Source organism: Manihot esculenta, chromosome 13, assembly GCF_001659605.2.
Source record: "Manihot esculenta cultivar AM560-2 chromosome 13, M.esculenta_v8, whole genome shotgun sequence".
In the NCBI taxonomy this organism is placed as follows: domain Eukaryota; kingdom Viridiplantae; phylum Streptophyta; class Magnoliopsida; order Malpighiales; family Euphorbiaceae; genus Manihot; species Manihot esculenta.
In genome coordinates, this window is record NC_035173.2 from 15,712,128 (window position 1) to 15,856,306 (window position 144,179).

Consider the following 144,179-nt stretch of genomic DNA (forward strand, 5'->3'; position numbering starts at 1 on the left):
GTTTAAGTGTTGTGTGCTATGTTTGTTTGGGGGTTTAGGGTAGTTTTAGACCCCTTTGTGCATATATATGTGTATATGATAGTTGGGAGTAGTTGATATGCATGTTTGTAGGTTTTTGGGCATAGTTTGCATGAAACAGAGCAGGGTTCTGCCCTTCGGGCAAAACCAGGTTCGGCCGCCGAAGGAAGGTTCGGCCGCCGAACCCCTTGTGGAGGCAGTTTCGGCTGCCAAAGGTTGCCCCCGAAAGCTAGGCTTTCGGTTTAGAAAGAGACTTTCGGCCGCCGAAAGAGGGAGTTTGGCCGCCGAAAGTGTGTGAGTTTGGTCTCTGGATGAGACCTTCGGCCGCCGAAGGTGCCGCCGAACATGCATGAGTTTCGTCTCTGGAGTGGGGTTTCGGCCGCCGAACCTGCCGCCGAAAGTGCCCTGTCCAGCTTTCTTTTGCATGTTTTATGTGATGGTTTTAGGATTGTTTAGAGGGGTTTTGGGGAGTTTCTTAGAGATGTTCTTGAGTGAGTTTGGTCCCTCATTTGCGTCCACCTGTGTAGGTACGGACCAGAGGAATCAGGGAACTCAGCAGTGAGTCCAGTGTCAGAACCTGCAGAGTCAGTTCAGAGATAACGAAAGGTGAGTGGAATTTAACTTAATGTTTTAATATGAGAACTATTTTATCATGCTTCATGCATCATGACTATGCTATAGGGTGAGTGCATTAGTGTACACAAAGATGATGCATTGCATTTATCCTTGTACTTGGCATTGCTCCTTGTACATTGTTTATGTGAGACGGCACGGACTTCGTGAGGATTCATTAGCCCTCAGAGGAAAGACCTGGAACAGCCCTACGGGGACCAGGCACACAAAGACCTGGAACAGCCCTACGGGGACCAGGCACATGGTACTCCGGTACCCCAGATGAGATAGAGGGATTTTTGATCCGTCCGGCCGAGATGATGTGCTTATATGTTGCATTCCATGAGAGCATGTTTTATCACCTGTTATTTTACTATTCTACTCACTGGGCTATAGTAGCTCATCCCTCTCCCCTAACTCCAGTTGTGCAGGTTCAGAGGTCAGAGAGAATTCAGCAGGGTACAGGAAGAGTACAGAGTTTTGTAATAGCTAGTGTGGACATGTAATTGTATAGAGATAATGTATATGTATAGAATGGTGCTTGATTTATAAGACGTGTAATCCCTTTGTGGAGTCACATGATCAGTTTATATATGTTTCTTTATTCTTGTATGTTTATGAGCAAAACCAGGCTTAACATTATGAGTTTGATCCGCCTAGAGCCATGAGGAGCTCTAGTAGGGATTAGTAGAGCACAGAGAGAGTGCATGCACAGGTTAAGCCTTGGAATGAAGAAAAGTTTTATGTTTTTACAGCAATTGTATGATCATGTATGGGATTTCACAGGTATACAGACAGGATAGCAGGCTTACTACGGGTCCCGGCGACCTTAAGTCGATCTGGATCCTAGTGCCGGTGGCAGTTCGGTTTCCGGGCTGTTACAGATTGGTATCAGAGCCCTAGGTTCATATGGTCGGACCTCTAGAGAGAGAGTTGGGCTCATAGAGAGGTTTAGCAGGTCAAGCACTGTAGGAAAAACATGTCCATGAGGATAGGATGTTATGCTGGTGTGCAATGCCATGAGTTATGCATGTGCATATTTTTGATGTGTTGCTTATGCGTTATGTGATTTGTTGTTTCCCAGAGAGTGAAGATGCGAGGAACTCGTCGATCCGCAAGATTGACTGGAGTCCCACCTGTAAGTGAGGGTACAGCTGCTCATCCACCTGCCCTTGGCCTTGGCAAGATCGCACAGGTCAAGCAGGGAAGGAACGTCACGAGACCCTAGAAGGTCTTCTGACGAGAGCAGGAGAGGAGTAAGCAGAGGGGGAAGGTCAGCAGAAGAAAGAGGTGTGATGGAAGAGGATCAGAGTAGAGATGTAAGCATGGGTGTAGGAAGGTCAGAAGAAGGTATGGGGGAGTCCCAGGGAGGCATGCAGGCCTCGGGGTTTGGCTATCCACCCTTTCCTCAGGGCCCAGAGTATCCGATGGGAGGCACGTCGGATTACTCCAGCTTTGCCCCATATCCACCCTACATGCCATATATGCCCTATCCTTCCTTTTATCCACCATATCACATGTATCCACCCCCACCTGTTCAGCCAAGTCCAGTACAACCTGAAGTGAGGGAACCAGTTCCTCCACCACCACCTCCTGAACCAGTAGCCCCTGTTGTGGAAGCACAACAACCCAGTTCTTCAGGGGGAAGTAAGGTGAAGATGACCGAGTACTTAAAGTTGGATGCTCCTAAATTCAATACAGGAGATGATCCCTTTGAGTATCTAAGTGCAGTCAGAATGATAACAAGTGAGTTGGGAGCCGATGATGGTAGAGCCATTGAGATGGCAGGGTTCACGTTAAAGTGCAAGAAAGCTAGAGAATGGTTCAAGAACTATGTGGACCCGAGACTGGAGAGTATGACATGGGAAGAGTTCGCCAACGAATTTGCTGGATGGGCTTTTCCTGACAGTTCCAGGGAACTAAAGGTTGTGGAGTTTGAGCAGTTGAGACAGACGGAGGTGATGAGTGTTGATGAATATACAGATAAGTTCCTGGAATTGTTGCCATATGTCGGTCAGGCATATGATACAGATCAGAAAAAGGCAAAGAGATATGCCACAAGGCTTCATCCCAGGTATTTCTCTTTGATTCTTCATGCGGAGAAGGAAAGTTTCCACTCTATTGTGGATGCTGCTAGAAAGATGGAGGCCAGTGCCTTAAGTCAAGGTGTAGTCAAGGCACTGTAACGACCCGGAAACCGGTACCCCTCAGTAACGGTCCGAACCATCACTGGCACTAGGATCCAGATCGGCTTAAGGCCGCCGGGACCCGTAGCAAGCCGACTATACTCTCTGTGTACCTGATAAATCCCATACATGATACAAAGATACTCAACAATCCTGTAAAACTTTGTAGGCTTAACTACTGCTACTCAGATATAGCAATCTGAAATGGCCCTCAGGGCCTATACCAGGGACTATTATCTGCTGTGGATCAAGGGAATGAAACCCTTTTAATCTGTAACACTTTCCACTGGTATCTCATCGAAGCCATACATTAAGCCTAACTCACACATTTCTCATCAAGAAACGTAAAACAGGATTCATGTACAGGGGATTAATCATACATCACAATATAGCAATGATACTAGGAAAAGCACAAGTCTATCCAGTATACGACAGTACATATCTATACATTACATTACAACTAATCTTTTAATTACATCATGTCCACTACACTATTACAGCATACATTCAAGCACAACTTTCCTCTGTACTCTTGCTGACTTTGACTTCCCATAGCTATCTCAGAACCTGCAAAACTGGGGTTAAGGGAGTGGGATGAGCTCTAGAGCCCAGTGAGGAGGAACAATAAAAACAGTTCATTCATTACATGCTCTCATGAAATGCATCACATCACAAACATATCATCTCAAGGATGAATTTGTCACCAATAACCCTTAACTACATGTTATAATAATGCCAACTGTGCCAAGGAGACTATGTCATCACCTGGTCTACACTTATCTCTCTGATATCATAACATGACCAACTGTGCCAAGGAGACGAAGTCTCACCTGGTCTACACTTAACTCTGATTTGACAGCCCAGCTGTCTCACTCATAGTACCAGGAGCGACCTGGACTATCCAGGGGCGACCTGGTATGGCTATCTCATGCCATAACTCTGTATCTGCTTTCTGTCAAGGGCTAAGGATCATCCAACATTCATCCACATTAACAACAACGTATATGCAATGCATCATCGTCGTGAAGTCTAATGCAATACAACCTAATACATAACATGGCAGTTTATGATGCATGGATCATGCTAGAATCGTGTCATTTCTCAAAATAAAATATTCAGTTTAGTTCCACTCACCTCTAGCCAATGCTGGCTAACTCTGGGCCAACTCTAACTCTGGAGCCTCCTCGGTTCCTCGGTCCAATCCTACACAGATGGACGTAAATGAGGTACCAAACATACTCTAACATAACTATGAACATCTCTCCAAAAACCCTCTAAAACATCACAAAACATGCATGCAAAACAAGCAAAGGAAGGCTGGACAGGGCACCTTCGGCAGCACCTTCGGCGGCCGAATGTCTCCTCCAGAGACGAAAGTCAGGCATGTTCGGCGGCCTAACTTGGACTTTCGGGGGCCGAACCTGAGTTTAGCCAGAACTCAGTTTCGTGCACAAGGACGCCTGCCAGTCCCTCCATCACCTGTTCAGACCTCAACACATGCATTTAACCCTTCTAAAACATGCATAAACACTTCAACAAGCCTAAGGGAGCTTCAAATAACTTTAAACTCCAACAAACAAGCTCACAAGACACACATCAAACATAAAGGATTCATAAACCCTATGATGCACATCTCATGCAAACTCATGCCTAGCTCCCTTTTCCCTTTACAAAACTCATAAAAACATCATAAGAACCATGGATCAACACTTACCTCTTGAAGAACAAAGGCTGAGATGATCCAAACTCAAAGATATGGAGAAACCAAGCTTCAAAAGCTTCAAACTCCAAAACCTTGTTTAAAGCTCACAACTCTTCAAAACAAGGGTAAAACTCATTAAAACCGTGAAAGATTTGAAGAACAACCATGAAAATACTTTAAGGAGATCAAGACCTCACCTAGGTCAGAAGGAGAGAAGAAACCTCCTCCTTTTTCTGCCACTCGGTGCACTTATAGATGAGCAACCGCCTCAGGTTCGGCTGCCGAATCGCATGCAAAACTATGCAACTTTCGGGGCCGAACATAACCTTCGGGGGCCGAACATTGGGCACTTTAGGCGGCCGAACTTAACCTTAGGGGGCCGAACATGGCAAAATGCCTCCTTGGCCATATCTCTTCAAAACTCAATCCTTTTCTACGCTAAACCTTTAAAACACTTGCACATATTTTAGAAAACTTTCTCTTACCCTTCCAGAGACCTCTGACATCCTTGAACTCCCCCGGATGGTAGGAATTCCGATGTCTGAATCTAGCCGGGTATTACAGGCACAGTCTTCTGGTGTTAAACCCGGTTCCTCCTCACAGAGTACTACAAGTGCAAGTAAGAAGAGATGGGAGAAATTCAGAGGAAAGAGAGGCAAGTTCTGGAACAGGCTTAAGTCGGGTCTGGGAATGAGTAGTGGCTCCAGTTCTGGCGCAGATTTTCCAATGTGCAAGAGGTGTGGCAAACAGCATAGAGGAGCTTGTCAGTTGGGATCCACAGCCTGCTATAGATGTGGGCAAGAGGGACATTATGCACGGGAATGTCCTCAGGCGACTTTGGTTGCACCATCCCAGCAGATGAGTTCGGGCAGTGTAGTAAGGCCAGTAGCTTCAGCCATACCACCAAGCAGTGGCAGAGGAAGAGGAAGAGGGGCAGCCTCTTCATCAGGGATGGGTTCCCGAGGTGCAGGTCCGTCAGCCCCAGCACGGATTTTCACCCTGACTCAGCAGGAGGCAGACACGTCGAACACGGTGGTGTCAGGTAATCTCATCATTGGGTGTTCAGAGGTGTATGCTTTAATGGACCCCGGTGCTTCTCACTCTTTCATTTCTTCTAGAGTTGCAGAGAGGTTGGGCTTGATAGTGTCTGAGTTAGAGTGTCCTCTATGGGTCAGTGGACCCAAATGTGATCCATCTTTGGCAGAGTCAGTCTGTCGGTTCAGTCCAGTGTGCATCGAGGGTAGATACCTTCCAGCTGACCTGGTGGTTCTAGAGTTGACAGATTTTGATGTCATTCTAGGGATGGATTGGTTATCTACGTATGATGCGACCCTGAACTGTAGAGACAAGGTAGTCAGTGTCAGAGACCAGGATGGGTCAGAGTGTGTCTTCAGAGGAGACAGGAGAGGGACACCTAGGGGTTTGATATCAGCCCTCCAGGCTCGTAGGATGTTAAGGAAGGGGTGTCAGGGGTTCCTAGCTTATGTGAGAGAGCTAGACAGTCAGGTTAGGGAACCATCCTCAGTACCAGTGGTTAGAGACTTCCCAGATTTGTTTCCTGAAGAGCTTCCAGGACTGCCACCAGATAGGGAAATAGAGTTCGAGATTGAGTTGATGCCCAATGCCAGACCGATCTCTATTCCTCCCTACAGGATGGCACCAGCAGAGTTGCGAGAGTTGAAAGAGCAGTTACAGGATTTGGTAGCTAAAGGTTTCATCCGCCCGAGTACCTCACCCTGGGGTGCTCCAGTATTATTTGTCAGAAAGAAGGATGGACCTCTTAGACTTTGTGTCGACTACAGACAGTTGAACAAAGTCACTATCAAAAATAAGTATCCGTTACCCAGGATCGATGATCTATTCGACCAGCTGGCAAGAGCAGGTTGTTTTTCTAAAATAGATCTGAGATCCGGATACCATCAGTTGAAGATCAGGGAAGGAGATGTATCCAAGACTGCTTTCAGAACCAGATATGGGCATTATGAGTTCCTTGTGATGCCGTTCGGGTTGACTAACGCCCCTGCAGCATTCATGGATCTCATGAACAGGGTTTTCCGGGAGTACTTGGATCGTTTTGTGATCGTCTTTATTGATGATATTTTGGTGTACTCCAGGAATGCAGAGGACCATGCCCAGCATCTGCGGATAGTGCTGCAAACCTTGAGAGAGCATGGCTTGTATGCCAAGTTCTCCAAGTGCGAGTTCTGGCTAAGGAGCATTTCCTTTTTGGGACATGTTGTATCAGAGGAAGGTATAGCAGTAGATCCCAAAAAGGTAGAGGCAGTAGCCAATTGGCCTACACCCACTACAGTGATAGAAATCAAGAGTTTTCTGGGTTTGGCAGGCTACTATCGGAGGTTTGTTCAGGATTTCTCGAAGATAGCTGCTCCTATGACCAGACTGACCAGAAAGAATCAGAAGTTTGTGTGGTCAGAGGAATGTGAGGAGAGTTTTGCAGAGTTGAAGAGACGGTTAACTTCAGCACCGGTGTTAGCACTGCCGATCAGTGATGAAGATTTCACAGTGTTCTGTGATGCATCCCGAGTGGGATTAGGTTGTGTGTTGATGCAGAATGACCGAGTGATAGCTTATGCTTCTAGACAGCTGAAGAAGCACGAGCTGAATTACCCGACACACGATCTTGAGGTGGCAGCTGTTATCTTTGCACTTAAGATGTGGAGGCATTACCTCTATGGGGTAAAGTGTGAGATCTATGCGGATCATAAGAGCCTGCAGCACATCTTAAGTCAGAGAGAGTTAAACTTGAGGCAGAGACGGTGGGTAGAATTGCTCAGTGATTATGATTGTAAGATCCATTATCATCCGGGCAAGGCTAATGTTGTAGCTGACGCCTTAAGCCGAAAGTCACTTGGCAGTTTATCCCACATTGCAGTAGAGAGAAGACCGGTGGTGAAGGATTTCTACAAGCTCGTGGAAGAAGGGTTACAGTTGCAGTTATCTGGTACAGGTGCTTTGATCGCACAGATGCGAGTGACACCAGTGTTTCTAGAGCAAGTGGCTCTGAAACAACACGAAGACCCCGAGTTAGTGAAGATTGCCAGGACTGTTCAGTCTGGCAACAGTTCAGAGTTCAGATTTGACGGTGAGGGGATTCTTCGGCACGGTAAGAGGTTATGTGTACCAGATGATAGCAGTTTGAAGGCAGACATTATGAGGGAAGCTCATAATGCGAGGTATAGTATTCACCCGGGAGCCACCAAGATGTATCAAGATCTGAGAAGGGTGTATTGGTGGCCAGCAATGAAGCGAGAAGTGGCACAGTTCGTGTCAGCCTGCGAGACATGTCAAAGGGTGAAGCTAGAGCACCAGAAGCCGGCTGGAATGCTTAACCCACTGCCGATTCCAGAATGGAAATGGGAGAACATAGCGATGGATTTTGTAGTAGGGTTACCGGCGACGTCTAACAGACTAGACTCCATATGGGTGATTGTGGATAGACTCACTAAATCTGCTCACTTCATTCCAGTCAGGAGTAACTACTCTGTGGACAAGTTGGCGCAGGTGTATGTAGACGAGATAGTAAGATTGCATGGAGTTCCAGTGTCGATCGTATCAGATCGAGGACCTCAGTTCACCTCCAGGTTTTGGCGGAGTCTGCAAAATGAAATGGGCACAAGGTTGGATTTCAGCACTGCTTTCCATCCACAGACAGACGGTCAGTCAAAGAGGACCATCCAGACCATTGAAGATATGCTGAGAATGTGTGTGTTAGATTTTGGCGGTTCTTGGAGGCAGCATCTACCTCTGGTGGAGTTTGCCTACAACAACAGCCATCATGCTAGCATAAGGATGGCTCCTTATGAAGCTCTGTATGGGAGGAAGTGCCGAACACCTGTTTGCTGGGAAGAGGTAGGAGAGAAAACTCTTGCAGGGCCAGAGTTAGTTGAGATAACCAGCAAGTTAGTGCCTATTATCAGAGAGAGGATCAGAACAGCTGTAAGCAGACAGAAAAGCTATGCAGACATCCGTAGGAAGCAGATAGAGTTCCAGGAGGGGGATATGGTATTGCTCAAGGTGTCTCCGATGAAGGGAGTGGTTCGGTTTGGAAAGAAGGGTAAACTGGCCCCACGGTACATTGGTCCCTTTGAGATCTTGCAGAAGATCGGGCCTGTATCGTATAAGCTAGATTTACCGGCTTCGATGGAATGAATTCACCCGGTATTCCATGTTTCTATGTTGCGGAAGTTTGTGTCAGATCCAGAGAAGGTTCATAGTGAACCTGAGGTGGAAATCTTAAGTGATCTCACCTATGTAGAGCAGCCAGTGCGGATCCTTGACACCCAAATCAGAAAGCTGAGAAACAAGGAGATACCAATGGTGAAAGTTCTGTGGAACCACCACAACCTAGAAGAGTGCACGTGGGAGACTCGGGAGTCCATGCTCCAGCAATACCCATATCTGTTTTAAGGTTAGTTTTCCCCTTTTCTATGTGTTTATGTTGTGTTAGGGACATTCGGGGACGAATGTTCTTAAGGGGGGGAGAATGTAATACCCGGCTCGAGTCCGGCATCGGAATTCCTGTAGTCTGGTGGAATCTCGGGTGTCGGAACCCTCGAGAAGGGTAATGCATATGTTTTCCACGGTATTTTCACTTGTTTTCATGTTTTGAAGTGTTACAAGACTTGAGTTTTGAACGAAAAGCAACAAGGGAGAAATGCAAAGGTTCGGCCGCCGAAGGGTACTTTCGGCCGCCGAACATTGCATGGTTGCGGCTTCACGTTCGGCTGCCGAAGGTGGTCTGGCCAGCCACCTATAAAAGGGCCAAGGGTCGGTGGAAGGAGGTTATTTCTCCTCCACTTGCAGCCAGAGGTGAGTTTCAGCCTCTCCTACGTTGACTTTCCTGTTTTCCATGATTTTCATCAAATCTTTCAAGAGTTTTAGTGTAACGACCCCAAAAAAGACCGTCACCGGCGCTAGGATTCAGGTCGGCTTAAGGCCGCCAGAACCCGTAGCAAGCCTGCTATACTCTCTGTGTACCTGTAAATCTCATACATGATCATACATTTTCTGTGAAAATAAAACTCTTTTCTGAACCAAGGCTTAACCTGTGCATGCACTATCTCTGTACTCTGTACTCATGTACTCTGTACTCTGTATCCCTGACTAGAGCTTGCTCTAGATGGGTTAACTCATACCTGTTAAGCCTGGTTTTCACATACAAGAAAACATATATACATAGACAGATCATGTACAAAACATACATCACGAGGTCAAGCAACAACTATTACATCTCTTTAATATTACATGTCCACTCTAAGCTATTACAGATCTCTTTACTCTTCCTGTACTCTGCTGAACTGTCTCTGTACACTGTACACTGAACCTGCAAAACTGGGGTTAAGGGAGTGGGATGAGCTCTATAGCCCAGTGAGTAGAACAGTAAAACATCTCAGTAAAATATGATCTCATGGAATGCACCATATCACAGACAAGCCACATCAAGAGTAAACCTGTCACCACATAGTCCCAGTAACTCTGTGCCAGGGCGTAGTCAAAGGCTCCTGGACTTCCTGTCATATATGTATATGTGTATATAACACCTCTGTACTTACCATTGCCAGGGCGTAGTTAAAGGCTCCTGGACTTTGCTATACCTGCCAGGGCGTAGTCAAAGGCTCCTGGACTTCACTATACCTGCCAGGGCGTAGTCAAAGGCTCCTGGACTTCCTGTCTGAGACTATTGGATCATTCAGCATTTACTCACATCACCAAATAACAATGCAATGCAACATATTCGTGAATACTAATGCAATCAACCTATGGCATAAACATGATGCATGAGATATGCTAAAAGCAGTTTGTGGTTCAATTAAAAGTCATAAGTTTAGTTCCACTCACCTCTGGCTATCTGGACTGACTGACTCTGCAGGCTCTGAAACTCTGGAGCAGTACTCACTGCTGCTCTCTCTGGTTCCTCTGGTCTGTACCTATACAGATGGACTCAAATGAGGGACCAAACAAACGTAGAAATAACTCTCTTAAACTGCCCCAAGACTCCCCTTAAACTCACTCAACTATCCATGCAAAGCATGCAAAAGAAAGCTGGACAGGACACTTTCGGCGGCAGGTTCGGCGGCCGAATGTCCTCTCCAGAGACGAAACTCAAGCACCTTCGGCGGCACCTTCGGCGGCCGAATCCCCCAAACAGAACCGAACATGCAAAAACACTCGGGGGCAAGCTGTGGCAATCAAGCCACCATGCAGGAGGTTCGGCGGCCGAATGAACTTTCGGCTGCCGAACCTGAGTTCATCCAGAACTCAGCTTCAACGGCAAACCATCTCCTCCTTCCCTTTAACACTTTCTAACAGGCATCCTTCACGTATTCAACACACATATACTCAAGTATATGGTCACAGGGGTCCAAAACTAGCTAATAACCCCAAACAACAAAACAAACATAACACATCAACATGTATACATACATAAATCATCAAAAACGACCATGAATAACCTAAGCATGCTTCTCCTTCCTTTAACCCTTCAGAAAACATATAAACAGGGTCTCCAACTGCCCTTACCTCTGGAAACAGGAAGAGACACACACTGAACAAAGGAAAAACATATCAACCTCTCTTCAAACTCTCAAAATCTCAAAAGCGTAACTTTTGTTTCTCTCAACTCTCAATACCTTTGCAAGCACCTCAAACTGCTGTGAGAACAACCAAAAACATGTACAGATGAGTCATAAGAGACGTGGTCATTCCATGGCAAGAATCTGAGGCCAACACTTGTCAAAACAAACATGACTCAGCTCACTAGCCAACTCAGCTTCGGCTGCCCAATCGCATGCGAAACCATGCAACATTCGGGGGCCGAACTTACCTTCGGAAGCCGAACACTTTCGGGGGCCGAACTTACCTTCGGCGGCCGAACTTGGCTCAACTGCCTTAGGTCATTTCAACTCAAAACTCACTTCAAGTATTCTACCACATCAACACAAATCACACTACTTAAGTAAAAACATAACTCCTACCCTTAGATAGAGTCCCAACACCCCGAATTCCACCAGACAATAGGAATTCTGGTGCCGGATTCTAGCCGGGTATTACATTCTCCCCTCCTTAAGAACATTCGTCCTCGGATGTTCCTAAAACAAATAACAATCACAACAAAAGGAGGAAACGAACCTCAAAACAAATATGGATACTGCTGGAGCATAGACTCCCGCGTCTCCCACGTGCACTCTTCTAGGTTATGGTGGTTCCATAACACTTTCACCATCGGAATCTCCTTGTTCCTTAGCTGTCTGATCTGCGTGTCCAGAATCCGCACTGGCTGCTCTATATAGGTGAGATCCGTATGAATCTCCACCTCAGGCTCACTCAGAACCTGATTCGGATCTAACACAAACTGTCGTAGCATAGAAACATGAAATACTGGGTGAATCCTATCCATAGAAGTAGGTAAATCCAGCTTATACGACACATTTCCGATCCTCTGCAACACCTCAAAGGGTCCAATGTACCGTGGAGCTAATTTACCTTTCTTCCCAAAACGAACCACTCCTTTCATTGGAGACACTTTCAGCAATACCCAATTTCCCTCCTGGAATTCTAACTGCTTTCTACGCACGTCTGCATAACTTTTCTGTCTACTCTGAGCTGTTCTGATTCTCTCTCTGATCATGGGCACCATTCGACTGGTAATGTCTACTAACTCTGGCCCTGCAAGAGCCTTCTCTCCTACCTCTTCCCAGCAAACAGGGGATCTGCACTTCCTCCCATATAATGCTTCATAAGGAGCCATCCCAATGCTAGCATGATGACTGTTATTGTAGGCAAACTCCACTAAAGGTAGATGCTGCCTCCAAGAACCGCCAAAGTCTAACACACATAGTCGAAGCATATCCTCTATGGTCTGGATGGTCCTTTCTGACTGTCCATCAGTCTGTGGGTGGAAAGCAGTACTAAAATCTAATCTCGTGCCCATCGCACTTTGCAGACTCCGCCAAAAGCGGGAGGTAAACTGAGGTCCTCTGTCTGAAACTATAGACACTGGAACTCCATGTAATCTTACTATTTCATCCAGATAGACCTGTGCCAACTTATCCACAGAATAGTTACTCCGTACTGGAAGAAAATGAGCAGATTTCGTGAGTCTGTCCACAATCACCCATATCGAGTCTATCCTGTTGGACGCTACTGGTAAACCCACTACAAAATCCATGGCTATGTTCTCCCATTTCCACTTTGGAATCGGTAATGGGTTAAGCATTCCGGCTGGTTTCTGATGCTCTAATTTCACCCTCTGACAAACCTCACAGGCTGTCACGAACTGCGCCACTTCTTTCTTCATGGCTGGCCACCAATAGACCCTTTTCAGATCCTGATACATCTTGGTAGCTCCTGGGTGAACACTATACCGCGCATTATGAGCTTCCCTCATAATGTCTTCCTTCACATTGCCCCTATCTGGTACACAAAGTCGACTCCCATAGCGAAGGATCCCTTTACTGTCAAATCTGAACTCTACATTATTGCCTGACTGAACAGTCCTGGCAATTTTCATCAACTCAGGGTCCTCATGTTGTCTCTGAGCTATCTGCTCCAGAAACACAGGTGTCACTCTCATCTGTGCTATCAACGCACCTGTACCAGACAACTCTAGCTGTAATCCCTCATCAAAGAGCTTATAAAGCTCCATCACAACTGGTCTCCGCTCTGCTGCTATATGGGATAAACTGCCTAGTGATTTCCGGCTTAGGGCGTCTGCGACAACATTCGCCTTACCCGGATGATACTGGATCTTACAATCATAATCACTGAGCAATTCGACCCACCTTCTCTGCCTCAAATTTAGCTCTCTTTGACTTAAGATGTACTGTAAACTCTTGTGATCGGTGAAGATCTCGCATTTAACCCCGTAGAGGTAATGCCGCCACATCTTAAGTGCAAAGATAACTGCTGCCATCTCTAGGTCATGGGTAGGGTAATTCAACTCGTGCTTCTTCAACTGTCTAGAAGCATAAGCTATTACTCTATCACTCTGCATCAATACACAACCCAATCCCACTCGAGATGCATCACAGAACACTGTGAAGTCCTCATTACTGACAGGCAGAGCTAACACTGGTGCTGTTGTCAATCTTCTCTTGAGCTCCTCAAAGCTCTCTTCACACTGGTCTGACCAGATAAACTTCTGGTTCTTCTGAGTCAATTTGGTCATAGGAGCTGCTATCTTTGAGAAGTTCTGAACGAACCTCCTGTAGTAACCTGCCAGTCCCAGAAAACTTTTAATCTCAGTCACTGTCATGGGTCTGGGCCAGTTAGCTACAGCCTCTATCTTCTTGGGGTCTACCTCAATACCCTCTGCTGATACCACATGTCCCAAGAAGGCAATGCTCCGTAACCAAAACTCACACTTCGAGAACTTGGCATATAAACCATGCTCTCTCAGTGTCTGCAAAATGATCCTCAGATGCTGGGCATGCTCCTCTGCATCTCTGGAATACACTAAGATATCATCGATAAACACAATGACAAAGTGATCCAGAAACTCACTGAATACCCTGTTCATGAGATCCATAAATGCTGCAGGGGCGTTAGTCAACCCGAACGGTATCACTAAGAACTCATAATGCCCATACCTGGTCCGGAAAGCTGTCTTAGGCACATCTGCTTCTCTAACTCTCAACTGATGATACCCAGATCTCAGATCTATTTTCGAGAAACAACCTGCTCCAGCTAGCTGGTCAAATAGATCATCAATCCGTGGTAAAGGATACCTATTCTTGATAGTGACCTTGTTCAACTGTCTGTAGTCCATACAAAGTCTGAGGGATCCATCCTTCTTTCTGACAAAGAGCACTGGAGCACCCTAAGGTTAGGTACTAGGGCGGATGAAACCCTTATCTACCAAGTCCTGCAACTGTTCTTTCAACTCTATTAACTCAGCTGGCGCCATCCTGTAGGGAGGAATAGAGATAGGTCTGGTACCTGGCAGTAATTCAATTTCAAACCCTATCTCCCTATCAGGTGGTAGTCCTGGCAAATCGTCTGGGAACACATCGAGAAACTCTCGGACTACTGGTACTGTGGCTGGTTCCCTCACCTGACTGTCTAGCTCTCTCACATGAGCTAGAAACCCCTGACAACCCCTCCTAAGCAAACGACGAGCCTGAAGGGCTGAAATCATACCTCTGGGTGTACCTCTCCTGTCTCCTCTGAAGACACACTCTGACCCATCCTGGTCTCTGAGACTCACTAACTTCTCTCGACAGTCCAACGTAGCACTATATGTAGATAACCAATCCATCCCTAGAATGACATCAAAATCTGTCAAATCTAGAACCACAAGGTCAGCTGGAAGGCATCTACCCTCTATGAATACTGGACTGAAACAACAGACTGACACTGCCACTGATGGGTCACATCTAGGTCCACTGACCCAGAGAGGATACTCTAACTCAGAACTGATCAAACCCAATCGCTCTATGGCTCTCGAAGCAATAAAGGAATGAGAAGCACCGGGGTCCATCAAAGTATACACATCTGAACACCCAATGATGAGATTACCTGACACCACTGTGTTCGACGTGTTAGCCTCCTCCTGTGTCACTGTGAAAATCCGTGCTGGGGCTACCGGATTTCCACCTCGGGAACCTGCTGCTGAAGTAGAGGCTACCCCTCTCCCTCTACCTCTGCCACTAGTCTGAGGCATGACTGGAGCTACTGGCCGTACAACTGGCTGTACCACACTGCCTGAACTCATCTGCTGGGATGGTACAAAAGTCATCTGCGGACAATCCCGAGCAATATGCCCTTCCTGTCCACATCGAAAACAAGCTGTAGATCCCAACCGACAAACTCCTCCATGTGGTTTTCCGCATCGTCTGCAGACTGGAGCTGTGCCAGAGCTTGAGCCACTACCTATTCCCAGACCTGACTTGACTTTACTCCAGAACTTACTCTTTGTTTCTTTTGCTCTATCCCATCTTTTACTACTTGGTGTGGGGACTTTAGAACCCGAAGCCTGTGCCTTTGACTGTTTCTGAATATTGGCACTAGCTTCCATTTTCCTGGCTGCGTCTACGATGGTATGGAAACTCTCCTTTTCCGCTGGAAGAATCAAGGAAGCATACCTGGGATGCAGTCTCATAGTATATCTCCTTGCTTTCTTCTGATCAGTATCATAGGCTTGACCCACGTACTGAAGCAGATCCAGGAACTTATCTGTAAATTCATCAACACTCATCTCATCTGTCTGTCGCAACTGTTCAAATTCAATTACTTTCATCTCCCTCGAACTGTCAGGAAAAGCCCACCCTGCAAACTCATTGGCGAACTCTCCCCATGACATGCTGTCCATTCTAGGCTCCACATAATTCTTAAACCATTCTCTGGCTTTCTTGCATTTGAATGTGAAACCTGCCATCTCAATGGCTCTCCTATCATCTGCTCCCAATTCACCGGTTATCATCCTAACTGCTCTGAGGTACTCAAATGGATCATCTCCCGTGTTGTATTTAGGAGCATCCAATTTCAAGTACTCTGTCATTTGGACTTTACCTCCAGATGAGCTAGGTTCATGTCTGTCAACAACAGGGGCTACTGGTTCTGGTGGTAATACTGGTTCATTTGGTTCATTTGGCTCTAGGTGTGCTGCACTTGGATGTATAGGGGAAGGTGGATACATAGGATATGGTGGGTATGATGGGTAATAGTGAGGATATGGCATATATGGCATGTATGTAGGATATGGGTCAAATCGAGAGTTCTCCGACATCCCCTCCATCGGATACTCTGGCTCCTGAAACAAGGATGGATAGCCAAAATCTGAGGCCTGAGCACCTCCCTGCGACTCTCCCATACCTTCCTCAAAACTGCCTATACCCATACTGTCATCTCTCGACTGATCAATCTCCATAGCTTCCCTCCTTTCCTCTGATCTTCCTCCCCTAACTGTTCCTCTTCTGCTCTCGTCGACAGACCTTCTAGGGTCTATTGACGTACCTTCCCTGCTAGATCTCTGAGACCTTGCCCTTGGCAATGCAGGAGGACGAGCAGCTGGTCTCTCATTCTCTGGTGGGACTCCAGTCAATCGAGCTGATCGACGAGTTCCTCGCATCTTTACTCTCTGGAAACACAACATATAACATACCACTTTAACACATAACATCACATATCAATCATACACATACAACACTCATAGCATATCATAGCAGATAGGACTCAAGACCCTATCCTAATGGACATGATTTCCTAATGTGCTTGACCACTTCTAACCTGTCTGAGCCCAACACTGTCTCTATAGGTCCGATCATGTGAACCTAGGGCTCTGATACCAATCTGTAACGACCCCAAAAAGGACCGTCACCGGCGCTAGGATTCAGGTCGGCTTAAGGCCGCCAGAACCCGTAGCAAGCCTGCTATACTCTCTGTGTACCTGTAAATCTCATACATGATCATACATTTTCTGTGAAAATAAAACTCTTTTCTGAACCAAGGCTTAACCTGTGCATGCACTATCTCTGTACTCTGTACTCATGTACTCTGTACTCTGTATCCCTGACTAGAGCTTGCTCTAGATGGGTTAACTCATACCTGTTAAGCCTGGTTTTCACATACAAGAAAACATATATACATAGACAGATCATGTACAAAACATACATCACGAGGTCAAGCAACAACTATTACATCTCTTTAATATTACATGTCCACTCTAAGCTATTACAGATCTCTTTACTCTTCCTGTACTCTGCTGAACTGTCTCTGTACACTGTACACTGAACCTGCAAAACTGGGGTTAAGGGAGTGGGATGAGCTCTATAGCCCAGTGAGTAGAACAGTAAAACATCTCAGTAAAATATGATCTCATGGAATGCACCATATCACAGACAAGCCACATCAAGAGTAAACCTGTCACCACATAGTCCCAGTAACTCTGTGCCAGGGCGTAGTCAAAGGCTCCTGGACTTCCTGTCATATATGTATATGTGTATATAACACCTCTGTACTTACCATTGCCAGGGCGTAGTCAAAGGCTCCTGGACTTTGCTATACCTGCCAGGGCGTAGTCAAAGGCTCCTGGACTTCACTATACCTGCCAGGGCGTAGTCAAAGGCTCCTGGACTTCCTGTCTGAGACTATTGGATCATTCAGCATTTACTCACATCACCAAATAACAATGCAATGCAACATATTCGTGAATACTAATGCAATCAACCTATGGCATAAACATGATGCATGAGATATGCTAAAAGCAGTTTGTGGTTCAATTAAAAGTCATAAGTTTAGTTCCACTCACCTCTGGCTATCTGGACTGACTGACTCTGCAGGCTCTGAAACTCTGGAGCAGTACTCACTGCTGCTCTCTCTGGTTCCTCTGGTCTGTACCTATACAGATGGACTCAAATGAGGGACCAAACAAACGTAGAAATAACTCTCTTAAACTGCCCCAAGACTCCCCTTAAACTCACTCAACTATCCATGCAAAGCATGCAAAAGAAAGCTGGACAGGACACTTTCGGCGGCAGGTTCGGCGGCCGAATGTCCTCTCCAGAGACGAAACTCAAGCACCTTCGGCGGCACCTTCGGCGGCCGAATCCCCCAAACAGAACCGAACATGCAAAAACACTCGGGGGCAAGCTGTGGCAATCAAGCCACCATGCAGGAGGTTCGGCGGCCGAATGAACTTTCGGCTGCCGAACCTGAGTTCATCCAGAACTCAGCTTCAACGGCAAACCATCTCCTCCTTCCCTTTAACACTTTCTAACAGGCATCCTTCACGTATTCAACACACATATACTCAAGTATATGGTCACAGGGGTCCAAAACTAGCTAATAACCCCAAACAACAAAACAAACATAACACATCAACATGTATACATACATAAATCATCAAAAACGACCATGAATAACCTAAGCATGCTTCTCCTTCCTTTAACCCTTCAGAAAACATATAAACAGGGTCTCCAACTGCCCTTACCTCTGGAAACAGGAAGAGACACACACTGAACAAAGGAAAAACATATCAACCTCTCTTCAAACTCTCAAAATCTCAAAAGCGTAACTTTTGTTTCTCTCAACTCTCAATACCTTTGCAAGCACCTCAAACTGCTGTGAGAACAACCAAAAACATGTACAGATGAGTCATAAGAGACGTGGTCATTCCATGGCAAGAATCTGAGGCCAACACTTGTCAAAACAAACATGACTCAGCTCACTAGCCAACTCAGCTTCGGCTGCCCAATCGCATGCGAAACCATGCAACATTCGGGGGCCGAACTTACCTTCGGAAGCCGAACACTTTCGGGGGCCGAACTTACCTTCGGCGGCCGAACTTGGCTCAACTGCCTTAGGTCATTTCAACTCAAAACTCACTTCAAGTATTCTACCACATCAACACAAATCACACTACTTAAGTAAAAACATAACTCCTACCCTTAGATAGAGTCCCAACACCCCGAATTCCACCAGACAATAGGAATTTCGATGCCGGATTCTAGCCGGGTATTACATTTAGAGTTTTGGTGACTTATGAAGGTTTTGAGCAAAAGAACCAAGTTTTGAAGCTTGGAGCTTTGGAAGCACTTTTCTTCCTATCTCCACGTTAGGATCCTTCATCCTCAAGTTGTGTAAGAGGTACGTGAAGATCCTGAGCTTCTTTGATGATTTTGAAAGGTTTTATGAAGTTTGTATGGGTAGTAGGCATGTTTAGGTTTAGGTGAGGTTTTTGGTGATTGTGGTGTTCAAACATGTTTAAGTGTTGTGTGCTATGTTTGTTTGGGGGTTTAGGGTAGTTTTAGACCCCTTTGTGCATATATATGTGTATATGATAGTTGGGAGTAGTTGATATGCATGTTTGTAGGTTTTTGGGCAAAGTTTGCATGAAACAGAGCAGGGTTCTGCCCTTCGGGCAAAACCAGGTTCGGCCGCCGAAGGAAGGTTCGGCCGCCGAACCCCTTGTGGAGGCAGTTTCGGCTGCCAAAGGTTGCCCCCGAAAGCTAGGCTTTCAGTTTAGAAAGAGACTTTCGGCCGCCGAAAGAGGGAGTTTGGCCGCCGAAAGTGTGTGAGTTTCGTCTCTGGACGAGACCTTCGGCCGCCGAAGGTGCCGCCGAACATGCATGAGTTTCGTCTCTGGAGTGGGGTTTCGGCCGCCGAACCTGCCGCCGAAAGTGCCCTGTCCAGCTTTCTTTTGCATGTTTTATGTGATGGTTTTAGGATTGTTTAGAGGGGTTTTGGGGAGTTTCTTAGAGATGTTCTTGAGTGAGTTTGGTCCCTCATTTGCGTCCACCTGTGTAGGTACGGACCAGAGGAATCAAGGAACTCAGCAGTGAGTCCAGTGTCAGAACCTGCAGAGTCAGTTCAGAGATAACGAAAGGTGAGTGGAATTTAACTTAATGTTTTAATATGAGAACTATTTTATCATGCTTCATGCATCATGACTATGCTATAGGGTGAGTGCATTAGTGTACACAAAGATGATGCATTGCATTTATCCTTGTACTTGGCATTGCTCCTTGTACATTGTTTATGTGAGACGGCACGGACTTCGTGAGGATTCATTAGCCCTCAGAGGAAAGACCTGGAACAGCCCTACGGGGACCAGGCACACAAAGACCTGGAACAGCCCTACGGGGACCAGGCACATGGTACTCTGGTACCCCAGATGAGATAGAGGGATTTTTGATCCGTCCGGCCGAGATGATGTGCTTATATGTTGCATTCCATGAGAGCATGTTTTATCACCTGTTATTTTACTATTCTACTCACTGGGCTATAGTAGCTCATCCCTCTCCCCTAACTCCAGTTGTGCAGGTTCAGAGGTCAGAGAGAATTCAGCAGGGTACAGGAAGAGTACAGAGTTTTGTAATAGCTAGTGTGGACATGTAATTGTATAGAGATAGTGTATATGTATAGAATGGTGCTTGATTTATAAGACGTGTAATCCCTTTGTGGAGTCACATGATCAGTTTATATATGTTTCTTTATTCTTGTATGTTTATGAGCAAAACCAGGCTTAACATTATGAGTTTGATCCGCCTAGAGCCATGAGGAGCTCTAGTAGGGATTAGTAGAGCACAGAGAGAGTGCATGCACAGGTTAAGCCTTGGAATGAAGAAAAGTTTTATGTTTTTACAGCAATTGTATGATCATGTATGGGATTTCACAGGTATACAGACAGGATAGCAGGCTTACTACGGGTCCCGGCGACCTTAAGTCGATCTGGATCCTAGTGCCGGTGGCAGTTCGGTTTCCGGGCTGTTACAGTAGGATCGGACCCGAAGAACCAAAGAGGCCCTCAGAGTTAGCTGGTGCAGAGGTATTCCAGCGTCTACTAGAGGTGAGTAGAACTGAACTATGTTTTCAATTAAATGAAAGATTTAGCATGACTCATGCATCATAAATGCTATGGATATATGAGGTTGTATTGCATTAGAACTCACGAATATGTTGCATTGCATTATATGTTGTTGATGTGGATGGATGTTGGATGATCCTTTAGTCCTTGAGGGAAGTCCAGAGGCCCATACTACACCCTAGCATGATATATGAGGAAGTCCAGAGGCCTATGCTATGCCCTGGCACCATGTAAGAGAAAGACCAGAGGCCCATTCTACGCCACTGGCATGATGGAATGTCATGTTATGTTATTGTTATGGTATGAGAAAGACCAAGGGCCCATGCTACGCCCTGGCACTATTAGAATGTGTGAGGACTATTGGTTGACAAGTTCATTCTTGATATGACTTATTTATGATGTGATGCATTTCATAGGAGCATGATTTATTAAACGTTTTTATTACTCTACTCACTAGGCTCTAGTAGCTCACCCCTTTCCCTAACCCCCAGGTTTGCAGGGCCAGAGATAGCATGGGATAGCTACAGGAGAAAAGTTTATGTAATAGTGGTAGTGGACATGTATTGTAAAAATGATGTATAGTCATGTAATGTATATTGATGATTGCATTGTGCTTGGCCCTAGAGTGGGTAGATCCCTTTTGTACATGATTTGTATATTATTATGTTTTATAATGATATATGATGAGAACCAAGCTTAAGATATGAAATGATGACCCAACTAGAGCATTTGATGAGGGCTTTAGTATGGGGTTTTATGTTTACAGAGATAGTGTGTATGCACAGGTTAAGCTTGGTAGATGTAAAGTTTCAAAATTTCTTTTTTATGGAAATTGTTGATCATGTATGGGATTTACCAGGTTTACAGAATGCATAGTAGGCTTGCTACAGGTTCCGGCGACCTTAAGTCGATCTGAATCCTAGCACCGGTAGCGGTCCGGTCTTCGGGTCGTTACAGACTGGTATCAGAGCTTTAGGTTCATATGGTCGAACCTAAAGAGTGTTGGGCTCATAGATGTCATAAAAGGGCAAGCACAATAGGATCAATCATGTCCACTAGGATAGGATGTAGAGTCCTATCTTGCTGATGAGGTGAAATGCCATGACTTTTATGCATGTGCATTAATGATATGTTATGAATGTGTATGGAGTTCATGTGTTACCACATGGACTATATGATGCTAATGTTATATGAATGTGATGTGTTTTCAGAAGTCAGAATGCGAGATACTTGTCGATCTGCACGATTGACTGGAGTTCCACCAGAGGATGAGGGCATGGATGCCCGTCCCCCTGCTTTGCCAAGGGTAAGGTCTAGCAGGACAAGCAGAGAAGGTACATCAAGGGACCCTAAAAGGTCTTTTGATGCAAGCAGAAGAGGAACAGTTCAGGGTGAAGAGCTTGAGGATGTGAGGGAGGCTATGGATGTAGATCAGAGATAAGGAAGTGTGGGTGTTGGCATGTCTAAAGAAGGTATGGGAGAGTCTCAGGGAGGCGCTCAGGCCTCGGGGTTTGGTTATCCACCCCAATATCAGCCTTTCTTTTAGGGCTCAGGTATTCAATGGGAGGTACATAGGATTACCCTAGCTTTAACCCATATCCTACCTTCACGCCATATCCTCCTTTTTACCCACCATATCCACAGTACCCTATGTATCCACCCTCACCCTTTTTCCCAAGTCCAGCAACTCCTTATCCAGGAAGTGTTGTACCTCCTCCGCCACCAGCAGAACCAGTTGTTCCTGTTATCCCAACACCTAAACCTAGCTCGTCGGAGAGGAGCAAGGTAAAAATGACAGATTACTTTAAAACTAGATGCTCCTAAGTTTAAAACAGGAGGTGATCCGTTTGAGTATCTGAAAACGGTGAAAATGATAGCAGATGAGCTGGGGGCAGATGATACTAGAGCCATTCAGATGGCGGGGTTCACTCTGAAGTGTAAGAAAGAAAAGGAGTGGTTTAATAATTATGTGGACCCTAGGATGGATAACATGTCTTGGGAGGAGTTTGCTAATGAATTTGCTGGGTGGGCTTTTCCAGATAGCTCCAGAGAGTTGAAGATGATAGAGTTTGAGCAGCTGAGGCAGTCTGAGGATATGAGTGTCGATGAGTATACTGACAAGTTCTTGGAGTTGTTGCAATATACGGGTCAGGCTTATGACACAGATCAGAAGAAAGCAAAGAGGTATACCATGAGGCTTCATCCCAGGTATTCCTCCCTGATTCTAGTAGCAGAGAGGGAGAGTTTTCATGTCATAGTGGATGCAGCTAGAAAAATAGAGGCTAGTGCCATTATTCAGGGGATAGTTAAGCAGTCCGGGGAACAGTCTTCAGGTTCCAAGACCCCAGGTGGGGGAAAGCTAGATCCCTCAGCTTCAGGCAGTAAGAAATGGGGTAAGACAAAAGTCAAGAAGAACAAGTTCTGGAATCGCTTGAAGTCAGGTCTGGGTTTAGGGAGTGGCTCGAGCTCAGGTTCAGGAGGTGCAGAGTGTATGAGGTGTGGTAAGTCGCACAAGGGAGTGTGTCGATTTGGGACTACATCTTGCTTTAGGTGTGGGCAGGAGGGACACATCGCTCCGGAGTGTCCGAGGGCACCTTTCATGGCACCGTCCCAGCAGACAGCTCCAGGCAGTATGGCTCAGCCAATAGCTCCAGCCATGAATCAGGGTAGTAGCAGAGGCAGAGGGAGAGGAGCAGCCTCTTCTTCAGCAGGTTCCCGAGGTGAAGGTCCATCAGCTCCAGCTCGGATCTTCACTATGACACAGCAGGAGGCTAACGCGTCAAACACCGTGGTGTCAGGTAATCTCATCATTCGGTGTTCTGATGTGTATGCTTTGTTGGACCCTGGTGCTTCTCATTCCTTTATTGCACCGAGAGCCGTAGAGAGAGTGGGTTTGATGACTTCTGGGTTAGAGTGTTCCCTTTGGGTCAGTGGGCCCAAGTGTGATCCATCAATGGCAGAGTCAGTCTGCCGGTTTAGTCCTGTATTCATTGAGGGTAGATGCCTTCCAGCTGACCTTGTGGTTCTAGATTTGACGAATTTTGATGTCATTTTAGGGATGGATTGGTTATCCGCTCATGATGCTACCTTAGACTGTAGAGACAAGGTAGTCAGGTTCAGAGATTAGGATGGATCAGAGTTTGTCTTCAGAGGAGACAGGAAGGGTATGCCTAGAGGTTTGATATCAGCCCTGCAGGCTCGCAGGTTGCTTAGGAGGGGTTGTCAGAGGTTTTTAGCTCATGTGAGAGAGCTTGACAGTCAGGTTAGGGAGCCCATCTCAGTGCCCATAGTTAAGGAGTTTCCAGATGTTTTCTCAGACGAGCTTCCAGGACTACCACCTGCTAGGGAGATAGAGTTTGAAATAGAAGTCATGCCTGGAACCAGACCGATCTCTATTCCTCCTTACAGGATGGCACCAGCAGAATTGCAAGAGTTAAAGGAACAGTTGCAAGAGTTGGTAGATAAGGGTTTCATCCGACCGAGTACCTCACCTTGGGGCGCTCCAGTTCTGTTTGTAAAGAAGAAGGATGGATCCTTGCGACTTTGTATCGACTACAGACAGTTGAACAAAGTCACTACCAAGAACAGGTATCCTCTACCCAGAATCGACGGCAGTCGAAACTCCCTCCAGAGCCGAAAGTTCAAACTTTCGGAGGCCAATTTAGGCGGCCAAAACAGCCTCCTTAAGGGGTTCGGTGGCCGAACCTTGCTTCGGCGGCCGAACCTGGGTTTCCCAGATAGGCAGAACCTGTTCCAAACTCAAGTTCCCAGCCTCCAAAACCTATAAAAACACCCATATCATGCATACCACCTCTCTAACACATGCATATACCCTTTTCCATACATATAGGGGCCTAAAAACTAGTTAAAACCCCACAAAGAACATCAAAGCATCACATATAGCATATGATCAACATATACTCCAACTTCTAGATCCACTCTAAACATGCCATAAAACTCTCTTAAACCCTTTAAAACATGCTTAAAACATAAGGGGAGGTGAGGATCCATGCTTACCTCTTGAAGAACGAGAGGATCGATGGTCCTAACTTGGAGATGTAGAGGAAAAAGATCCAAAGTCTCCAAATCGCTATACTTTTCCTTCTTTGCTCAAAACTTCAAAAACCAAGTTCAAAACTCATTAAAACTTGCAAGATTTTGAAGAACAAGATGAAAACAACCAAAGGAAGACAAAAACCTACCTCTGACCAAAAAGAGAGCTCAAACACCCTCCATTTCCGGTCAAAGGACCTTTTTATAGGTGGCTGGCATACCTTCTTCGGCGACCTAAGCAGCTTCCAAACTTCCACCACTTTCGACAGCCGAAGTGGGGATTCGGTGGCAGCAAAACCATACAACGTTCGGCGTCCGAACCTGGTACTTGCCTCCTTGGTCTTTTCCTTTTCAAAACTAAATTTTCTTAATCAAAACCATAAAACATGTAAAAACATTTTGAAAAAACCTCTGTTTTACCCTTCTAGAAGGCTCCGACATCTGCGAATCCCGGATTCCAACGGAGATTCCACCGAAAAGTAGGAATTCCGATGTCGAGGTCTAGTCGGGTATTACACAGCTCCTGCTAGCTGATCCAATAGATCATCAATCCTGAGTGGGAATACCTGTCCTTGGTAGTGACCTTGTTCCACTGCTTACAGTCGCTACAAAGTCTCAAGGATCCATCCTTCTTTTCCCACAACAACACTGGAGCATTCCAGGGTGAGGTACTAGGTCGGATAAAAACCTTGTCTACCAAGTCTCTCCACTACTCTTACTCCTACCTCAACTCTGCAGGTGCCATTCTATAGGGAAGAATAGAAATGGTTCTGGGTCCAGACACCACTCCTATTCCAAACTCTATCTCCCTGACAGGTGGTAAACCTGACAGCTCGTCTGGGAAAAACATCTAAGAACTCTCTAGCTACGGCCACTGAGGCTGATTCCCTGACCTGACTGCTAAACCCTCCAACAAGAGCTAGAAACCCTCTGACAACCTTTCCTGAGCAAACTATGAGCCTGAAGGGCTGACATCAAACCTCTAGGCACTCATACTGTGTCCCCTCCAAGGACTACCTCTGATCCATCCTGATCTCTGAACCTGACTACCTTGTTTCTGCAGACTCAGGTAGCACCATGAGTAGCTAGCCAATCCATCCCTAGAATGACATCAAACACTCAAATCTAGAACCATAAGGTCGGCTGGAAGGCACCTACTCTCAACATACTCTGAACTATACTGGCAGACTGACTCTCCACCGATGGATCACACTTGGGTCTACAGACCCAAAGAGGACACTCTAAGCCCAGAAGCTATCAAACCCACTCTCTCTATGGCTCTCAAAGCAACAGGGAAAGAGAAACATCAGGGTCCAACAGAACAGCATACACATCCGAACATTCACAAGTGAACATACCTGACATCACCGTGTTCGATGTGTTAGCCTCCTGCTAAGTCAGGGTGAAGATCCGAGCTGAAACTGACGGACCTTCCCTGCGGGAACCTACTAAAGAAAAGGCTAACCCTCTCCTCCTGCCTCAACCACTGCCCTAAGACATGGCTGGAGCTACTGGCTGAGCCACACTGCCTGAAGTCGTCCGTTGGGACTGTGCCAACCAGGGCGCAATAGGACACTCACATGCCATGTGCCCCTCCTGCTCGCATCTATAACATGCCATAGTCCTATACCGACAGACTCCTTCGTGTAGTCTCCACACCTCACGCATCCAAAACTATCTGAACCGGAGCTCAACCACCACCTAATCCCAGACCGGACTGTAACCTCTCCTGAGCTTACTCTTACTTCTTCCTCGTGGCTCTGCCCCACTTTACACCTCTTGTGGGGGTTGCACTCAGAGATGAGAGATCAACTCTCCCTGTACCCGAGGTTGTGAAACCCGAGGCCAGAGCACCTCCTAGCAACTCTCTTATGCCCTTCTTTAGCACACTAACCTCTAGCTACTATCTCTTCTCTGGACATCCATCTCTGCTATACTCTCACATCATCTAACATCCTTCTAGGATCCAGTCTTCCTCTGACTGCATCAAAAAGACCTCCTAAGGTCCCTTGATGTACCCTCTCTGCTGATGCTACACTACTACGCTATTAGTAGAACAGGGGGAAAAGTATCTATACCTTTCCTCTCAAGAGGAACTCCTGTCAATCTCGTAGATCAACGAGTACCTCGCATCCTGCCTGCTAGGAAAAGAGCACACACACAGAAACCATAGCATCACATTTTGGGTTTATTTTTTTGTTATTGGTATGATACTATGATAAATATTTGACTATTTTGTGGTATTATGTTGCTTATGGGTTGGCCTTTTCTTGTTTGTTACTGTTTCTTTTTATTTATATTATATGCCTCTCTAGCTATTGTCTGTTTAAAAATGGGTAGAAAACAACCAGCCCGTAGAAACCCATATCTTAGAGGTCAATCGAGTAGGCAAGCCGAGCCTCCTAGGTCCCCCTCCCCAGACCCTCCTGCATCTCCACCTTTTGAGTACCCCATAGTCAGAGAGGAGGATCCTGCCTTTTAGCCATTTTCTCTCATATTTGTTCATCCTGGGAGAACCGTTCATGCTAACAGTGTTCAGTTATTTCGTTCTCATGGATTCCTTCAGCCATTTATTGTCCAGGGTTCGGAGCATCTTTTGATCACTCCCTCAAACACTCACCCTAGGATAGTTAGGGAGTTTTATGCTAACCTACTCACTTTCACTTGTCACTCTCCCTCCCACCTAGTCAGTTTTGTTAATGGTCAGTGAGTTTATGTCACTCCTGACATCATTGCTCAGCATCTGGATATCCGTAACTCTGGAGCTGTAGTATCCACTACTCAAAAGTGGATAACTGGTGAGGTCTCTTCCCTTCACCAGACTCGGGTTATTTTAGGAGACACCGAGCATGAGTAGCCATCTAGGCTTATGACCTGTGACCTCACTACCCTTCCCAAAGTCATCCATCATATTGTCACCTATGAGGTTCTCCCTCAAGCAGGTCACAGGACTGCTCTTTCCTATTCCGATATGTTTGTGGTGTCTTGCCTACTAGAGGATTGAGCTCTAAACCTACCACGTATTATGATTCATACCATAACAGACTCTCTTATGCTGAGTAGAGGTTGTCTTCCTTTTGGTCATCATCTTACCCTCATTCTCCGAGCTCTAGGGGTTGACCCAAACACCGAGTCTCCCTTACCCTTATCTAGTGAGTACTACCCTTACACTGAGGCTACTCTCCTCCATATGGGTCTAACTAAGAGAGGCAATGAGTTTCATAATTCTAGGAGAGATTTTGCAGCACGCAGAGCAGCACGAGCATCAGCGCAGAGGCACGATGATTCTGACGATAAGGAGGAGTTAGATGATGGTTCTCCTGGTGATCTAGAGACAGAGCAGACTCCCAGAGGAGATGCTAGTACAGGCAGTTCTACCAAGCAGGGTACATCTTCTCGGACTACATCTGTAACGACCCAAAAATCGGACCGCTACCGGCGCTAGGATCCGGATCGACTTAAGGTCGCCGGGACTCGTAGCAAGCCTACTATACATATTGTGTACCTGATAAAATCCCATACATAATCATACATTTTCATAAAAACTTTAAACTTTTCACATATACCAAGCTTGACCCGTGCATGCACCATAACTGTAAACATAAAACCCTTTACTGGAGCCCTCATCAAATGCTCCAGTTGGGTCAATATCTCATATGTCAAGCCTGGTTCAACATATCTCATCATTAAAACATTTACATAAAGATCATGTACCAAAAGGGATTAACCATACATTAGGGCCAAGCACAATACTAATCCTCATTACATTAATGTACATTACACCATTTTATATTCCATGTCCACTACTAGACTATTACATATATATAACCATAGCCATTACCCTTGCTGACTCCCTGTGCTATCTCTGATCCTGCAAACCTGGGGGTTAGAGGAAAGGGGTGAGCTACTAAAGCCCAGTGAGCAGAACAATAAAAATAGTATATTAAACATATGCTTTCATGAAATGCATCACATCACAAACAATTCACATCATGGATGGACTTGTCACCAGTAACCCTCTGCATATCATAACATGTCCAACTGTGCCAGGGGCAAATACGGCCACACCTGGTCTTTTCATCTCATATCATATCATATCTCATCGAGGGCTAATGGATCATCCAATATCCATCCACATCAACAATGAATAATGCAATGCGTCATATTCGTGGATTCTAATGCAACAACCTATAACCATGGCAATCGTGATGCATGAACATGTTTAAAAGTTTATTTGCTTTAAAATAGAAGAGTTGTGTTCTACTCACCTCTGGCTGACGCTTTACTGACTCTGTAGCAACTAGCTCACTGCTGACCTCCTTGGTCTCTCAGGTTCGATCCTACACAGGTGGACTCACATGAGGGACCAAACATACCCTAACATGACTCTAAACATCTCTCCAAAAACCCCCTAAAACATCATAAAACATGCAGGTAAAAAAGGCAAAGGAAGGCTGGGCAGGGGACTTTCGGCGGCAGGTTCGGCAGTCGAAGGTCTTTCCAGAGCCGAAAGTCACTCACCTTTGGGGGCAGGTTCGGCGGCCGAACCTGGCTTCGACGGCCGAACCTGGGCTCTCCCAAAGGGCAGAACCCGATTCTGCCTCACACATCCAGCCACCCACAACTTTCCAAACACACATTCAGCTACTCTAATGCATGCATATACACTTATTCATGCATATAGGGGCATAAAACTAGCCTAAACCCCAACAAACATCAACATGGCATCACATTTAGCATAAAACTAACATAAACCCTAACATTGTAGATCTACTCTAGACATGCATCAAAACCCTTAACCCCTTCTTAAAACTTGCTTATAACATCATAAAAGGCATTGATCTACACTTACCTCTTGAAGATCGAGAGGAGATGTGATTCAAACTTGGAGATTAGGAGGAAAAGAGCTCTGGGGGTCTCCAAGCTTCAAAACTTGATCTTAGCTTAAAAATCTTTAAAAACAAGATAAAAACTCATAAAAACTCATAAAAATCATGAGAGACTTGAAGGAAAAGCACAAGATCGACAAGGGGTGGCAGAGACTCACCTTGCCCCATGTTCGGACAGGGGGCCCTTTATAGGTGGCTGGCCAGACCACTTTCGGAGGGCCAAAAGTGCCTCCGCTTCTGCCCCATGTTCGGCAGCCGAACATGAGGTTCGGCAGCCGAACATGAGGTTCGGCAGCCGAACCTGAGTCCTTCCCTCAAGCTCTTTTCTTTTTCATTTTTAAAACTTTAACTCAAAAACTTAGTATTAAAACCATAAAACATATAAAAACATTTTAGAAAACCTTTATTTTACCCTTCTAGAAGACTCCGACATCCGAGAGATTTCAGGTTCCAACGGAGATTCTGCCAGAAGGTAGAAATTCCGGTGCCGGGGTCTAGCCGAGTATCACAACATCTGATCTTTATGATGACATGGGTCGTCTAGAGCTGCAGGTGGCTCACATGTCTGATCGCCAGACTCAGATGGAGCAACAGTTAGGATGACTCACTAACTAGCAGCAGACCCTTATAGAGCAGTAGAGACAAGTTATGTACTTCCTTCAACAGTCGTCTGAAGTGCCAACTCCTCAACCTCCTCAGTGATATGTTATATTTTTTAGTTTTGTTTGTTTTGCTAGTATGCTCTTGTTATTCCCCTTTTGGTATTTTGGTACATTTGTTTTTTATGATGTCAAAAGGGGGAGATATGTACATTTTAGATGATATTTATGGATATTATAATATTTATGGATATTAGATGATGTTTATGGAGTATTTGGTTGATAAAGTACTTTGTTGATACCTTGATATCTATTTGACTCTTTTGGATTAAACATATTTTGACTCTCTTGAATTATGAATATTGTGTATGATTATAGCTCTTCTTGAGATGCATTTTTTTTTCATAGGCTCATTCATTCATATAGGATGCATTGCATCTCATTTCATTGAGTCAAAACATCCCTTATGTGTCTTCTCAAATTTTAAATATGGCACTAAGTATTTTTGAAAGGGGGAGCACATTAAGGGGGAGTAATTCTTAAAATGCACACACTACACTTGTGATTATTATCTTATCATTCACCAATCATTTGTCATCATAAAAAAGGGGGAGATTGTTGGACCTAAATATTCTAATCCTTGTTTTGATGATAAATAAACAATTGGTGAGCTACTAATATTCTTTAAAATTGTTTGTGTTGAGCTTGTAGGTCCCTTATTAAAATGAATGAAATCGCTTCAGACTCAAAACTGAAAAGTGTCAATTTTGGGAGCATACCACAAGAAAGGGATCAGAATGTATTTTCTCTTTTCATTGTCAACTTATGCATTGTGAATTTCAATTAATTAATTGTGATGGCTCAAGGTTTCTTTTAACTCTAAAAGATTATAAATATGGCCAAGTCTCTAGTAATTAACTTTGAGGGATCAAAATGAAATTTTCTAAAAGGAGTATTTCAAAATTATTTTTTATCAAAATAAAAGATTCAAAAATATAGGTTGCAAAAATTCAAATGGATTGAAAAATAGAGTTTTATAGCCTAAGTTATGATTTTTCAAAGATTTAAAGAATTATTTTTTGTGCCCCCTAGAGTCAAACTTTCGGCTTTCGAAACTGAAGGATAGAGGAAAAAGTCCCATATTTTCGACCGCCGAACATTGACTTTAAGCCGCCAAAAGTCTATTTTCAACATGCCCCCTAAAGTGGAACTTTCGGCTTCCGAAAAAGAAGGGACAGAGGCAAAAGTCCCATATGTTCGGCCGCCGAACATTTGACCTTAGGCCGCTGAAAGTCTATTTTCAACATGTCCCCTAAAGTGTAACTTTCGGCTTCCGAAGAAGAAGGGACAGAGGCAAAAGTCTCATATGTTCAGCCGCCCGAATATGGACTTTAGGCCGCCGAAAGTCCATTTTCAAGAAAGATGTTCTTCACCTTAAATGATTCGGCCGCCGAACTTTAACTTTAGGCCGCCAAACCTGAGTTTTTCTGAGCACGATATAATGGTTATTTATGTATACAAATGACTCTATTTATATTTAATGCATCTCCAACAGCCATGTTTATAACTGAACTATAAATATAATGTGTTTTTGATCTGAAAAGGTTACAACAACCACCTAAGCTAACACTTATTGAGATTAAAACCTTTTTCACTCTCTCTATCTCTCAAAACCTTGAGCTATAGCATTAATTCCTTGAAAGCCTGTCTTGAGTTATAATTGGTTTGAGTTTTAAGAGTGAGTGAAGGTTGTTGAGTGAATTAATTGTGGTGGGTGTGATTTTGAGCAAAGGATTGCTCCTGTGAGAAAAAGAGATTTATAAAAGAGCAAGATTTTTACTCTAGAATTGTAAGAGGTTTTAATCTTCATCCAAACAAGATTAGATAGTGGAGTTGAACTCGCAAGGAGGATCTTGAGGAGAAGACATAGGCTTGAGATAGCTGAACCTCTATAAATCATTGTGTTGATTTTTCTTCACCTTCCTTACTCCCTTTTTAATTTGTGTCTCTTTATCTTAATTTTTTTTATAAACCCAATTCTCTTGGGTTGCTTCAAGGGACAACAAGCCCATTAGTATAATTAATAATAATAATAATATTTAAAAGATCTGCAGTCTATATGTAACTATTACAGATAAAAGATTTTTCGGTTTTCTTTTCAAAATAAACTATCACATAAGATATTTGAGTATCTGCGAGATTGTGATGGTTGGTTATGGACACAACTCTTTTACGAAAAGAATTATGGGAAAACAAAAGACTGAAAACGAATAAAAACTTCTTCTGTGAATTATGGGAGTAACGTTTTGGAGAAATCATTTTTTAGTTACAGATAGGGGAGCACATAGCTTATCTATCTTCGAGAGAGCTAGTACTCTAGAAAGATAAAAGACGTTCATATGTGATCAAACATAATTTAGCCACATTTTTATTATTTTTATTACTGTTTAATTACATATTTTTTCAACTTAATTTATATTTTTGTGATGTTTTTGCAGAAAAGAAAGAAAATGAAAAGTTGGAGAAAAAGTGCATAAAAAACTGGAAATTTGATTGGGTCGAAGTGATTTGGCCAAATCACTCGTAGGAAGCTGTAGCAGAAAACTAGAACTGACTTGCAGAAATGATCTGGGCAAGCAATTTGGGCAAATCAACTGCCCAAATCAAACTGATGCAGACAAGGACAGCAGCGCGGGAAAAAAGGAAAAATTAGAATTTCAAAAATATTGAAGTCCTATTCTACTTCAAACACCACAAGACCAATCCTAAGATATCCAAGAGTCATTCCCAAGAAAGTCCTTCTCCAAGAAGAAGATTTATTCATGATTAAATACAAAAGAAAAGAAGGAATAAAAGACTACAAAAGACTAAGTCAAATTAGGATTCCAAATCCTAATTGGACTAGGACTCTTCACCTATAAAAGGAGACAGCCACAAACCAGCAAGGAATCATCTCTCCACCTTCGGAAATACTGCAGAAACACAGCAGGAAGTCTGCGGCAGCTTCTCTTCTTTTCTTTCTTCTTTCTTTTTTGTGATTTTGTCCACCATGAGTGGCTAAACACCTTTTTTTCTAGTTGAAGTTGAGAAATTTCAGATTTGTGATGAATTGGGAGATTTAAAACTCCATTATTAAAATCTTATTTATTTTCAATATTTATGCAACTTGATTTTTCTATTATTATTGCTTTGCTTTTAGAATCAATTAAGGCCTATTGCTTTTAATTGCATGAGTAATATATTGTTTGAATGATTTAGGTCCGTAATTGCTTAGATTGTTTAAACTCAAGTATAATCGGTTGCATAATCTAAACTTGACCACGCGGTTGGCAAGGTTAGAATTAGGTTTCTCTAAGTCTTAAGGCAGTTAACAATTGAAAAGTAAAAAACCCCAAGGACGTTCCTTGGCAACTTGTTGACTAGTGTTTGATTAGCGAATGTTTCCTAATCATACTAAAACCAAGGAGAAATTTGGATTGTGAGAAGCGTCTTCCACATCCTAAACTAATTTATTGAAATAAATAGGGGTATCAAAAAGATCAATGATCAATTCTAAACAAGCTGAAATAGATCCATACTTCAACTAGAATCCTTCTCCCATTGATTTACTCATTTATTTAATTACTGCTTTCTTTTACTCAGTTGTAATTCTTTAAAATAAACCCCCCTCCTTTTATTTACTTTTGTTATTTATTTGTCCAAGTCATTATTAGGAAAATTTGTAGTGTCAAATCCTTGTGATTCGACCCTATTGCCACTATCTACAAATTATTTTGTTGATTGAAAATAGGTTTATTTTTTACTGTTTCGACAACCGCTATAAAAAATTGGTGCCGTTGCCAGGGATTTGATCTAACTAACATATTTTTCTTTTATGACCAGGGCTAATCATAAAGAAGCTCTTCTTTACGATCCAGAAATTGAACGTATTGCCAAGAGCTTGAGAAAGCAAGCAAACTTGAGGAATCAAGCCTCCAAATCATCTTCATCAGCAATAGCAACAAATCTGGTGACTGCCATACAATCTACTGCACAAATCACTGCTGTATTTGCTGCACAAATCGCTGTTGTACCTGTTGAATAAGTTGCTGAACCAATTGCTGAAGCTGTTGTACATGCTGCACTTGTTGAATTTGTTGCTGCACAAGCTGCTACACTCAAAACCAGCCCTTAAAACTGCACCAGAATCAGCCTAAAAACCAAAAATTTTTGCTAACAAAATCCCAGAACCAGCCCCTAAAACAGTAGCTGAACCAGCTACTATAAAGATAGTCACAACAACACCTGAAGAGGCAGAAAATGCAGCAGCTACTGCTCTTGAACCAGCTGCTGTCCTTGCTGAATTTGAAGCTAAAAACGTTGAGGCAAGAGCTCCAATGGCATAAGAAAGAACTCTCCGCGAACTAGCAACACCTTTGGATGATCAAGCACTATGGTGTATCACTTACCCACCTTTGGCAGCCCCTTTTGAGCTCAAAACCAGATTAATTCATCTCCTTCCAAAATTCAGAGGTCTGAAAAATGAAGATCCATACAAGCACCTTAAAGAATTTCACATTGTGTGTTCAACAATGAGGCTTCAAGGTATTTTCGAAGAGCATGTTAAATTAAGAGCTTTTCCCTTTTCTCTTAATGATTTTGCCAAAGAATGGTTGTTCTATTTACCACCGGGATCCATCACTTCATGGGATGGGATGGTGAGAGTCTTTTTAAGCAAATACTTCCCAACCTCAAAAGCTATTGGCATCAAAAGAGAGATCAGTTACTTCAAGCAAAAGGATTATGAAGTGCTATATGAATATTGGGAAAGATTCAATCGATTGTGCACAAGCTGCCCTCAACATGACAATGATATCTAAACTATCAATAAGTTCTGTTTGACTGGTTTGTTTGGACAAATAGTATTCTGGTTGTTTCTCTTCAGCAGCTTGTTCTTGTACTTGTGAACTTTCATCATTTGTCTCATCATCTTGAAGCTCTTCCTCTCTTCTTAACATGATTGCATTTAATGAGGTGGCCATTTATCCTATCTGCTGTTGAAGGCTTTGCGCAGAAACTGCCAATTTCTCTATCATCTTCTCAAGGTGCTGGTTGGAACTTGGAGGTGCTGGTTGGACTTGATTTATTTGATAGTCCTGATAGTTGTTAGCCTCTACATAACTGAAGTTTGGATAGTCTCCCCAACCTGAATTGTATATGTCATGGTAGGGATCTGACAGGAGCAATTGTCGAAGCCAGTCAAAAATAACCTTCTTGGTTACCTACAATTCACAACTGCAGATAGTGGTGAAGGATCGAATCCACAGAGAATTGATTACCTATCTATTTATCTCAATCAAGACCAAGAGAACCAATTGAAAGCACAAGTGAAAGCAAGTAGTCACAAATAGAACAAAAGTAAAGTGCAAGGAAAGTAAAAAGAGGGGTTTTGAGATGATTTGATTAACAACTATTGAAAGTAATTAAAACAGCAAGTATTTAAAATAAAACAAGAAATCAATATAAGAAAAGTCTAGTTGAAGATAGGGATCCACTTTGGTTGTTTGGGTTGATCATTGAAACATGGTTATCTTGATTGATTCAATAGGTTGGTTATGGGGGTGGAAGATGCTTCTCACTACCATGTCTTTCCTTATTAACAAATTGATTAGGGAATGTCCTCTAATCAATTACTAATCAACAAATTGCCAAGGAACGTCCTTGGGCCATAGGCATCAAAACAATTGCCAATTGCATGAAGAACAAGAAAGATCCAAACCCTAACTACTCAAATGCATGAGATGATGTTAGATCATGCAATTCCTTGGATTTTTACACCAAGTGTTCTATGGACAGAATATTTCCAGCAATTACGGACTAACAAATATCCTAATCCAACAATCAATTAACTTTGCAATCAAGAATCAAGTGGCCAATTTGATCAAAACAACAAAGCAATCTTAGAATTAAGCATCAATTGCATGAATATTGAATAAAATCAAAGACAAAAGTTTCTGTTCAGATCTCACAACCCTTTAAACAACCTTAGTTTCAACCAAACTTCAACTAGAAAGAAGGTTTCGGCCACTCATGGCTGAACCAAAACAGAAAATAAAAGAAAAGAAAGCAAAAGATGAAGAACTAAGGTGGGAGAGCCTTGGAGAGGCCTTGCCGAATTTCCTTGGAGAAGAGGTGGAACCAAATATGCCTTCTTGTCTTCTTGAAGCCCTTAAATAGGTCTTGAGAGGCTCCTTAGGGTTTGATGGCAGTCCATGAGTCTTTAAGAGGCTATCCAAAGTGCCCTTGCTCCCATATGTGCCTTCTTTGTGTATGAGTGAGGGCAAAAACGAGTTGCATGTGATGGAAGGCAAGTGGGGGCTCTTTGGTCTTTTTACTTGTTGTCCAAGGTCTTCAAGATGTTGCCCTAAGAGTTAAGAGGCTTCCCATGCACTAATAAGGAAGGTGGAGACTCCTTTTGAATTTTGAATGTGCATGGCACTAAGTAGGAAGCATGTGATCTTTGGATTTTCTTTCCTTAATAAGGGGGATCTTGAAATCCAATAATTGAATGTGATTTTGAAGATTTGGATCTCAAGATTCTTCCCTTATTTGGCTCCTCAAATATGGCAACTTGCGATATGGCTTCTTGAACAAGGAAAGAGTATAATAGGGCGCATTTTCAGCTGCCTAAGTTGAGTTTCGGAGGCTGGATTTTAGGCTATGTTCTGAAGGTTCGGCGGCCGAAGGTAGTGGACTTTCGTCTCTGGACGCATGGTTTGGCGGCCGAAAGTTGCTGTCGAAGGTGACTGATTTTTGGCTTCCAAAAGTTGCCTCCGAAGGTTGCTTCTCTAGTTTTGGCTTCTTTTGGCACTTTTAAGAGCATTTTCTCCAAATTGTTTCTTCACACCTAATACTTGCAAAACATGATTAAAACCACAAAATTAGGTAGAATAGGTGTAAATAAAAATCAATAAGATCATGAAAATATGGACTAAAATATGCTCTATCAAATACCCCCACACTTAAGCTTTTGTTTGTCCTCAAGCAAACAAACATAGTCAAATAAGTTCTCTTTGCTCTGAATCCTTATTTCCACTTAAGCTCTTACTCTAGACACCTATTTTGAATCATTGCAATGAAGAATATATGCAAGAAGATTACTTACCTCTTTTCCTTGTTTCCCTTTGCTTACCATGGCTAGGATTTGTTTTCCTCAAGAGAGACATGCACATTATGTTAAGACTTTTTCTAGCTTTTGGATTGACTTGCCTTTACCTTGAAGTACTTTATTCAGGCTTTTTGCACTTTGATTTTGCTTGAAAAGATCACCAACCTTTTGACGTGAAGGTACATATTTGTGATACCCACTCCCAGTTACTCAGTTGATCACCTTTCCAAGTGGCTACTAGCTCTTTTCATAGTCTTTTTGACCATTGGAATATTTTCTTGTATTGTGCTTTTGAGGGCTTTGCCTTTGCTGAATTTTCTTTCTCTCAATGATTTGGGCAAATCATCACCAATTGCTAAAGCAAGTCATGTTAAGTTCATTCACACAATTTTAATTTATTCTCAATCAATTGAGGGTCATCAATATATTTTTCACCATTGGCAAACTCAAAGATTCAATTCAAAAGGCAATTCTCAAACATGAATACAACTCACTGCAATTGATTCAACATAAGTTTAAAGAGTTATCACATTAATGGGGTTATGGAAAGAAAAACTCATCCAACATAGTTCATCAGTTTGAGTAGAGCAAAACAAAAAGAAGAAGAAGGTTGTGGTTGTGTGTGTTTTATTGAAAGCAAAAACAAATTAAAATTCAATTGTGGCTAATTAACTTGAAAGGAATTTAAAACTGAAAGGAAAAAGAAAAATTTTTTTTGCAATCTGAAAGCATGAGAAATCGCAGAAGAAGAGAAGAGAAGAAGAAGAAAGAAAGAAAGCTATATGCACCCCCACACTTAAATCATGCATTGTCCTCAATGTAAAAGAAGAGAGAAGAGGAGAAGAGAAGGGAGAAGAGAACAAAAGAAACTGAGTACTTCCCTGGGGTGTGGTGTGCATGGCATGATCCTCTAGGCAGAAGGATGTTGTAGTGGAATTTCTTCCACCACTTGTACTGCGAACCCTTCAAAGTATGGTTTCAGACGATGTCCATTCACTTTGAAGATTTTTCCAGTTTCTATGCTTCGGATGTCTATAGCTCCATGTGGGTATGCATGTTCTACAATGAATGGTCCAATCCACCTAGACCGTAGCTTTCCTGGGAACAGTTTCAGACGAGAGTCAAAGAGTAAGACTTTATCACCAACCTCAAATTGTTTTCTTGAAAGATGATTGTCATGGGAGGCTTTGGTCTTTGTTTTGTAGTTTCAAGAGTTCTCATATGCATCTCGTCTTATTTTCTCAAGCTCTTGTAGTTGTAACTTGCGATGGTGTCCGGCTTCTTTGAGGTCCATGTTGCAATTCTTTACAACCCAATATGCCTTGTGTTCAAGCTCAACTGGGAGGTGACACGCTTTCCCATAGACAAGTCTATAAGGAGACATACCTATGGGAGTCTTGTAGGCTGTTCTGTAGGCCTATAAGGCATCCTCTAATCTTAAGCTCCAATTCTTTCGGTTGGGAGAAACTGTCTTTTCAAGGATGGCTTTGATTTCTCTGTTGGACACTTTAGCTTGTCCATTCGTCTGAGGATGGTAGGCTGTGGATGTTCTATGGATCACATTGTGTTTTCTGAGAAGGCTTTCCACTACCCTATTGCAAAAATGGGTCCCTCTATCACTGATGATTGCTTTTGGTACTCCATGCCTGGCAAAGATGTTGGTCTTCACAAAGTCTACCACTGCCTTGGCATCATCAGTCTTAGTTGCTCTAGCCTCCACCCACTTGGATACATAATCCACTGCAAGGATGATATAAGTGTATCCAAAGGATGGTGGGAATGGTCCCATGAAGTCTATGTCCCAGACATCAAATACTTCACAGACCATGATGGGGTTCTGTGGCATTTGATTTCTTTTGCTCAGATTTCCAGTCTGTTGACACCTAGCACATGTCTTGCAAAATAGAAAAGCATCTCAAAACATGGTGGGCCAAAATAGGTCACTTTCAAGTATCTTATGAGCAGTTTTCCTTGGACCGAAGTGTCCTCCACAACTATATGAATGACAAAAAGTAAGTACAGAGGCTATTTCTTGATCAGGAATGTATCTCCTTATCATTTGGTCAGCACAATGTTTCCACAAATATGGTTCATCCCAAACATAGTATTTGGCATCTTTTTTTATTTTATCTTTAGTGTGCCTAGGCATGTCAGAGGGCAAGTTACCTGTGGCCAAGTAGTTTACCATGTCTACATACCATGGTTCATCAGTTTGAGCAAGGAAGATTTGTGCAAGTAGGTCTTCCTTGGATTCTTCAGATTCAGGAGAGCGTTGCAAAGGAGGTTCGGAGGAGCTTGCTTGCGATGGGGCCTGCTGGGCGAGGTTCGGCGGCCTAAAAGTGTCTGAGTTCGGCGGCCGAATTTCTTTAGTTTGCGGAGTGAGCTTTGGCGATGGATTCAGCTTCCGCAAGTCAGTGGGGTTCGGCGGCCGAAAGATGTTCGGCAGCCGAAGTTTGTCTTCCTTCCGTACAATGATCTGCACAAGCGGTGTGACAGAATCTGGTTCCTGCGGGGCAGTAGGGTTCGGCGGCCAAAAGTGGAGATTCGGTGGCCGAATGTCTTCTGTTTGTGCTAACTCAACTTGCTGAATGCTGCAGATTGTTTCTTTGAGTTTCTGGGTTTCAATCCCGCAAAGATCATCATCTAGAACAGAATCTTGATTTTCATTAAACACATCTTGGCTCAAACAATCAATAATATCAAGACCATAAACAGGGGACATATCATGTGGATATTTCATGGCATCATAGACATTGTATTTAATGACTTCCCCTTCAAATTCCATGGCAAGAGTACCATCATGCACATCAATTTTAGTTCTAGCAGTGCTTAAGAAAGGACGTCCAAGAACAATGTCAGAACTGGTATTGCAACTATCTTCCTTAGTATCAATCACATAAAAATCAGCAGGAAAGACAAGTTCATCTACTTGGACTAACACATCTTCAAGAACACCTATGGGGTATACCACAGATCTATCAGCCAATTGTATTACCACTCTTGTTTCTTTGAGTGCACATGCATTGAGAGATTTATAGATGGAGAGGGGCATGACATTAATGGACGCACCAAGATCACACATGGCTTTCTTGATACCAACATTCCCAATTTTGCAAGAGATAGCAAACATACCTTTGTCCTTGCATTTGGTAGGGAGTTCTCTTTTAATGACAGCAGTAACTACCTCACCTACACTTACTTTTTCTCTTTCAGCGAGCTTCCTTCTATTGGTGCAAAGCTCCTTCAGAAATTTGGCATACCTAGGAATTTGCTTGACAGCGTCTAGCAGTGGTATGTTGATCTCCACTTTTCTGAAAGTCTCCAGAATCTCCTTTTCCTCTTTTTCTTTTTGTGTTCTTTCAAATCTTTTTGGAAAAGGAGGTGGGATGTGAAAGCTTACCTTTGGATCAGGCTTGTGCGCATGAGGTGGTTCTGATTGAGATGGAGAGGCTTCAGGTGGTCTTGGTTCTTTTTCTTGCTCATGATTAGTATTTTGAAGCTCTTTGCCACTTCTCAAAGTAATAGCACTAACATTCTATCTAGGGTTAGTTTCAGTTTGAGAAGGGAGCTTACCTTGAGTTTCCAGTTGGCCTATAGAGGTGGCCATTTGGCTTAGGTCTTGTCGCACGCCTTGCATAGATGTGGTCATTTGGCCTAGGTCTTGTCGCACGCCTTGCATGGTGTTCACCATTGTTTCCATCATTGTTTGCATGATCTTCTCAAGGTTCTGACTTGGATTTGAAGGTGCTGGTTGGGCTTGATTTCTTTGGTAACTTTGGTAATTCTGATCATTGTTGGGCTTCCCATAGCTAAAATTGGGGTGATCTTTCCAACCTGGATTGTATGTATTGGAATATGGATCATATCTAGGTTGGTTGTTGTACCTCCCAATTGCATTAACTTGTTGATTGTCTTCTTGGAGGGTAGGACATTGATCAGTGGGGTGTCCTATATATGAGCAGATCCCACATGGCCTAGGAGGCTGGGGTGCTTGAATCTGTTGCACAACTTCTACCACCATATTTTTCATAGCAGATGTTAGTTCAGACATAGTGGGAAAACTTACCTCATTAGCCCTTTGCAGTTGCCTTTCTTCTCCATACTGCTTAGATGAGGCTGCAAGAGTAGATATCAACTCTTTCATCTCCCTTGGTGACTTGTCTAGGATAGATCCTCCACAAGCTACATTTATGAGTTTCCTTTCTGATGGAATCAATCCTCCATGGAAGAACTGAATGAGGGCTTTGTCTGACATATCATGTTGTGGACAACCTGTACATAGTCTTTCAAACCTTTCCCAATAATCATATAAGTCCTCAGTTGGTCTTTGCCTTATGCTAGTGATTTCTCTTATTATGCCAATTGATTTAGATGGCAGGAAGTACTTGTCCAAAAAGGCTTGGACCATATCATCCCAAGAAGTTATAGATCCAGGTGGCAAATAAAATAACCAATCCTTAGCATGGTCATCCAACGAAAAGGGGAAAGCTCTTAGTTTAACATGATCTTCAAAGATCCCTTGAGGTCTCATGGATGAGCAAATAATTTTAAATTCTTTTAAGTGCTTATGTGGATTTTCATTCTCTCTACCTCTTAACTTAGGAAGAATATTTATCAAACCTGTCTTGAGTTCAAAGGGAACTATAAGAGGTGGATAGGTGATGCAAAGTGGAGCATAATCACCTATAGGAGTTGCTAACTCCCTCATGGTTCTTTCCCTTTGTGCTTGTGGCCTATTTGCTTGATTTTCTTGAATTATTTGGTCTTGGACAGCATGTCCATCATGGGCAGCAGCTGGTGCTTGAGGTTCTGCCATTGGTGCAGGATTTGGTTGCTGGAGTTCAGTACTTTCGGCGGCCGAAGGTTGGGCAGAAGGTTCTGCGGTTGAGGCTTGCTTCCCTAGCCTTCTGAGAGTGTGTTCAATTTCTGGATCAAAGGGCAGAGTGTCCCTACTTTCAGATTTGGTCATGAAAGAAAAATAAACAAACAAGTGAAATCAATTCCCTGGCAACGGCGCCAATTTTTGACAGGAGCGATTGTCGAAGCCGATCAAAAATAACCTTCTTAGTTGCCTACAATTCACAACTGCAAATAGTGGTGAAGGATCGAATCCACAGAGAATTGATTACCTATCTATTTATCTCAATCAAGACCAAGAGAACCAATTGAAAGCACAAGTGAAAGCAAGTAGTCACAAATAGAACAAAAGTAAAGTGCAAGGAAAGTAAAAAGGGGGGTTTTGAGATGATTTGATTAACAACTATTGAAAGTAATTAAAACAGCAAGTATTTAAAATAAAACAAGAAATCAATATGAGAAAAGTCTAGTTAAAGATAGGGATCCACTTTGGTTGTTTGGGTTGATCATTGAAACATGGTTATCTTGATTGATTCAATAGGTTGGTTATGAGGGTGGAAGACGCTTCTCACCACCATGTCTTTCCTTATGAACAAATTGATTAGGGAACGTCCTCTAATCAATTACTAATCAACAAATTGCCAAGGAACGTCATTGGGCCAAGGCATCAAAACAATTGCCAATTGCATGAAGAACAAGAAAGATCCAAACCCTAACTACTCAAACGCATGAGATGATGTTAGATCATGCAATTCCTTGGATTTTTACACCAAGTGTTCTATGGACAGAATATTTCCAGCAATTACAGACTAACAAATATCCTAATCCAACAATCAATTAACTTTGCAATCAAGAATCAAGTGGCCAATTTGATCAAAACAACAAAGCAATCTTAGAATTAAGCATCAATTGCATGAATATTGAATAAAATCAAAGACAAAAGTTTCTGTTCAGATCTCACAACCCTTTAAACAACCTTAGTTTCAACCAAACTTCAACTAGAAAGAAGGTTTCAGCCACTCATGGCTGAACCAAAACAGAAAATAAAAGAAAAGAAAGCAAAAGATGAAGAACTAAGGTGGGAGAGCCTTGGAGAGGCCTTGCCGAATTTCCTTGGAGAAGAGGTGGAACCAAATCTGCCTTCTTGTCTTCTTGAAGCCCTTAAATAGGTCTTGAGAGGCTCCTTAGGGTTTGATGGCAGTCCATGAGTCTTTTAGAGGCTGTCCAAAGTGCCCTTGCTCCCATATGTGCCTTCTTTGTGTATGAGTGAGGGCAAAAACGAGTTGCATGTGATGGAAGGCAAGTGGGGGCTCTTTGGTCTTTTTACTTGCTGCCCAAGGTCTTCAAGATATTGCCCTAAGAGTTAAGAGGCTGCCCATGCACTAATAAGGAAGGTGGAGACTCCTTTTGAATTTTGAATGTGCATGGCACTAAGTAGGAAGCATGTGATCTTTGGATTTTCTTTCCTTAATAAGGGGGATCTTGAAATCCAATAATTGAATGTGATTTTGAAGATTTGGATCTCAAGATTCTTCCCTTATTTGGCTCCTCAAATATGGCAACTTGTGATATGACTTCTTGAACAAGGAAAGAGTGCAATAGGGCGCATTTTTGGCTGCCTAAGTTGAGTTTCGGAGGCTGGATTTTAGGCTATGTTCTGAAGGTTCGGCGGCCGAAAATAGATATTCGGCGGCCGAAGGTAGTGGACTTTCGTCTCTGGACGCATGGTTCGGCGGCCGAAAGTTGCTGCCGAAGGTGACTGATTTTTGGCTTCCGAAAGTTGCCTCCGAAGGTTGCTTCTCTAGTTTTGGCTGCTTTTGGCACTTTTAAGAGCATTTTCTCCAAATTGTTTCTTCACACCTAATACTTGCAAAACATTATTAAAACCACAAAATTAGGTAGAATAGGTGTAAATAAACATCAATAAGATCATGAAAATATGGACTAAAATATGCTCTATCAGGATCATGTCTTGGTTGTTCATAGAATCCTCCAAATATATGTCTAGGTTGACTATTGAATCCTCTAAATGCATGCACTGGTTGGTCATACTCATAAAGTGTAGGACACTAATCAGTTGGGTGTCCCACATATGCATAGATCCTACATGGCCTTGGTGGCTGGGATGCTTGAGCCTGTTGAGCTAGTCCTATGGCAAAATCTTTCATAATAGATGTGAGTTCAGAAAGTTAAGAATAGAGAATAGATGTACTTACCTCATCCATGATTCAGATCTACGATGGTGACTTGCTTTGGTAAGAGGATGGGTAATCCGAATGGTGAAGAGAAGGTGAGATGTGCGATGGAGATGTTTCAGAGATGGGATATGCGATGGTGGCTTCTTCAGAGGCAGATTCGGTGGTGCTTTGTTCCTGATTTGGTCCTGAAAGAAAAATAGATTAGTTGAATCAATTCCCCTGCAACGGCGCCAATTTTTTACTTGCGATTGTCGAAGCCGGTCAAAAATAACCTTTTTGGTTATCAACAATTTTACAACTGTAAATAGTGGTGAAAGGATTGAATCCACAGGGAATTGAGAACTTACTTATTTTTCTTATCAAGACCAAGAGAATTAACTAAAATAAAAATAAACTGAAAGAGAAGTAAACTGAAACGAGATAAATTGAAAGCAAATAAACTGAAAGTAAAATGGGGGGGAGTTTTGAGATTGATTCAATTAACTGAAAGCAATAAAAGAAAGCGAATAATAAAAATTAAAGAAATCAATAATGAAAAGCTTTAGTTGAAGAATCGGATTCACTTTAGTTGTTAGGATTGATCATTGAAACTTATGTTCTTTTGATTGATTCAATAGATTAGTTATGGAGATGAAAAACACTTCTCACCACCATGTCTCTCCTTAATTATAAACCAATTAAGGAACGTCCTCTAATTAATCACTAATCAACAAATTGCCAAGGAATATCATTGGGCCTTAGGCATCAGAACAACTGTTAATTGCATTAAGAGATAGAAAGAGCCAATCCTAGCTACCCAAACGCATGAGATGTTGCTAGATCATACAATTTCCTTAGTTTTTACACCAAGTTTTCTTATGTTTGAACAATCCAAGCAATTGCGGACTTAAAATTATCCAAACTAATAATATATTACCTTGCAATCAAGAATCAACTGGCCACATTGATCAAAATAACAAAGCAATAATGGAATCAAGCATGAAATTGTATGAATATTGAATAAACCAAAGACAAACAATGTATGTTCAGATCTCACAATCCATAAAACAACTAAAGTTTCAACCAATCCTTAACTAGAATAAAAGGTTTCAGCCACTCTTGGCTGAAACAAAACCAAAAATAAAGAAAGAGATGAAGAAGAGATGTGGCCACTTGCAATCCCGTAGGTGTGTCCAAGGGGGTGTAGTAAAAGCATGAGGAGGCTCCTTATGTGTCTTTTTATAGTTGAAAGTGTTGCCCTAGGTCCTTACTTACTGCCCAAGAGGCTGCTTGCTGCCCAAGTTGTGTCTGAAAAGGAAAGAATCGCGTTGGAAGGTCTTCAAAAGGAAGGAGGCGCGTGGATGGCTCTTTAGAAGGAAGGTGGCGTGCGAATGGGCTGTGCAAAGGGAAAGATATGATGTCCAATCTTTCCTTTTTAGGTGGAGCCTTCGTTTGAATTTCAAATCATGAATGCTGAATGCAAGAGAGGCAAGTGCGTCTTCTTGAAATCTTGCTGCCTAAATAGGAAGATCTGATTGCTGAGGTGTCTGCACGTCTTTAAGTAATGAAAGAAAGATATGCAATTTGAATTTCAAATAATCTTCTAACTGCGCTTTCCTTATCTTTTTTTTGCTTCTGCACTTTCCTTATTTGGTGCTTTCCATATTTGAAAACTTTCCATATCTGAAAACTTTCCTTATTTGGCACTTTCCATTTTTTGGCAGTTTTAAGAGCATTTTTACCAGATTGTCTCTTTACACTTAATATCTACAAAACAAGATTAAAACCACAAAATTAGGCAGAAATGGTGTAAATAAACATCAATAACATTATGATAAAATAGTCTAAAACATGCTCTATCATAGCTGCATTGGGACACTCACGTGCCATGTGCCCCTTTTGACCACATCTGTAACAAGCTGTAGTCCCAAACCGACAACACCCTTTGTGTAGCTTATCGCACCTCACACATCCAGAGCTATCTGAACCAGAGCTTAAACTACTACCCATTTCCAGACTAGACTTCAAACTGTTCCAAAACTTATTCTTCTTAGCCTTCCTAGTGGATTTGTTCCACTTTTTACTCCCCGTGGCAGCTGCACCCAGAGAAGAGAGATCGAATCTTCCTGTACTTGAGGTCTTGGAACCCGAGGACTGTGCCACTTGTTGTTTTACTGTTCCCTGTATGATGGCACCAGCCTCTATTTTTTTTGCTGTATCTGTAATACCCGGCTAGAGTCCGGCATCGGAATTCCTGTAGTCCGGTGGAATCTCGGGTGTCGGAACTCCCTAGAAGGGTAATACATATGTTTTCTAAAGTATTTTCACTTGTTTTAATGTTTGAAGTATAAAGGAAAATGAGTTTTTGAAAGAAAAGCAACAAGGTAGAAAAGCCAAGGTTCGGCCGTTGAAGGTGACTTTCGACCGCCGAACTTGCATGGCATTCGGGTTCTCCTTCGGCAGCCGTAGTTGGTCTGGCCAGCCAACTATAAAAGGCCCTAGGTCGGTCAAATGTATAAGCTTTGCTTTCCATTTGCACGAGCTGAGGTGAGACTTGATCTTCCTTGAGTGATTTATGTTTTTTTTCAAAATTTTCATGGTTTTGATGGATTTGCATGTGGTTTTGAAGTTTTTGAGCAAAAGAGCTAAGTTTGGAAGCTTGGAGACTTTGAGAGAGGATTTCTCCATAACTCCACAATAGGATCGTTTATTCTCTTGTTTGGAAGAGGTAAGTGAAGATCCTGAACTTCCTTTCTTGATTTTTGAAGGTTTTATGGAAGTTTTATGGGTAGTATGCGTGATAGGGTTTAGTTGAGGTTTTTGATGATCTTTGGTGCATAAGTGTGTATATGTGTTGTTTGTGATGTTTGTTGGGGTTTTAGGACAGGTTTAGACCCTTTTGTGCATGTCCATGTGTATATGCTTGTTGAGGAGTTGTGTGTGCATGTTGAGTGAAGGTTTGGAGGAGTTTTGCATGAAACAAAGCAGGTTTCTGCCCAACAGGCAAAAACTAGGTTCAGCCGCCGAAAGGAGGTTCGGCCGCCGAACCCCTTGTGGAGGCAGTTTCGGCTGCCAAAGCTTGCCCCCGAACATTTGGACTTTCGTCTCTAGAGGCAAGGCTCGGCCGCCGAAGGTTCAGTTTCGTCTCTGGATGAGACTTTCGGCTGCTGAAGGTGCCGCCGAACATGCATGAGTTTCGTCTCTAGAGGGGAGTTTCGGCCGCCGAACCTGCCGCCGAAAGTGCCATGTCCAGCTTTCTTTTGCATGTTTTATGTGATTGTTCTAGGATGTTTTAGAGGGCTTTTGGGGAGTTTTATAGAGATGTTCTTGAGTTAGTTTGGTCCCTCATTTGAGTCCACCTGTGTAGGAACAGACCAAAGGAACCCCAGAGATCAGCAGTGAGCACTGTTTCAGAACCTGCAGAGTCAGTACAGAGTCAGCCAGAGGTGAGTGGAACTTCACTAAATCAAATCTTTACATATGAGAAATTAACCGCTTTTAGCATGCTTCATGCATCATGATTGCACCATGTATAGGATGTTGCATTAGTATCCACGTATATGACGCATTGCCTTTATCCATGTACTTGGCACTGTTCCTTGTACATTGTATTATTGTGAGATGGACATAGGATGGCTCATTAGCCCTCACATCAAGACCTGAGGAGCCCCATCGAGGGCCGGGCACATCAAGACCTGAGGAGCCCCATCAAGGGCCGGGCACATCAAGACCTGAGGAGCCCCGAGAGGGCTGGGCACAGGATACTTCGGTACTATTGTTTGTATCATCAAGACCTGAGGAGCTCCTTTGCGGGCCGGGCACAGAGTAGAGGGAATTTTGAGTCAGTCCATCTGAGATGGGTGATTATTTATGGGTGCTGCATTTCATGAGATCATGTTTTATAACCATGTTTTATATGTTCCACTCACTGGGCTAGTATAGCTCACCCCTCTCCCCTAACCCCAGTTTTGCAGGTTCAGAGTACAGGGGGCAGTCAGCAGGGTACAGAAAGAGAAGAGTCATGTAATAGCTAGTGTGGACATGTAACTATAAAGAAATAGTTTATGTTGTACAGTGTATAGAATTGTGCTTGACTTATATGAGGTGTAATCCTTTTGATATACATGATCTTTTTATGTAAACGTGTTCCTTTGTGTGTGCGATAACCAGGCTTAACATAATATGAGTTTAGCCCACCTAGAGCAAAGATGAGAGCTCTAGTAGGGGTTTACAGTACAGAGTTAGTGCATGCACAGGTTAAGCCTTGGAACAGAGAAAAGTTTTAATTTTTACAGAAAATGTGTGATCATGTATGATATTCACAGGTACACAGAGTTCACAGCAGGCTTGCTATAGGTCCCGGCGGCCTTAAGCCGATCTGGATCCTAGCGCCGGTAGCAGTTCGGTTTCTGGGCTGTTACAGATTGGTATCAAAGCCCTAGGTTCATATGGTCGGACCTATAGAGAGAGAGAGTCGGGCTCATAGAGGTTATAGTTGGTCAAGCACAATAAGAAAGCATGTCCATTAGGGTAGGATGTCAGTCCTGTTTATATGATGATGTGAAATGCCATGATTCATGCATGTGCATTCTTTTATATGTGTTGCTGATGTGCTAGGTTATGTGCTGTTTTCCAGAGAGTTAAGATGCGAGGAACTCGTCGATCAGCGAGATTGACTGGAGTCCCACGAGAAAGTGAGGGTACAGCTGCTCATCCTCCTGCATTGCCAAGGGCAAGGACTCACGGATCAAGCGGGGAGGGAACGTCAAGAGACCCTAGAAGGTCTTCTGACGAGAGCAGAAGGGGAATAGATAGAGGAGGAAGATCAGAAGACATAAGAGAGGCTATGGAGGTTGAGCAAGGAGGAGATGAAAGTATGGGTGTGGGAAGGTCTGAAGAAGGTATGGGGGAGTCCCAGGGAGGCGCTCAGGCCTCGGGGTTTGGCTATCCACCCTTCCCACAGGGCCCGAGGTATCCGATGGGAGTTACGTTGGATTACTCCAGCTTTGCCCCATATCCACCCTATATGCCTTATCCATCCTTTTACCCACCATATCACATGTATCCACCCCCACCTTTTCATCCAAGTCCAGCACACCCTGAACCTAGAGAAACAGTACCTCCACCACCACCAGAACCAGTAGCCCCTGTTGTTGAAGCACAACAACCTAGTTCATCTAAGGGGAGTAAAGTGAAGATGACAGAGTACTTGAAGTTGGATGCTCCTAAATTCAATACAGGAGATGATCCCTTTGAGTATCTCAATGCAGCCAGAATAATAACTAGTGAGTTGGGAGCTGACGATAGCAGAGCCATTGAGATGGCAGGGTTCACATTAAAGTGCAAGAAAGCAAGAGAATGGTTCAAGAACTATGTGGACCCTAGGATAGACAGCATGACATGGGAAGAGTTCGCCAATGAGTTTGCTGGGTGGGCTTTTCCTGACAGTTCTAGGGAGAGGAAGGTTGTAGAGTTTGAACAGCTGAGACAGACAGAGGAGATGAGTGTCGAGGAGTATACCGATAAGTTCCTGGCGTTGTTACCATACGTGGGTCAGGCGTATGATACTGACCAGAAGAAGGCAAGGAGATTTGCCACAAGGCTTCATCCCAAGTATTTCTCCTTGATTCTTCCAGCAGAGAAAGAGAGTTTCCACTCTATTGTGGATGCAGCCAGAAAAATGGAGGCGAGTGCCATCATATAGGGAACAGTGAAGCAGCAGGTGGCACAGTCTTCGGGTTCCAAGGCCCCCAATACAGCAGTTTCTGGCAGTAAAAAGGGAGAGAAGTTCAAGTCCAAGAGAGGAAAGTTCTGGAGCAGAATCAGATCTGGTCTGGGAATGGGTAGTGGCTCCAGCTCTGGCACAGGCAGTACAAAAGTGTGTCGGAAATGTGGGAGATCACACGGGGGAGTTTGCCGGTTTGGATCCACAGCCTGCTTTAGATGTGGGCAGGAAGGACATATTGCACGGGAATGTCCTCAGGCGACAGGAGTGGCACCATCCCAGCAGATGACCTCAGGCAGTGTAGCACAGCCAGCAGCTTCAGCCGTACCTCAGAGCAGCGGCAGAGGAAGAGGAAGAGGGTCAGCCTCTTCATCAGGGATGGGTTTTCGAGGTGCAGGTCCGTCAGCCCCAGCACGGATTTTCACCATAACTCAGCAGGAGGCAGACACGTCGAACACTGTGGTGTCAGGTAATCTCATCATTGGGTGTTCCGAGGTGTATGCTTTGATGGATCCCGGTGCTTCCCACTCTTTCATTGCTTCTCGAGCCGCAGAGAGATTAGGTCTGATAGTCTCCGAGTTAGAGTGTCCTCTCTGGGTCAGTGGACCTAGATGTGACCCATCACTGGCAGAGTCAGTCTGTCAGTTCAGTGCAGTGTGCATAGAGAGTAGATACCTTCCAGCTAACCTTGTGGTTCTAGAGTTGGCAGATTTTGATGTCATTCTAGGGATGGATTGGTTATCTACGTATAATGCTACCTTGAACTGCAGGGACAAGGTAGTCAGTTTCAGAGACCAGGATGGGTCAAAGTGTGTTTTCAGAGGAGATAGGAGAGGGACACCTAGAAGTTTGATATCAGCCCTTCAGGCTCGTAGGTTGTTGAGGAGGGGTTGTCAGGGGTTCCTAGCTCATATGAGAGAGCTAGACAGTCAGGTTAGGGAACCGTCCTCAGTACCAGTGGTTAGAGAGTTCTTAGATGTGTTTCCTGAAGAGCTTCCAGGATTACCACCTGATAGGGAAATAGAGTTCGAGATAGAGTTGATGCCTGGTACCAGACCGATCTCTATTCCTCCATACAGGATGGCGCCAGTAGAGCTGAGTGAGTTGAAAGAGCAGTTACAGGAGTTGGTAGACAAGGGTTTCATCTGCCCGAGTACCTCACCTTGGGGTGCTCCAGTACTGTTTGTCCAAAAGAAGGATGGATCCCTTAGACTTTGTATTGACTATAGGCAGTTGAACAAGGTCACTACCAAGAACAAGTATCCTCTCCCCAGGATCGATGATCTATTCGACCAGCTGTCAGGAGCAGGTTGCTTCTCGAAGATAGATCTGAGATCTGGATACCACCAGTTGAAGATCAGGGAAGAGGATGTACCAAAGACCGCGTTCAGGACCAGATATGGGCATTATGAGTTCCTAGTAATGCCGTTTGGGTTGACTAACGCCCCTGCAGCATTCATGGATCTCATGAACAGAGTTTTCAGAGAGTTTTCAGAGAGTACCTGGATTGCTTTGTGATTGTTTTCATAGATGATATCTTGGTGTACTCCAGGAATGCAGAAGACCATGCCCAGCATCTGAGGATAGTCCTGTAGACTTTGAGAGAGCATGGCTTGTATGCCAAGTTCTCCAAGTGTGAGTTCTGGCTGAGGAGCATTTCTTTCTTGGGGCATGTAGTCTCAGATGAAGGAATAGCAGTGGATCCCAAGAAGGTAGAGGCAATAGCCAACTGGCCTACACCCACTACAGTGACAGAGATCAAGAGTTTTCTGGGTTTGGCAGGCTACTATCGGAGGTTCGTTCAGGACTTCTCGAAAATAGCTGCTCCTATGACCAGACTTGTAATACCCGGCTAGATTCAGACATCGGAATTTCGACCATCCGGTGGAATTCGAGGATGTCAGAGGTCTCTGGAAGGGTAAGAGAAAGTTTTCTACAAGGATTTCAAGTCAGCAAGAGTACAGAGGAAAGTTATGCATGAATGTATGTTGTAACAGTATAGTGGACATGATGGAATTACAGGTTTAGTTGTAATGTAATGTATAGATATGTATTGTCATATGCTGGATAGACTTGTGCTTTCCCTAGTGTCATTGCTATAGTGTGATGTATGATTACTCCCTTGTACATGAATCCTGTTTTACGTTTCTTGATGAGAAATGTGTGAGTTAGGCTTAATGTATGGCTTTGATGTGATACCAGTGGATTGTGTTACAGCTTAAAAGGGTTTCAATCCCTTGATCCACAGCAGATAGTAGTCCCTGGTATAGGCCCTGAGGGCCATTTCAGATTGACATATCTGAGTAGCAGTGGTTAAGCCTACAGAGTTTTACAAGATTGCTGAGTGGCTTTGTATCATGTATGGGATTTATCAGGTACACAGAGAGTATAGTTGGCTGACTACGGGTCCTGGCGGCCTTAAGCCGATCTGGATCCTAGTGTCAGTGATGGTTCGAACCGTTACTAAGGGGTACCGGTTTCCGGGTCGTTACAAGACTGACCAGAAAGAACCAGAAGTTCGTATGGTCTGATGAATGTGATGAGAGTTTTGAAGAGTTGAAGAGACGGTTGACTTCAGCACCGGTGTTAGCTCTGCCGATCAGTGATGAAGACTTCACAGTGTTCTGTGATGCATCCCGAGTGGGATTAGGTTGTGTGTTGATGCAGAAAGACAGAGTGATAGCTTATGCTTCTAGACAGCTGAAGAAGCACGAGCTGAACTACCCGACACACGATCTTGAGATGGCAGCTGTTATTTTTGCACTCAAGATGTGGAGGCATTACCTCTATGGGGTAAAGTGTGAGATCTTCACGGATCATAAGAGCCTGCAGCGCATCTTGAGCCAGAGAGAGTTGAATTTGAGGCAGAGACGGTGGGTGGAATTGCTCAGTGATTATGATTGTATGATCCAGTATCATCCGGGTAAGGCTAACGTTGTAGCGGATGCCTTAAGCCGGAAGTCACTTGGCAGTTTATCCCACATAACAGTAGAGAGAAGGCCGGTGGTGAAGGACTTCTATAGGCTCATGGAGGCAGGGCTACAGTTAGAGTTATCTGGTACAGGTGCTTTGATCGCACAGATGAGAGTTACACCCGTGTTTCTAGAGCAAGTAGCTCTGAAACAGCACGAGGACCCTGAGTTAGTGAAGATTGCCAGGACTGTTCAGTCAGGCAACAGTGCAGAGTTTAGATTTGACAGTGAGGGGATTCTTCGTCACGGGAAGAGGTTATGTGTACCAGATGACAGTAGTTTAAAGGAGGACATTATGAGGGAAGCTCATAATGCAAGATATAGCGTTCACCTTGGAGCCACCAAGATGTATCAAGATCTGAGAAGAGTGTATTGGTGGCCAGCCATGAAGAGAGAAGTGGCACAATTTGTGTCAGCCTGCGAGATTTGTCAAAGGGTGAAGCTAGAGCACCAAAAGCCAGCTGGAATGCTTAACCCACTGCCGATTCCAGAGTGGAAATGGGAGAACATAGCTATGGATTTCGTAGTGGGGTTACCGGCGACGTCCAACAGACTAGACTCCATATGAGTGATTGTGGATAGACTGACTAAATCTGCTCACTTCATTCCGGTTAGGAGCAACTATTCTGTGGACAAGTTGGCACAGGTATATGTAGACGAGATAGTAAAGCTGCATGGAGTTCCTGTGTCTATAGTATCAGATAGAGGACCACAGTTCACCTCCAGGTTTTGGCGGAATCTACAAGCTGCTATGGGCACAAGGTTGGATTTCAGCACTGCTTTCCATCCACAGATGGACAGACAATCAGAACGGACCATCCAGACCATAGAGGATATGCTCAGAATGTGTGTGTTAGACTTTGTCAGTTCTTGGAGGCAGCATCTACCTTTGGTGGAGTTTGCCTACAATAACAGCCATCATGCTAGCATAGGGATGGCCCCTTATGAAGCTTTGTATGGGAGGAAGTGTCGAACACCTGTTTGCTGGGAAGAAGTAGGAGAGAAGGCTCTTGCAAGGCCAGAGTTAGTTGAGATTACCAGCAAGTTAGTGCCTATTATCAGAGAGAGGATCAGAACTGCTGTGAGCAGACAGAAGAGCTATGCGGATGTTCGCAGGAAGCAGATAGAGTTCCAGGAGGGGGATATGGTCTTGCTAAAGGTGTCTCCGATGAAAGGAGTGGTTCGCTTTGGAAAGAAGGGTAAACTAGCTCCACAGTACATTGGTCCCTTTGAGATCTTGCAGAAGATCGGGCCTGTGTCGTATAAGCTAGACTTACCTGCATCTATGGAAAGAATCCATTCGGTTTTCCATATTTCTATGCTACGGAAGTTTGTGTCAGATCCGGGTAAGGTTCTCAGTGAACCAGATGTAGAGATTCTTGGGGATCTCACCTATGTAGAGCAGCCAGTGCGGATCTTGGACACATAGATCAGGAAGCTGAGGAATAAGGAAATTCCGATGGTAAAAGTCCTGTGGAACCACCATAATCTTGAAGAGTGCACCTGGGAGACACGGGAGTTTATGCTCCAGCAATACCCATATCTGTTTTGAGGTTAGTTGTTCCCCTTTTTTGTGTGTTTATGTGTTTCGTTGGTTGAGGAACATTCGGGGATGAATGTTCTTAAGGGGGGGAGAATGTAATACCGGCTAGAGTCCGGCATCGGAATTCCTGTAGTCCGGTGGAATCTCGGGTGTCGAAACTCCCTAGAAGGGTAATACATATGTTTTCTAAAGTATTTTCACTTGTTTTAATGTTTGAAGTATAAAGGAAAATGAGTTTTTGAAAGAAAAGCAACAAGGCAGAAAAGCCAAGGTTCGGCCGCCGAAGGTGACTTTCGGCCGCCGAACTTGCATGGCATTCGGGTTCTCCTTCGGCCGCCGTAGTTGGTCTGGCCAGCCAACTATAAAAGGCCCTAGGTCGATCAAATGGATAAGCTTTGCTTTCCATTTGCACGAGCTGAGGTGAGACTTGATCTTCCTTGAGTGATTTATGTGTTTTCTCAAAATTTTCATGGTTTTGATGGATTTACATGTGGTTTTGAAGTTTTTGAGCAAAAGAGCTAAGTTTGGAAGCTTGGAGACTTTGAGAGAGGATTTCTCCATAACTCCATGATAGGATCGTTTATTCTCTTGTTTGGAAGAGGTAAGTGAAGATCCTGAACTTCCTTTCTTGATTTTTGAAGGTTTTATGGAAGTTTTATGGGTAGTATGCATGATAGGGTTTAGTTGAGGTTTTTGATGATCTTTGGTGCATAAGTGTGTATATGTGTTGTTTGTGATGTTTGTTGGGGTTTTAGGACAGGTTTAGACCCCTTTGTGCATGTCCATGTGTATATGCTTGTTGAGGAGTTGTGTGTGCATGTTGAGTGAAGGTTTGGAGGAGTTTTGCATGAAACAGAGCAGGTTTCTGCCCAACAGGCAAAAACCAGGTTCGGCCGCCGAACCCCTTGTGGAGGCAGTTTCGGCTGCCAAAACTTGCCCCCGAACATTTGGACTTTCATCTCTGAAGGCAAGGTTCGGCCGCCGAAAGTGCCGCCGAAGGTTGAGTTTCGTCTCTGGACGAGACTTTCGGCTGCCGAAGGTGCCGCCAAACATGCATGAGTTTCATCTCTGGAGGGGAGTTTCGGCCGCCGAACCTGCCGCCGAAAGTGCCCTGTCCAGCTTTCTTTTGCATGTTTTATGTGATTGTTCTAGGATGTTTTAGAGGGCTTTTGGGGAGTTTTATAGAGATGTTCTTGAGTTAGTTTGGTCCCTCATTTGAGTCCACCTGTGTAGGAACGGACCAGAGGAACCCCAGAGATCAGCAGTGAGCATTGTTTCAGAACCTGCAGAGTCAGTACAGAGTCAGCCAGAGGTGAGTGGAACTTCACTAAATCAAATCTTTACATATGAGAAATTAACCGCTTTTAGCATGCTTCATGCATTATGATTGCACCATGTATAGGATGTTGCATTAGTATCCACGTATATGACGCATTGCATTTATCCATGTACTTGGCACTGTTCCTTGTACATTGTATTGTTGTGAGATGGACATAGGATGGCTCATTAGCCCTCACATCAAGACCTGAGGAGCCCCATCGAGGGCCGGGCACATCAAGACCTGAGGAGCCCCGAGAGGGCCGGGCACAGGGTACTTCGATACTACTGTTTGTATTATCAAGACCTGAGGAGCTCTTTTGCGGGCCGGACACAGAGTAGAGGGAATTTTGAGTCAGTCCATCTGAGATGGGTGATTACTTGTGGGTGCTGCATTTCATGAGATCATGTTTTATAACCATGTTTTATATGTTCTACTCACTGGGCTAGTATAGTTCACCCCTCTCCCCTAATCCCAGTTTTGCAGGTTCAGAGTACAGGGGGCAGCTAGCAGGGTACAGAAAGAGAAGAGTCATGTAATAGCTAGTGTGGACATGTAATTATAAAGAGATAGTTTATGTTGTACAGTGTATAGAATTGTGCTTGACTTATATGAGGTGTAATCCTTTTGATATACATGATCTTTTTATGTAAACGTGTTCCTTTGTGTGTGCAACAACCAGGCTTAACATAATATGAGTTTAGCCCACCTAGAGCAAAGATGAGAGCTCTAGTAGGGGTTTACAGTATAGAGTTAGTGCATGCACAGGTTAAGCCTTGGAACAGAGAAAAGTTTTAATTTTTACAGAAAATGTGTGATCATGTTTGGGATTTCACAGGTACACAGAGTTCACAGCAGGCTTGCTACGGGTCCCGGCGGCCTTAAGCCGATCTGGATCCTAGCGCCAGTAGCAGTTCGGTTTTTGGGCTGTTACAGTATCCACTATAGTGTGAAAACTCTCTCTCTCTACTGCTAAGATCAAGGAGGAATACCTAGAGTGGAGTCTCATGGTATACCTCCTAGCCTTCTTCTGGTCAGTGTCATACCACAAACTGAAGCAACTCTAGAAATTTATCTGTGTACTCATCCACACTCATTTCTTTAGTTTCTCGTAGCCGTTCAAACTTTATTACCTTCAACTCCCTCGAACTGTCTGAAAAGGCCCATCCTGCAAACTCATTTGCAAACTGTTCCCAGGATAAGCCGTCCAGTTTTGGGTCCACATAATTCTTGAACCACTTCTTTGCCTTCTTGCACTTTAGAGTGAACCCCGCCATCTGAATGCTCTGCTGTCACTGTCCCCTAGCTCATCAGCTATCATTTTCACTGCTTTAATGTACTCAAACGGGTCATCCCCCTCTTTATATTTAGGAGCATCCAACTTCAGATAATCTGTCATGTTAACCTTGCTCCCTGCTGATGAGTTAGGTTTGGGTGGTTGAGCTTCAGGAATTACAGGTTCTGATGGTGAGGGAGGAGGTGGTGCAGCACTCCCTAGGTTAGGGTTTGCCGGATTCTGATAAAAGGGTGGAGATGAAAACATGGGATAAGGTGGATATGGTGGGTAGTAGGGAGGATAGGGCATGTGTGAGGGGTACGGGTGGTAGCTAGAGTAATCAGATGTACCTCCCATCGGATACCCGGGTCCCTGCAGGTAAGGTTGGTACTGAGGTGGATAGGTAGATCCTGAGGCCTGAGCGCCTCTTTCAGATTCTCCCATACCCTCTCCTTCAAAACTTACACCCAGACTTCCATTTCTCCTCTGAATATCCCCCACTATTTTCCTGACATCTGCAGACATCCCACCCGGATCTGTTCTTCTCCTGTTTACATCAAAGGACCTTCTAGGGTTCATTGATGTTTCACCTCTGTTAGTCCTACTCGACCGTGCTCTTGATGGAGCAGTAGGAGGAAGGGCATCCATACCCTCATTTTCAGGTGGAACTCTAGTCAACTGTGCAGATCGAGATGAGCCTCGCATCCTATCTTCTGAAAACAACATTTAAATACATAGACATTAGCATCATATGGTTCATGTGGATACACATGACCCTCATCATACTCAACATAACATTAATGCACATGCATACAATCATGGCATTACACTTCATCATACTTTCATCAAGACAGGACTCTACATCCTATCCTAGTGGACATGATTTTTCCAAATTGTGCTTGCTCTTCTATAACACCTATGAGCCCAACACTCTAGGTCCGACCGTATGAACCTAGGGCTCTGATATCACTCTGTAACGATCCGGGAACCGGACCGCTACCGGCGTTAGGGTTCAGGTCTACTTAAGGTCACCGGAATCCATAGCAAGCCTACTATACATCCTGTTACACTAGATAAAATTCCATACATGATCACATGAAGACATAAACATAAACATTCCATGAACCAAGGCTTGACCTGTGCATGTATCAAAACTGAAAATATAAAACCCATACTAGAGCCCTCATCAAATGCTCCAGTATGGTAAACATCATATGTCTCAAGCTTAGTTTAAACATAAACTCATACTTATAACTTTTACATAAGAATCATGTAAACAGGGATTACAAGGTCAAAAACTAGGGCAAAGCACAATTCTAAAACCATAAAGCAATACATGTCCACATCTATACTCTTACAATAGACTATACCAGCAACTCAGCCGACTTCCTCGAGCTAACTCTGATCCTGGAAACCTGGGGTTAGGGAAAAGGGATAAGTTACAAGAGCCTAGTGAGCAGAACATAAAAATAGTTCAACAAACATATGATCGAATGAAATGCATTACAACACAAACAATTCACATCAAGATAGATTTGTCACCAGTAACCCTCTACAAATTCCAATAGTGCCCGACCCACAATGGGTACTCCTCAGGACTTCCTCTTAAACGTAACACAACATAATAAATCCATAGTTCCAGGGGCATAAAATGGGCCTCGACCTGGACTTTCTCTTATATATTGCCAGGGGCGTAGAATGGGTCTCGACTTGGACTTCTGTATACATCATAATATATCATACTCGAGGGCTAGTGGGTCATCCAACATCCATCCATAACAACAGTAAATTATGCAATGCATCATATTCGTGAATTCTAATGCAAACAACCTAATACATATACATGGCATTCTGATGTATGAGCATGCTTAAAAGGCTTGACTACTTTAAAATAATAGATTAGTTCAGTTCTACTCACCTCTACCTGATACTCATCTAAGACTGACACAGTTATCTCACTGCAGGCCTCTATGGTCTCCCAAGTCCGATCCTACACAAATGGACTCAAATGAGGGACCAAACATAACTTTTACAAGACTCTAAACAATTCCCAAAGAACCCCCTAAAACATACCAAAACATGTATATAAAACAAGCAACAAAAGGCTGGGCAGGGGACTTTCGGTGGCAGGTTTGGCAGCGGAAGGCCCCTCACAGATCTGAAAGTCAATAATTTTCGGTGGTAGGTTCGGCGGTCTAAAACCCTTCACAAATTCGAAAGTCAATAACTTTTGGGGGCAGGTTCTGCGGCCTAAAGCCCCACACAGATCTGAAGGTTAGAACCTTCGGAGGTAGGTTAAGCGGCCAAAAGGCTGCCTCCACAAGCAGGTTCGGCGGCCAAACCTGGGTTCCCCAGCAAGGCAGAACCCGTTTCTGCCCTAACATTCAGCTTCCCAAAGCACCTCAAAACACACATGCAAAGGGTCTAACAGTAACCACACCTGTTTAACATACCTAGGAGACCTCAAAAACTGGCTCTAACCCAACATGCAATAAAAGCAACGCACAAGAGAAAGCAGACATCAACACAAAAGGACTCAAACCTTAGAACCTTAGGATAAACACATTCATGCATCAACCATTCCTTAAACCCCTTTAAAAACTTGCTGGAAATTCTCAGAAATCGAAGGAAGGCAAAGATTGAACTTACCTCTTGAAGGGCAAGGGAAATACAGCAATCAAAGCTTGTAGAAGAGGGGAAAATGACTCTCAGAAGGTCTCCACGATTTAAAACTTTAGGTTTAAACTCAAATCTTCAAAACCACAAAAGAAAAACATGAAATCTTAAGGGATTTGGAGAAATTCAGAAGAAGGGACCAAAATTGTGCGTGCAAACACCTCTGCCAGAAAATGGAGAAGGAAACCTTTCACTTTCGGGCTGGTGGCTATTTATAGGTGGTTGAGAAAACCATGTTCGACGCCAAACTTGAAAGTTAGGCGGCTGAACCTTGTGATTCCTCAAACGCCTTTTTCTCTTTCTTTCTTTTAACAAGGTTCCAAATAATAAAACCAAACATAAAGATTCATTTTATGAAAACCTTATTTTACCCTTCTAAAGATTTCAGCTTCGAGATTCCGGATTTCGATGGAGATTCTGCCAGAAAGTGGAAATTCCGATGCCGGAGTTTAACTAGGTATTACAACTTGGTCTTGTCTCACCTTTCGACTATCTCAAGGTTGAGCTTGGGAGGTCACTTGATCTCTTTGTCATTTTTTTGACCCATATTAGAATACTATTCGTGAGTCATTCAATGGAGTATAATTCTTATACTTACTTTGGTCATCCCTCTTTCGGGAGACTGGGTAACTTCTATGGTCTCCTTCGTATCCTCACCTTTCTGGCTTTTGGTGTTGCTTTTGACTCATCCTTTTGACCTCTCTCAATGCTTAGACTTTGTCATTCAACTTGATGTACTTCTGGACTTTGTCCATTAGCTGTTGGTATGTAGCGCCTGAGTTCTTAATTTAGGAATCTATGAACTTAATGTTGTGTGTTCCTTTCTTCAATGTTTCACATACTGTCTCATGATTTAATTTCTCCACTTGTATTGCTCCTATATTAAACCGTGAGATAAAACTGCTTAAAGACTTGCCCTCTCCTTGGCGAATCTTTCGCAAGTCAAATGAGAGCTTTTTAGGAGGTATACAAGTAATAAATTTGGATTTAAATAACACAAAAAATTGTGTAAAGTTTTGAATTAAACCTGAGCTCAGATGTTGGTACCATTTATGAGCCAAACCTGTAAGTGTTGACGGAAACACTCGACATAACATAAAATCATTGATATCTTGAAGTTGCATGGTTGTCCTAAAGATCACCATGTGACTTCTGAGATCTGCTGCTTTGTCGTATTTGTCCAAACTTGTAAGTTTGAACTTGGCGAGAAATGTCTCAGCTAGGATCTCTTTTGACAGAGGCAAGGTATCGTCCAGGCCAAAGTCCTCTTCCTGCTACTTCTGGTACTTTTGAACAGCCCGTATCAGCTTTCAGTCGACATCTTTTAGAGCAACGTCTAATGACTCTTTTTCCTCGAACTTGGCCCTCCCTTTGGATCGCGTTTGGATTGCCTCTGTCCGAATTCTTAGGGCATCAACTAAGGCTTCCTCCCTTCATCTGGGAGCCATGAATGATGCCTCCTCCAAGCTTTGTATTGCTTGAGAGTAGCCTACAACTTTTTGACGTATTGGAGCATTTACTCATTGTTCAGATTGCTGAGATCTACTTTGTTGACCATAAATGGTGTGTTTTATCCACTGTCAAGAGCAGAAAAAATAATAGCGCCTTCATTGGTCGCAACCTTAGTAGCTGCTCGTAAACTGTCGGCCATTTTGAGAGAGAGAAAAAAATATTTCTTTATAAGAGAAAGGGGATAAGAGATTGATTTTAATCCAAATGAACAGAGAGAATTCAATGAATTTTCCGGTAACAGAATCAAATGATGTGGTCGAAACTTAGTTGTGTTGCAATTGGTCAATCTGCAAGAAAGAGAACATGAGGTAGTTGGTACCTATAGTAGTCACTCCGACGCTCAAGTCAGCAAACTGAAGAAAAAGGCGAATATAAAGAATTGGTAGAACTCAAGAGTAGTTGTGTTAGGAATCCCGTAATTATAGGTGTAATGGAAATTTGCTGGATTAACAATAACTTTATATAAGGACTCGACCTATTCAAGAGAGGGTAAGTCTTGATGAAAAGTCGGGTGCCACAGTATCCAAATCCTTCCTCTAGGAGCCATGAATGATGCCACCTCCAAGTTTTGTATTGCTTGAGAGTAGCCTGCAACTTTTTGACGTATTGGAGCATTTGCTTATTGTTCAGATTGTTGAGATCTACTTCGTTGATCATAGAGGGTGTGTTTTATCCACTGTCAAGAGCGGAAGAAATAATAGCACTCTCATTGTAAGCAACCTTAGTAGCAGCTCGTAAACTGTCGGCCAATTTGAGAGAGAAAAAAAAATATTTCTTTATAAGAGAAAGGGGATAAAAGATTGATTTTAATCCAAATAAAAAGAGAGAATTCAATGGATTTTCCAATAACAGAATCAAATGATGTGGCCGAAACTTAGTTGTGTTGCAATTGGTCAATCTATAAGAAAGAAAATGTGAGGTAGTTGGCGCCTATAGTAGTTATTCCGATACTCAAGTCAGCAGACTGAAGAAAAATGTGAATATAAAGAATTGGTTAGAATTCAAGAATAGTTGTGTTAGAAATCCTGTAATTATAAGTGTAATGGAAATCTGCTAGATTAATATTAACTTTATATAAAGACTCGATCTATTCAAGAGATGGTGAGTCTTAATAAAAAGTCAGATGCCACAGTATCCAAATCTTTTTTTCCACGGGTGGGACTGCATATCGGCTTATCAGATCTTTCCTACATGACTCTGTCATATGGTGATAGTATGGCTATAATTAAAATAATAATTTAAAATTCAACTATAATTAATAAATTTAATTTTTTCACATCAATAATATTAAATAAAATATTAATATTTATTATATGTTAACTTAATCTCTAATTTCAATTTTGATCATAAATTAAAATTAACACCAACATTTTAAATTAAGCTAAAATTGATAAGAAAAAAAAGGATCGACTACAATTCATAAAAGTCTTGAAATTTTAAATTTTTGAGATATTTAAGCCTAAATATAATTTAATGTAATAATACTATATCATATAAAAAATTAATAAAAAATTATATAAATAAATAATTAATATGTATAAGAAACTGGTAAAAATAAATACCAGTAAAATTTAATTAAAATTGCTCTGGAAAATATCAATTTTGTGGATTTTTTCCCCAAAGTTTGTGGACTTGAAATAGAAGCTAGAATTAAAAAAAGAAAAAGAAAAAGAAAAAGAAAAAGAAAAAGAAAAAGAAAAAGCACACACACGCCAGGAAAACATGGGTGCGTTCAGGGTTCCCATTTTCAATCTGCACCTACCTTCATCAACACCACCACCTACCAGAAAAATCAAAGAAATCTCCACTAGGCGCTTCTTCCTTTTCTCTTTTCCTCTATGTGCTTCTTGCACCATTACTGCTACTCCACTTTTTATTCTTACCGATTATATCACCCCTGTTAAAGCGAATTCTTGGTTTGCTCTAGCTGAGGGCTATGACCCTGTGAGCCAAGCGGAGAAAGACGCCAGCGCAACCACATCTCGGAGAATTTCGGAGGCTATAGAGTTGTTGGAGAAAGGGAGGGAATTACAGGCTCAGGGTGACTTCAATGATGCTCTTCTTTACTTCACTCAGGTTGGTTGTATTATTCCCTCTTCTCCCTCCCCCTCCCTCCCCGGGCCCCCAATTTAGTTAAATTAGATGGTTAAACCATTTGATAACAAATTGTTTAGGGTGGGTATTTTTTGGGCGCAAATCCATCAAGCAGTCTACTGGAAAATTTTTGGTAAATTCGTGTGTTTTGTGGGTTTGCTGCGAATTTATTGGATGATTCTTGATATTCTAAAGTTGAGCTCTTAATCCACCTAAGTGAAAATAGAATTTGATTGGAATATACAATAATGGATATAAACTGAGCACTCGGTAATTATGTCAATTGAATAGAATCAGGTAGGTAACATTTGATCTTTGGCTTTTGTTTTGTTTGAGTGATTAGCTTAACATCTGCTGTGGATCTTTACCATTTTGAAGCATGGTTTTAGAGAAAGTATTTGGTTTTGTAAGGAAAAATTAAGTCTCCACCATTATTCTTTACAAAATTACCATTCCCAAAAGTATTTATTTTTCCTTTTCTTCTCTCTTTCTTCTTGCTTTTCTGCTTCTTCATCCAATCTGCAGTGATAGGCAGAAAACATGATATTAATTCTTCATCTCTCCTTTCCTTTCTTTTCTACTTCTTCAGTAATTCTTTCTTCTTGCTTTTCTGTTTCTTCTTGGAAATGCTGGCTGGTTCTGCTTCTTGAAGACAATACTTGCTCCCCTGTTACCCTTCTTCTTCTTCTTCTTCTTCTTCTTCTTCTTCTTCTTCTTCTTCTTCTTCTTCTTCTTTAATTATTAACATGCAGAAGGCCCACATATGAACTATTGATAAAATGCAAATTGCCTAGCCGTTATGATGGGCTGATTATTATTAATGCTTTTTCAAATTTCATGTAATTTTAATATTTTTTATGAAATAAATATTTAATGTAAATATTTTATATTAAATATCTAATTATTCATAATAAGTTTATAAAATTCATTTAAAAATAATATGAAATTATGTTACTATTAAATACTAAGTAAAATGTAAAGTTTTAATACTCTAGAAAATTAAAATGATCATTTGATAAAATAAAATTATATAATGTTTTTAATAATAATTTTCACTCATACATGTAATTTACTGATAGTGTTAGTAGAACAATAAATTAAAAGTAAGTAATGAAATAAATATTTACTCATAGTTGACTTTCCATTATCCTCTACTAATCTTACAACTTTTAGCAAAAGCTCTTGATTTTTCATGATCTGTTGACTTTCTTCCAAAAGTTTTTTTCTCTTTCTCCAAGCTAAGGTTTTTTTTTTTCTTTTTCTTTTCTTTTTTTTTTTTTTTTTTTGTAACTTCATAATAAGTCCATTTGTAAATTGGCATGTTTGTAACTTCATAATCAATTCCATTTGTAAATTGACCATGCCAATTGATTTGATTCAAACATATTTCTCAAATCACTTTTGCATGACAAGACTTTCTCATGTAATAAAATTTGTTGCAAATCTATTGAATCTGAGGTGAATACATATCTTGGCCTTTTGTGAATTTTTTCATGTAAATATCATCTAATTATGATTTGTTCACTAAAGGCTAAGCTATGTATTCGTCCCCAAATCACTAGATTTGTAACAAAATTTTTGGACTTTTGTCCAATGCAAAAGGAGCTTGAGAAATATGTTTGAATTGAAGCAATCAATAGCGAGTGAGCATAGTCAAGCTACCAATGGAGCTATGTGTGAAGTCAAAAAAATTCTTCTTGGTTTGGTTAAATAGAGAAGAAACTTTTGGGAGCATGCCCAACAAATCATGAAAATTTAAGGTCAACAATGGATTCAATATATGAACCAATGGAGAGACTAAAATTCTAAAGTTACATAGATTATTGAAAAATCATCGATACATGTTGGAATTTTTAGTTACAACATGATTTGCATGTGGTTGGTAAGCACATGAATTTAATGTGTAAAAGATCTAATTTTTTTATAGTTAGTAAATTTAATACACTTGTAATTTTGCTTGTTTTAACTTCTCAAGATACTTTTTGAATCCTAAATATCAGTGAGGTCCATATGACATTATAAAGGATCATGAAATATTGTGGGGCTTAAAAATGTTATTTAACAACTAGAGAGTGATTTGATGAGTCAACACCTTGCATTGAATCAAGTAAACATATACAATTTAAATAATTTGAAATTTGAGTAGTAATTTGTATGTAGAATTAAATATTTGATTGATATAATACTAAAAAGTTTTTCTTGATGTAAACACAACTTTATTGACATACAATGGAGGGCTTTGAAACTGATTTGGTATAAAAAACAATTAAATTCGCTCATCCAAGTAAAACTACAAGTATAGTGCTAACATTTATTATGTTATATTTGATAATTATATTTTTCTGTAAACAAAGTTTTATTGTATGTCTTAAATGCAATTGATTGTCAGATGCATTATCATGAAAGTGCTCCCAAACTTTGAAAAATTATTAGGTTTATTAGACATAAAAGGCCAAAACTTTACATTAAATTATGATTGTAGCCAAAACATTCAATTTTGAATGACAAATTTTTAAATTTGTTGTAATTATAGCTAATCTCTAAGATAATTTTTCTAATTAGACATAAAAGTCTAAAACTTTATGTTTAATTACAATTATAGCCAAAACTTTCAATATTATATGCAAACCTTTTAATTTTTTTACAATTATGATTAACTGTTAAAATTATTTTGATCAATTTTAAATTAGTATAAGTGTCATGCCATGGTGTTATTTATTTACCCTTATAATAAGACAAGGAACAATTTGAAAATTTTTATGTATATTCTCTATTAAAATAAGTGTGTTTATATATTGATTACAAAGTTTTGTTAAGACAACTCGTAAAAATCCTTTATTAATTAATTAGTATCGATTAGCCTATAATTATATAATCTCCTTTAATTATGTACGGATTATGTTCACATTCTAACAACCCTATTAAATATTAGTTAAATATATGCAAGCAATCCTTTAACATTATTAACTATATATCTAAAGCACTTAACTATTATTATTGTAATCCCTAATTGAAATATGAAATCTCCAATTGAATCCCAAAATTTAACTAGTTTTAAATTAGGGATTAGGACAATGAATGGTAAAATATTTTTAGGGTATATAGTTAATTAGAGTTAAATGATCGCTTACATAGATTTAATTAATATTTAAAAAAGATAAATAAAAAATATATAACATGATTTATGCACTAATTTAAAATTGATCAAACTTATTTTAAGAGTTGGCTAAAACTGTAAAAAAAATTAAAAGATTTGGGTATAAATTGAAAATTTTGGCTATAATCGTGATTAAACGTAAAGTTTTAGATTTTTATATCCAATTGGATAAATTATCTTAGAGATCAACTATAACGGTAATAAATTTAAAAATTGAGATTTTTTTATTAAAATTAAAAATTTTGGCTATAATCATGATTTAACATAAAGTTTTGATTTTTTATATCCAATAAGCTAAATTATTAGTAAATTATTGAGCCTAACAACTTTAGCATCTAAGTATAAGAGAAATTGGAGTACTTTTTCACTTATACCAAGGAGGGGCAAATTATGTTATTAAACCTTTGTTTTAGAGGCTTTCTAAAATAATGAAATGTTTTTTAAGGTTTAAAACCCTTGAATTTGTGTTTGGAAGAGAGCGGGATTTTGTAAGGTAAGGGCTTTGGAGGTTTTCCCTCAAATTGGGTTGAGAAGGTCTCTTGAAAACCTTAAAGTACCTTAAAAGACCTTCTTTTTCTTCTAAACAATAAAAAACAATTAAGGTTTAAAAACCATGAAAAACCTTATCTTGTTAAACTATACTTCAAAAAACCTTATTTTACTATGTCTTGTCTCAAACTGATTGTAAAAGTTGCATGCACTTGTTTTTTATAATTTATTACATGCAGCTCTAAGTGAGAAATCTATTAATAAAGAGCTAGTGAGTTGGAAAAAGGTTACAACCATTAATTTGGATTACATTTTTAAGGTAGGTGATCCACTTGAAACCTTAGTTGGAAAAAAAAAAAAAGAATCCCTTTTGCTTGATGGTGCATAAAATCCTTGGTTGGAAGGAAAAGGTGTTGATAGTGCTCCGTCACAATCCATTCCTCCAATTCAAGGACGAGATGCTGGTGGCGGTGCTAAATTTGATGTCACTTTGTGTTATAATGTTTAAGTGATGATGATGATGGTGGTAGGGACGCAGGTGGAGATCGTGCAGGAGTTAATAATTCAATCGCATAAAGATCTACCTTATCAAATACATGATAGCAGAGAGTATGATGACATTACTCCTGACATTACTCCTCCAACTCTAGTTCTAACAATGGTTGCATATCATAGTGACCCATTTGGTAGTGATGCGTTAGAACAATCATTCTCCCAAACCCAGTCCAATTCTAGTGACCCATTTGGTTGAGTTCCTTATTCCATTTTCATCCATCATAATATTATTAAAATTATCAAGATTCCAAGATCAAAGTGAAAATATCCAAAACCTGGTATATGCTCATTTTGGTGGTAATAAGATTAGTTTTTAAATGTCTACTAATGTCTAAAAGTTAAGGATTTATGTCTTTGTTTGATATATTTTTACTTATTATTAAGTTGTATAACTTGGTTTTAATCATTTTATTGAGGTAGCTAGAGCATTTCTTTTTCAAATGAAGGATATCTAAATATTTTAAAATTTATGCAGTTTCTACGACTTATTTTTTTATGCGATAATTACATAATTACCAGCATGCCCTTATAATTTGACCTAACTAAATAAAATGGGTGATTGCCAAACAAATCCTGTAGTTTGCAGTTCTACTTTATACTTTAAAAATAGTCAATTTAAGTCTATACTTTGAAACTTTTACCAATTATATCAAATTGTTAAAAAAACTGTTAATCTACTAACAGAAATGCCATGTTATTGCTATATCATTGCCACATCATCTCTAAATTATCACAATATAATATAAAATAATTGCAAAAAAAATCATGTACTTTACAATTCTTTATAATTCTACCCTATGCTTTAAAAATGATCAATTTAATTCTGTACTTTTAAAGTTCTATCAATTATACTAAATTGTTGAATAAATTGTTAATCTGTTGATGGAAATGCCATGTCTTTTTTTACTTTTCGAAGATGGAGATATCATGTCATTGCCATATTACCATGTCATCACTATACCATCACAATATAATACAAGATGATTACACTTATATGGTGTTTATATTTACAAAATAATTTTAAAATTCATAAAAGCTTAATTGCTAATTTTATAGAGCAAAAAGTCAAATTTGCCCTTAAACTATATAGTGAGGACCAAAAGTATCAAATTTCATATTTCGGTTCAAATTTACTTATAAACTATTATTAAAAGGTCAAATAAGATTAAATTGAATGAGAAAAGTGTAGCTCAAATTTTGAAATTCTAACAAATGATGATCTTATTTGGTTGTTTATTGAAAGTTCAGAGGCAAATTTGAATTGAAATATAAAAATTTAGTACTTTTGATTCGCTATATAGTTTAGGGATAATTTTTATTTTTAGCCAATTTTATAGCATGTGGCATGATTATGTTGTGTTTCCATTTATGACGTTATAGTGAATTGGCGATTTCTTTGACTGTTGGATAGAATTGGTGAAAGTTTAAAAGTATAGAATTGAATTAGCTATTTTCAAAATATAGGATAGAATTGTGAATAATTGTAAAGTACAAGATTTTTTGTAAATTATTTCTTTTTATATTGTGATGATTTATCGATGATGTGATATCTCTATTAGTGGATTAATGATTTTTTTAACGGTTGAGTATAATTGGTGAAAATTAAAAATACTGGGTTAAATTGACTATTTTTAAAATATATAGTAGAATTGCAAAGAATTATAAAGTATAAGATTTTTTTAGCAATTATCCGTAATTAAAATGTCTGTTTTTTTTTAATATATTAAAATATTCTCATAGTTTGATTCCGTTAATTAAATAGGACATTGTTCCTTTTAACTCTACCATTATTCCACTCTTTTTTTTACTCTTTACCATTGTTCCACTCTTTTTCTTCTGATCAAAGGTGAGAAGAATAATTTTATGTCCAAATTAGTCTCTACTTTTATAGTCAAGAACCTTAATTTTTAAGTGGCAATAGTAATCGTCTCATCCATCTTCAAGCCTTTTTTTGAATGCTTTAAGCACTTATCGTATTTCCAATCTCTAAAGGGAAGTGATGAACCTTAATCTATCGAGAACCATCTCCCAGAGATTGAGCATGGCCCCTTCTTCCAACTTTTAATAGTCTAAGTTGGACAAGTTGCAACTCACAATTAATGGTGGGATTTCCATTTCCACAAATGGCATAAATCTCCAAATTTTCATATTTTTCTGAGGGGAAGAATTGAGGGTCCAATTTTTTAAAATTCTTGCTTTTCTATTTTGTTGAATTTCAACCATGGTCCTACCTTCATCATCCCTTGAACCAAGAAGTTGCAGCGGCAACGGTTGCTTCTGTTCAACTTGGTATAGTGAAGTACCATGCTGCTGCGGATAGCATAACTTCATTAGCTCCCTCTAATTCTGCCTCAATCACTGCCACCAATAGTGTTTGTTAAATTTGGGTCAGGCCTAATTCACCCTAAAAGTTAGGCCAAAGGGGAGGAGTGTCTATGACCCATATAAGGGTACATTTCAACGATGAGCTTCAACTATCCAAATATATCTAGCAATGAAATCCAATGCTTGGAAATTTTTTAAAACAATGCATACCCATGCCAATCCCTGTACATGTAGAGGCACTTTCACCAATGGCATAATTTTCATGGCAGCAACACCAGTTAAGCCACAGTTGCTGCATAACTTTCCCCTCTCTCTCAAATGGGGCCAAACCATCACACTCTTTGCCCCCCCCCCCCCCCCCCCCTTAGCGACCACCACCACCATCGGACTGGTAATAGCAGCCGTCCCATGTTTGCACTTGCATCTAATATTGAGACAAAATCTTACCCGGAACAAACAACAATCTGACATCCTCCTTGAGTCAAATCCCATTCTGCCCATGTTCATCATTTCTCATTTATGTCTTGCACATCCCTCTTTTTGAGACTAAAAAAATTCATTGACAGGATATTTGTAGAAATAGGATGAAAGAGAGGAATTGAGCCGAGAGTAAGGAGGAGAATGATCTGGACCAAGAGGATGAAGAGGAGGAGCCATGATCGATTACAGGATAAAGAGGAGTTTGACAGAATCAAATAGATTAACAGAGCCATGACTAGTTACAGAATGAAGAGGAGTTTGATGGGATATTTGAGGGTAATTTAGTCTTTCTCATATAGATTAACGGTGCAATAGGTATAAAATAGACGAAAGTCCTTTTATATTCACAGAATTAAACTATGGGGACATTTTAATGTAATGCAATACAAAGATATTTTAATTAATAAGGTCAAGCTATAGGGTCACAGTAGTAATTACCCCTTTTTCATTAACTGTATACTATTTTCTGTTCTTAATGCTGATATTCTTTATAATGTCTTGTTTCACTCTAAATCTTTGTTTTCTTTTGAAACTTATATCTTTTGTAGTACTTGTTTTGTGCTAGATGTTTGTGCACAGGCTGCAAAATTGGATTCAAAGTCTCTTTTCTATGTCTTTCTTGGATATTCTCTTCTTCAAAAAGTGTTTAGGTGTTTCTCTCCAGCATTTAATCATTGTCTTGTTTCTACAGATTTCACATTTTTTGAATCTACTCCATTTGATCTTCTTTCATTTATTTATGAGTCATGGGGATGAACATGATCTTTTGGTTTACATTGTTCAACAAAGTATCCAGTCCTCAGCATCCTCTCGTGCCAACACCTCTTCTTCGTCCTATTGTTTATCTCTATTCCAAGAAGATTTTCCACCAGTTTCTTTGTTGGAAGGTCTAGTCCAATCCCATCCACCCCTCCTTAGTTTGATCTAGATCTTCCCATTGGTCTTTGCAAAGGGAAGCGATGATGTACTTATCCTATCTCTTCTTTTATCTCTTATGATCAATTGTCTCCAAAATCCCATTGTTTTTTTCTAGTTCACCTTATTTCCATTCTTAAACTATTAGCAAGGCTATACATGTTGATTGGAGTCTTACTATGCATCTCACCCTTTTTGGCATTATGCAATGAAAGAGGAAATAGTGGCTTAAATGTCAAAGGTACTTGGAAATTGATCTCTCTATCTTCAGATAAAAAGGTTATTGATAAGGGTACCCTCAAGTTGATGAGCTTGACTATTCTGGTAGCTTCTCTTCTATTGTTTATTTATTGCTAGGCAGCTACTTTTAATTGGTCCTTACACTAGGTAGATATAAAAAATACTTTCCTCCATAGTAATCTTTAAGAGGAGGTTTACATTTAGGTTTAAATTTACACCTGGTTTTGTTGCTTATGGGGAGTAGGATAAAGTTTGCTAACTTCAGAAAACTTTGTATAGCTTGAAACAAAACTGTGGGACTTAGTTTAAAAGATTCAATGAGGTAGTACAACAATTTAATATGCATAAGAGTTAATTTAATCATTTGGTATTTTACAAAAGTTCTAAGTCTAGCCTAATCTTACTTGTAGTCTATGTTGACGATATTGTCATTATTGGAAGTGACTCTATGACAAAGTGTAGCTAAGTACTACTCACACGCTTGTGAGGAAGAATAAGTCTGAGAGAAATTTTATATTGTACTATTTTATTGAAGTGAAAATAAATTGCCCTAGCATAAGATAATGAGGTATTTATAGAGTTTAATTCCCATAATTAGGATAGAAATAGAATTCTATAATTTAGGAAGACAATTTCTAACAAAATAGGAAGATACTAATTCTAACTAATGTAAAATTTACAAAATAGCTTCCTAAATAAAACAAAAGACTCTTAAAACTAATCTATACATTGTAGAAAAGCTAAAATGGGAAGTTTAAATAACATAATAATAAAAAGGAAGAAATCTCGATCAAAATAGGCGAACAGCTAGTGCCTCTCAGAGTCAGGCGCACCCTGGGGTGTGCTGCTGATCTTCTGCAGCCCTATTCTTTGAGCACTTCGGTTCCCCTTTCCTTCCTTGTTGCTGGTGCCAATTCTCCATGAATAGGACACTTAGTTCCTTCACATCAATCTCCTCTGTTTGGGAAAAACTCGACCTTGAGTTGAAGTTTTCAATAGGATATAAGGGCTTACCCATGGAATGGAAAGAATATAAATCAATAATATTGTAAGTCCTTGACATTTTCAAATTTTCTGGCAAATCAACAACATAGTCATTATTATTGATCTTGTGAACAATTGCACAAGGACCGTACTTATTTAGTTTTAGCTTGTTATAGGTGCCTTATAGGAAATTTCTCATGCCTTGGGAACATTATTACCTTGTCCCCAATTTCAAATACTTGTTTCCTTTTATGCTTATTAATAACATCCTTATACTTATTGTTAGTCTCTTCAAGTTTCGATTTTACCTCTTGATGTACTTTAACAATTTGTTTAGCCATGTATTTAGCTATCACATTCTTTCCTTCCACTTTTAGTGAGTTCGTCAAATTAAGTGTATGTTGAGACACTTTAGTATAGACTGTTGAAAATGGTGATCTTTCAATAGCAGTATGGATGGTACAATTGTCAGCAAATTAAGCTTGTGGTAAAGCAACATCCTCCTGCATTAGTTTATCCGTATCCCTACAAATGCTTCAAATCAAGTTTCTCAAGGTGCAATTGACCACTTTGGTTTGACTGTTACTTTGATGTGTAATGCTACTGAAATTCAAAGAAGAGTCAAATAATTTTCATAAGGTTCTTTAAAGGTGATCCAAGAACTTACTATTTCGGTCTAAAGTGATGGATTTTGGTATGCCATGCAAACACTATTTCCTTGAACAATTTGGTAATATGAATCGTATTGAAAGTTATCTTATAAGGAATAAAGTGTGCCATTTTTGAAAACCTATCAACAACAACAGACACAAAATTCACTCCTCTTTGTATTCTTGGTAAGCTCAACACGAAATCCATAAAAAAATCTTCTTAAATATTTTTAGGAACAGGTAAAGGCATGTACAAATCAGTATTATAGGATTGTCTTTGGATTTTTAGCAAGTGTAACACTTCATGATAAATTTTGTTATATTTTGCATAATTGAGACCAATGATACCTCCCTTCCATCTTTCCAAGTGCCTAGCTAGTCCTCCTCCATATAAGTCACGAATCACCTTCCCTTAAAGAGGTTTGAGGAATGCAAAGCTGGTTCTTATGCATCAAATATCCATCAAACACATAAAAATTATCAATAGGATGGACATAAGAACACTTGTCTCATATTTCTCCAAAATCTCAGTTGGAATGCTCTTATCTCTTCCCAAGTGTCTAGCTAGTCCTCCTCCATGTAAGTCACAAGTCGCCTTTTCCCTTAAGAAGGTTTGAGAAATGCAAAGCTAGTTCTCATGTATCAAATATCCATCAAACACATAGAAATTATCAATAGGATGGACACGAGAACACTTATTCCATATTTCTCCAAAATCTCATCGTCGGAATAGAGTTCTTTTTAGTTGTTTGAACCCCACAATCTCATTGCTCAATGTCATTGTCTCCTGTTTACTCTAAGCATCTATCATTCGATTTTGAACTCCAGATTTGTGCTTAAGTCGATAAGAAAATTTTTGCAAAAATTGACACCACCTTGTGCGTATGTCTTTTCTAATCTTCTTTTGGCCATTGATGTATTTTAGAACTTTATGGTCAAGATACTGGACAAACTTTTTTCCTATTAAATAAAGCTCCCAAGTTTTAAAAGCACGAACCATAAAGTAGAATTCTTTATCATAGGTGCTATACTTTCTCCTAGCACCACTTAGTTTCTCACTAAAATATACTATCGGTCTTTTTTTGGGATAAAACAACACTTATCCTAACTCTACTTACCTCATAATTTACTTCAAATAGCTTATCAAAGCAAGGTAAAGTTAACACTAGTGCTCTGCAGTGCAACTTTTTTTTTTAATTAATTTTTTTTTGAAGGACGTTAAAGCTATATGAGACTTTTTCACTCCATTGGAACTTCCTTTTGTTCAAGCACTCGATTATCAATGCTGCAAATGGTGCTAAAATCTTTGATAAAGAACGCCAGTAGAAGAGCGCCAGTAGAAAGTGGCGGACCCATGGAAATTTCGTATAGTCAACATATCAGTTGGGATTGGCTACTCCTTTATTTATTTTTATTTTTTGCTTCAGCAACATGAATCTTTCACTTACAACATATCCCTACAATGGTAGTTTGTTAATTAGGAAACTACTTTTCTTGAAGTTGATGTGTAATTTGTTGTCCTGCAAGACATCAAGACCTTTTCCAAGTACATTAAATGTTCATCTTCCGAGTTGCTATACATGAAGATATCATCAAAATATACAATTACAAACTACTCGATAAAGAGTTTTAATACCTGATTAATCAACCTTATGAAAAGTACTAGCCTACTAGGTGCATTGGACAATCTAAATGACACAACAGGCCATACATGAATCCTTTCTTTTGTTTTAAATGTAGTTTTCCACTCATTTGCTAGCTTATTCAAATTTGATGGTAGCCATTTTTCAAATCTAGCTTAGTAAACTATTTAGCACTATGTAGTTGCTCCATCGTATTTTCCAATATAAGAACTGAAAATTTATAGCCCATTGTGATCTTGTTGATGGCGCGACTATCTACATATTTTCCGACTTCCATCCTTCTTAGGTGCTAGTAATGCATGATAACACCTGGACTAATGCTCTCTTTGATTACTCCCTCCTGCAAGAGCTCCTCACTTTCTCTTTAAGTAGCTCACTCTCCTTTGTATTCATGTGATGGTGTAGCAAGTTTGGGAAACTTGCACCTGGGTTAAGGAAAATTTGATGTTAAATATTTTGTGTGGAAGGTAGTCCATCCATTATTGTCTTCCATTATCAACTATTCTCTTCAAATTCTTTTAACAATGGTCGAGGATCATCCACTTGTGGCTTTGACTCTTCCAATAGTACTTGTTTTACCACTGAAAACATCGGTTAGGATAGGGGTAATATGCCCCTTATAAGGGTTTTAGGCACCTCTCCTCTTGAGGTAGCCTTTGGGTGAGTTCGGTCTAACTCAAATTTAACATGGTATTAGAGCCTTCTCCTTTTGAGCTAGCATTTGGGTGAGTTGGGCCTAACTCAAATTTAACATAGTATTAGAGCCTTCCCACCGATGTTGGCCCTTCCTTTAATATTTCATGCTTCAGTGAAGTTCTAAGCAGCGTGATGGAGCGTGTTAAATCCCACGTTAATTTGGAATAAGAGGAAATGTGCCTCTTATTAGGGGTTTAGGCACTCCTCCCCTTTGATCTAGCTTTTGGGGTGAGTCAGGCTTAATCTAAATTTAACAATATGTGTTTTATTTCTTTCCAATAGTAAAAATAAGATATTGTTGTTTTATTAGTTTTTCTTTCCAATTTTCTGTAAAAATAGATCATGCATTTGTTTTACTAGAGATTTAAGTCTTATTGTTTAACTCCATCTGCTACATACAATTTTAATTATTTATGGGTTTCTATGATTTGAAAGCCCTAGTATTTCAATTGCTTGCCACATAATGCAATTATTATTTGTCAACCCCCTTATCTATGCGAGGTACTTTTGTATTCATCATAAAGCTAAATTTGGTTTGTGATATTAGTCGCTTCATGTTCCTTTCTTATATGCATAAGTTTCATATATAGTTCAGATGTGTTGTTATAGATTACTGTCGTCACTTCTACTTATTATTTCAGGTGGTTGAAAATTATAAAGACTTTGCATTCTCCGATTATGCAAGAGTGGGAAGAGCGCTGGCACTTTATGAGATTGGAGACAAAGATGAAGCGATTGCTGAGATGGAGGATGTTTCCATATCTTTGAAGGGATATCCAGGTATCTGTTAAGATTTTGCATTTCAAGGCTATGCTGACAACATGACATGTTAGCTTTAATATGTTGTCTTATAGAAGCTATTGTTTTTGAATTTTTCGTATGATGTTTTCCTATTTAACTATAAATTTCTTGATGCGGTCGACAGAAGTACATGCAGCTCTTGCAGCAGCATTATACGTGGACAAGCATGCCCCTCTGCTAGCAGAAAATCAGTTCACAATTGCAACTCTGCTTGATCCTCACTATACAGACCTTTCATATGTAAAAGAAACTAAACATTGGCCTCCAAGTTTGGTCAGTTCTTTGCAACGTTTCATCACTCTGTCCTAGAAATATGAATTATACATACAAGACTTAAGTTGAATGCATGAATATCATACTTATCAGTTACAAAACAATCTTTTATTACCATTTTGTATCTGTATTCTTTCCTTCATTTTGTTTCTTGGAGAAAGGAGGGGTGGGGGTGGCTGTGAGACAAATTAGTTGGTATGTGTATAGCACATTAGCTTATAAACGTGATGTTCAAATTTGGAATACCAATTCTATAGTTGATGGGCATTATTCTGCTAATGCCTAAAGCCTAATATTAGATAAAGTCTCATCTGAACCTCACTTCTTGCTTTGAATTGGTGTTGTTTTTCTATTTGATAATTCTCTTAATACCTATCAAGTACTTACTGGGGACTGGTGAGCTAAAATCGCAAAAGGGAATCTTCTGGGCCTTTCATTCATAGGCTTGCTAAAGTCTTGTTGTAACACCCTAATTTATTTGGAAATAATATTTACGATTATTATTAGAGATAAAATTCGATAATAATTTGAGAATGAATTTTAAATTAAATCCGGATAAAAATAAAAGTTTCAAAAATTTGAATAACTAAAATGATTTTTCTTAGTTAAAATGTTGGGATTAAAAGTGTAAATTTCCTTAAAAGGACACTCTTCGTGTTCAAGTCACGGGCTTTTGTTTTGTCCATACAATTTTAAAAAATAAATTGTAGTGTGCAGGTCAATTGTTTATAAAAAAAGTAAATTGAGTTAATTAATTTTGAGTCAAGCCAAAAATAGTATAAAAAATCATTTACTTCGGTTTGAGTTGAGAACTATTACAATTGCTATAAGAACTAGTCTGAATTAGATAATTGAGCATAATTAGTAGGCTTATGAGAAAATGGCTATCTGTGCGAGACGAGATGAAACCGTTAAACATTAACGAATCACAATATTCAAAGACTCAGTCCTGATTTAACAATTATACCCATTCGAATGCATCACAAAATTGAGTAAGAGAGATGTAATGTTCACATCAATTATTTAAAAAAAAGTAACTTTTAGACTAAATAAAAAATGAATTCAGAAATTATTTGAATTCATTATAACAATCCGCGGTTACACTTGTCTATATTAAAATTTGCTCTCATTTCACCAAGATCATATTTTTTTTTATTTATAATGTCAGTCTAGATGGGTTTTAGGCCCATAATTTAAAACGGAGCGATTAGTTTTAGATTTTATGATAGATTTGAATTGGATCTAACTTTTGTTGCCGACGTTCAAGATCCGCGATAACTTTTCAAAAAAGGAATTTCGAAATGCAACTTTCAAAAGTGTGACGAAGGCTACATGCCTATCATAAAATTCGAGATGAAAATTTCACAGTTTAAGAGGTTAATTTTAAATTTTAATTATTTTTTTAAATATTTTTATAATTTTATATATTAGAATTTTTTCTATTATAAATAGGGTTTTTTATTTGAAACTCATTTTTCAATCTTTCAAAAATTTCAATATGATTTTTTGATTTCTAACCTCTCATTTTTATTATATCATCTTAATCGAGCATTATTAGTTAAAACTTCCGACGAAATCTAATAAATTTATTATCATAATTACTCTTTCTAGTAGCTGCATTTTATGAGCTGCCAAACAATCTGAAACCACTTGTTAGGAATAGAGAAAGCTCAAAATGTCAAGAAGTATTGGAAGAGCCTTGCAAGTTGCAAGAATTCTTGCAAGCATGTTGATTAACCCTTGTTTCAAGACAAGCTTTTCTTTCTTGTTGCGTTATCAGAACGAAACTGCCAAGTCTTTGTGTCCGGATAGAAATGAATCTAGATTTCTAAAAATGAAAACACCAGCTTTTGGCATTTTACCTAAAAGCATTAATTTCTGTTCTGTGAGATCGAAAATCCAGCGCATAGGTGCATTTTTTTTTTTTAAAAAAAAAAAAAAAAGATAATTTGTAATACTTTCAGAAATTTAATAAAATTCACACTTCTTACTATTTTAATAGGAAATAATTTAGTACTTAAAAGTTCAATTTTATTAATAAAATAATCATTTCGATAAAATTTATTATTAAATTATTACAATTTCTTCATTTCAATTTTATTTTTTACAACAATTTAATCCTTTAATTTTAGAAATAATTATTAAAAACATATTATATTTTACTATTCTTTTTAATTATACTCTATATTTTAAAAATAACCAATTTAAGCATATATTTTTAAAACTTTCATCAATTATACCCAATTGCTAATAAAACTGTTAATTCACTAATAAAAATATCATATCATTACTAAATCGTCACAATATAATACGAAATTATTGCTAAAAAAGTTATCTTTCTACAATTATTTGTAATTTTACTATATATTTTAAAAGTAACCGATTTAACTCTATATTTTTAAAGTGATTAAAAAAATTGCTATTCCACCATTGGCAATGCCACATCTTTTTTGTCGAAGATGGAGATACCGTGTCGTTGCTACGTTATCATATTATCGCTACTATTCTCATAATATAATATGAGATTATTACACTTATATTGTATTTACGTTTATAAAATAAATATTAAAATTCATAAAAGCTTAATTAGTAATTTTATAAGGTAAAAATATTAAGTTTGCCTCTAAATTATATAGCCAGAGATAAAAATATCAAATTTTATATTTCAGTTTAAATTTGTCCATAAATTATTATTAAATTATTAAATAAGTCCAAATAAAATTAAATAGTTTGAGAAAAATATAGTTCATACTCTGAAATCCTGATAATAATAATCTCATGTAACCTCTGAAATCCTGATAATAATAATCTTATGTAACCTTTTAAATATAGTTTATGGATAAATTTATAATAAAAAATGAAAATTTAATATTTCTTATCTGCTTTATAGTTTAGGGATAAATTTTACTTTTCAATCCATTTTATAGTATGATTGCATCGTGTTTCCATTAATAACTTAACAATGAATTAAGGATTTTTTAACGGTTGGGTAGAATTGGTGAAATTTTAAAAGTAATTATTTCTAAAATATAAAGTAAAATTGCAAATAATTATAAAGTGCAAAATTTTTTTATAATTATTTTGTATTGTAATGATTCGGCGATAATGTAATATTTTTGTTAGTTGATTTATGATTTTTTAACAGTTGAATATAATTAATAAAAGTTTAAATTAACTATTGTTAAAGTATATAATTGCAAAAAATTATAAGGTATAGATTTTTTTGTAATTATCTCTTAATTTTAATAATTTATAATAATTTAATTCTTATAGTTTGAATATTTATAATAATTTAGTTTCTTTAATTTGAGTTGAATTTTTTAATTAGCAGTTAATTAATGATAAATTTAATAAAAAATTATTTTATTAATAAAATAAAAATGCAAGATTTAATTTGTTAACTATTAAAAAAAATAAACACTAATACTTGAATTTTAAAATATATCTAATATCATATGCCGACATGTTACTGTCCAGACTGACAATTGTTCCAGTAACTTTGACCTATGTAAAATTTTGTACAGAGGCTAATCAATTCTAACTTGACATTAGCCTTTTCTAACTTGATGTGTAACTCCAAGTATCACTATAAAAAATTACATAAATATTGAAATCATTACAAAATATTTTATTTTTATCATCAAAAGTTTATTATGACAAAATATTATTGTAACAGCAACTGTTATTGTAACCACATAATAAAATGTATACTATAATAAATATTATTATCCTTATGAAAAAGAATTTTTTTTTATAATAAAATTATTAATTACCATAAAATTGTATATCTTTAATAACATATAATTCATTATAATTTATATCTACTTTTTATCATTATTGTTTTTACTGGGCATTAAAAATGTAATATTGTATTTATAAATTATTTATTTGATTTTTTTTTGAAATGGATTATTTGGTCATTAAATAATTAACTCTTTTATTTAAAATATTTTCTATTTGTAAAAATTATTTTCGACGCAGGTTTCTCTATGTGGTCCTTTTGTGACTCGATATTCTTGCCTTTTCCTTTTCTTTAAATCTAATTTTTTCTTTCCCCTTCCCCATAAAAGACGATCTGCGTCAATTGACTATCGATGAAAAAGAAAATGTTGTTGTCCCTATTAAGAGTTTCAGAGATATTTCGATCGTCACTTATAATTTCTATATGGTGAAGATATTTCTCACATACAATCCAATTAATTTTCAAAATATGTAGACCTCATTTATGAGGTCCTTTAGAGGGGTATTTATTATGAAATTAGAGGCAAAAAGATATCTGTTTCGATTTTTTAATAATGTTGATTTTGAAAATATAGGAAATGGAGGCTCTTGGTTGTATAATCAATTCCTGCTTGTTTGAAATGAGATACGAAGAAATGAAAATCTTCTCCATATTCCATTAATTCATTCTGATTTTTGGGTTCTGATTAAAGACCTCCCATCTGGTTATTATAACGAGACGTTAGCTAAATTGGTCGGAGATTTTGTTGATCACTATAAAGAGTATGATATGAAAAATGCTTCAGCTATGTCGCCGGGCCCTATGAGAGTTAAAGTTTGCTTGGACATTCGGCAATTTTTAAAACGGCAGAAAAAGTTTATTGGAGATGATAGTATTGTATTTACCGTAAAGTTTTAATACGAAAAACTGACTATTTTTTGCTATCTATATGGGAAAATGGGTCATGTGGAGACTTTCTGTGATTTGCAGCTGAGGTTGAAGAAAAAAGATATCAAGTTTGATTGGGGTGATTTCCTCAGAGCACCTATTTGTCGAAACCAGAGACCGACAAGCCTATAGTTGCGTGATTCAGGCAATTTTGCTCCTCCAAAATTTATGGCAAGATTGACATTAACTAGCAATTTTGAAAACACTAATTTGACAGTACATAATAAGTAATTCTTTTTATTTGGCAAAAGTCATAATATTATTCTAGTTAGTCATACTTTGGTTAGAGAATCTATTAGATCTGTTTGGGATGATATCTCTATTTATTTGATAAAATTTTATTAATAATTTTACTTTAAAAAAAATAAAAAACTAACTCTTTTATAGAAAAAAATTAATTATTATAAAATATTATTTTAATAACGTATATTTTATCATAATTTAATATAAATTTTATCATTTAATTATTCATTTCTACCATCAAAATTTATATTATCAATTATGAATTATAAATTTCGTTACCAAATAATTGACTATCTATTATAAAAAAAAATTAATTATCATATAATATTATCTTTTTAGCGATATATATATTGCCATACTTTAAATCTAACTTTTATCTTTAATTATTCTTTTACTCATTAAAAATTTATATTTTTAATTACAAATTATTTATTTTATCATAAAATATTATATATTTAATGGCGATAATAAATATCATTATTTTTAAATTATAATCATGCTAATAAATGAAACCTTTTAAATTATTTGTCATAATATCTATATATTTTAAATAATGTTATTTTATTATTAAAACATTCATTTGGTGGTATTTTTATTTTTTATATAAAAATATTAAAAATAATACAATTTAAATTTAAATTACTTGTCATCATTAATAATATAATTAACTTGTTAAATAATATTTAATTTTGATGTAAAAATAAAAAATAAAAAATAAAAATAAAATTATATCAAAATATAATAGGAAGAAATAATACTAAAAATTATTAAAGAAAAATTATAATAACATCCACGCAATATTCAATTTAACAATCTAGTAAAATAAATCTAGTAAAATATCTAAAATGCCAAATATGTATACATTAATTGTTTAATATTTTAAATTATCAAATCTTTAAAAAAAAAATAACATTTCAATCTTAAAATTTGAAGTATTAAGTTTTCATGTAAAAATTAAAACAAATAGAAAATTCTTAATTATAGCAATAATATATACATATTATCTAGAGGGAACTCAAAGTATATGAAATAGGATAAATTGATATAAAAAAAACCTCAACAAAACTACCAATATAGGCAGCCAATAGAAGTATTAAAAAACCCACTGTTCATGCTCAATCTAAAAACTATATAAACAAATAGTACAAGAAAACCCAATTATTCTCAACAACCAAGCAAACAACTGTTCACAACTTACAACATCGCCAGTACACTCATGAACAACCATAAGCCAACCATTGTTATTAAAAAGCTCACACAACAAAACCAACAATACGACATCTAGCCCTAATCATTATTCAGGAAAACACCAAACCACATTATTCCTATCACCAATAGACCAGCAGAACAAACCAAAAACTCCCTTGTAAGTAATAATATACCTAGAAGCTTCAAACAAACAACCGTACTGGGAGACAACCTACATCATCCAAAGATATACCCATTTGACCAAGGCAATGTCTACTCAACTAATCCAACTCTATCACCATATTCATATACAATTAACAAGTGTCTCTTTTGTTACCTATAAATCTACCGAAAATTTGGTAGAATCTTTCCTAAAATTTGGACATTTTTTATTTTTCAACACAACTCAATCTAAAAAAAATATGCAATCATGGCCTGCACAAATTTTATAATTTCCTCTTTTACACTCCCATCAAACTCATGTGAATTTTTCTTTTCCCGGATACTAACAAAACTCATACGAGACTTCCACAGCTAAAATAATTTGACAAAATAATCTACTAATTTATTCATTATCGTTACACTTTGCATAGAAAAACTATAACAATAGGTAATCTAAGAAGGCATTCTCTCTAAATTACTTATTATTGAATACTCTAATCTGATTCAAATAAAATAAACAATTCAAAAAATCCTTTAATGAACTAATTTTAATTCTTCTGAAATTTAAATTGGCATCTTTTAATGACTGTCATGAATAGTCAAAGCAATAAGCAAACATCTAAAAATAAACTGGAATATAATAAAAGGAATAGCACATTTTGAACACAATGGTGAATATCTAGCAAAGCAAGAAACGTGAGACCTGTTCATGAAATTTTATTCTTGTAGAAAGCAAATCAACCGTATATTTACCGATCTCAGAACAAATCAGAAATAAATAAATAAGCAAATAAAAAAAAAAGACAAGAAACCTTCATTTTACAGCAATCAATCTAAAAATGGAGAAGAACAATGGTTTAATCATTTGAAGCCGCTCACAACACAACTATATAGAATGCAATTGCGCACCGAACACTTGTAATTAAGCAGTTACCAACAATATATGTTCAAAACAGCATCACAAAATAGAAAATTAATAGGATCAACTCATATTTGCATAAACACAGTCCTAAGGGACAAAAATGCAAGGATTTGAAGTATACGCACAGTCAAATCTGTGGCTTTAACAAATTCCGAAGCTGAGTAGGACAAGCAGCTGGTTTGGAGTAGGGACGATTCAAACTCGCTAGAAGAAACAAAGTCTGCGACACCGTTGAGCAAGAGAAATTTGGTCACTGATATTGATTAAGAGCTTTGGGGACGCGATTATAGGATAATAAAGGTGTTGTGTGATTTCTGTTACGGAGGTAAAGACAATAGGTGTGCGATTGAGCTCTATGGGTATGACGTGCTTCTGGTCTATGCAGCGATGGGCCTGTGTTGCAAGGTGATGGCAAGGGGAAGGTCGACTCGCTGGTGCATCACCGTCTATTTCGCTGGTGGACGAACGATGATGTTGATGGGAATAGTCGGTGGTGATGAAAGGGCTGGGGCTGTATAGGTTAAGATAAATAGTGATTTGGGTTCTGTCAATGTGTGATTTTATGGAAAGGAAGCATGGGAATGATAAGCAGGATCTAGTCGTAAGCTGCTTCGGGCGTGAACTTGGGTCGTCGAAGGCACAATGAAGAGGGAAATGGGTAGGGGAGGAGCCATTGGAGTGAGGTCGGATGATGTGGTGGTGAGGCTAGCGATATGAAGCTGGGTCTGTTGTGGGTACAGGAATGTTGGTGAAGGAGAAGGTGGGTGTTGAACTTGGTTGTCGTGGGGTTGTTGGTGAAAGCAGGTGGGTCTCCTAGAAGGAGGAAGATGAGTACGAGTGTTTGGGGGATATAAGGTGCGTCGTTTTGGAAATCAAGGGGTAAGGTTTTGAGATTAAAATAAATTTTTTTTTTCTTTCACTTTTTTTCTTTTTTTTTTAAATTTAAATTAAAACTAAAATGTTAATTCATCTAAAATAAAAAAAATCAATAAAATATTAGAATTAATGGCGAATGATTTGAAATTTAATAAAATTAATATTTTGTAAGAAAAATATAACTAACTAAAAATTGATTAGAATCTAAATTTAAAATCATTTTTTTTATTTTTACTTTTTAATTCTTTTATCATATTACCCAAATAAAATATGGTGTTGACAATAGATATAATTGGAGAATGAAATTAAAAAAGAGAAATGGAGTGGGGAGAGCAGATGAGGGAAGGAAATAGTGACAATATGAGATGAGCACCGAGTCACAATACTATTAAAAAAAATTCAACCACAAATTTTACAAATAGTTTACCTAAAAAAAAATTTCATTTAATTTCAATTTAGCTCCAAAATAAAAAAAAAATAAACCTATTAATTAAATTTTGAGCTAAATCAAGAAATAAATAAATTTAGTCTAAAATTAAAAAATTAAAGTACACTTAACTTGAAAAGATTTATTTTATCTATAAATTATAATTTTTTTTAAAGAAAAAGTTAAAATAAGCTCAAATGAATATTTTTAATAAATACAAGATAAAATTAAATAGTTATCATTAGACATATACTCTTACAGCTCTAGTTCTAGCATCAGCTCTACAATAGCATGTGATCATCATACAGATAATAATAATATTACAGATAATGAATTTACTAATTTAATTTAGTATGTATATTTTATTTGAATTATTTAATAATTTTATTTTAATTTAAATATGTTATATAAATTTGATATATATATTATAATTATGAAATATTATAAGTTTTAAGGATATTTTAGTTTATATATAAATGGATTTGGTTCTTACATATATAGATGAATAATGTAATGTACAGAGATGATGATGGACATATATGAATAATATGTGAGGTGATGATGAATATATATGAATAATGTAATTTATTGACAGATTACTAATATATTTTTCATTGATATTTCTATCAGAATAATTCAATTTTAATAAAAAATGAAATTATCTTTTTTCGGATTATAAATAAAAATTTTATTAGTGTCAATTACGGATAATTTAATCCGTTATTGAAGTCATTGTAAAAAATATGTTATTTCACTAATGGACATGTGGTCCATTAGTGACTATAAAGTATATGTCCATTGTTATTATAAACGAAAATTTCTAACCAATTTGTTAATAAATTATTTGACTTTTCAGCAACGGATTTTTCCATTGTTGGTTGTAAAATTTTTTATAGTGTGTTACGATATAAAATGTAATGCAAGAAGAAAATGCTATCATCAAAGTTTATCCTAAATACATGTGCATCTGTTATACTACAAAAATATATAGACAAGAAAGAGTGATAGAGAGAAGGAAAATTAATAACAAGAAATCTAATCTTAATCCTTAATTTTTTTTTTCTTTTTGCCTGTTGGAATATGCATTTGAGACATTGATATGGTTAAAATTGGTCTCCTATCAACGGTTACATTGATGTTGCTGGCCTCTTATTCATCAACTGTAACCAGTATACTGACCATCTGATTGAGAAAGGCGATCAGGTGTAAGAACTGCGTCTACTTGTGGCTCTGTCCCAACATATTGTTGCACAACCAACACCGAAACTGTTGCTGCAAAATCTGAAGAAGCAAGCAAATCTCCGATTGCTCCAAGCTCTGGACACTCACTCCAATCTGTAAGCCCAGCTGTGAGTGGTGATATCATCCCCCGTCCTCTACCTACTACAAACAAATCATGAGCATTAATATCCATTGCCCTTATTGCAGCTACTGTTTCCTCTCCATTGTTCACAATCCTTTCAGTATAAAACACAGACTCTTCATTAGCGTTTTGCATCCTAAATTCATTTACATATTCTTCATCCATTTGCTTCTCCCTTTGATCTTGTGTTTCAAATGTTAGTATTCTAGGGTCATTAGTATCTTCATTTCGTTGCCTCGCTGGTTGTACTGCATCCTCACCTGCAATGAATCGCATCACTGTTAAGCTTATCCCAGGATTCTCAGACATCCTCCATGCATATGATAGTGCTTCTCTATCATCAGGTCCTCCAAAGAAAGCCACAGCTATATGATGAGATAGTTGGTTTGTGGCTAAGCGAGTAGAGCCACTGAGACCTCTGTCTACAAGAATCCCAATTGAGCAAGGTGAGTTTGCTAATACATTTTGGTTGACCATTCGAAATGCTGGGTTCGTGGCTTCCATCCCACCATCCACTGTTTGTTGTTTATGGAAGGGAATTATTATAAAAGCAACCCTTTTGTCCTCTGCCAAGTTGCAAATGTCTTCATGCATGGTAGAGTATGGAGAAATAGCTGTTAAGGGTTGAACTGAAACACAAACTGCATGTTGTTCATAATTTTCGAAGGCATTGATGATGTGATCAGATTGGGCTTGGGTTCTATTCAGGGCTGGACGACCAGATTTTCTACTGTTATGAACTATTAGCATCGCAGATGCACGACCAGTGAGTTCAACTAGGTGGAGCACATAAACACATATAGGTGACCTTTTGGTTGGGTGTGAAGCTTCTAAGATGTTAATGATTGTTGGAACATTCCGAGGAGTGTGTACACAAACTAGTATCCTAAACTCTGCATCTGGTTTTGATCTTTGAATCGTTCGTCTTTTGTATGGCATGAATTTTCTTGCCGGCCTATATATTGCAGTGACAATAGGTGTTACAAGTCCAGTCATAACCACAGCTACAATCACCATAATCGCAAAAGATTCATCATCTAAGACCTGCAAGTCAATCATTAACATCAGTTTTAATTTGTCTTATCCTACTAGTATTGGATTTATTTCAAGAAATGTGAAGTCCCAACACCAAATAATAATAGTAATAATAATAATAATTAGTTAAGCAAAAGTACCCTTTGATCCTTGCCAACATTGAGAATAATCATTTCAATAAGGCCTTTGGTGTTCATAAGCAAGCCAAGCGTGAGGCCTTCACGTATAGGCATTTGGTAAAAGAATGTGACAATAACAGTACCGGCAATTTTTCCAGCACTCCCAAGTATTACGACAAGACCTAAAAGTCCCCAAGTGGCAGCCCCATTAATGGCCCCTACATTTGTCTTGAGCCCACTCATAGCAAAGAAAAGTGGAAGTAAAAGCCCTGATACAAAGTCCTCTAGCTTTTCTATAAGAGTAACCCCAAGAGGTCCATTTGGGATAACCAAACCAAATACAAAAGCTCCAAACACAGAATGTGTCCCAATGGCATCTGTTATAAAACCAGAAATCATTACTCCAGTGAGAATAAGACATATGTAAAACTCACTAAAGGTTTCTCCTTCTGGGGTTCTTCGAATAACCCATGAAATTGCTGGTCTAACCGCAAAGACACAAAACACCACAAATGCTACGCTGGAAAGTATAATCCAAACAGAAGCCAGAGATGCACTATCATTTTCAGCTAGAGCAATGGCGAAACACAGCAGAATCCAAGCAAAAATGTCATTGATAAGAGCTGAAGACAGGGCAATCCTACCAATCTCTGTGTTTATGAGTTTAAGCTCAGCGAGTACCCTTGCAAGCACAGGGAAAGCAGTGACTGAAAGGGCAACGCCTAGGAAGAGTATAAAAGTCCCTTGGTTCATACTTTGTACTGACTCCTTGTGTATAAGGAAAGAGAAGGCCAATCCAGTGAAGAAGGGCAAGATCATACCAGCAACAGCTATGGCCAAAGCCTTTTTCCCATTTTTTCTGATTACTGACGCGTCCATCTCTACTCCAACAAGGAATAGGAAGTAGAGAAGACCCACGTTTGCCATTGTTTCAAGCACCATCACACTTCTTAAAGGAAATATTGTACTTGCAAATGCTTGACTACGTCCAAGTACCGATGGACCAAGTATCACACCACCCTGTAAACATTTACTTTAAATATTTTAATATATTTATTTCAATTTAACATGTACAAATTCTAACCTTTTTGTTTGAGAACTGTAACTCCTGAATAATTACCTAGTTATATAGATTAACCAAGTATGTAAATTCTAGTTGGTATTACGTACATGGGTTCATTCTGCAACTTCCATTGCAAAATAGGATATGTATCTTAAATTTACTTAGCATAATAGGATTGCTCTTTAGCTTCTTCAAAGTTTCTTATGATAGATATATCTTAAAGAAATTTCACTTACTTTTAATTGATAGATTTAAAATATGACTTTTGCCAATAAACCTTTTATTCTAAATTGAAACAATTGCAAGGAAAAAGCTTTAAATTTCTAGAACTGCAATATAAAAGCTTATCGATATACAGGAACCAAATACAGTAATCAAATTTGAGGTGTCAAATGTGAAAGAGAAACATACCATAATCTCAGAAATAACACGAGGTTGCCGGAAGGGTTTGAGGATGAAAACCAGAAATCGTGTGGTGACAACCACCAACGTTAACTGCAAGATGAAAAGAGGGAGAGAGTAATCCAATGGATTATCACCTTGCCAGACACCATTGGTCGTTATCATGGTCGGTGCATAGCATACTATTGCGTCTTCCGACGAATTCCCTGCCATTGCAAGATTTGGATCACTCATTTTCTCCTTCAACGGCCAGCCCCACCACTACCTCTCTATTTCTTTTAAAAATATATATATATGTATATTTGTATACAATATTTCAACTTCCGATGTCGTCGTCGTGTCTCCGCCCGGCGGGAACCAACACCGCAGTTACTTGCATATAATTTGTTTTTCTCTCAACACATGCATATGCGTATATGGAATGAGATTAAGATAGTGAGGAAGTTGTTCTGGTTTTGGTAAAAAGAGAAAGTTTGCTGTTCTTATGTTTGTTTGGAGATCAAGAAGTATTAGCTTTGGATAGAAAGAGAATGTTTATTGTTCCTATGTTTGTTTCAGAACCAAGAAAAGAGAATGCAAGAAGGAATTGACGAGTAAGCTTTAGCTTTGGATGGATGCCCGCCCCATTTGGTCACTCTCTGTGGTGCAAATCAAATATAGAGAGAAATTCTATTTTAAGAAACTAAAGTAAATGTAATTTCACAACTAACTACGCAAGTCAAATATATATTATATATATTTCTCGTTCTAGTAACACAAAAGCAGGCATCTAAATATCCTGTCAACTTTAACTTTGCAATATCAAAGTTAAAAGATTTAAACAAAAAATATATAAATATGTATTGAGTTTTTAAAATTAATTGTCTTTTATTTATGTGTCAAATAATGCAGGTCATAATTTATATTTAATAATAATAAAATATTTATATTATCACATTATCAAGAATATGCTACTTTTAATTTTGATATCAAATTAAAATAAATTTTATTTTAAATTAAAATATTTAAATAAAATCACCAAAACATATAAACAATTAACTTTTCAAAATCGACAAGTTATTTTATTAAATATTGATAATAATTCCTTATATAGCATTTTATAAATATATCAGACTTCTATTAAAAAAACGAATTTTCTTATGCATCCTTTTTATATTTTAATGAAAGTAATATGGTAAAATTAAAATAACTAAATGAAAATATCTATTTCGATAGTGAAGGACGTATTTTTATTTTGTATATAAATATATATTTTTATTTAGAAATAAAAAATTAAATTTTAATTATAAAATATCACATGTATTTTAAGTTGATAAATTTTATTTAATAATTTGTAATTAAATTAATTTCACTAATAAACCATTTAAATACTTTTTATATAAATTGATCGATTAAAAAATGTTATGTAACTCAATTAAAACGGATATAAGTTAACCAATAAAATAGTGACACTTGTTAAAAGGCAATTGGGGCTCCTCCTCCCAAATTCTCTATAAATAAAGAGATTTTACTTCTCAAAGGAAACTTGAAGAATAAGTTTCAAGGTGCAGAAACTCGATTAAGTCTCAAGGTGTAGAAGCTTTGTCAAGGCTACAAGTTACCAACTTGATAAAACTTTTACTCAAATTTCAAGATTATCTATTCTACAAGTCATTCTCCAAATCGGAGAAGTCCTCCGCTGATTCAAGAATAAGTTTTTCAAACCCTTGAATCACAAAAATCAAAGGATCAAATTTTTTTATCTTAAGAAATTCATTATTAGAGATCGAACATCATTTTGTTTTATTAAATTGATATTTATACACATTTTTTCTTATCTTTAATTTTAAACACAAACTTTGTGTGTGCAAATTTCTGGCACACCTAATAGGGCCTCTCTACCTTTCATCTTTTTCCTTTATCAATTCTCATAGCTCCATAGAGAAACACACCTACCAGTTTCACTATCCCTTCAATTATTGATGCTAGCCCTATTACTAATATCAAAGAAAGATCAATTGAAGATGTTTATGTATAGAGCACATCTATGCTCCAGGCACAAATTGCTCTGCAAAATGCAAATGAGCAGTCATGTGCAACTATTGAGACTTCTAACAAATCTAAGAAATCTAATGTCATGACTATCATGATGGTGAACACAGCGTCTATAGACAATTAGATTGCTTATTTTATGAGCAAAATGGATGGATTGACTGAGAAAAAATCAATTACTACCAAGGAACCTGAAATGCAAATTTACAAGAAGGCATGCAGAGTTCCACCACTACTGATGCAAAAAGCTTACAAATTGTTACTGGTTGCTGGATTCCTTTGAACCAACTCAAGGATACTATCAAGGAGGCTATCAAGGATCAAGTGGAAAGTACCACTCAACTTGTTTAGACATATGCTAAGCCTTACCCCCAAAGGATCGATCTCATGAAGATACTTGCTAACTATCAACTCTAAAGTTTCAATAGTTTGATGGTAAAGGCAATTTGAGGCAACACGTGGCTCAATTTGTAGAAACCTGCAATAACGCTGGTACTAAGGGAGATCTCATGGTCAAGCAATTTATTCGATCATTGAAAGAAAATGACTTTGTGATGGGTATCAAAATCACAAAAAATAACCTATTAAAACCAACAACTATGAATTGTGTATAGAGTAAATAAGGTCGAATCCACAGGGAATTGACACTAAGAATTTTCAAACAATGAACTAGAAAAATAAATAATAAAAGTAAAAGGGGGATTTGACGATGAGTTAAAATAAAAATTAAAGTAATTAAAGAAAGCGATAATCAAATAAATATAATTAAATTCTAGTTAAAGATTAGGATTAATTTCAGTTTTAGGAATTGATCATAGAAATAAAAATACGTTTATTCATTCCAATAAATTAGTTATAGTTATGGAAGACGCTCCACATAACCAATCTCTCGTTAGGTTTAAATTAATTAAAAAATATTCGCTAGTTAAAATCGTCTAAAGAATGTCTTTAAGATTTTAATTTATCAACTACCTTAAAAATTAGAGAGATCCAATTCTAACCAACAAATCAAACCACATGGTAAGTTCAAGCTAGATCATGCAATTTCTTAGTGGGTTACAATAATTGTTACTTATTGAATAACCTAAGCAATTACGAACTTCAAGAATCCAAACTAACAATATATCACTTTGAAAATATGAACAATGGGCCCTATTGATCAAATAATAAAGCAATAATAATATTAAAAATTGAGATTGCATAAATATTGGAAGAACAAAATATGAATAATTATGTTTAGATCTCACAATTCATGGATAAACTGAAATTTCAATCTAATTCCAACTAGAAATAAAGGGTTTAGCCACTCAAAGAGAAGAGAGAAAATTCAGCTGGAGAGATGGGCAAAAGATGATATACGGTTGTCCACAAAGATAGGCTTAAATAGGTGTTGAACCCTAGTAGAATCCTTTTGAGAATAGAAATTTTCTATTGCTTCAAGTTAGGAATCCTACTTTAATATGTTTTCATTCAAGAGATAACACCTTGATTTAAGGAGGATTTTATGTCATGCTTAAGGGGAAAAATCATGTGAGATCTCGTAGCTTTGAATGAGGAGATCTAATCTTTTATTTCAGAATTGAATTATTTTTCCGCTCACTATCATGTCCGTCTCTACTACTGACTGTTGATTTGCCTAATGGTTTAGACAAACCACTGCTCCAATCTATCAACTGGAATATGATTAACTCAGCTCGAGAATCTAGGTAATTTTTTGTTCTGTGCAGCACAATCATCTGATAGATTTACCCAAATCATTGGTTAAGTCAATTTCATCACTTTTTAATACATTTTTATCAAACTCACTTCTCTCTTGCTTTTCTGTGAAATATCACCAAAAAATACAAAATTAATTAGAAAAATACTCAATTCAATGCTGAGAATAGTATGAAATATTTGTTGAAATTATGTTCGATCAAATACCCCACACTTGAATCATGTTTGCCCTCAAGCATTCAAACAATTTAGATCATCAACTCTACTATTTCATTTAGACTTTTGGATTGAAACACAACAATATACCAGCATGCATATAAGTAGCAATCCCAGGAGTCACATTGCAAATAATAATCTCAACAAAATCTTTGACATAAATAGGAGAGTTCAAACTATTCACACTGAATCACACAAATAGTCAAGTAGCATTCATGGAGTAGTCACTAGATCTTACTTTAGCTAATTCCATTGTTGCTCAAAACTGGTTCTTAAGTCTAAAAACAAAGTATCTAAGGTTTTTTATTTATTATTTATGAGCACTTATTCATATCTTACTTGGAACATCACTACTCTTTTGACGCACAGGTATATATTTGTCATACCTACCTCTGGTTACTCAATTGGTCAAAATTTCAAGTGGCTACTAGCATTACTTATGGTCACTTAACCAGCGGAGTAGATTTATTTTGTGCTCTTTTTTTCTTTTTTTTTTTTTTTTGGTGCCTTGAACATCTTATTTTTTTGAAAAAAGTTTCATAAAAATTAAATATTCACGGCTTTAGCAAATCCTAATTATACTCCACTAGTGCCTTAATCATGCAAGTACACACATCTTATTCAAGTTCAACTATTTATGCTTCAAGACAATGATAAAAAACTATTGCAAGCAATATGAAAACCGAAATAATCACCAACACAAATACTAATATACTATTTATGATTCAATTCAAAAGTCAAAGAGTTCAAAAATGAAAGGAATAATCAAATTGCAACGCTTAGCCAAAATTCCTACCAAAAAGTATAAAAAAATTTAAAAAATACATGAAAATTGAAAAAAAATACACAATAAAAGAAGAAATAAGAAAATATAAAATATATAGATTTCCTCCCCCGCACTTGACCAACACAATGCCCTCAATATATGCAAAAATAAAAAGTGATACAAAGAGGGTTAAAATAATACTCCCCTGGTCAAGTTGATGTGGACAATATTGGATTTCAATCAGATTGAACACAGCGGAAGAAATAGAAAATAAATTTTTTCTCCAACATGGATCACGTTTAAACAAGGAAAATAATAATAATTAAAGAGAAAATAAATACCTTTTATTTTCTTTGCAGCAAAATACGAGATCGATCATTTTGGTTGGGTTGTCGCAAACCATAAACCGTCTAAGTGTCTGGTCTCTAACGATACCCACGCAGAATAGCAATCGAAAAACCTTAGAACAGTTATAGATATTGAGAATGAGAGAGATTTTGAGTGTTAGCTCTCTACCTTTCTTACAAATTCTGGAGGCTCTCAAAAGGATTTCTTACACAAGTTGTCTCAGGCTTTCATAAGATACCTTTTTATACTAAAATCCTAAGGTTTCAGTATAATAGTATTTATGTATTTAATTATTTAAATAAATAAATTATAACTATAGTCCAGAACTTTGATAAGTAAGTTATATAAATCTTAGCTAATTTTAATTAAGACCTTAATTAATTAAATCAAAATCGTAATTCTTTCAAATTACAATTTTATCCCAATGTCAATTTATATGCAATTAAGTCCTGCTTAATTTAACTTCTCGTTTTATTTTCTCATACAATTCTTTATATGTGACCCATTAGATTCTAAATGTGTTGGCAACAAATATAATTAACTAATTAATTAATTTGAAGGTCAAGAACATTGTCTAGCAATATTTCAATACTAAAATATTTGGAATGTTAAAAGTGATTTGACTTAACCTTTTAGTGCATAGTTTCTCAATATAATTAATATCACTTCATCACAAATGTCTCGATTTAATATTTGATATATGAAATATGTCTGTAATATTAAATCATATTAGTTCTCATTTATTAGTCATTGACCTATTGAATGAAATTTCAAATATGATTTGCTAATTTTATTCCACCTTGCGTAAGGATTTCATGATCAATGCTAGCAGAGAACAAATAGGACATCCCTTAATTTAACATAGAGTGATGAATCATATCTCAATCATATAAATACCTTTATATAGTTCCTAATATATCTAATTCATCCCCATTTGTTACTCATAAACCAGATAACGTGTAAGATGAATCAAAACATAAAGTCCCAAAGATTATTTATTAATTTTAAGTTAAAGGATCACTTACATAACCATCACTTGAGTAATCCATAGATACAAATTATTTTCCATATGAATTTCTGAGACGGGTCAGTTCAATGCACTTATTCATAAAATAAGCACCTACATATTAGTTTTAGATATCTCATACATCTCAATTTATGAGATCAGTTGCTCCTCTAAAAGTGGTTTGACTTAATCTTTCAGTGCATGGTTTGTCAATGTAATTAATATCCCTTCATCACAAATGTCCCAATTTAACATTTGATGTATAAAACGTGTCTACAATGTTAAATCATATTAGTTCTCATTTATTAGCCATTGACCTATTGAATAAAATTTCAAATCTTATTTGCTAATTTCATTCCACCTTGCGCAAGGATTTCATGATTAATGCTAGCAGAGAACAAATGGGACATCCTCTAATTTAACCTAGGGTGATAAATCATATCTCAATCATATAAATACCTTTATATAGTTCCTAATATATCCAATTCATCCCCATTTATTACTCATGAACTAAGCAACGTGTAAGATGAATCAAAACATAAAAGTCTCTATATAAGATTCTTTATTAATTTTAAGTTAAATAATCACTTACACAACCATCACTTGAGTAATCTATAGACACAGGTTATTTTCCATATGGATTTCTTAGATGGGTCAGTTCAATGCACTTATTTATAAAATAAGCACCTACATAGTAGTTTTAGATATCTCATATATCTTAACTTATGAGATCAGTTGCTTCTCTAAAAGGAAAGAAGATAATATGTACTAGTCTCAACAGCTCTAATTATTGTCCAATCATGATAAGAATATTGACTAGAAACATTTGGAGACATTACTTAAATGTAATAGGAATTTCACAATTATAACCATATTATAACTTCCTTTGCATAGTAATATAGTCTCATGAATTTTATCTTTACGCGAAGTTCAATTAAAGATAAATAATTGCCTTTACTTAATTGTATTTAGATACTTAAAATACACAAATAATAATATCCAACTACAACTAACAGATTAGTTGTAGTGCATATTACTAACAATCTCCCTCTTGCACTAAAGACAATCACCCATATGACTTATCACATAAGTATAAATGTGGTAATTATGTTTCCACTGGAACAATGCCTTAGTAAGAGAATATTTAAGATTCTTATTAGTGAAACTCGCTTTATCTCCACATATTTCCTTTTAATGGTCTTTCTAATCATTTGAAATCACCTAAGTACATAATTGGATCTTTAATGAGACCTGGGTTCCTATGCTTATGTAATGGCTTCAGTGTTATCACAATTAATTGTAACTGGATCAACAATGCTAGGAACCACACCAAGTTCAGAAATGAACTTCTTGATCCAAAATTATCTCCTTTTGCTGCCTAAGACATAGAAGTGTACTTGGCTTTTGTTATAGAACCTGCAATAGTCTCTAGTTTGGAACCTTTCAAATTCACTGCTCCACCATTTAGAGTAAAATTGTAATCAAATTGAGATTTTTTATTATCAAAATCTAATTGAAAATTTACATCCGAATATCTATAAACTTTGAGTTCAAAAGTCCCTTCAAGTGACAAAGCCAGGAATCCTTTCTTGAATTCCTCCATGCTAAACTGTTTTAGTACTTTGTCAATGTAAGTGGATTTGGATAAGCCAAGAAACCTTTTAGATCTATCTCTATAGATCTTATTTTCTAGAATACAAACGGCTTTTCCCAAATCATTTTTGAAAAAATTCTTAGATAACTAAATCTTTACAGATTGTAGTAATGAAATATCATTTCCTATTAATATGTCATCTACATATAAAACAAAAAATATAACTCCACTTCCACTAACCTTCTTGTACACAAGGTTCATCCATGTTTTTAATAAAATCAAACAGTTTGATCATTTTATCAAAACATATGTTCCATCTGCATGAAACTTTGTGTTTCCATAGAAGATATTACAGTTTCTAGTTTTGGTTCCATTTGGATGTTTGTTTGTAGTTCTTGAACTTCTTCAAGTTCTATCTGACTCCCACTACTTCTTTCAAAAAATGGTTATCTAGAAAGATAGCATGTTTTGAGACAAACACTTTTTCTCAATGGGACGATAGAAGTAATATCCAATAGTTTATATTGGATATCCCACAAAATCACATTTATCTGACTTAGCTCCGAGCTTATCAGATATCAGACGCTTCAAATAGGCATCACATCTCTAATTCTTAATGTGTGATAAGATTGGTTTTTGTTAGTCTGAATCTCATTTGGATCTTATCAACATATTTGACTGGAACTCTATTAAGAAGGTATATCTCCCTTTGCAAGGCATATCCTCAAAAGGATAGAGGTAAGTCAGCAAGATTCATCATGGATCGTATCATATCTAATAACATATTGTTTCTCTTTTTCGAAACTCCATTGTATTGTGGTATTCCAGGTAGAGTTCATTGTGAGAGAATCTCATCCTCTGTTAGATAATCACGAAATTCATGACTTAAGTATTCATCAATTTGATCAGATCTAAGTGATTTAATACTTTTGTCAGCCTGTTTCTCAACTTTAAATTTGAATTCTTTGAACTTTTCAAATTATTTAGATTTGTATTTCATTGAATATACATAATCATATCCAGTATAGTCATCAGTGTAATGAAATACAGGTACTCATTTATGGTTTGGGAAGTTATTGGTTCACATACATTCATATGGCCAATGATTCTTGTGACCGTTCACCTTTTCCTTTAAAATATGTTTTGGTCATTTTACCCGTTAAACAAGTTTCACAAGTTTTATATGATTCATAATCAAATGGATTATGATATTCATTTTTATGTAACTTAGTGATTCTTATTTAATTTATGTGACCAAGTCTACAATACTAAAATAGAGATGGAAGTTGATTATCTAATTTGAGTCTCTTTTACATTGAGAATAGACTTTCAAAAGAAACATTATATAGAACATCTATATAAATCTAGTACCATAATAAGTTCCTTTATTATAAAAGAACAAATGTTATTCTCAATAATAAACTTGAATTCAATATTCAAGGCTAAAGTGAAATTAAAATAATGTTTTTTCGAAGTGTTAAAATATAATAACAATTATTCAATTCTAATACTAAGTCAGAAGATAAAGGCGGACAATAAATTCCTACAGCTAATATAGCAACTTTTACTCCACTTGCCACTCATAGGTCCACATCTCCTTTCCTCAATCATAAATATACCTGAAGCTCAGGAATCATGTTAGCTAACATCACACTTGTAGCTTGCACATCATCATCAATATGATGATCGTACTTGTCCTTAACATCATCACTAGTATTCTCATCAGGGATATCAGGTATGTCTTGATCGAGAACATACAACCTCTTTTCTTACTTGAGAACAATTCTCAAATTGCACTACTAGTCCAAGAAGTTCAATCCAGTTAATTTGTTAGCATCAAGTATGCTACATAGAGATAGATAATTTACTCATGGTGAAACTAGATTCTATTCATGTAGAGATATTTTAATTTTTAGTCTCATGTATTTTTCTAATTAGTAGATAATATTTTTAATCTTTTAATTAGTCTCCCACTATTTTATTCAAATTAATAGCCCTATCTATTAATTAGGAAAATCTAGCGGTAGATCTTCTAATAGGCTAGGATCCCATTTAATTTAAATAACATTGGGTTTGTCCAATAAATTATTATAAATTAAATTAGATAAATAACATAATTTATCAATCACATCTCTATGTGACTCCTAGATCAGTTAGGTGATAACTTTTTGTCATTATATGTTATATCTAACTCTTACCCTAAACTTACATGATCATGGGTTTACCCATCCAAATTAAGTAATTTAGTTAAGTGGAACCATTGTTCAAAAATATTTAATATTTCATAGCACCAAAAATATTTAATATTTCATAGCACTAAACATATTCGGATGATATTAACCTTGGGTCTGCCCAACAAGTTAATAAAAATCGAACTCTAATTTTATGCTATAACAATCGGTGGTAAAATATAATGTTCTTAACATGTACTTTAAATTTTACTTAGAAATTTTAATCCTAAGATTTTTATTAAGGTTTTCAATATTTTAATTAGTCTCCTACTATTTTATTCAACTTAATAGCCCTATCTATTAATTTGAAAATTCCATTGGTAAAATTACTAGTAGGTTAGGATCCCATTTAATTTAAATAACCTTGGGTTTGCCCAACAAATTATTATAAATTAAATTAGGTAGATAATATAATTTATCAATCACATCTCTATGTGACTCTTAGATTAGTTAGATGATAACTCTTTGTCTGTAATACCCGGCTAGACCCCGGTATCAGAAATCCTACGTTCCGGCGGATTTTCCGTTGGAAGTCGGGATTCGAGGATGTCGGAGCTTGCCCTAAGGGTATAAGAAAGGTTTTTAAGATGGTTTTTAAGTGTTTTTATCATGTTTGCATGTTTTGAGTTAAGAAATTGAGTTTTGAAATGAAAAGGCCAAGGGGACAAAAAAAAAAGCCAGGTTCGGCCGCCGAAGGTGAAGTTCGGCCGCCGAAAGTTGCATGGTTTCGCATGCACGTTAGGCCGCCGAAGGAAGAGTCGGTTGGCCACTACAAAAGCCCCTTTGCCCGAGACTTGAGTGTTAAACACTCTGTTTTTGGGTCAAAGGTAGGTTCAAGCTCTCCTTGGTGTGATTTCTCATGTTTTCCTCAAATCTTGCATGTTTTAACTTGATTTGAGATTTGTTTTAGAGATTTGAGCAAAAGGAAGCAAAGTTGAGCACTTGGAGAGTTTGAGTGAGTTTTCTCCTATCTCCAAGCTTGGATCATCAATCCTCTAGTTCTTCAAGAGGTAAGCATGGATCCTCACCTCCCCTTATGTTTAAAGCAAGTTTTAGAAGTTTTGGAGAGGTTTATGGCATGTTTTGGGGTATAAGCATGAGTTTGAGCATAGGTTGCTCATATGCGTTTTGTTGTTGTTTTTGGGGCTTGAACTAGTTTTTAGGGCTTGAACTAGTTTTTAGGCCTCTATATGCATGAGTTATGTTATATGTTAGTTGAGAAGTGTTGGTATGCATGTTCTGGGTGTTTGATAGGAGTTTGGAGGCTGAGAGCATGAGTTGTGCTCGGATTCTGCCTTTCTGGAGAATCCAGGTTCGGCCGCCGAAGCAAGGTTCGGCCGCCGAACCCCTTGTGGAGGCAGTTTCGGCTGCCAAACCTTGCCCCCGAAAGCTAGGCTTTTGGGTGAGAAAGGGGCTTTCGGCCGCCGAAAGAGGGAGTTCGGCCGCCGAAAGTGCATGAGTTTCGTCTCTGGAGGGAGGTTTCGGCCGCCTAACCAGCCGCCGAAAGTGCCCAGTCCAGCCTTCTTTTGCCCATTTTTCCATGCATGCCTATGATGTTTTAGAGGGGTTTTGGGGAGATAGTAGGAGTTATGTTTAAGTAAGTTTGGTCCTCATTTGAGTCCACCTGTGTAGGTACGGACCCGAGAGACCAAGGAGGCCCACAGAGGTAGAGGTACAGAGACTGCTCAGCAGTTGACAGAGGTGAGTGGAACAGAACATTATTTTAAAAGTTAAGAACTGTTTTAGCATGATTCATGCATCATTAATGCCATGTTTATGTAGGATGCTTTGCATTAGTATTCACCAAGTTGATGCATTGCATTATTACTTGTATATGTGGATTGGACCGAGGCGATCTCAATAGCCCATAAGTCTGTCATTATTGTATGTCCTGTGTGAGCTCCTTTGGGGCCGGGCATTTACCTTGGATGAGTCCTGTGAGAGCCCTTATAGGGTCGGGCACCATGAGTAGTTAGTGAAAGACCTGTGTGAGCTCCTTTGGGGGCCGGGCACTGACAGAGGGAGTTTTGGGATCATGTCCAATCCGAGATGTGAAATGTTTGTGCAGTGATGCATCATATGATAGCATGTTTTAAATGTGATTTTTTTATAGATTCCGCTCACTGGGCTTTAGCAGCTCATCCCTCTCCCTAACCCCATTTTTCAGGGCCTCAGAGAAGAGAAAGAGAAAGAAATAGCAAGGGTAAAAGGCATATGTAATAGTATAGAATAGTGGACATGATGATGATGTACAGTACAGAGTTTATGTAATGTATAGAAATGATGTAATAGTGAGTTATATAGTGAGTTATAGAATTGTGCTTGGCCCTAGTGCTTGTTATCCCTTTGCACATGATCCTTTTATGTTATATATGATTGAGATAATGTTGTGATGATAATGAGCTAAGCTTGGTGCATGGTAGTTTTTCTATCTCTGTAGTCACTGTATGGTACCATAGCAGGTATCACTCTTCGAGTGCATACAGACAGAGCATGCATAGTCCAGGCTTAGTGGGAGTTATACAGAAAGAAAAGATAGTCAAGCAAAGAAAAAAAAAAGAGTAAGTAACAGTTTTAAGCCTAAGTATGATCATGTATGGGATTTATCAGGTACACAGAGTTGACAGTAGGCTTACTACGGGTCCCGGCGGCCTTAAGCCGATCTGGATCCTAGTGCCGGTGATGGTCCGGTAAGCGGGCTGTTACATTGTCTTTATCATATCTTATATGTTATACCGAACTCTTACCCTAAACTTACATTATTATGGGTTTGTCCATCCAAATCAAGTAATTTAGTTGAGTAGAACTATTGTTCAGAAATATTTAATATTTCATAGCACTAAATATATTCGGGTGATATTAACATTGAGTTTGTCCAACAAGTTAATAAAAATCAAACTTTAATTTTTATACTATAACAATGGCCGGTAAGCCATCATGTTCTTAACATGTACTTAAATTTTTAATTAGAAATTTTAATCTTAAAATTTAAATTAAGGTCTATCATTGTGGTTGTATATCATACATATCACATATATGAACATACACCCCTAACATGTCATTCTAATTGGATAATTACGGACATTTTTTAAAAACAACATCCTTTATGCCATAAAAGGAACTTGATGATTTAAAAACATAGGTGACATCTTCTTTAATCTTCAAAAGTCAAAAGGACTACTCCAAATGCACCACGTCCAATGCGCCTTATAATTTTCAAACGTTTTCTTTTTTTGTTTTAGGTTTATAAAAAAATTTCTATCTACATATTCTAATTACATAATAATTACATGATTTGAATAAGAAACCTTGAGTTACATTCAAGGCGAGTGAGAGGAGAAGAGAATTTTACAATTCAGAATAATAAGAAAAGGCATGACACGTATGCCATATTTAAAAATTACTAAAAATAAATCAATCATTCATCCAAACACATTGGATTTTTCAAAACTTATCCTTAACCATGCAAATAAATCATATTAAATGGATATAAATTAACCATCAATTTATTTTATATTTATTATTATTATTTTTACTAAAATTAAAAATTAAACAATTTAATATTTTAATTTTGGTATAAAAAAAATAATTCAAGAATGAAATAATTTTATTCAAACCTCTAATCATATTAAAAAATTAATTTTAACAGTAAATTATAAAATTAAATTAAATTTTATTAATTTCTAAAAATTAATTTAATAAATAAAATAATTTTATTCATATTTTTAATCAAATTAGAAAAATATTAAAATTAATTTGAATTACTCTTAAAATATTTAAGTGGCTAAAAAACTATTTTAAATTAAATAGCCATTTAATTTAAAGACTGAAAATAAATTACTGTTAAAATAGCCATTTATATATAAATTATATAAATCTAAATATAAATAAAGGAATTACTATATTTATATTTTAAATTTTTTTGAAATACACAAAATTCTGTTAAGTGTTAATTATTGTTAGAAAATTGAAATGATAATTAACATTATAAACAATAAGGGATATTTGTTTAAATGGTAAATGATAATAATCGTTATAAATAATAATTTTTTTAAATAATAATTTTTATAAATGATAAAACATATTAAAAATTATAAATAATTATTTTTATAAAATGAGATTTTATAAATTAAATTTATAAATTTTAAATAAAAATTAAATTTAAGTTAATCAATAAAACTAGTTTAAATATAGTAAAATCCATCTTCTACTTTCTCTCCTTATTTTTGTCTACTCGATTATTTTTTCTCAAATGATAGCTTAACAGATTGATGAAGATAAATTTTAAAATTTTAAAAAGTGTGGGAAAGATTTGAAAGATAATAAAGGATTTGTCAGATTTCATTTATTTTTTATCATTATTTTAAAATATTTTTGTATTCATAAATAAGTATTTTTTTTAATATTTAAAATTTTAATAACATTGTAATTTTTGATGTTCTAAAAGTAAATAATATTTAAAGAATATCTATAAAATTAAAAGAGAGATAAATTTATAATATTATTAGAAAAATTACTTTTTAATTTTTAAAATATAATATAATTAATAGATTTATCTCTATTTTTAAAATTCAATATTTTTATTTTTAAAATTTAATTTCATCAAAATTTAAAATAATTCCGTAAAAAATTTATATTAAGTAAATTATTTACATCTAGTAAAAAATAATATAATCATAAAAATACTATTATCAATAATAAAATAAAAAAAAATTATTATTTAATTTTTATAATACAAAAAACTTACGGATTAATTTCTCGATTTTAAAAAATACATTAAAACATATTTAACATTTTAAAAAGTGTATTTCACTCATTAATTTTATCATTAAGAATTTTACTATTTAATTTTTATAATTTTAAAAATTTTATTAATTGGTCCCTTAAATTATTAAAAATTTTATTAATTAGTCTCTTCATATTAAGAGTATTTAAATTTTTTTTAATAATATTTAATGACTAAAATTAATGAGTTACCTAGTAGACTTTTTAAAATATTAAAGGCATTTTAATACATTTTTTAAACAGAGTAGTGATGGACGGCCAGCATCACAAAAATAATTTTTATTGAGTTTTAATTTTTAATTTTTAATCATTTAAATTTTATATATTTTGATTTTGATTATATTTATTGAGTTTGAATACTAAATTTATTGAAATTTTTGTCGAGATTGAATTTGAGATTTTCTTTATTAAATTGTAACGAATTAAATTTTAGAGATTAAAATATTAGGTTTAAAAAAATAGAGGGATAAATTTATTAATTATATTATATTTAAGGGATAAAAATATATATTTTTTTATTTTTATTATATTTATTGAATTTGAATCTTAAATTTATTGAAATTTTTATTTATTTGTAAAGATTGAGTTTGAGATTTTCACTTTGTTGTTTTGATTTGTAAATACAGTTTTATTGATTCGATTTCTTAAAATTGAAACCTATAAATTTAGGTGAATTAAATTTTAAGAATAAAATTGTTAGATAGACGAATCTATTAATTATATTATATTTTAAAGGAGAAAAAATAATTTTTTTATCATAATAATAATTTTTTAAATTTATAAAAATTTTAATATTTTAATATTTTAAATATGTTTTCAATTAAATTTACATTTTAAAAAATATGATGATTATATTATTTAAATTAATTCAATTTTAAAATGAGTTTATTATTTAAATTAATTTCTAATCAATAAAAGTTTGAACTTTGAAATATGTAAAAACTAAAAAATCAAATTTTGGCATAAAATTATTAAATAACACATCTAAGGTATTCACAGTTTAAAATTCAATCTCTTTATTTTTTATGAATTATGATTCCTAAAATTTATTATTATTGGTAATGATAAACTAAAATTATTAATATTAAATATTGATTTTGTTAAATTTAAATTTATTAATTCAACTTATAAAAATAATTAATAATATCATACAACTTATTAAAAATAGTAAAAAAATATTAATTAATTTTAGTAATAATAATAATAATTAAAATATTGAAATGAATTATTAATAAATTAATAAATTGAAAACAAAGCATGATTAGTGAGAGGGAAGGATCATGATGATTCAATATATGAATATATTGGGAGATATTACATTTGTTTCTTTATTATTACCTGTTTGGCTGCTATCTTAAGTAAAATTCCAAAAACATGTGAACCATCTTATGAGGTCCCGTGAGGCCAGCAAGTTAATTCATCAAATCAGAGCACCCTTGACACTTGTGAGAGAGCAGCCTCTGCATCTAAGAATAACATATGAAATAAACCTGTATACCAAGATGAAGCACACCATTATCACCACATTTCTCCATCTACTTTCCTCTCCATACCCTTCTTCTCTCAGGATATCTTCTCCTCTAACCATGCATGTCCCAAATATGTACTCCAAGCATTTCCCTGATCTTGAGAACTCATTTATTAAGAACCCTTCAAATGGATACTTGAAAAGTGATATGTAATGCATGAACATCCAGTAGTTTGGAATCCCATGTTTAGATATGAAGTACCCAGAGAACAAAAAGAAGGATCCCATCACCCCTGATATTACTGAATTTCCAACTATGAAGTTAGGGACTAGAGCGCTGATGCATACCACAACTGAATTTGCAGTGTAAAGGATTAACCAGATTAAGAGCAGGAAGTGGATGAATGCTGTGAAATTTGGATTAAGACCCACTAACCAGTATAATGGGATTGAGAATAATATCGCCTGAATCAGTAGAAATGGCAAGTATACTAACCCATTAGCCACTGCATAGGATGAGACTCTGTAACTCCCGCAAGACGTCTCCTTCATTAGAATTTCCCTTTCTTGCAAGAAGATTGGCAGGGCTTCTGTTGTGCAAGAGAGCAAGAATGTCAATATAAAAGCAAATAGGCCCACCCTTTCTTCTGCTCCTTTCAAATCGGCTTTAACATTTGAAAAGATGGAACCCAAAACAAACCCAGAAATCAACATTTGAATTGTTCTGCATGCAAAGAGCTCCTTGGTTCGAAAAATGTTCTTGGAAAACCTGTGAGTGAGGATTACAGTCTCCTGAAACCTTGAATTTGCGAAACTGTGAGCAAAATCGATACCAACTTTGACAGTTTCCTCGTCTACAACTTTGGATTGCTGAAAGAGCTGTTGAAGAGTGAGCTTGCCACTTCTACTCTCACCGTCCTCTGCTTTCTTGATCTGTTGTTGGGTTGTCGATACTGGACTACTTTCTGGCAGCTGCTGTTGTTGAATGGCTTCAATGGATTCAATGGCGAATTCAACAACATTAACATGAAGAGGAAGTTGCATACCTATTGTCCTCAAATGAATTCCAAGCTGATCCACCGTCCCATGATGCAAAACCGACCCATTAGCCATCAGAAGTATTGAATTAAACAGCTTCACAATGCGAAATCCAGGCTGGTGAATGCTTAATATTATGGTTCTACCTCTAGTTTCAGCCATGACCTTAAGCATGTCAATAATCTGTAAAGCAGATGTACTATCAAGACCAGAAGTTGGCTCATCAAGAATCAGAACTTCAGGGTCATGTATGACATCAACTCCTATCGAAACTCGACGCCTTTCTCCGCCGGAAATGCCTCGAACCCTTTCATCACCCACACGAGTCATGGCTACATGCTCCAGGCCTAATTCTTGAATCAAGGACTTGACCCTAGATCTCAGTTGAGCTTGAGGAAGCCCCAGACGCAGCTTGACACTAAACATGAGGGTTTCTTCCACTGTGAGGAGAGGAAAGAGAGTGTCCCTCTGAGTAACATAGCCTGATATCTTCCTGAACTGAGCTCTGTCAACAGGATTTTGGTTGACAAAAATGGAACCATTTTGGGGGCTAAGTTTTCCAGCGAGGACTTCAAGGAAGGACGATTTTCCAGCTCCACTTGGACCAACAATGGCGAGGATTTCCCATGGCTTGGCTTTGCAATATACGCCTTTGAGAACTTGCTTTTCTTCAAGATTTGGTTTGATTTGTTGATCTGTTTTGAAGATTTTAAAAGGGTAATATCTTTTCTGGATGGAAATCTTGTAGGTGATCCCTCTAGCTTCAATCTCACAACCTTCCTTCCTCATTGAAGAAGCCTTATTTGTTTTCAATGGTTTTTGGGTACCTAGGCTAATTTGGTGGTTCTCTCTCAAGACCAACCAGTCCATTAGCGATTTAGCTTTACTCTCTTACCAATAAAGAAAACAACGTTGTCCTCCTGTCATCTGTTAAATAAACAAGAAATTAAATTCAAAATTGTAAAATAATGAGTGGCTCTAATGGATTTAGCAGTAGGAAATTTAAATTTACTTTTCCATCCTCCAACACGCTGCAGGTTCACGTGATATGGTTCTCCTTCGGCTCTTCTTCTTTTGTTTTTTTTTTTTTTTTTTTTGGAATTGTAAATAATAAATTAATAAATGTATTAATTATTGTCTCGTTTAGCCATTTGATTAGCAACTCCACATACGGAAACCCATCAGTCATCTATCTTTTATCCGAAATAAGTACATTTGCTAAGGTTAAATAAGGGAAATAAGTTTAATTAAGTTCATTTACTTTATTTTAAGGCCAAATAAGTTTAGAATTCGTTTGATCGGAATAAGTTTATAAGGAAAGAGCAAATTTTCAGAAAATATAAAATATTAATTTATTTAATTGTCATGAGTACATAATTTTTCAGAAAATAAATATGATTTAACTCTTTTTGCAAAGTGAAAAGAAATTTACTTTCTCTATTTTTTATTTTATCATTTTTATATTTTCTATAATTTAATATATGAATGAAAATTTATAAATATTTATGTTACTCAAATTGAAAGGAAAGACTAATATAAAAATACAATTAAAAAGTAATTGTATAAGAATAATTATTAAATCTATATATTTTTAATTAAAGGTCAAATAAGTAGATCGCATAGACTAATGTCATATTAAATAATAATAACTTATTTGGTCTTTAATTAAAAATACAGAGATTTAATTAAAAAAAAAAGAATTGAATTTATTTGGCATTTGAGTTAAAATACAAGATTTATCTATTAAATAAGTTTAATTTTATTTTTTATTAATTAAATTTCTATATTTTTATTAAGAGTCAATTTAATATAATATTATTTTTTTAATAATAAAATATTATTTTTATAATTTAAAATATCAAAAATTTAATATTTTAATTAATATAAAAATTAAAAAATACATAGATATGGTAAATAATTTTTAAAATTATAAAAAGAATACTTATTATAAAGAAATAATATTTTATTAATAAAAATAATATTATATTAAATTTAACTTATTTAGTTCTTGATAGAAATATAAGCAATTAATTGATAAAAAAAAATTAAATTGAATTTATTTAATTTTTAATAAAAATAAAAAGACTTAATCTTTGTTTATTTTACGGATAATATTTTTCATATTTTTTGATATTTAAAATATTAAAAAATTTAGTTAATAAAATATATTTTTTAATAAAAAAATAAATAATTTAAAATAAATGACTTTTTTTTTTAAAAATATTATTCACACATTAATATTTTTATTAAAATCTCTATATATAAGTTTATTAATAAATTTTATTTTTAAATTAAAATTTTAAAAAAATTATCTCATTAAAAAATATTTTTTATAAAAAATATTTTTTAAATATAAATTATTTTCTGTAAAAAAAATTGAGCCTTCATGGAAAATATTTTTCAAAAAATATTTTTCTTATTTTTTAATATTTAAAACATTCAAAAAATTTAATCAATAGTATTTTTCTGATCAAATAAAAAAATAAATCATTTTAAAAAAATAATTTTTTATTTTGATAAAATAAAATTATTTTTTAAATTTTTATTAAAATTTCTATATAAAATAGAGTCATTTTTATTAAATTTTTAAATATTCTAAATTTTAAAAAATATGAAAAGATATCTTTTTAAAAATACTTTTTATAAAATAAACAGAATTTTAATTCATGATTGAACTGTCATCAAAATGTTAAATAAATCATCAATTCATTAAAATATCAAATAAATCATCAATTTTAAAAATTTAAAAGTATAAGATTCACTCTTTTAAATCTATTTAACTTTGTTTGAACTTAATTAGTTTGTTAATAAGAATTTAAATATAAATTTAAATTAAAAAATAAAATTTTATATTTTTAACTCTTATTATATACCATATAGTTCAGGTATAATTTTATTACTTTGCCTATCCTTTTGGAATTAATAATTCTTGACAGAGTTTAATTTAATTAATTTTTTAATAATTTTTTATTTACAATGAAATAATTCAATTTTTAACTTAAAATTTTATTTAAAAAAATTAAAATTTTATAAAAATTTATTTAAATTATTTTTTTTTAAAAAATCCGAGTGGTAGGCGGAACGGTAGTTCTTTATTACTTGCAAGAGGAATTTCTACGTTCAAACGGAAAATAATTGATCCTTCAGTACGTGGTATGTACTTGATCTACTTCCCACAGTAATGATTAAAAAAAAAAAAAAAGGCATTTTGGAAGTATATATATGAAAATTGAGATAGAAAACAAGAACCATACCTGTGGTTTGTGGTTGAGGTCACGACAGATCATAGTGGCTATAAATCTGCGAAAATCACTTGTAGACTTTTTATTAATTATTATTTGATATTTTTATTTTCTTTAAATGCATTCCTTATTTTTTATTTTTTTCATTAATAAAATATTCTCAGTGATTGAATAATTGTAAGTTTAAAATATTAATAATTATGGTTTTAAATTACAATAATTGAAGAATTATGTAAAATTATAAAAACTAATTAGAAATAAAAATTATTTTCGCATGATATAAAAATTTTAATACATAGATTAACGTTTTAAAAAGATAAAAAAAATTATTTATTTTTAAAAAATAAAAAAATAATAATTAATTTCACTAAATAATAATAATTTTGTTATTCATATTAATTTCACTAAATAATAATAATTTTGTTATTCATACTTATGAGTAGACTATTCAAACATTTTCTCTCCTATCATCAAAATGACTTTTGCTTATTTATTCATATTATTGTTGCTTCTCAAATTGGCTTTTACATTAGTCAGATATTAAGAATACTTTTTATTTATGATGATTCCTTTAAAAAAAAAAAGTATATATAGAGCAATCGCCTAATTTTATTACTCAAAGAAGGGATAGAAAAGTCTGTCATTTGAATAAATTTCTATATAGTTTGAAATAGAGCCCTTATATTTAGTTGAACAAGCTTAGTGAAGTAGTTCAAGAGTTTGATCGAAGAAGAGCATATGTGATCCTCTATAAACAGCCAACAATTGGCATGATTCTCCTTATTGTATATGTTAATGATATCGTTATTACGAGAAATGATTATACAAGGTTTTCTCCTTTCAAATCTTTCTTAAATTTATTGCAAAAACCTAATGTGCATCTTACAAAAGATGATGGGGACTTATTTCATGACCCAAAGAAGTAAAATTTTACAGTAATGACTCGGTAAGATATTGTCTTTATAGTAAGTGTTGTAAGCTAATTCATGTCTGCACCTACAGCTAAACATTTGTCAGCTTTATAACAAATCTTATATTATTTAAAGAAAATTTCTAGACTCGTATACTATATAGTTGGACACACTCACTTTGAATATTTTCATATATTGATTAGGTTAAATTTAAAAGTGAGAAAATGTCAACTACAAACTATTATATTTTTTGTGGAGCAAACTTAATATTATAAAAGAGTAAAAAGCAGAGTATTATATCTAAATTATGTGCATAGTCTGAATATGAAGTTATGACTGTAATACCCGGCTTGAGTCCGGCATCGGACTTTCTGTAGACCGGGGAAATCTTGAGTGTCGGAACCCTCGAGAAGGGTAAGACATATGTTTTCATGTGTTTTTCAGAGTTTTGCATGTTTTCACGTGGTAAAGGAAATAAGTTTTGATAGAAAAGCAACAAGGGAGAAATGCAAAGGTTCGGCCGCTGAAGGACACTTTCGGCCGCCGAACATTGCATGGTTTCGGATTCACGTTCGGCTGCCGAAGGTGGTCTGGCCAGCCACCTATAAAAGGGCCAAGGGTCGGTGGAGAGAAGATATTTCTCCTCCACTTGCAGCCAGAGGTGAGTTCCAGCCTCTCCCAAGTTGACTTTCATGTTTTTCATGTTTTTCACCAAATCTTCCAAGGGTTTTAAGGGTTTTGGTGTGTTTTGAAGGTTTTGAGCACAAAGAGCAAGTTTGGAAGTTTGGAGCTTTGGAAGAGCTTTTCTTCATATCTCCACGTTAGGATCACTCATCCTCAAGTTCTTAAGGAGGTAAGGGTGGATCCTGAACTGCTTTGATGATTTTTGAAGGTTTTATGGAAGTTTGATGGGTAGTATGCATGATTAGGTTTAGGTGAGGTTTTTGGGAGATGTTTATGGTCAAGCATGTTAAGTGTTGTTTGATGTGTTTGTTTGAGGTTTTAGGAGAGTTTTGGACCTCTTTATGCATGTTTTATGGTATGTACTAGTTGGGAGTAGTTGATATGCATGTTGGGTAAGTTTTGGGTGAGTTTTGCATGAAACAGAGCAGGTTTCTGCCCAACGGGCAAAACCAGGTTCGGCCGCCGAAGGAAGGTTCGGCCGCCGAAGGAAGGTTCGGCCGCCGAACCCCTTGTGGAGGCAGTTTCGGCTGCCAAAGCTTGCCCCCGCAACTTGGGACTTTCGTCTCTGGAGGCAAGGTTCGGCCGCTGAAAGTGCCGCCGAAGGTTGAGTTTCGTCTCTGGATGAGACTTTCGGCTGTCGAAGGTGCCGCCGAACATGCATGAGTTTCGTCTCTGGAGAAGGGTTTCGGCCGCCGAACATGCCGCCGAAAGTGCCCTGTCCAGCTTTCTTTTGCATGTTTTATGTGATTATTTGGGGATCTTTGAGAGGGCTTTTGGGGAGTTTCAGAGAGATGTTCTTGAGTTAGTTTGGTCCCTCATTTGAGTCCACCTGTGTAGGAACGGACCAGAGGAACCCCAGAGAGCAGCAGTGAGCACTGTTTCAGAACCTGCAGAAGTAGTTTAGAGTCAGCCAGAGGTGAGTGGAGCTTCTCTTTTCAGCACTAACCTATTTTTGAGCATATATCATGCATCATAATGAGTCTAGTAGGATGCTTGCATTAGTTTCACGAATATGCTGCATTGCATATACGATGCTGATACGAATCCAATAGGGCAAATTTCTAACAACGGTGTGGAGCAAACTTATGTCATTGAAATGGATCGAAAAGGAGTTCAAAATCATATTCATATGATCCATATATATTTGGGGCGTGCTTCAACTCATATGGGACAGATTTGGTGCAACACTTGCAATCATAGGCTTAGGGAGCCTAATCAAACCTATGGGCTAAAACTACACAAAGGGAAGCCTAAAGTGAAGATCAAGCAAGGCTTTTGTGCAGATTCAGCTTTGTTATGATGGGCTTGCTATATTTTTATTATTTAATACTTGTTTTATTTTAGTTTTGTTTGGGCTTGTATTCTGGCCATGCTTTATCTTTTAAGTTTTAGAGTGTTGGGCCATGTTTTGGGCTTATTTTTTAATACTTATATGTTATTTTAGTGTGTGATTGGGCTTGGGCCTTATGTGTTTAAATCAGGTCCAAGAAGAGTGTCTTAGGGTTTTATTTGTTTTTCTCCTTACTATATAAGGATAAGAAACAATTGTAAGAGGCAGCTTTTTAATCAAAATTTCAGAATTCTTTTCTATGCCTTTGGCGTGTATTGCTTTGAGTGAGAGTGAGGATTTGCTTTCATCAATTGCACCAGGAATCTTGGCTAACTTATCAACTATTCGTTGTGGCGTTTGTCGGATTCTCATCTAAATCCTTCGATCATTGGTGTTTCAGCTTCTCTAAGTTTGGGGTGCCATAGGAGGTGGGTTTATCAGATCTTTGGATTCCGTTATCTACTTGTGCGTGTGGGTTTGAGGCTTGTGCCATAGGGTTCCGCGTCAGTTGGTATCAGAGCCAAAGTGAGGTAAATTCTTATTTATCTTAGGATCTAGGGGTTTTTTGAGTTTTCCTTGTCTTTCTTGTTCTTTTCGGTGAAAGCTTGTGTGTCCATGGCTGCACCTTCTTGATTATTAGTTATAAAAAAAAAAAAAAAAAAAATCAAAAATCAAAAATCGCCTTTACCTTATTTATCTTGATCTGACCGAAATTGTGGTATGTTTCCTTTTTCGTCCATATTGCCTTACCTATCTCAATTGATTGCTGTAATTTATGGGAATCAATTTTGAATTTTGAATTTGGTTGAATCCAGATTAGGAGATAAAAGAATTTCTGCCAATTTCCTAAAGTGCACATTTAAGGAAATTGCATCTAAATTGATTTGATGTCAAATCCTTCTTTTAACACCAGAATTTTCGTCCATGTTTCTGATCTGAGAGAAATTTATATTTTTTTTTCTGATTCTATTTGTGGTATTTTGATACTTGCCTTTTTGGGTAGATTTAAATAGATCCGTATTTAATTTGCGTTGAAGCGAATTAAATTCAAACTTTTGTCCAGATTCGTTTTTATTTGAATTCAAAGTTTCGTTTTGGTTTAAGCTTGCTTTTACTTCCTTGACATTGCTGGAGTATTGTTTGCTTATATCTATACTCTAGATAATATTTTTCAAGTAGCACACCACCTAGTTCTGGTGTTACTTTCCAAATTGTCAGTGTCTTCTTTCTAGTTTTTGTGCGCTTCCTTCTTTCCTTAGGTTTTTTTTCTTTTTTTCATTAAACGCACCTTGTGGTTAGTTGGTAGACCTTAGTTTCTGAAGTGCAATTGAAGAATCAGCAAAAGAGTGGTAAGTGTGCAAACACTTGAGTTCTTTCTTTTCTAACACAATATTTGCTAGTTCTCTTTGTTCTTTGTTGATTTAAGGTAGGATGAGTAAAGATCAGAATGTCTCACCAGCGTCCACTTCTACAAGAATACCTCAAAGAACTCATAATTGCAATAATGACTGTGATGATTCGGATGTGTTTGTTAATAATGTGTTGCTTGCTGCACATTGTGAGATGCTTGTTGCTAGGCGTGCTCTGAATATGCAGGTTAAGGAAGAAAGCCTGAAACAGCGGGAAAACATATTTCACACTAGGTGTTTGGTTAATGGAAAAGTGTGTACTGTCATTATTGATGGAGGTAGTTGTGCAAATGTGGCTAGTGTGTATATGGTGGAGAAATTGGGCTTGGCTTCTATTAAACACCCTAAGCCATACAGATTGCAATGGTTGAACGACTGTGGTGAGGTCAGAGTTACACGCCAGGTGGTTATACCATTTTCTATTGGTAGGTATAAGGATGAGATCTTGTGCGATGTGGTACCTATGCAGGCAAGCCATATATTGTTGGGTAGGCCGTGGCAATATGATAGAAAGGTGCAACATGATGGGCTCAATAATAAGTACTCATTCACTCATGAAGGACAGAAGCTTATACTCGCTCCTTTATCACCTCAAGAGGTATATGCCGATCACATAAAAATGCTGGAGAGGGAGAGGGAGGCTTTGGCCTTGGCTACAAAGGAGAGTGAGAGCTTGAGTTCTGTGGAAAAAATGAGAGAAAAGAGTGAGTTTGAGGGTAACGAGGCTGGAAAAGAATCAAGACTACTTCAAGGAGGGAAGATGGAGAAAGAAAAGGAGAAAGAAGAGGCTAAAGTTCCAATGTCAACTTCCATAGAGATTGAAATTGAAAATTCCATTAATGAACTTATAGAAGAGGTTGTGAATGATGGTGGACATGGGGAGCACATGATTGATGAGGTGGAGGAGGTGAATAAGACTGTTTTGGAAGTTGTAGAGGAGAATGGGTCACATCCACATGATCTTTCTATGACTAATATTTTTATGTCTAGTTCATTTGTTCTTGATGTGCATGTTGTTGATGAAAACATCCATGATGAAAGTTTTATACTATTTCCACCTATTCAAAAGGAGGTCTTTGAAGATACATGGGTGCCTAAAGCTTTCCTTCTTGATATAAATATCAGCAAGATTCGAGGACGAATCTTTTCTAAAGAAAGAGGGAATGATACGAATCCAATAGGGCAAATTTCTAACAACGGTGTGGAGCAAACTTATGTCATTGAAATGGATCGAAAAGGAGTTCAAAATCATATTCATATGATCCATATATATTTGGGGCGTGCTTCAACTCATATGGGACAGATTTGGTGCAACACTTGCAATCATAGGCTTAGGGAGCCTAATCAAACCTATGGGCTAAAACTACACAAAGGGAAGCCTAAAGTGAAGATCAAGCAAGGCTTTTGTGCAGATTCAGCTTTGTTATGATGGGCTTGCTATATTTTTATTATTTAATACTTGTTTTATTTTAGTTTTGTTTGGGCTTGTATTCTGGCCATGCTTTATCTTTTAAGTTTTAGAGTGTTGGGCCATGTTTTGGGCTTATTTTTTAATACTTATATGTTATTTTAGTGTGTGATTGGGCTTGGGCCTTATGTGTTTAAATCAGGTCCAAGAAGAGTGTCTTAGGGTTTTATTTGTTTTTCTCCTTACTATATAAGGATAAGAAACAATTGTAAGAGGCAGCTTTTTAATCAAAATTTCAGAATTCTTTTCTATGCCTTTGGCGTGTATTGCTTTGAGTGAGAGTGAGGATTTGCTTTCATCAATTGCACCAGGAATCTTGGCTAACTTATCAACTATTCGTTGTGGCGTTTGTCGGATTCTCATCTAAATCCTTCGATCATTGGTGTTTCAGCTTCTCTAAGTTTGGGGTGCCATAGGAGGTGGGTTTATCAGATCTTTGGATTCCGTTATCTACTTGTGCGTGTGGGTTTGAGGCTTGTGCCATAGGGTTCCGCGTCAGATGCGTATGAGGCTGTGGATAGACCGAGGCGACTCCAATAGCCCAAGCTCTGTTATAAGACCTGGCCGGGCCAGGCAGCCATCTGTAGGTAAGACCTGACTAGAGCAGGCAGCAGAGATAGTAAGACCTGGCTGGGCTAGGCAGGCAGAATTGATAAGACCTGGCTGGGCCAGGCAAATTGAGGTTGTCAGACCTGGCTAGGCCAGGCATCCTTTTAGTATTGGGATTTTTGGTGGTCATGTCTATCCCTGAGATGATGTGCTGTTGTGCATGCCATGAGGTCATGCTTTTCAGATTATGTTTTATAGTTCTGCTCATTGGGCTTGTATAGCTCATCCCTCTCCCCTAACCCAGTTGTGCAGGTTCAGAGTTTAGAGAGGAGTCCAGCAGAGTGTGAAAGAAGAAGAGTTATGTAATAGCTAGTGTGGACATGTAATTGTAACGAGATGTACAGTGTATAGACGTGTGCTTGACTTATAAGAGTTGTACTCCCTTGTTGTACACACATGATCAGTTTATGTATGTTTCTTTTATTGTTAGTGAATATGAGAAAAACCAGGCTTAACATTATGAGTTCTATCCGCCTAGAGTGGGGATAAAATAGCAGAGATATAGTGCATGCACAGGTTAAGCCTTGGAGTCCAGAAAAGTTTTATGTTTTGACAGAAAATGTATGATCATGTATGGGATTTCACAGGTACACAGACAGTATAGCAGGCTTACTACAGGTCCCGGCGATCTTAAGTCGATCTGGATCCTAGTGCCGGTAGCAGTTCGGTTTTCGGGCTGTTACAGATTGGTATCAGAGCCCTAGGTTCACATGGTCGGACCTATAGAGATAGAGTTGGGCTCATAGAGGTTTAGTGGGTCAAGCACAATAGGAAAACATGTCCACTAGGATAGGATGTTCGTCTTGTCTATCTGATGCTGTGAACTGCCAGTAGGTATGCATGTGCCTTATATGATGTGTGATGTGTTGCTTATGTGCTCTGTTATGTGTTGTTTTCCAGAAAGAGAGTTAAGATGCGAGGAACTCATCGATCCGCGAGATTAACTGGAGTCCCACCTGAAAGTGAGGGTACAGCTACTCGTCCTCCTGCATTGCCAAGGGCAAGGACTCACAGGTCAAGCAGGGAGGGAACGTCAAGAGACCCTAGAAGGTCTTCTGACGAGAGCAGAAGAGGAGTAGGCAGAGGGGAAAGAGTAGAAGAAGAGAGAGTTGCTATGGAGGAGGCTCAGAGTAGAGATGAAAGTATGGGTATAGGAAGGTCAGAAGAAGGTAAGGGGGAGTCCCAGGGAGGCGCATAGGCCTCGGGGTTTGGCTATCCACCCTTTCCACAGGGCCCAGGGTATCCGATGGGAGGCACGTCAGATTACTCCAGCTTTGCCCCATATCCACCCTACATGCCATATATGCCCTATCCTTCCTTCTATCCACCATATCACATGTATCCACCCCCACCTTTTCATCCAAGTTCAGCATCGCTTGAATCCAGAGAAACAGTACCTCCACCACCACCTGAACCAGCAGCCCCTGTTGTTGAAGTACAACCCAGTTCGTCAGGGGGAAGTAAGGTGAAGATGACGGAGTACTTAAAGTTGGATGCTCCTAAATTCAACACAGGAGATGATCCCTTTGAGTATCTCAGTGCAGTCAGAATGATATCAAGTGAGCTAGGAGCAGATGATAGTAGAGCCATTGAGATGGCAGGGTTCACGTTGAAGTGTAAGAAAGCCAGAGAGTGGTTCAAGAACTATGTGGACCCCAGAAGAGACAGTATGACATGGGAAGAGTTCGCCAATGAGTTTGCTGGGTGGGCTTTTCCTGACAGTTCCAGGGAGCTAAAGGTTGTGGAGTTTGAACAGTTGAGACAGACGGAGGAGATGAGTGTTGATGAGTATACAGATAAGTTCCTGGAATTGTTACCATACGTGGGTCAGGCGTATGATACGGACCAGAAGAAGGCAAAGAGATATGCCACGAGGCTACATCCCAGGTATTTCTCCTTGATCCTCCATGCAGAGAAAGAGAGTTTCCACTCGATTGTGGATGCTGCTAGAAAGATGGAGGCGAGTGCCATTAGTCAAGGAGTAGTCAAGCAATCAAAGGCACAGTCTTCTGGCGCTAAACCAGGTTCCTCCTCACAGAGTATGGTTAGTGCGAGCAAGAAGAGATGGGATAAACTCAGAGGAAAGAGAGGCAAGTTCTGGAGCAGGATTAAGTCGGGTCTGGGAATGAGTAGCGGCTCCAGCTCTGGCACAGAGATTCCAGTTTGCCATAGGTGTGGAAGACCGCACAAAGGAGCTTGTTTGTTGGGATCTACAGCCTGCTATAGATGTAGGCAGGAGGGACATTATGCACGAGAATGTCCTCAGGCGACTTTGGTTGCACCATCCCAGCAGATGACTTCAGGTAGTGTCGTACAGTCAGCAGCTTCAGCCCGACCACCAAGCAGTAGCAGAGGTAGAGGGAGAGGGGTAGCCTCTTCTTCAGGGATGGGTTCCCGAGGTGCAGGTCTGTCAGCTCCAGCACGGATTTTCACCATGACTCAGCAGGAGGCAGACACTTCGAACACAGTGGTGTCAGGTAATCTCATCATTGGGTGTTCAGAGGTGTATGCTTTGATGGACCCCGGTGCTTCTCACTCTTTCATTTCTTCTAGAGCCACAGAGAGATTGGGGTTGATCGTATCCGAGTTAGCGTGTCCTCTCTGGGTCAGTGGACCTAGATGTGACCCATCATTGGCAGAGTCAGTCTGTCAGTTCAGTCCAGTGTTTATAGAGGATAGATGCCTTCCAGCTGACCTTGTGGTTCTAGAGTTGACAGATTTTGATGTCATTCTAGGGATGGATTGTTTATCTACCTATAGTGCTACCTTGCACTGCAGGGATAAGGTAGTGAGTCTTAGAGACCAGGATGGGTCAGAGTGTGTCTTCAGAGGAGACAGGAGAGGGACACCTAGGGGTTTGATCTCAGCCCTTCAGGCTCGTAGGATGTTGAGGAAAGGTTGTCAGGGGTTCCTAGCTTATGTGAGAGAGCTAGATAAACAGGTGAGGGAACCGTCCTCAGTACCAGTTGTTCAAGAATTCCCAGATGTGTTTCCTGAAGAGCTTCCAGGACTACCACCTGATAGGGAAATAGAGTTCGAGATAGAATTGATGCCTGGTTCCAGACCGATCTCTATTCCTCCCTACAGGATGGCACCAGCAGAGCTGAAAGAGTTGAAAGAGCAGTTACAGGATTTGGTAGCTAAGGGTTTCATCCGCCCGAGTACCTCACCTTGGGGTGCTCCAGTCTTATTTGTCAGAAAGAAGGATGGACCTCTTAGACTTTGTGTCGACTATAGACAGTTGAACAAAGTCACTATCAAAAACAAGTATCCTTTACCCAGGATCGATGATCTATTCGACCAGCTGGCAGGAGCAGGTTGTTTTTCTAAAATAGATCTCAGATCCGGATACCACCAGTTGAAGATCAGGGAAGGAGATGTATCCAAGACTGCTTTCAGGACCAGATATGGGCATTATGAGTTCCTAGTGATGCCGTTCGGGTTGACTAACGCCCCTGCAGCATTCATGGATCTCATGAACAGGGTTTTCAGGGAGTACTTGGATCGTTTTGTGATCGTCTTTATAGATGATATCTTGGTGTACTCCAGGAATGCAGAGGAGCATGCCCAACATCTGAGGATCATGTTGCAAACCTTGAGAGAGCATGGCTTGTATGCCAAGTTCTCCAAGTGCGAGTTCTGGCTAAGGAGTATTGCCTTTTTGGGACATGTAGTATCAGAGGAAGGAATAGCAGTAGATCCCAAGAAGGTAGAGGCAGTAGCCAATTGGCCTACACCCACGACCGTGACCGAGATCAAGAGTTTTCTGGGTTTGGCAGGCTACTATCGGAGGTTTGTGCAGGACTTTTCGAAGATAGCTGCTCCTATGACCAGACTGACCAGGAAAAATCAAAAGTTCGTATGGACAGAGGATTGTGATGAGAGTTTTGAAGAGTTGAAGAGACGGTTGACTTCAGCACCGATGTTAGCTTTGCCGAGCAGTGAGGAAGCTTTCACAGTGTTCTTTGATGCATCCCGAGTGGGATTAGGTTGTGTGTTAATGCAGAATGACAAAGTGATAGCTTATGCTTCTAGACAGCTAAAGAAGCACGAGCTGAACTACCCGACACACGATCTTGAGATGGCAGCTGTTATCTTTGCACTGAAGATGTGGAGGCATTACCTCTATGGGGTAAAGTGTGAGATCTATACGGATCATAAGAGCCTACAGCACATCTTGAGTCAGAGAGAGTTAAACTTGAGGCAGAGGCGGTGGGTAGAATTGCTCAGTGATTACGATTGCAAGATCCAGTATCATCCGGGTAAGGCTAATGTTGTAGCTGATGCCTTAAGCCGGAAGTCACTTGGCAGTTTATCCCACATTGCAGTAGAGAGAAGACCGGTGGTGAAGGAGTTTTACAGACTCATGGATGAAGGACTACAGTTGCAGTTATCTGGTACAGGTGCTTTGATTGCACAGATGAGAGTTACACCAGTGTTTCTAGAGCAAGTGGCTCTGAAACAACACGAAGACCCGGAGTTAGTGAAGATTGCCAGGACTGTTCAGTCGGGCAATAGTGCAGAGTTCAGATTTGACAGTGAGGGGGTTCTTCGGCACGGTAAGAGATTATGTGTACCAGATGATAGTAGTTTAAAGGAAGACATTATGAGAGAAGCTCATAATGCGAGGTATAGCGTTCACCCTGGAGCCACCAAGATGTATCAAGATCTGAGAAGAGTGTATTGGTGGCCAGCGATGAAGAGGGAAGTGGCACAGTTTGTGTCAGCCTGCGAGACCTGTCAAAGGGTGAAGCTAGAACACCAGAAGCCGGCTGGAATGCTTAACCCACTGCCGATTCCAGAATGGAAATGGGAAAACATCGCTATGGATTTTGTAGTGGGGTTACCGGCGACGTCCAACAGGCTAGACTCCATATGGGTGATTGTGGACAGACTGACGAAATCTGCTCACTTCATTCCAGTCAGAAGCAACTATTCTGTGGACAAATTGGCGCAGATCTATGTAGAAGAGATAGTCAGGTTGCATGGAGTTCCAGTGTCGATAGTCTCAGATAGAGGACCGCAATTCACCTCCAGGTTTTGGCGGAGTCTGCAAACTGCTATGGGCACACGATTGGATTTCAGCACTGCTTTCCATCCACAGATAGACGGTCAGTCAGAAAGGACCATCCAGACCATAGAAGATATGCTAAGAATGTGTGTGTTAGACTTTGGCGGTTCTTGGAGGCAGCATCTACCTCTGGTGGAGTTTGCCTACAACAACAGCCATTATGCTAGCATAGGGATGGCTCCTTATGAAGCTCTGTATGGAAGGAAGTGCAGAACACCTGTTTGCTGGGAAGAGGTAGGAGAGAAAGCGCTTGCAGGGCCAGAGTTAGTTGAGATTACCAACAAGTTAGTGCTTGTGATCAGAGAGAGGATTAGAACAGCTGTAAGCAGGCAGAAAAGCTATGCAGACATCCGTAGGAAGCAGATAGAGTTCCAGGAGGGGGATATGGTATTGCTAAAGGTGTCTCCAATGAAGGGAGTGGTTCGCTTTGGCAAGAAGGGTAAATTAGCTCCACGGTACATTGGTCCCTTTGAGATCTTGCAGAAGATCGGGCCTGTATCGTATAAGCTGGATTTACCTGCATCGATGGAAAGAATTCACCCGGTATTCCATGTGTCTATGTTGAGAAAATTTGTGTCAGATCCAGAGAAGGTTCACAGTGAACCTGATGTAGAGATCCTTGGAGATCTCACATATGTAGAGCAGCCAGTACGAATCTTGGACACCCAAAGCAGAAAGTTGCGGAACAAGGAGATACCAATGGTGAAAGTCCTGTGGAACCACCACAACCTCGAAGAGTGCACCTGGGAGACAAGGGAGTCCATGCTCCAGCAATACCCATATCTGTTTTGAGGTTAGTGAGTTAGTTTTCCCCTTTTCTTTGTGTATATGTGTTTATTTGTTTGAGAAATATTCGGGGACGAATGTTCTTAAGGGGGGGAGAATGTAATACCCGGCTTGAGTCCAGCATCGGACTTTCTGTAGACTGGGGAAATCTTGAGTGTCGGAACTCTCGAGAAGGGTAAGACATATGTTTTCATGTGTTTTTCAGAGTTTTGCATGTTTTCACGTGGTAAAGGAAATGAGTTTTGATAGAAAAGTAACAAGGGAAAAATGCAAAGGTTCGGCCGCCGAAGGTCACTTTCGGCCGCCGAACATTGCATGGTTTCGGATTCACGTTCGGCTGCCGAAGGTGGTCTGGCCAGCCACCTATAAAAAGGGCCAAGGGTCGGTGGAGAGAAGATATTTCTCCTCCACTTGCAGCCAGAGGTGAGTTCCAGCCTCTCCCAAGTTGACTTTCATGTTTTTCATGTTTTTCACCAAATCTTCCAAGGGTTTTAAGGGTTTTGGTGTGTTTTGAAGGTTTTGAGCACAAAGAGCAAGTTTGAAAGTTTGGAGCTTTGGAAGAGCTTTTCTTCATATCTCCATGTTAGGATCACTCATCCTCAAGTTCTTAAGGAGGTAAGGGTGGATCCTGAACTGCTTTGATGATTTTTGAAGGTTTTATGGAAGTTTGATGGGTAGTATGCATGATTAGGTTTAGGTGAGGTTTTTGGGAGATGTTTATGGTCAAGCATGTTAAGTGTTGTTTGATGTGTTTGTTTGAGGTTTTAGGAGAGTTTTGGACCTCTTTATGCATGTTTTATGGTATGTGCTAGTTGGGAGTAGTTGATATGCATGTTGGGTAAGTTTTGGGTGAGTTTTGCATGAAACAGAGCAGGTTTCTGCCCAACGGGCAAAACCAGGTTCGGCCGCCGAAGGAAGGTTCGGCCGCCGAACCCCTTGTGGAGGCAGTTTCGGCTGCCAAAGCTTGCCCCCGCAACTTGGGACTTTCATCTCTGGAGGCAAGGTTCGGCCGCCGAAAGTGCCGCCGAAGGTTGAGTTTCGTCTCTGGATGAGACTTTCGGCTGTCGAAGGTGCCGCCGAACATGCATGAGTTTCGTCTCTGGAGAAGGGTTTCGGCCGCCGAACATGCCGCCGAAAGTGCCCTGTCCAGCTTTCTTTTGCATGTTTTATGTGATTATTTGGGGATCTTTGAGAGGGCTTTTGGGGAGTTTCAGAGAGATGTTCTTGAGTTAGTTTGGTCCCTCATTTGAGTCCACCTGTGTAGGAACGGACCAGAGGAACCCCAGAGAGCAGCAGTGAGCACTGTTTCAGAACCTGTAGAAGTAGTTTAGAGTCAGCCAGAGGTGAGTGGAGCTTCTCTTTTCAGCACTAACCTATTTTTGAGCATATATCATGCATCATAATGAGTCTAATAGGATGCTTGCATTAGTTTCACGAATATGCTGCATTGCATATACGATGCGTATGAGGCTGTGGATAGACCGAGGTGACTCCAATAGCCCAAGCTCTGTTATAAGACCTGGCCGGGCCAGGCAGCCATCTGTAGGTAAGACCTGACTAGAGCAGGCAGCAGAGATAGTAAGACCTGGCTGGGCCAGGCAGGCAGAGTTGATAAGACCTGGCTGGGCCAGGCAAATTGAGGTTGTCAGACCTGGCTAGGCCAGGCATCCTTTTAGTATTGGGATTTTTGGTGGTCATGTCTATCCCTGAGATGATGTGCTGTTGTGCATGCCATGAGATCATGCTTTTCAGATTATGTTTTATAGTTCTGCTCATTGGCCTTGTATAGCTCATCCCTCTCCCCTAACCCAGTTGTGCAGGTTCAGAGTTCAGAGAGGAGTCCAGCAGAGTGTGAAAGAAGAAGAGTTATGTAATAGCTAGTGTGGACATGTAATTGTAACGAGATGTACAGTGTATAGACGTGTGCTTGACTTATAAGAGTTGTACTCCCTTGTTGTACACACATGATCAGTTTATGTATGTTTCTTTTATTGTGAGTGAATATGAGAAAAACCAGGCTTAACATTATGAGTTCTATCCGCCTAGAGTGGAGATAAAATAGCAGAGATATAGTGCATGCACAGGTTAAGCCTTGGAGTCCAGAAAAGTTTTATATTTTGACAGAAAATGTATGATCATGTATGGGATTTCACAGGTACACAGACAGTATAGCAGGCTTACTACGGGTCCCGGCGACCTTAAGTCGATCTGGATACTAGTGTCGGTAGCAGTTCGGTTTTCGGGCTGTTACAATGACACAATCCATTAGTGAAATTCTATGAATAAATCATTTATTAGCATAAGTCATTTGGATCACTCATTAGCACTAAAAAATTAATGTGATAATTAAATTACTCTTTTTTTTTATTGAAATGGAATTAAGTTATTATTTACATTGCCTTTAATCTAGTGTATCATAAATAAATAAAGCGTATTGAAATTAACTGTTATTTTATTCATGAAAAAATTCAAGAAAATATAATTTTTATCGAATATCTTAAAATAAGAAAAAATCGATTAACTTGTTTATGAAAGCATTAAACGAGTTTCAAGTGAAATATTATATTAACAAATTGGATATGATTAATGCCTAAAACTCCAATTTAAAAGAAATTTTAGAATATAAACCGCAGTTCATTGTTTTATTAAAAGTTTAATCTTAGGATTAATAATAAGATTAATTATAAAAGTAATAGTAAAATAATAATTATATATTATTTTCATACAAACTAATGATAAAATAATAATTATATAGTATTTTCATACAAAGAGAATTATAAGTTGTATATAATATAAATGTCTCTATTCAGAGATCAATACACATAAAACTTCTCAAGTTTCTTATGTTTTTAAAAGAATAATTATTTATTTTTATTTATTTTCTTCGTAAATTAAAAAAAAAATAAAAAGCGAAAGAATTTTGCTTTGAAAAATGTGAAATTATGTATCTCTTTTTAAAATTATTTTTATTAAGTAAAAATGTAATTATAATTTATAAAATGAGGTAATATGATAATTTTAATTTTTTACTTTTCTTTCTTCTAAAGAGAGAGAATAAAATTTATTTTCCACTAAAAAAATAAAAATAAAATAAATATTTTTTTCTTAATTACTTTTCTATTTTTTTATAAAGTTGTCCAAACATTTAGAATTCTAATTGATGTGACCTTAGAACCAAATGGGCTGGAATTAATGAGTCGTGCCAAGATGATGGTACCCCACGAATCATTTGTGTGGCTCAGAATTCATGAAGAAATTCTTTCTTTCGTGGCCCACTTTAACATTTTAAGCTCCAGAAAAAAAAAAAAAAAAAAAGGAAAATTACATTTATGTTTTTTTTTTTTTTTTCTTTTTCCCCCCTATTTCCGTGCTGTTTATTGTTTTTGTACTAAATAAAAATCAAATCGTTGACCTCCATCAAAATAAATTCTATAACTTTCATAATTGTTAAGGTAAGAAATGAAAATTAGACTTGAAATATTTAGGCTCTATTACAAAAATGGCATGTTTAAAAAAGTAGACATTTCAATATTGTAAAAAAATTAATTATTTCAAAAAATACGTCAAATTTAAATTTAAATTATTAAATTATATAACTCATACATTTGTTTATTTTCTCAATCACAATTTAAATAATAATACTAAAAAAACTTAATAAAAACTTAATTTTAAATATTTTTTAAGTAATTATTTAATTTTAATTATAAAAAATTTTAATAGATTCTTTTGTTAAAAGAATTACTTTTTTTTAATTTAGTAAATAGTTGAAAAATAAATTTATTATTATAAAATAAAATAATAGAAAACATCATAAATTCATTTTTCAAATGCCAGTTAAATGTTGAAAAACAGGTTTTTTAATTCTCTATTTAGAAAACTGTAACATACAAAATAAACCTATGTTCTCTTATAAGACGATTTTAGAAAACTAATCTAAAATTTTTTTATAAGTGAACAGTTATAATTTAATAAATAAAAAAGATTATTCTGTTAAAAAATATTAAAATTACATTATTTTTTATTTAAAAAATAAAAGTAATTTATAATTTTAATCAAATAAAAAAAGTCTGATAATATTAATAAAATAAGGAAACGCAGCAGTAAGCACCCGTGAACTTGTACTTGTGCTTCGACAAAAAGAAAAAAAAAAAAAAAAAAAAAAAACTCGCACTTGTGTGGTCAATTGAGAGCCTATGTGGACTCCACCAATCTCCATCTCTTCCCAACTTTAGCTACACAGTTTAGTCCGTGACTTCTCCAAATCCTCCAATCGACCACAACACGACGACGACCACAGTAATAACGATAACAATAATAATAATAGTAAATCAATCTAACTATAAATTGATTGTAATTACAAGGTTCTTTTCTTCCCTCGAAGGTGCTTGGTTTAGTTGACTTTTGAAGTTTGCTGTTTTTCTTATCTCATATTTTATTTGAATATGATAAAAAAATATAATAGTCACTTATAATCCCTCTTATAATTTCATCTGCTACAAATACACAGCAAGGAAAATAATTTAATTTAATATTAAGAGCTGCTTGTCACACAATATATATAGTGATGCTACACAAAAGTCGTTCAAAATGAATCAGGAAACTGTCATTATAAAATAGGGTTACGTATGAAATATCTGATAAGTCGATATTCGATTCACTCGAGAAAAGAAATATTTGGATACCATTACAGCCGATTCTTCATCAATACTCACCCTCCCTTGAAAAGGTCGAGCCCTCACACAAAATTACAATTAGTAGGTACAATCCAGTAGATTCTTGATACGTCTGTAATTACGGGATCACCAATCGGCTAAACTGGCGAAGATCCCTTATCAAATAGCTGACTACATTATCGCCGGATTATTAAGAAATGCTATATTTATTTCTATTTTCTTATAGTATAAAAGGAAAACAATAATAGAATTAAAGGTACACAATTCTCTTATACAACTACTCTCAATTTCTATATTCGTCTTATTCTCCAATTTACTTATTTGAGCGTCGGAGTGCTGCCGTGAGCACCCATTACCCCATATTCTCTTTTTGCAGATTTAGCTAATCGGAGTACAATTCTATTTTCTGGCAGCATCATTTGGTTCCACTGCCAAGAAATCCATTGTATCCTTTTTATTCATTTGGATTAAAACGGTCTCATGTCCCTTCTCTTTGAAAAAAGAAATCTCTCTTTTCTCTCTTGAAATGATCGGGATCATACATGTCATTGCAGGAGAACCTGATAATGGAAAAGGAAAAAATAAACGCGTAGCAGAAGATGTCCTGTCAGTTGAATAAGAACCATGGGTCAAACAGAAAGTAAGGTTTGGTCCTACAGTCAATGCGATGGCATTCTTTCAAAATGACACGTTGGTCGTTAAGATTATTCTAAACATGTATGAAGTAAGATGAGTATTGATGGATATAGATAGTTATGTTAATCTTCTCATCTTAAATGTTTTTAACAAGTTAGACTTGGATAAATGTAGTCTTATCAAAGTTTCCTATCCATTAGTAGGATTAAGAGATAAGATCATAGTAGTACTGTGCACCATCAACCTTCCCCTAGTACTGGGTGACGAGAAGTATAAGCGGAAGCTGTATGCAGAATTTATCGTAGTAGATATCCCATTCGTGTACAATTTGATACTCGACCGCCTAGTTCTAAACTGCTATGGTATAGTTATTAACATGAGTGCTATATGTCTTAAGTTACCAGCTCTAAGAGGGATAGCCGTGGTTCGAGGCAACCCGAGGTTAGCCAAAGAAGGTTATAGACACCCACAAAAAGCCTCGGGAAAGCAACAATGCCCATCGACTTGCTAGAGAAATAGGAATCTCACAAAAAGCCTTGGGAAAGCAACAATGCCTATCGACTTGCTAGAGAAATAGGAATCTCACATAAAACCAGAGCCAGCAGACCCAGTGGAAGAAGTCCAACTAGGTAAGGATCAAAAGATACGGTTCGATACTGCATTAACTGGTGAAATGAAGAATTATTTAATAGAATTACTAAAATATTGAATGACCACTTTCGTTTGGTCTCTAAAAGATGTAACAAGGGTGGATCCAGCCCTCATCACTCATAAGATGTTTATTGACAAAGCAATCTATCCAGTCCAGCAGAAGAAAAGAAGGTTTGCACCAGAGAGGCAGCAGGTGATCAAAGAAGAGGCTAACAAGTTGTTAAATGCAGGATTCATAAAGGAGGTCCAGTATCCCACATGGCTTGCCAATGTGGTCTTGGTGAAGAAGGCCAACAGAAAATAGAGAATGCATGTGGACTTTACTGACCTGAATAAAGTATGTCCAAAAGATCATTATCCATTACCATTTATCGACAAGTTAGTAAACTCGACCTCTTGTCACACAGTGGTTTCCTTTCTTGATGCCATTTGAGAATACCACCAAATCATGATGGACACCAAGGATGCAGAGAAGACCACGTTCATCATGGATGAATGAGTTTTCTACTATAAGGTGATGCCATTTGGGCTAAAGAACACGGGATGACTTACCAAAGGTTGGTGTTAGGCATTTTTAAAGACATGGTGGGATTAATAGTCGAAGTGTACGTGAATAAGATAGTGGTAAAGAGCCAATCCTTAGAAGACCACTCAGATGATATCCAAAAAGTCTTCGACATACCAGACAAGGCAGGTATGAAGCTAAACCCTGAAAAGTGCACCTTCGAGATAAAAGCGGGAAATTTTTTGGGATATATAGTTTCAAAAAGAGGCATAGAAGTAAACCCTGAAAAGATTAGCGCCATCCAAAATATGGAAGCACCCAAAAACATTAATGAATTACAAAAGTTGAATGGGCGAGTCATAGTCTTGGGCTGGTTCATATCATGCTTAGCCAATAGGTGTTTCCCATTTTTAGAGCCTTAAAGGGCAAAGGTAAGTTTGTGTGGGGGGAAGAATGTGCAGAAACATTTGAAAGTTTGAAAATCTTTTTATCATCTCCCTCATTGCTAAGCTCGCTTATCGAGGGCAAGGTCTTGTTTCTATACTTATCTGTACCATAAGAAACAGTTTGCTCGGTACTCATTTGTGAGAACAATGGAGAACAAAGCCTAGTCTATTATGCCAGCCAAGTTTTAAAGGGGGCAGAGATAAACTATCCTCCTCTCGAAAAGTTAGCATTTGCAGCCTGATGTCAGCCACAAAGCTACGTCCGTACTTCGAGTCACACACCATAGAAGTCAAGATGGATTATCCACTGCGAAATGTTCGACATAGATCGGAGTTGTCAGGATGGTTGTCCACATGGGCGATAATACTGTCAACCTTTGATATCAGGTACATGCCAAGAAAGACAATGAAAGCCCAAACAGTAGCTGATTTATTGTAGAAATGACTCTGCCGTTAGAGCCTTTGGAATCCCCTGAATCAACCATGGAGGAGCGGAAGGTTTGGGAAGGTGGAACTTGTGAGGCTGGGGGTTCTAAAATCGGGATCCTGTTGCAGAGTCAAATCAGTATAAAACTTTAGTACATGGTAAAACTCATTTTCAATGCTATCAACAATGTAGCCGAGTACGAGGCTGTAATAATCGCCCTAAGAATCATCAACGAATTAGGTATACAGAAATCTACTATTTTTAGTGACTAACAACTAATTATTCATCAATACCATGGAAAATTTAAAGTCTGAGAACCGAACCTTGTCAAGTATGAAGAAAAGGTTCGGTCCTTGATGGAAAGGATTAAAGACACGCAGGGCAGCTACGAGCTTCACCAGGTGGCTAGAGGTGACAACGAAGAGGCATATTTTCTAGCCAAAATGACGGCGGCGGGTGAAGAGCAATTCCAGTTTGAAGAATTGCATACTCTAGCGACTGATGAGGAAGATTCTTTTCCCATAGAGGAAGGGGAAGCATGGATGACACCCATATAAAAGATTTTGATACAAGATTATCTGCCAGCTGATGAGTTATTTTCCAAATAGGTAATAAGAAAATCCTCTAAATATGCACTAATTGATAGATGGTTGTACAGGAGGTTCTCAACTCAGCCATGGTTGCCTTGTGTTATGGAGGAGGAAGGCTAGGAAATTCTAAAAGACATTCATGAAGGTGATTGCGGGATTCATGAAGGTGATTGCGGGAGTCATGAAGGAGTTTGGACAATTGCCCAAAAAGCATTCAGACAAGGGTATTGTTGGGAATCTTATAAGCTTAATATCAGATTGGTGCAATAGAAAAATAAAATAATTTTAAGCCATAAGAACAAAAAAGAGTCGATACATACAACAATGGCATTAAAGGTGCAAGATTTACCTTTGTTGAATTGTTTGCAAGGCTAAACCAAAACCAAATGAATCAAAATCACCTTTTTTATCTCCTTTCCAGCAGCAAAACGTGATCAAGGGACTGTCCAATAGTGACTCCCCTCTATAATTTCACATACTGAAATTCTCGGGCAAAGGAAGTGTGCTAGCACCTTGAATGTTTGCCTCTTCCTTCCAGGTTTTGTGAATTCAGCTTAGGTAGAGGATTGGAGATCTTATCTCATTCAATCCTTGAAGTGTTTAGTGCCAAAAACTTAAAAGCAAGTAGGAGAAAAATCTCTTCTTTTTCTCTAAGAGGTTCAACCAAAGAGAGGAGGTGGAAGAAGCTTGCACTTCTTTTTCCTTTTTCTCACTTATATATAGCCACATCTTCAGAGTCCTATTAGGGTTTTATTTCTCCCTATTTTAGGCACTTTAATTCAGCCAAGGGAGTGAAAAACCTAGAGAGAAAGTTTTTATTTAATTTGAATTCAAATCCAATTAGATATTGGCATTTAATTCAAAATAAACTTCCTAAAACAAGTCCTAATCCCATTAGGACTCTCTCTCTCTTTTTAATTAATTAATTAAATATTTTAATTAACTAATTGTATCATACCTTAAGCTACATTAAGTGGGTCTAGGAATGTGTACCGAAATTTACATGAGCTCATTAATAATATTTTAAACAAAACACTTATTAGGCCTGATAAGAAAAGATCAAAGTACCCTTTGTCTAAATTTCAGCGTGTGTGATCCTATAGGACTATTTAATGTTGACAATGGATTTTTAAGGTCCATAAATTATAATTGATCTCTAATAAGACATTATAATTATCCAAATTGAATAGTCATAAATTTGCTCAGAAAATCACCTTACTAGTGAACTAGTACAATCCTTTGCCATAAGATATCATGATTTGCTTAAGGCATGGAACAAGTCATCCTTACTTATTGCTAAATCATTTTTCTTGACCTATTAGTGATACTGAATCAATTAAATTAATGATAACTCTTATCATACAACTTGGATGTGGCCACACTCTTCTCAGTTTCACTAGTCAAGTGGCCGATGATATTTCCTTTTTCTTCAAGAGAGGCAAACTCTTCACTTCTCTCATGTTGCTTAGCATGAATCGTGGCATATCCAATCATATCCGTACTTGTCAACTCATTTACAAGCGCGTTAGGTGTAAGTCAAAGCATACGAGGACTCATCTAGGCATCTATAGAGATTTCTAGTCTAAGGACTTCTAGTACAAGTATCACTAGAGAGACGCTTATGACTTTCAACCATGTAGTGTTCTCGTAAGTGGATTATTTCCAAATACAACGTTCTTAACTTGTATTTATGTTCTTTGATTGATATCTAATATCCTATAACCCGTAAGATATGATCATTCTATAGAGACCATACTAGCCTTAATTCAAAGTCACTTCCATAACAATAATTGACTAGGAAAGTTTAGAATGTTGTTCTTTAAAGTTTCAAGGTTTTACTACCAAGTGCCTCACACTTGATAACTTGAACAGACCCAACATTCAAGAATGTTTTATCAATTGAATATGCACAGTAATAAACAAAGTGATAAAACAAATGCCTCATCTTTATTTATTATAGATAAAAATACCTTTATAATATACATGGGATTAGGGCTTACAATAATAGGTATTACTGGCCAATGATAATGCAGGACACAAAGCAGCTTGTCCAGAAGTGTCGAAAATCTCAAATACATGCAAACATCCCAAGGACCCCAAGAGAGATGCAAGTAGCAATTGGAAGCCCCTGGCCTTTCTTTTAGTGGGAGATAGACATCCTTGGCTTATTTCCGAAGGCAACCAGATTAAGGAAGTTCATGATTGTGGCAGTGGATTATTTTAGCAAGTGGGCCGAGGCTGAGGCAATGCAATCCATCACCACCCAACAAACAATCTCCTTCGTCAGTAAAAACATCTTCACTCGATTTGAAATCCTAAAAGTAGTAATCACCAAAAATGGAACTCAGTTTGCGAGCTCCAGGTTTAAAGATTTCTGTAGAAAATGGGAGATTGATTTGAGGTTTGGTTCAGCCTATCACCCACAGACCAACAAAGTGATCGAAGTAACAAATAAGACCATCCTACAAGGGCTAAAAAAAAGGCTCGACCAAGCTAAGGACAATTGGCTGAGGAATCATCCCACATACTATAGGCATACAGAACAACCCTAAGGACAACCATAGGAGAAATGCCCTTTTCTCTTGTATATGGGGCCGAGATTGTGATTTTTTTTTTTCTGCTAAAAAAAGGGATTTAGAGACAAGTTCTTTAGTTAATTAGTATTAAGAAATTATTTATACTTTCATATAATAAACTTTTAATACTTAAATAATTATAAGATAGATAATATCATCAAATAAAGTAATATGATAATATTTTAATAATAATATGATGTAATGGATCAGGTTGGAATAAATAATATGGAGTAAAGTAAGCCAATATTATTAGTTGAAAAATATTATTAAGGTTGGATTGTTGTGTAGTAGTTGAAAAAAAAATCCAAGAGTGATGCTTTAAGACTAGAGGAACAATGGATAGCTACTTATTCATGAAAGAGTGCAGTAAGCGAAGGCCACAAAATACTCCTAAACAACCAGCACATATCATTACCTACAGACTGTACTAATACATGGTAGAGTGAAGAGCAAAAGCTTGTGGTTTTTTTCATAAGCCCATACAAACAAAAAAATAAAGCTGATGAATAATATATAAATATGACTATCAAGATAAACTTTTAGTTAAAAAAAAAAGTTAATGGGTGATATTTTGATTGGTCTTTCTTTATTTTTAAATTATAAGAATGGATAAAATTTCGAGTTTTTTTATTTATTTATAAATTATTGTAAATATACCTTAAATTTATTGGTTCTCACAATTTTGATACCACCACATGTTTGGAAATTTGAAAAGTGGCTTAATTATCTCACCAATTTCGCCTTCTCATTTGCTATCTTGAAGATATGCATCCCCATGCATGTAAAGTCCTTCACCGTGAAGTAAGGGTAGTTGGCCAAAAAGCCAACCATTGGCCACCTCTTCATATTTTCTATATATATGTATCCTCTTGTAAAATTTATATAGTATGTTGATGAAAGAAAATTATGAGATTTTGAGTTTTATTGGGTGAGGGAAAAGTACTGTGAGTTTGGATAAAATATTTAAGTGGTATTATTCATATTTGTTTTGTAATTCTCTTATTTTATTAGTGAATTTTTATTCCCCTTCGCTTATGGATGCAGACTTTTGCCGAACCACGTAAATATTATATTGTCTTATTTTATATTATTTTCTTATATTTATTTTGTCATGCCATATTTTGTTCATCCCAAATAAATATTTTTTGATCTAGTCTCAACAAACTAATATCAAAGTTATGTCTAATATTTATTTTGAGATTAGTTATGGCTATGACAAAATTTAATATTGATAAATTTGACCATAATGTTAGTTTTACCTTATGACAAGTAAAAATGTAGGCTATTGTGACACAGAACGGGTTGTAGAAAGTATGGTTAGGTTTGGAGAAATTATCGCAGTCTATGACTGATGATCCAAAGCAGGAGATAGATAAAAAAAGGTTTAGCTGCCATTCAATTATGTTTGTCCAATAAGATTTTGTGAGAAGTCATTAATGAGAAGACTGTAGTGAGTTTGTGAACTAAGCTTGGGTCGTTATATATGACGAAGAATCTCAAAACAAAATTGGTAAAAAAGCATTATATTTATATGCTTACTATGGCAGAAGGTACATCCCTAAAATCTCACGTTGATGAGTTTAGTTCTATTTTAATGTATTTGAAAAATATGGATATTAAGTATGAAGAGAAAGGCCAAGCTTGTATACTACTTCGTTCTTGATCTTTGTCTTACAAATATTTTAGAGACACTCTTATTTTTAGTAAGTCAACCTAACTTTGAAGGAGGTCAAGTAAGCTTTGTTCTCAAAAGAGCATATAGATAAAGAGCTTATTTCCAAAAATAATAGTCCAGCAGAAGGCCTGATTGTTAAAGGAAGGCCTAACAATAGGAATTTTGCTAGCAATAGCATACCTAAATGAAGATCAAAATCCAGATATAGAAATATGACTTGCAATTATTGTAAGAAAAGAGGCACGTAAAGACTGATTGTTTCAAGTTAAAAAATAAGCAAAATAACAAAATTGACCAGAATAAACCTGTTGAAGACAATATGGTGGAAGTTGTTGTCGTTTCTAATATTCTTTCTGTTACTGGAGTTGTACCTAGATCCAAGCAAAATTGGTACTTAGACATTGCTGCATCATTTCATGTGTGTCAACAAAGAGTGGTTCTCCACTTATGAGCCTATTGTCGATATTGTATTGATGGCTAATGATGAGTCTTATGAGGTTCGAGGAATCAGTTCTAATGCATGATGGAGTAATTAGGACATTGACTTGCATTCGACATATTCTAGACATGAGGAAAAATCTCATCTCTTTAAGCACACTAGCAATGGATGTTCATACATTCATTGAGGATGAAGATTTTGTGAAGGTCGTGAAGGATACTCTTACTGTGATGAAATGTCAACTGATTAGTATATTGTATATGTTACAAGCATCTATTGTTATAGGTATTGCTGCTATCTTTTCTTCAATATCAGATTTTGATAATAAGCATATGAGATTGGGACATATAAGTGAAAGAGGTTTGAAAATCTTAAGAAAATGGGGTCTTTGTGGCCAGAGTACATCTAAATTGGTGTTTTGTGAACATTGTATCTTTGGCAAACAGAAACGAGTTAAGTTTTGTAATCCACAAAACTATAAGTACTTTGGATTATATCCATTAAGATCTTTGGGGCCCTGCTCGTGTTCCTTCTAAAGGTGGTGCTCGGTACATGCTTACCTTCATTGGTTACTACTCTAGGAAGGTATGGGTTTGTTTTCTAAAACACAAGAATGATATGTTTTTTTATTTTTAAGCAGTGGAAGGCATTGGTTGAAAAGCAGACAGGTAAGAAGATTAAGACGTTCCTTATAGATAACGGACTAGAGTTCTCTGAAAGTGAATTTAAAAAGTTCTGCAAAGATGAAGGAATTGTCAGACATCTCATAGTCAGAGGGACTCCATAGCAGAATGGTGTTATAGAGCACATGAACAGAACTTTGTTAGAAAAGATTCGTTGCATGTTGTCTAATTCTGGCTTGTCTTCAGATTTTTGGGCAGAAGTAGCTTATATAGCCTACTATTTGGTGAATTATTCTCCATCCACAACTATTGATTTAAAGACTCTTAAAGAGGTATGGTCTGGTAACTATCTTGATTATTTTAATTTGAGGGTATTTGGTTATCCTGGTTATATTTATATCAACAGTAGAAAATTGGAGCCTAGATCCACAATAAGTATTTTCATTGGTTATCCATCTACTGTTAAGGGATATAAAGGATGGCTTCCAGATCATGATCCGCCAAAGTCAGTGATCAGCAAAGATGTCATATTTAATGAATATGAGATGCTTAAGAAATCGCCTGCTTCATCAGATTTAGGTTTAAAAGATTCAATTGTGGAGCCAAACATGAGTTCAACAGATCCAGTTAAAACGATGGAGTTTGAAGTGGAGTCTACATCTACATATGATGACTCTTCACAAGAAGGCTCGATTCAATTGTCTTGTTCTATTCAGTCAAAAACATCACAACAAGAAGAAAGTCTAAGGCCCAAAAGACAGAGGAAAGATTGCTTGATACAAATTATGTTCCTCTTGCAATGTCGGTGGCATAAGAAACAGAAGTTGGTGGTGAACCTTCCACATATTCAGAGGCAATCCCTTTTGATGATTTAGTTAGATGGTTAGTTGCCACACAAAATGAGATGAAATCTCTCTATAAAAACAAGACTTGGGAATTGGTCAATGATCAGACCAAATTTAGACCATTTTATTATGTTGTTATTAATGTTAATTTACATTTTTTCTGCCTAATTTTGTGGTTTTGATCTTATTTTGCAGAAAATTGTGTAAAGAGGTAATTTGGAGAAAATGCCCTCAAAACTGCCTAAAATAGGATAAAGGAAAACAAGCATGCTTGTAAAAGCCAAGTTGCAGCTGAAAAGGAGATAAATAAAGAAAGTGATAAATAAGGAAAGTACATTCAGCAGAGTAATTTGAAATTCAAATTTTAAATCTTCAAGAAGCATTTTCCTCATTGAGAAAGCCAAATCTCAAGGAGATGCACATTCAAAATTCAAAATACAAAATTCAGCTTGTTCAAGAAGCCAAATCTCAAGAAGATGCACTTGCCTCTCAAGCATTTAAAATTCAAAAGAGGACATTCAAAATTTAAAATTCAAAAGAAGGCTCCACCTCATCAAGAAGACTTAGGGCAACACTTTCAGCCTATAAAAGCTTCAAGTGCCACACGCCCCACCTTCTCTTCTCCAACATTCGGCCGAACCTCTCTTCTCCATCCAGGGCCGCCGGCCACCTCTCTCCTTCTCCTCTTTCTTTTCTTTTTGAGTTTTGTTGCAACCATGAGTGGCTGAAACCTTTTTTTCTAATTGAAAATTAGGTGAAACTTTGGTTGTTTTATGGATTGGGAGATCTGAACATACATTGTTTATCTTTTGTTTTTCAATATTTATACAATTTCATGCTTAATTCCATTATTTCTTTGTGGTTTAGATCAATAGGGCCAATTGATTCTTGATTGTAAGGTAATAATTTATTAGTTTGGAGTTTTAAGTCGGTAATTGCTTGGATTATTCAAACATAAGTAACTCTTGGTGTAAAAACTAAGGAAATTGCATGGTCTAGTAATATCACCATGCATTTGGGTAGCTAGAATTATGTCTCTCTATTTCTTAATGCAATTGACAATTGTTAGATGCCAAAGGCCCAAGGACGTTCCTTGGCAACTTGTTGATGAGTAATTAATTAGAGGACGTTCCCTAATTGATTTACGCTTAAGGAGGGATATGGTGGTGAGAAGCGTCTTCTATCTCCATAACTAATTTATTGAATCAAATAAAAGAATCTAAGTATCTATGATCAATCCCAACAACTGAAGTGGATCCAATTCTTCAACTAGAGCTTTTCTCATTATTTAATTTCTTTACTTTATTATTTGCTTTACTTTATTGCTTTCAATATTAGTTTAATTCAATCAATCTCAAAACCCTCCCTTTTTACTTTACTTTCAGTTTAGTTACCTTCAGTTTATTTACTTGGTCTTGATAAGGAAAATAGGTAAGTATCAATTCCATGTGGATTCGATCCTTCTAACACTATCTACAGTTATAAAATTGTTGATAACCAAAAAGGTTATTTTTGACCGATTTCGACAACTGCACAGTCAAAAATTGGTGCCTTTGCCGGGGAGTTGATTTAACTAATTTATTTTTCTTTCATGACCAGATCTGGACGCAAGGAAACTTTGCCTTATGATCCAGAAATTGAGCGTACAATCAAGCGATTAGGGAAGCAAACAGCCCAACTTTGGGAGCAAGCCACCACCAAATCTGCAACAGAAGAGCCAGTAATCGCAGGAACTGATTCAGAACCTTTTGAACTTCACCAAACAGTCGCAGAGATGGCTAAAGTCAATGCACAACCTGCTGCCCATGCTGAACCTGCTGTCCATGATGAATTAATACCAGAAAATCCAGCAATGAGGCCACCAATGCCAAGAGAAAGAACACTGAGAGAGTTGGCAGCCCCTATAGGTGATCAAGCACCTCTCTGCATCACCTATCCGCCTCTGACAGCCCCTTTTGAGCTCAAAACAGGTTTGATACATCTACTACCTAAATTTAGAGGTTTGAAGAATGAAAATCCATATAAGCACTTGAAAAAAGAATTTCACATAGTATATTCATCCATGAGGCTGCAAGGCATATCTGAAGAGCATGTAAAACTGAGAGCATTCCCATTCTCACTTGATGATTATGCCAAAGATTGATTATTTTACCTACCACTCGGTTCAATCACTTCTTGGGATGGTATGGTTAGAGCTTTTCTGAATAAATACTTCTCAACTTCTAAGGCCATAGGCATAAGAAGAGAGATAAGTGGCATTAAGCAAAAAGAAACTAAGGATTTGTATGATTATTGGGAAAGATTTAAGAGATTGTGCATAAGCTGTCCTCAACATGACATTTCAGATAAATCACTCATAGAATTCTTCTATGGAGGTTTGCTACCATCCAAAAGGAAATTCATTGATGTAGCATGTGGAGGTTCAATTGAAGATAGAACCCCTCAAGCAATCAGAGAGTTGATTTCAACACTTGCAGCATCATCTAGACAATATGGAGATGAAAAGCAACTGCAAAGAGGAGTCAATGAGGTAAGTACATCTGTTCTCACTTCTCAAATTTTTGAACTAACCTCTACTGTGAAAAGTCTTATTATTGGTCAAGCTCAACAACTTTAGCGAGTAAGACCATGTGGGATATGTGCACATGTAGGACACCCAACTGATCAATGTCCTACACTTCATGAGGTTGACCAACAAGTAAATGCAATTGGAGGATTCAATAGCCAGCCAAGACATGATCCCTACTCTAACACCTACAATCCAGGTTGGAGGGAACATCCGAACTTTTATCTGCCCAGACAGCAGACTGCAGGTCAGAAAATTTCAGAATCAGATCTGAAGCCTCTTCCTGGGCACCTGAAATACATGTACTTGGGAGCTGACAAGACACATCCAGTAATAGTGTCTAATCAATTAAGCCAACATGAAGAGAAAAGCCTCCTAAAAGTACTGAGGAAACACAAGGGAGCCATAGGATGGACCATAGATGACATAAAAGGCATCTCCCTCACCACATGCATGCATAGAATACACATGGAGGAGGAATGTGAGCTTGTCAGAGATGCTCAAAGAAGACTGAATCCTCCTATGATGGAAGTGGTGAAAAAGGAGATAGTCAAGCTTCTAGACGCAGGAATCATCTATCCAATCTCTGATAGCAAATGGGTAAGTCCTGTGCATATAGTCCCAAAGAAAACTGGAATCACCATTGTACCAAACGCTGAAGGAGAACTTGTTCCAACTAGAGTTCAGAATGGGTGGAGAGTCTGCATGGACTATAGGAAGCTAAATGCAGCAACAAGAAAAGATCACTTTCCCTTACCTTTCATTGATCAAATGCTAGAAAGGCTTGCAGGTAAGTCCCACTATTGCTGTTTAGATGGTTTTTCAGGATTTTATCAGATTCCAGTGGCCCCAGAGGACCAAGAGAAGACCACCTTCACTTTTCCTTTTGGTACCTTTGCATTTATAAGAATGCCATTTGGACTATGCAATGTCCCAGCTACCTTCCAACGCTGTATGATGAGCATATTTTCAGATTATGTGGAGAAGATCATTAAAGTCTTCATGGATGACTTCACAGTGTACGGTAACTCCTTTGAAGAATGCCCTGCCAATCTAGAAAAGATCCTACAAAGATGCCTTGAATTAAATCTTGTGCTTAACTATGAGAAATGCCACTTCATGGTTAACCAAGGCTTGATCTTAAGCCATGTTGTTTTAGCCAAAGGAATTGAAGTGGATAAAGCCAAGGTGGATACCATCAAAAATCTGCCTTATTCCATAAATATTAGAGAGATCCACTCTTTCCTTGGCCATGCAGGGTTCTACAGAAGATTCATAAAAGATTTCTCCAAAATCACACTGCTATTATGCAGATTGCTCCAATAGGATGTAACATTTGATTTTGATGCAGATTGCAAGACAACATTTGATCTAATAAAGGAATTACTTGTGACTGCCCCAATCATTCAGGCACCTGACTGGAACTTGCCTTTTGAAATCATGTGTGATGCAAGCAACTATGCTGTGGGGGCAGTCTTAGGACAACGTGTGGGGAACTCACCTCACGTGATTCACTATGCATCTCGCACATTGGATGTGTAACGACCCGAAAACCGGACCGCTACCGGCGCTAGGATCCAGATCGGCTTAAGGCCGCCGGGACCCGTAGCAAGCCTAACATATAACCTGTGAACCTGTCAAATCCCATACATGATCAAGTACACAAGGTCATAGGGGTCTCAAACTAGCCTAAACCCCAACTACAACACATCAAACATACCCACATTGCTCATAAACACACATCACATAAACATTAGCATCAAATGGTTCACGTGCAAACACATGAACCCGCATCACATACATCACATACATAGCATATCATTAATGCACATGCATATAATCATGGCATTTCACATCATTATGCAAGACAGGACTCCACATCCTATCCTAGTGGACATGATCTTTCCTATTGTGTTTGACCTTCTATAACTTCTATGAGCCCGACACTCTAGGTCCGACCATATGAACCTAGGGCTCTGATACCAATCTGTAACGACCCGAAAATCGGACCGCTACCGGCGCTAGGAATTCCGATATCGGAGTCTAGCCGGGTATTACAGGATCTACCCAAAGCAACTACTCAACAACAGAAAAGGAGCTCTTGGCTGTTGTATTTGCTTTAGAGAAATTTAGACCATACCTCCTGGGGACTAAAGTCATCATCTATTCTGATCATGCAGCCTTGCGATATCTGATCAAGAAAAAGGAGGCAAAACCAAGACTCATTCGGTAGATTCTGCTATTACAAGAGTTCGATCTGGAGATAAGGGACAAGAAAGGGAGGGAGAATCTAGTGGCTGATCACCTAAGCTGAATTCCTACTAGTTTTGAGCCATGTCCAATCAAAGAAGACTTTCCAAATGAACATCTATTCGTCTCTCAGCTTGCTTAGTGGATCGCACCACACAAACCACACCAGGCGAGTACTTAGTTTCCTTTGAACTTTAATATTTCCAATACATTGAGGACAATGCATGAATTAGGTGTGGGGGTGCATATATCTTTGAATTTTTATTTTAAGTCTTCAGCTTTAATTTTTTTAGTTTGTACACATTTTTCATTTTTGTTATTTTTGCCTTTAATGCACATACATGTAGCCACAGTTTTTTTTCTTTTTTCTGTTTTGATATGCTTTATCAAACACATAGGATATGTTGAATGAGCTTTCTTTCCATGATCCCATTGATGTGATGACTCTTTAAACCTAAGTTGAATCAATTGCAGTGAGTTGTATTCATTTTTGGGAATTTCCTTTTCAATTAAATTTTTGAGCTTGCTATGGTGAAAAATATATGACATTACTTATTAGAGAGAATAATAAATTAAAAGATGTGTAAATAATGAAATATGACTTGTTTTAGCAATTGATGTTGATTTGCCCAATTCATTGAGAAAGAAATTCAGTAAAGGCAAAGACTTCAAAAGTACAAATTAAAAATTGTTCCAATGGTCAAAAGGCTATGAATAGAGCTAGTAGCCACTTGGACAGGTGACCAACTGAGTAACTGGAGGTGGGTATCACAAATATGTACCTTCACGTCAAAAGGTTGATGACTTTTTCAAGCAAGAATAAAGTGCAAAAGGCTGAATAGAATGCTTCAAGTCAAGGGCAAGTCACTTCGAAAGTTAGGAAAAGTCTTAACTGAACAAGAATATGTGCATGTATAATCTCTCTCTTGAAAAAAATAAATACTAGCCATGGTAGGTAAATGGAGACAAGGAAAGAAGGAGAGTAACCTTGATGCATACACTTTTCACTGCAATACTTCAAAGTAAGGGTCTAGAGTGAGAAATTAAGTGGAAATAAAGGATCAAGTAGCAAAGAGAGCTTGTTTGACTAAGTTTATTTGCTTTTGGATAAGCAAAAGGCTAGGTGTGGGGGTATTTGATCAGACCAAATTTAGACCATTTTATTATGTTGTTATTAATGTTAATTTACATTTTTTCTGCCTAATTTTATGGTTTTGACCTTATTTTGCATAAAATGGTGTAAAGAGGTAATTTGGAGAAAATGCCCTCAAAACTGCCAAAAATAGGATAAAGGAAAACAAGCATGCTTTCACAAGCCAAGTTGCAGCTGAAGAGGAGATAAATAAGGAAAGTGATAAATAAGGAAAGTACATTTTATTATGTTCAAATTTCATGTAACGACCCGAAATCCGGACCGCTACCGGCGCTAGGATCTAGATCGGCATAAGGCCGCCGGGACCCGTAGCAAGCCTAACATACATCCTGTATACCTGTTAAATCCCATACATGATCAAACATATACATAAAAATTTAAACTTTTTCTTTTCATTCACCAAGCTTAACTTGTGCATGCACAACTCATAATCATAAAACCCCACATTGGAGCCATCATCAAATGCTCCAATGGGGCAACATATCAGATATTAAGCTTGGTTTACATAAACATCATGAAAACCTTTCATTAACAAGATCATGTATCAAAAAGGGATTAACATACACGAGGGCCAAGCACAATTCTATCCTCAATACAATTCTTTATATTACATTTCATTACTATACGTTACATTACGATGTCTTTCTCATGTCCACAGCTAGCTATTACATAAAACATGACTTTACTCTTGATGACTTCCTTATCTATCCTGTACCTGCAAATCTGGGGGATTAAGGGAATGGGATGAGCTACTAGAGCCCAGTGACCAGAATAATAAAACATTGTATTTAAAACATATGATCTCATGAAATGCATCACATCACAAACAAATCACATCAAGGATGGTCTTGTCACCAATAGTCCTCTACATATCCATTAGTGCCAAGGGCGTAGAATGGGCCTCGACCTGGTCTTTCTCTTAACATAACATAACATAACGTTCCTATAATGCTAGGGGCGTAGAATGGGCCTCGACCTGGACTTCCATACCATACCATACCATACCACATCATATCATACGAGGAATAAAGGATCATTCAATACCCATCCACATCATCATCATATTATGCAATGCAACATATTCGTGAATTCTAATGCAAACAACCTAATATATCTCATAGCATTCGTGATGCATGAACATGCTCAAAATTTGATTTATTTACTTTGAAACATAAAGAGTTATTCTACTCACCTCAGGCTAGCTCTGAAAAGACACTGAAGCAGCTAACTCACTGCTGGGGTCCTCGGTTCCTCGGGTCCGAACCTACACAGGTGGACTCAAATGAGGGACCAAACATACATGAACATGACTCTAAAATACTCCCTAAAAACCCCCTAAAACACCTTAAAACAATCATAGAAAACATGCAAAGGAAGGCTGAACAGGGCACTTTCGGCGACCGGTTCGGCGGCCGAAAGTCCCTCCAGAGCCGAAACTCAGCCACTTTCGGCGGCACCTTCGACGGCCGAAAGTGGTTCCAGAGTCAAAACTCATGCATGTTCGGCGGCACCTTCGGCGGCCGAATCTCCCCTCCAGAGCCGAAAGTCCACTTTCGGGGGCAGGGTTCGGCAGCCAAAAGTTTGCCTCCACAGGCAGGTTCGGCGGCCGAAAGTCCCTTCGGCTACCGAACCTGAGTTCTTCCAAAGTGGCAGAACTCAACCATTCTATGCACAATTGCCTCCCAAACCATTCCAACATGCATTTTAGCTATTCTACAACATGCATACATAAGCAAAAAGCATTTAGGGGTCTCAAACTATCCTAAACCACAAAACAAACACAAATAGCAACTCAAACATCATACATTGCTCATAAACTCAACATTTACCCTAACAACAAACAACTAACTTAAACATGCATTTCTACCCCATGAACCTTCAAGAAACTTAGTCAAAACATGAAAAGAGGTGAGGATCTACTCTTACCTCTTGAAGATCGAGAGGAGAGGCGATCCAACTCGGAGGTGGGAGAGATCTAGCTCCTTGGGCCTCCAAACTCCAAAAACTTGTTCTAAGCTCACAAATCTTCAAAAACCAAGCAACCACTTGTTAAAACTT

The 144,179-nt window shown here is 37.7% G+C and overlaps 4 protein-coding genes across 4 annotated transcripts; 2 read left to right on the forward strand and 2 right to left on the reverse strand.

Annotated features, from left to right (window-relative positions):
* Positions 1-63,257: 63,257 nt before the first annotated feature.
* Positions 63,258-77,005, forward strand: LOC110630420. Its single transcript, XM_021777923.2, has 3 exons — positions 63,258-63,662; positions 76,456-76,594; positions 76,740-77,005. Exons 1-3 carry the CDS (start codon positions 63,309-63,311, stop codon positions 76,922-76,924), a joined length of 678 nt encoding a protein of 225 aa, XP_021633615.1. The 5' UTR covers positions 63,258-63,308; the 3' UTR covers positions 76,925-77,005.
* Positions 77,006-86,263: 9,258 nt separating this feature from the next.
* On the reverse strand, positions 86,264-89,591 carry LOC110629219 (cation/H(+) antiporter 15-like). Its single transcript, XM_021776135.2, is given in 4 exon segments — positions 86,264-86,540; positions 86,543-87,782; positions 87,914-88,912; positions 89,367-89,591. Coding segments are annotated over 4 exon segments (2,502 nt in total). The 3' UTR covers positions 86,264-86,502.
* A 15,724-nt stretch (positions 89,592-105,315) lies between these two features.
* LOC110629073 (ABC transporter G family member 5) lies at positions 105,316-107,487 on the reverse strand. Its single transcript, XM_021775935.2, has one exon. It carries the CDS (start codon positions 107,424-107,426, stop codon positions 105,471-105,473), a length of 1,956 nt encoding a protein of 651 aa, XP_021631627.1. The 5' UTR covers positions 107,427-107,487; the 3' UTR covers positions 105,316-105,470.
* A 19,991-nt stretch (positions 107,488-127,478) lies between these two features.
* On the forward strand, positions 127,479-128,330 carry LOC110629220. Its single transcript, XM_021776136.1, has 2 exons — positions 127,479-127,830; positions 128,113-128,330. Exons 1-2 carry the CDS (start codon positions 127,479-127,481, stop codon positions 128,328-128,330), a joined length of 570 nt encoding a protein of 189 aa, XP_021631828.1.
* The last annotated feature ends 15,849 nt before the right edge of the window (positions 128,331-144,179 follow it).

Coding starts and splice junctions, on each gene's coding strand:
- LOC110629220 (XM_021776136.1), top strand. CDS start 127,479: ATGGATATAGATAGTTATGTTAATCTTCTCATCTTAAATGTTTTTAAC. Junction 127,831..128,112: donor CCCGAGGTTAGCCAAAGAAG/GTTATAGACACC, acceptor GGTCTCTAAAAG/ATGTAACAAGGGTGGATCCA.
- LOC110629073 (XM_021775935.2), bottom strand. CDS start 107,426: ATGGACTGGTTGGTCTTGAGAGAGAACCACCAAATTAGCCTAGGTACC.
- LOC110630420 (XM_021777923.2), top strand. CDS start 63,309: ATGGGTGCGTTCAGGGTTCCCATTTTCAATCTGCACCTACCTTCATCA. Junction 63,663..76,455: donor CTCTTCTTTACTTCACTCAG/GTTGGTTGTATT, acceptor TTATTATTTCAG/GTGGTTGAAAATTATAAAGA. Junction 76,595..76,739: donor ATCTTTGAAGGGATATCCAG/GTATCTGTTAAG, acceptor TGCGGTCGACAG/AAGTACATGCAGCTCTTGCA.